At 44.4% G+C, this 144,179-nt stretch overlaps 1 protein-coding gene and 1 pseudogene across 1 annotated transcript; both read right to left on the bottom strand.

Moving 5' to 3' along the window:
• Nucleotides 1–15,023: 15,023 nt before the first annotated feature.
• On the bottom strand, nt 15,024–54,728 carry LOC143987699 (cytochrome P450 2H2-like; annotated as a pseudogene).
• A 29,162-nt stretch (nt 54,729–83,890) lies between these two features.
• On the bottom strand, nt 83,891–140,018 carry LOC143982602 (cytochrome P450 2G1-like). Its single transcript, XM_077481481.1, has 9 exons — nt 139,453–140,018; nt 136,143–136,305; nt 131,573–131,726; nt 110,507–110,663; nt 104,150–104,326; nt 102,846–102,987; nt 96,560–96,747; nt 91,186–91,327; nt 83,891–84,165 (listed from the first exon to the last, which is right to left on the bottom strand). The coding sequence occupies exons 1-9, from the start codon at nt 139,630–139,632 to the stop codon at nt 83,984–83,986; spliced, it is 1,485 nt and encodes a 494-aa protein (XP_077337607.1). The 5' UTR covers nt 139,633–140,018; the 3' UTR covers nt 83,891–83,983.
• Between the last annotated feature and the right edge of the window lie 4,161 nt (nt 140,019–144,179).

Genomic DNA, 144,179 nt, shown 5'->3' with positions numbered 1-144,179 from the left:
CCTTTGCAGTTTTTCACCAACATCCACTTTTTTTCGTGCCCTTTTCATAATAGGTTTAATTCTTGTCCACTTCACTCTTCATCATTGTGCACCTTTTCGCTATTTTGAACTTTACACTATGCACGTCTTTGAATACATATGCTAGTAGACTCACCACTCACGAGTTGACGGTGGATACTATCTTTACTTATTTAATTTTAAAAAATTTCTTTCATTTACTCTCACCTTGTCTTCTCCTTTCTTTCATCCTGATCTTGTTTCCCTTTCTTATTCCCTCTTCACTTTTCCAATATCTTTCACTTGGTGTTTTTATTCTCACTGGGTATTCTTATGTATGGTCCCTGAATATCTTTCACAATCATCCAACTGTGATAATACATCTGTATCTAACACAGAGTCACTACTTGTCAAAGGTTTCGGGATTATAATGTTTAAATTCGTGAGTTTAATACCAATGTCTCCATATATTTAGATATCGGCTTATGTCGGGGTCATTACCCCTCCCAGTCGCCGGGGGAGGCTTCCCCCGGTATGTCTGAGCTACCCTGGGGCTAAGGTGTTTGGGTAAGACTCTGCTAAATTTTGATATGTATTGTACAATCGTTTTTTTCTCAATTTTTTCTGTGTCGTTACTGAAGGTTACTTCATACAGTTTTTATCTAACTGTGATTTATGTATATATCTCTAGATGCATGTATTTCCTGAAGAAGCTGAAAAGCGAAACTAGTCGAAATACTACACCTTCCCCATGAGTTACTGATATGTTGCATTGCAAAATGTTTTTATATTTAAATAAACGATAAAATCTTTTTTTATATATTTCTTCTCCTTTGTTTTTTCAATTTATACAAATGTTCAATGTGCACCGCAGTAGTCCCCCTGCTCGCATTCTCTCTTGATGTTTCTGGCCGGAGACCAGAATTTTCAAATATTTATTCCATAATCAATTAACAACGAAACCTCAGCCCGTATGGACCTGTAGATGTGACAGATCCTGGATGTAAGTACCAGCTAACAGAAATGCAGCGAACGAAGGGCAATAGCATGAAACGTGCGACACATGGGAAAAACATAAGGAACATGGGAAAAACCATAAAAATTACCTGAGACACGTAAATAGCACCAAACACGTAAATACAACCAACGCGTAAATTGCATACGTAAATTACATCAGACACGTAAATTGCATGAGAAATGTAAAACCTGAGAACCATAAATTCTATGAAAACCATGAAAGAACCATAAAACCGTCAGCCGCCTGAGAAACGCAAAACGCATGAGCAATGCAAATTGCATGAGAAACGTAAATTGCAAGAAAACCCGTAATTTGCATGGAAACCCTAAATTGCATGAGAAACTAAATCGCACGAGAGACCCAAATCGCATAAATAAAACCAGATTGCATAAGAACCGTCAATTCCATAAAAACTTCAACTGCATGAAAACCGTGAATTGCATGACCAAAAATAGCCTGCGGAACACCAATTGCATGTGAACCGCAAATTCCGTAAGAAACGTAAAACTACTTGCGAAATGTAGATAGCATGACAACCGTAAATTGCACGAGAACGTGATTGTACAAGAAAAACCACCACATAAGAACGTAACCTTGTGAGAATGGACACCACATGAGAATCTAACCGTATGAGAACGAACATCACATGGGAACGTGAATTGCATAAAAACCATAATTTCCATGAATGCGTACATTGCATGAGAAAGTACAGCCCGTGAGAACATAAATCACACATGAGAACATAACTGCATAAGAACGTAAATGCATAAGAACATAAAAGCATGAGAACGAGATTGTATGACAACGTGAATAGCATGACAGCGTAAATCGCATGACAACGTAAATCGCACCGAAAAAAACATGAGGACCGTATTTGCTTGAAAATCGTAACTGAATGAGACCAATACCTACCTAGGAACTCCCCCCAGGAACATGCCACCATTCCAGCCCAGGAAGGAAACCCACACACTTGGCGAAGCCAGTGGCCGAATCCCCCCCTAGGAAATTTTGGGAGAAGGGTTCCCCCAAGGAGACAGGAGCCGCCGGCGGGTAAACCCCACACCCCCCCCCCCGCAGAAACACCCGAGAGAAACCTGCAGCTGAACCCTCCCTCCCCCCCGGCAGAGGCAGCGGGAGAAGGACTCCCTCATGGAGACAAGAGCTGCGGTTGAACCTCCCTCCCCTGGCAGAACCACACGGGGGAAGCCCGCCGCTGACACCTCCCTCCCCCCTCTGGCAGAGGCAGTGGGAGAAGGACCCCCCTGTGGAGACAAGAGCTGCGGGCGAACCCCCTCCTCCCCGGGGGAAGCCCACAGCTGACACCTCCCTTCCCCCTCCCCTCCGGCAGAGGCAGCTGGAGAAGGAGGTGGGCAGGAGAAGGGTTCCCTCGTGGAGACCAGAGCTGCGGACGAACCCCCCCTCCAGAACCACACGGCTGAAACCTCCCTCTCCCCTCCCCTCTGGCAGAGTCAGCTGGAGAAGGAGGCGGGCGGAAGAAGGGCTCCCCCGTACAGACAGGAGCTGCCGGTGGGCGAACCCCCCCCTCCGGTGGAACATCAGAAGAAGAGGGCGGCCAACATAGTCGCCCACGAGCGGAGTCGGCGGGGGCCAAAACACCCCCGTCCATGAGCCCTAGAGCAGCCGGACGTCCTCCTCTCCATCCGAGACCCAGAAATTACGTCAACACGAGAGCCAGCGTCCACGAGAGGAGGAGGCAGAGAAGGGCAGGCTTTATGCAGCCTGACTCCTCCTAAAAACACAGGCTGAACTGCAGTCAGCCTTACACTTGCCTCCAGCACAGTACAGTATACACCTGTATCTACCCTTTATTGCTGGTGTTCTATAATAAAGGCATCTGCAGGAGTTAGTGTGTGTTGTGTGCCTCCAGCACAGAACAATATACACCTGTATCTACCCTTTATTGCTGGTGTTCTCAATACAGCTATCTACAGGAGTTAGTTGGTGTTGTGTGCCTCCAGCGCAGTATATACCTGTATCTACCCTTTATTGCTGTTCTCTAATAGAGCCATCTGCAGGAGTTAGTGGGTGTTGTGTGCCTCCAGCACAGCACAGTATACACCTGTATCTACCCTTTATTGCTGGTGTTCAATAATAAAGGCATCTGCAGGAGTTAGTGGGTGTTGTGTGCCTCCAGCACAGCACAATATACACCTGTATCTACCCTTTATTGCTGGTGTTCTCTAATACAGCCACCTGCAGGAGTTAGTGGGTGTTGTGTGCCTCCAGCACACTATACAACTCTATCTACCATTTATTGCTGGTGTTCTCACATACAGGCATCTGCAGTAGTTAGTGGGTGTTGTGTGCCTCCAGCACAGTATACACCTGTATCTACCCTTTATTGCTGTTCTCAAATAGAGCAATCTGCAGGAGTTAGTGGGTGTTGTGTGCCTCCAGCACAGCACAGTATACACCTGTATCTACCCTTTATTGCTGGTGTTCTCTCATACAGACATCTGCAGTAGTTAGTGGGTGTTGTGTGCCTCCAGCACACTATACAACTCTATCTACCATTTATTGCCGGTGTTCTCACATACAGGCATCTGCAGTAGTTAGTGGGTGTTGTGTGCCTCCAGCACAGTATACACCTGTATCTACCCTTTATTGCTGGTGTTCTATCATACAGGCATCTGAAGGAGTTAGTGGGTGTTGTGCGCCTCCAGCACAATATACACTACCCAATTGCTGGTTTTCCCATCTCCCTGCAGGCCATTACCATGTCTGGAAGGCCAACAAGGAGAGGCAGACAGGCACGAGCCAATAAAAGGGGGCAAACGGGCTCTGTGTCTAGAGACAACAGTGCTGGTCGTGGACGCGGTGTATTGTCATCAGCACGTGGCCATGGGACACGCTTGTCCTTATTTTCGGCAGCTGGACGTGTTGAGCCGCATCATGCCGAAGACTTGGTAGAGTGGATGACCAAGCCCTCTTCATCCTCCTCATCCTCTCTCACCCAGGCTCAGGGTACTAGCAAAGCAGCTGCCAACACATCCTCTTCCCTCGTCTCAGTGTCATCATCAGTCACTCCTTCCCTAGACCCACCATATCCTCCTGAGGAGTCCCCTGAACTGTTTGAGCACAGTGTTGAGTACATGCTCCAGGAGGATGCCCAGTGTTTTGAAGGCTCTGATGATGATACTCAGTTAGAGGAAGGCAGTAGCGTGAGCGCAGAGAGAGGGGATGCTCAAGAAGGACAGCAATCTGATAGTCATGTTCCACAAGCTGCAGCATACTGCCAGGTTTGCTCCAGTGATGAAGAGGGAGGGGATGATGAGGTCACTGATACCACGTAGGTGCCTAGTAGGAGAGAGGAGGAGGAGGCACATCTCCAACAAGGCAGGATGCCCTCCGGGGGCCAGCTTAGGGGCAGCATACCGACTGATTCACACCGCAGAGCTCCACCTGTGCAGGGCGATACCTCTGCACGTTATTCTAAAAGTTCTTTGGTGTGGGCTTTTTTTGAGACGAGTGCATCAGATCGCACCTCTGCTATTTGCAACATATGTCTCAAGCGTATCTCGCGTGGCCAAAACATCAGCCGCTTGGGCACCACATGCTTGACCAGACATATGTTGACCTGCCATGCAGCTCGTTGGCAAGCGTACCTCAAAGACCCACACCAAAGAACAAAGCGGACCTCTCCTTGCTCCTCATCAGCTGGGATCTCCAACCCCACTAGACCTTCAGTCCTCTCTTAAACCTGCACTGAGAGGAATGAAGGTGTAGAATTAGGTGTGTCACAGCCAAGTGCGTGCGGGCACTCTGCTAGCAGTACACCCACGTCCGATTGTAGCAGGCAAATTTCCCTGCCCCAGCTGCTGGACCGTAGAAAGAAGTTCACTCCCAGCCATCCACATGCCCAGCGGTTGAATGCTAGCTCGACTAAATTGCTAGCACTTCAACTGCTGCCTTTTCAGTTGGTAGACTCGGCCCCCTTCCGTGAGTTTGTGCAATGTGCGGTTTCTCAGTGACAGGTCCCCAAAAGCCACTTTTTCTCACGGAAGGGGATTCCGGCTCTCTACCGGCATGTGGAAGGCAATGTCCTTGCCTCGCTGGACAGGGCGGTCAGTGGTAAGGTGCATATTACCGCTGACTCATGGTCCAGCAGGCATGGACAGGGACGTTACCTGTCTTTCACGGCCCATTGGGTCACTCTTCTGGCAGCTGGGAAAGATGCAGGACAAAGTGCAGTTGTGTTGGAGGTTGTTCCGCCACCACGCCTCCAAAATGCTACTACTGGTTGTGACACACCTCTCTCCTCCACCCCCTCTTCTTCTTTTTCCTCCATGGCCTCTTCCAGTGCTCTGTCCTCGGAACCAGGGGTGCTCTGTAGGCATTCAAGGGGCTACGCAAGTACGCAGACAAAAAGATGCCATGCCGTGCTTGCGCTGGTTTGTTTGGGGGACAGAAGCCACACTGGGGCAGATATTTTGTAAGCTCTGCAGGGCAGGCCAAGAGGTGGTTGACGCCATGCCAGCTTAAGCCAGGAATGATGGTTTGCGACAATGGCACCAACCTCCTCTCTGCCCTCCGACAGAGACAACTGACCCATGTGCCATGTGTGGCTCACGTCCTTAACCTGGTGTGCAGCGGTTCTTGGGCAGGTACCCAGGCTTACAGGATGTCCTGAAGCAGGCCAGGAAAGTCTGTGTGCATTTCTGCCGATCATTTAATGCCAGTGCTCAGCTGGCTGAGCTCCAAAAGGAGTTGAACCTGCCCAAAAACTGCCTTATATGTGAAATGCCCGCCAGGTGGAACTCAACGTTGGCCATGCTGCAGCAGCTGCACACGCAGCAGAGGGCCATCAATGAGTGCCTTTGGGACTACGGCACCAGGATAGAGTCAGGGGAGCTCAGTTTTTTCTCACCACGACAGTGGGGCAGGATCAGGGATGCATGCACTGTCCTTTCACCGTTTGAGGAGGCCACAAGGATGGTGAGCAGTGACAGTGCATGCATCAGTGACACTGTACCTCTTGTCCACCTGTTGGAGCATATGCTGCGTGGAATAATGGACAGGGCACTTGAGGCTGAACAGAGGCAGGAAGAGGAGGACTTCCTTGCCTCTCAAGGCCCCCTTTATCCAGACAGTGTTCCTGCTGTCCCATCCATCACACATGAAGAGGACGAGAAGGAATAGGAGGATGATTGTGTCAGCATGGAGGTGGAGGCTGGCACTCAGCATCAGCAGCAGCAGCAGTCTTGTAGGGATGATTTACAGTCCCAAGAAACCTGTGAACTTCTACGTGGCTGGGAGGAGGTGGCTGCGGATCATGTTGTCCTTAGTGACCCAGAGGACTCCGGACCGAATGCCTCAGCTAACCTACGCTGCATAGCCTCCCTGATTCTGCAAAGCCTGCGGAACGATACTCATATTCTTCGGATCAAGGAGAGGGACCATTACTGGCTGGCCACTCTCCTTCATCCACGGTACAAGGGTAAGGTTGCGGACCTTATCTTGCTGTCGCAGAGGGAGCAGAGGATGAGACATCTCCGGGAGGCCTTGCAGAAAGATCTGTGCAACACGTTCCCAGAGACTGGAAGGTTACAAACTCCTGGTCCTGGAGTCCTGGAGTCCTGTTGCTGAGGCATCAGTCAGAAAGAGCGGTGGAGAAGGTGGCCGTCTGACCGATGCGTTCAGACAACTTTTTAGTCCGCAGCCCCCAAGGTATGATCGGTTCCAGCAACCATCGCCAGCATCTGATTGACATGGTGCAGGAATACCTAGGGGCAAGGTCAGATTTGGACACCTTTCCAAATGAAAATCCTCTGGCTTACTGGGTCTTGAGGATGGATCACTGGCCAGAGCTTGCACAGTATGCAATTGAGCTACTGGCCTGTCCTGCATCCAGTGTTCTTTCAGAACACACCTTTAGTGCTGCTGGTGGCTTTGTAACTGATCACAGGGTGCGCCTGTCCACCGACTCGGTTGATTGGCTGACCTTCATAAAGATGAATCAGTCTTGGATCACCACCATCTACCAAGCACCTGAAGCTGATGTAACCGAATAATTTTTTTTAAAATATCACATCCCTTCAAGACTGCCTATGCTGATGCTGTGTGACTGTCCTGTTATGTTGACTGTCTATCCTCTTCCTCCTCCGCTGATATCTTGGAAGAGCATTTTTGGTTCTGGGTGATGCCACCAGCCCAATTTTTCAGCCCCTGTTTAACAGGGGCATGTAATTACAATTTCTGATGCAATGCTTTGCAGCAGGGCTCATTCCTGCACTCCAACTAGAGTATCTGGGAGAGGTTGCAGTGTTATGGCACCAGAAAGCAGTGCCAGAGGCACCATTTTTCAGCCCCTGTTTAACAGGGGCATGTAATTACAATTCTTGATATAATATTTCACAGCAGGGCCTGTTCCTGTGCCCACCAAGAGTAACTGTGAGGACTTATAGTGTTGTGGCACCAGCACCACAACCACCAAAGGCCCAATTTTTCTACCACTGTTCAACAATGGCATGTAATTACAATTCTTGATATAATTATTCACAGTTGTGGAAACACCTTAGGTGCAAATTTCTGCAGAGCATATAGGGCAGGCCCCTACTTTCAAACATCCAACTTACAAACGTCTCCTACTTGCAAACGGAAGGAGACAACAGAAAGTGAGATGAAAAAAGACGGACGGCAAAAAGAAAATATACAGGGGTGAGAACCCTTCCCTATGTTTTCCAAAAAGCTTAAAAATAGATTTTTTGACTGGAGCTACACTTTAAAAATGTACCAGTTCAAAATTAAAAACAGATTCTGCTTAACACAACAAACCTACACAGTCCTTGTCTTGTTTGCACCGCCTGTATACTCCTGTTCTGAGTATATAGGGCCTATAGGTTACCCTTAATATGCGTACAAGACCCAAAGGGGCTGGTAATGGGCAGGGGGGGCTACCTATGACATTTTCTCAATGATTTTCATCCATATTGCCAGAACCAGATATTACATTAAAACTGCAAGCAGTTTTAAATGACTTTTTTTCTGTTCAATGTCATTTTGTGCAGGGACTGTTCTAAACACGGGAAACACGTGGCACTTCACAGGCATACTATAGACACCCCCCATGCACGAAATTTAAAGGAATATTTCACTTTTTTTTCACTTTAATAGTTATTAAAATCAGTGCTCCCAAAAACGTCAGTTTTTAAAAACATTTTAGGCATTGACCCATGTCCCCTGGGCAGGAGCCAGGTCCCCAAACCCTTTTTAGGACAATATCTTGCATATTAACCATTAAAATTAGCACTTTTTATTTCAAACGTTTGAGTCCCATAGACTTCAATGGGGTTCTAAAGTTCGCACAAATTTTCGGTCCATTCGAAAGTTCTGGTGCGAACCAAACCGGGGGGTGTTCGGCTCATTCCTAATCCTGAAACAAATATGTGTAAACATTTGACAGCACGTTTGTAGGAATATGTCTAAAAGTCTAATGACAATATGGTCCAAACAACCCAGTGACACCTAAAAGAGTAGGCACCTCATCCCCTAAAAAATATATATACTGTATCAAAATCAGGGAAGGGAAGGGTGGGGGGAAAGGGGGATTTTTCTACGGTGCTAAGTATAACAAAAATCTAATAGAATATACTAAAAATTCATAGAAATTTTATTAATATACATTAAAAAAACATAGGGACAGCAAATGCAGGATATAAAATTGTGAGGAACAGTATACGCAGTGTTACTCTGCAAGAGGAATCCCAGAAGTAATCCCTTCTGGGATTCCTCTTGCAGAGTAACACTGCGTATAATGTTCCTCACAATTTTATATACTGCATTTGCTGTCGCTATGTTTTTTTAATGTATATTAATAAAATTTCTATGAATTTTTAGTATATTCTATTAGATTTTTGTTATACTTAGCACCGTAGAAAAATCCCCCTTTCTCCCCCATCCTTCCCTTCCCTTATTTTGATACATGTCTAAAAGTCAATTTTTTTAAGATTCCGAAATACACTGGAAAACTGGGTCAGTTCACAATGACTAATAATAATGTATGAAAAGCACATCATGAAATAAAACAAGATTAAGAAGAACAGGGTGCACCCTTTCTTGAAATTTGGCAGCTGACTGCAGAGCCAATATTGATAATTGCAGGTCAGCACAGTGCATTGAAGGCAACACATTGTAAGTATGAACTTAGACCAAAGGTGAAACTGATACCATAATCTTTGTTTGTCAAAAGCTTCACATGACTATTGTGTAGTAAGGTATTAATATATATATATATATATATATATATATATATATATATATATATATATATATATATATATATATATATATATATAGTTATTTATTTATTTATATATATATATATATATATATATATATATAGTTATTTATTTATATATATATATATATATATATATATATATATATATATATATATACATATATATATATATATATATATATATATATATATATATATATATATATATTGCAACCAAAAATTATTTTGCTTTTGAACCTTTGTCAGGTTTTTCATGTTCCCTAAGCACCTTTGTTTAAGTTGAATGTGTGGTCAAATGTACAATCAATCTTTGCACTGATATCAAGCAGGCTTCTTAAGGCCCAGCACTCCGTGGCTACCTTGCTAAATGGTGGTCCTCGTGTGTTCCTTTGCTGACTTAACTTGTGACCTGTTACTAATGTTGGCCTGATAACCTGACCTGCTCCTGTCTGCTGGTCTGCATGGCAATGCTCACAAGATACTGGCTTTGGCTATCATCTAGAACTTGTCTCTGCATGCTCCTCCTGTGCTTTGCTGACCCTGGATAGATGTCAGTACTTTCTGCTGACTACTGTTTCTGTGCACCCACCTGTGACCTTCTGCTGAAGTCTGTCTGACCAGTGGAGATTTTTACATGTCTGTACCAACTTTGAGGTCCAGACCTCACTAGACCTACCAATGCTCATGTTCCCCCATTGTCCTTGTGTCACTTGTCACCCCCACCAGACTCATTTGGGTTGGAGAAGCAAGAGAGGCTAACCTCGCCACCTTGGACATCCACCAGACACATCTGAACACTGAAATCCTACTTCTCTCATAGTATGCTTTTTTAACTCATTTAGGACCCCCACAGTAAATTTACTGTGGGTGCGTGGCATGGCCAGGCTCAGCAACGTAAATATACCTTGCTTTGCACATGTGCGCTGGTGCACCCCTTCCCATAACTGCTGTATCCACCAGACACAGCAGATTGCGATTCTCATGAGTGACCAGGGTATCATGTGACTGCTATGCGATCACATGAGCGCAATGTATGCACAACTGTTATGAATGAATTTAATTCATATCTGCTGTACTTACTGTAGTTATGCTGTGATTGGCCCACTGAACCTGGCACCCTGTACCATATCTACAGTTAATCACAGCATGTCATCAGCAAGCACAGCTGTTATGAATGAAACCCATTTATGACAGTTCAAATAATTGCTGTTACTGTGATCATCAGTGTAACAACGTTCACAATACAAATACATTTGTGCTATTGTGTGATACAATTGAGCACTGTGCTATTTTACCTGGCAGTTGCTTGGTCATGCAACACTGTACCCAAATTAAATTTATATTATTATTTTTTTTTACACAAATAGAGCTTTCTTTTGATGGTACTTAGTCATGACTATATATACAAAATATTAACAAAAAATACTGAAAATTTTGAAAAAAAAACAAGTTTTTCTTAGGTTCTGTTATACAATTTTGCAAATAATGCCACGTACACACGTAGCCGACTATCCAGCGGACTTAGTCCGCCGGACTGTCCGAACGGGCTACTTGCCCACACTATCCGCCGTACTTTTTAAATGAACGGACTCGCCCACACACGCGGAGGAAAGTCCGCTCATTTTGAGCGCGTCTCCAGGTAGGCGGGGCCCCGCAAAGGAGACGTCGCTGGTCCCGCCACCTGGTATGGACTTAAAGGGGAACCCCAACGCCCCTCTTCGGTTCTTCTTGCCGGGCCACCGCGCCTTCTTCTAGCTGTTTTACAGGCGGTGGCCCAGTCTTCTGTCACCGCTGTCGCCGCCTTCTGTTCTTCTGTTCTTCTGTTCTTCTCTTCAGATGTTTGCCTCGTCGCATCCTCCGCTCACAATGGCACAGACGCGACGCGCGGCGACTTATATAGGGACATCACCGGATGATGTCCCCGCCCATTATGGTGTCACAGTCCCAGAGGATGCTGGGACTGTGACATCATACTGGGCGGGGACATCATCCGGTGATGTTCCTATATAAGTCGCCGCGCGCCTTGTCCCCGTCATTGTGAGCAGAGAGAGCGACGAGGCAACATCTGAAGACAAGAAGAGAAGAACAGAAGGCGGCGACAGCGGCGACAGAAGACCGCCTGTAAAAGAGCTAGAAGAAGGCGCGGTGGCCCGGCAAGAAGAACCGAAGAGGGGGACAAGACCCCCAAAGAGGGGGACAAGACCCCCGAAGTCGGAAGAAGAGGGCGGCGAGGAAGAAAGCTGGGCTCCTCTGCTAGCAAAAGTGCTAGAAGAAGATAGCGGAGGAGTCCGGCGAGAAGACCCCCGAAGACGGAAGACCCCCAGAGCTGTGCAATAAACTATTTTAACCCTTGTGTGTTGTGTTTTTTTTTTACTTTTTTTTACAGGTGAATGGGTAGGGGTACATTGTACCCCATACTCATTCACATAGGGTGGGGAGCCGGTATCCGGGGGCCCCCTTATTAAAGGGGGCTCCCAGATTCTGATAAGCCCCCCGACCGCAGACCCTGACAACCAACGGCCAGGGTTGTCGAGAAGAGGCCCTTGTCCTCATCAACATGGGGACAAGGTGCTTTGGGGTGGGGGGCCTGGTACGGCTCAGGAGGGGGGGGGCGCTCGCTCGTCCCCCCCTTTCCTGGCCGGCCGGGTAGCGTGCTCGTACAAGGGTCTGATGTGGACCTGGGGGGGACCCCCACACAGATTTTTTCGGCGTTGGAGTTCCCCTTTAATTCCATACCAGGTGACGGGGCCTCCGTCTACCTGGAGGCGCGCTCAAAATGAGCGGACTTTTCTCCGTGCCGGAAAAGTCCGCTCATTTCAAAAGTACGGCGGACTGGCATATCAACGGCCGGATTGTCCGCCGAAATGCGAGTCCGGCGGGAAGATTGGAGTGCAAAAATACTTTCTAAGTCCGCCGTACTTTCAGGTAAAAAAAGTCCGCCGGAGGCTACACACGGGGGGATTGTCCGGCGGACTTGAGTTTGCCGGACTTTTCCACCGGATTGTTTGATCGTGTGTACGTGGCATAAGTAACCTTTCCTCCTAAATTTAGGCCAACAATCTATTCTGCTACACATTTCTTTGGTAAAAAATAACCTAATTCAGTGTATATTATTTAGTCTATCCCATAGTTTTAAAGTCTACCAACTATGGTATATTTTTGAAAATTGATCAATTCTGATGTACTCATTTCTTGAGGCCCTAAAATGCCAGAACAGTACACATGCTCCCCCGCCCCAGTGACCCCTTTTGTAAAGTAGACAGTTCAAGGTATTAATTAAGAGAGATGACAAGTTTTTTTGAAGTTGTAATTTTTTGTCACTTTTTTGAGAATATTAAAAATATTATTTTCTTTTCATAAAGCTGTCATTTTAACAAGCTATTTCTCACACACAGCATAGACATACTTAGAATTACGCCCCAAAAAACACTCTCCTACTGCTTCTGAATATGGCAATACCACAAGTGTGAGACTTTTTCACAGCATAGAGAGGCACAAAATCCAAGGGGCACCTTCAGGTTATTTAGGGGAATAAACTACACATGTAATAATGATCAGGTACACCGAGCAGGTGCCAGGGGACATATGCTGCATAGCACCAATGCTGCATCCACCTAGGCAAGTATGATTTTGGCAAACTTGATTCCCATACTTCTCTTTTAAAATCTGCTTAGTGTCTCCCTGTGAAACTGAGGCCTACTAAAAGGACTTAAATACTGAGCATAGAGTAATTAAAATATGTCTGCCGTTTTTCTGTGAAACAGTACACTATGATTTAGATTTCTTGATTAAAAATGACCTGGTGTTTCCTTGTGAAATTGGAAATGTTTGGATACATTGCATTAAAGCAGAACTTCACTCTCTCAATCAACATTGACTATTTGTAATCCTTATGCTGCTAGAATTAGAAAATAGATAGGAGAGTATATTCAATTTGCTTGTTTTAAACTTTTTTTAAAAAATGTCTTCAATTACTTCCTAGTTTCCATGCCTAGGGAAATGATGTCATACATCCCAGGAGTCTTCAGTAGAGGAGGGGGGGCTTTCTTGGCTAAGCCCACGCTAAGGGCAGTTGGATTCCAGGAAGTAAGTGCTACAGAAATCATTTGCCCTTTACTTAAGCCAGAAATACTTATTTCTCTGCAAAATGAAGCATGGGGACATGGATGGATGGGAGAGTTGCTTTGAATAGTAAAACCAAATGAAATAGCATTTTTGGTTTGTAGTTCCACTTGAATTTGGTACAATATTTCTGCCTTTGTTCTGTGAATAAATGCACTCTACTGTTTATCCCTAGATTAAAAGCTGCCTGTTGTCTCTCCTTCAAAATGCAGCCTAGTAAAAGCTGCTTACATAGCTTGCCTAGACTCAGTTCAATGATTTGGCTTTCTTCGTTAAATAATACACACGTTGATTTATTTTCTTGAAGAAAAAATAAACGAATGGTATTGTTCCCTGTCAAACTGCAACCTAGAAAAGGCTCCTCACACAACAGTGTTTTCAACCTTATTTTCAGTCAAGGCAACCCTTTAAATTGCAAACAATCCTGGAGCACGCCAGTCTGTGGGCTTGTTCATACAAGGAGGTGCGTGCGAGTGCAAGTGCTTTTTTGCATGTCCCCATTTGTTTTTAATATGTTGCTCTATTCTCATGAAACACGCAAAAAAGGTGCTGGCATGATTTTTAAATTGCGCCTCACAACAATGCATGATACTACAGTACAAGTACACATACATGCAATTGGTGTAAGCATGGGGGTGCCATTAAAGCTCCCCATGCATTTGCAAAAGGCAATGCATCTTTTTGCGGTGTGGGAAAATGCTTGATTTCACACTCATTGCCGTATTGTGAAAAAGGCCCTTAAATTTAGTTTGTAACTTCAGTGGTCTACATTTTGTAAATCCCCCCTCCCCCACCATCTCCCCTGCTAACACAAATCCCCCCATCCTTGCAGTTTGGGGGGGGGGTTGTGCAGGGTTTAATTACTGCCCCCACCCATTGAACATGAGCAGCCTGGAGAGGAGATAGGGGAAGGTAATCTAGCCCTTTACATTCAAGTCATGAAGAGGGTTATTTTGTTAATGTCTGTGTAAAGAGAGGAGGGAGAGTGCTCACCCCTCACCTCCCCCCTGGCCTCCTTTATGCTGTTATTTGTATCCTTGCTGAAAGCTGTGCAAACGGCCTGATCTGTCCTTAGCAACCGATGGCATCATCGGTTGGCAGGACGTAGGCAATCAGTTTGCACAGCTTTCAGTTTTTGCAGCAAGAGTAAAGATTTTAGAGTAGAGGAGGAGAGAGTCAGGGGGTGGTGAGGGGTGAGCTCTCCCTCCTCTCTGTACACAGACATTAACCCTTTCATGATCTGACTGTAAAAGGCTATATGTCATTGTGCACCCCTGAGGACTCTTTGTGACACTCCAGGGCACCCAAGTTGAAAAACTCTGGCTTATAAAATAATTTTTCTCTTCAACATGCAATCCTCAGCTAGCCATGTGTTCATGTTCCAGTTAGGAAATTCTACATACATTTCACTGCTCCAAGACTTTTCAAATAAGAAAGGTCAGTGTGCTTTAACATGTACTTTATTTCAGATTCTGTATTTTCCATACAACACTGAACTATTCACATGCCATTCCCGGGTCTTTATAGCAAGAACAATGAAAGTCTACAAGATATTGCATTATTATTTACAATTTGTAAAGTGATATGAACAAGATATCAAATAACACCAGAATATACAATGATCCCTCAGCGAGGCACAGCCAACATCTCATATTCGCACGGTCTTGAAGCATTGCTGTTGGGTTGTGGTGTAATTTCTATGTACTTTCTGTCCACGGTGGGTTTCAGAGTAAATCTTTGCAGAATGGTTGTAAAAAAAAAGGAAGAGTTCCATGCGAGCCAGACCTTCGCCCATACACATACGTTTTCCGGGGAAAGATGAAAAAAATATAAACAAAATACTACTAAAAGCTTAGGGTTAGGCCAGGGCCAGATTAAATATTGGACATGTGCATTCATTTTCGTCCGAATTTCGGGTATTTTCATCATCGTTTTAACAAACGTGCAGAATCCGAAAACCGAAAGATCCAAAATAAACCAATGCTTTATTTTCGTTTTCGTTGTGACAACAATTCCATATAGATAGGAGATTCGACATGACACTGAAAATAGCAATCTGTGTCCATCGAACCTGTGGTATGTGCCTAACCTTAGCTCTATTAGTCCAAGAAGATTATTCTACATAAAGAGAAAAGATTTGACATAGAGAAAAAAGATTTGACATTATAGAGACAATAGCAAAAAAGTTTGAATGTGCCTAACCTAACTCTATTAGTCCAAGATTATTCGACAAAGAGAGAAAAGATTTGACATGAAGATTCGACGAAGCAGTCACCGCGAGCGGACATTTATGGTCAAATGCTCCGCCCATAGGCTATAGAAGAATTCTAATGTTGGTTGACCAGTAATAATAATTAATAAATATAATTATTACTAGTGTCATACAACATTAGAAATCTACTATAGCTTGTAGGGGGAACATGTACGATTGCAGCGTCGTACAGTTTAGCTGCTCCATCGAATCTTCTTAGAACATTAGACAGACACCATAAGCCTTCAATGACAGATTCAACCTTAATTATTTCAGATTTTTGGACAAATGCACTTTTTAATTAAACAAAATAAATAAAAACGAATTTCAGGTGTAACTGAATAAATGTATTTTTCGGACGAAAACAAAATTTCAAAACAAAATATTTCCGTGTGCACATGTCTATTAAATACTATGTTGACCTTCAGTTAGAATTTCACTGTTTATAAAAAACAGAAAACTTTCTAATGTTCTTTCTACCCAAGCTATCCCTATGTGCTAATCTGTCATATACATAGTCAAAGGTACCTTTGAATTTGCAACTCCCTGTTAAAATTTTTAAAAAGTGCATTTTAGTGAATCACTTCTTGTATCATCATGTGGTCATCTGGGAAACTTCATAACCCATCATGCCCTGCCTTACTGCATTACAGAACAGGGCATGTTTTACCACTCTAGATTACACCTCCCTCATCACTTTACCACCTCTTTTTTATTCCCAACCACTTTTCTACTTCTTCCTTTAAAGGAGGCCATACACCGTATCATCTGATTGTACAATCTCCTTTAGACCTACCATCAGTTATGTAGTGCAAGGGCCTGCCTAATTTAAAGGATAAGTTCACTTTTGTAAAAAAATAAATAAATGCACATCTTTTTGCAGGTAAAGCAATGTGCATTTATAATTGTGTTTTCACTAGGAGCCTGGAAAGTATTGCACCTGTGATCAGCAGATTGCAGGTGCAATGCAGGACTCCTGCAGACTGTCAGTGTAAGCTGTCTGTTCGTACCTTGTACAGGTAGGCAGTTATACAATGAGAGGCAGAAACAATGAGCTACCTCTAAGGCACCCTGGTAGTTCATCGAGAACTGCAAGCCAGTAGCTGCAAAGAACTCTGGGAATGAATGAAGTGGGCAGAGCCCCGCACGTTCGCTTTTATTTTTATTATTTTTATTGTGACAGCGTTTTTGATAATATAGAGACTATAGAAAAAAGCTTTTTCTTTCCTGCAACATTAATGTTGAGGTACATTAAAGTGGTTGTAACCCTAAAAAAATAAAATTAAAAAAATCCTGTTCCTTTAAAGAATGTTAAACCGTGTAGTGCTTCTGCAGTGTCATTTGTCCCTTTGTATGTTGTAATACCTGGTTAATCCTGCCTATTACTGTGTCCCCCTTTGTGTACTGACCATGGTAGTCATGACTGCTGATCCATGACACAGTGTTCAGGTTATGTGCCCCTGTCATCCCGGTGCTCTCCTCTCTCCCCTTCTCCCCCTACCTCTCTCCCTGTAAGCTCAGGAGTCTGTGTAGTGAGCTGTCTCCTCCCTGCCTCTTCCCTCCCCTCCTGCCGCTAGTTAGTCTGTAATAAGTTAGTGATTTCAATTTTTTTCTGGGGGTCCCCTTATTAAAGGGGCCTCCCGGGTTCCCATAAGCCCCCCGCCCGCAGAAACCGAAAACCAACGGCCAGGGTTGTCGGGAAGAGGCCCTTGTCCTCATCAAAATGGGGACAAGGTACTTTGGGGTGGGGGGCCGCAGGGTGCCCCCCTTCCCCAAAGCACCCACCCCCCCCATGTTGAGGGCATGCGGCCTGGTACGGTTCAGGAGGGGGGCATAGGGGGTTTCCCTTAAAATCCATACCAGACCCAAGGGACATTGCCGCCTATCTTTCCCGCTTGCTGCAATAGGAAAATGTGTTTTTCCTATTGCAGCGAGTGCAAGATGTACAGTATCCTGCAGCTGAGAACCAGCGCGAAATATTCTCGCGGGCAGGTGCTGTAGCTGCCCTTGCATCGTATTTGGTCTGTAGGACTAGCATACAAATGAACGGGCTTCCTGATAGGAACGTGGTCCGGTGAACCAAGATTTAAAACATGTTCTATTTCTAGGTCCACACACGATCGAATTGTCCGCTGGATTCCAGTCCGCCAGAAAGTCCGACCGTTTTTACGTGGCATTAGAGATCCTTCATCTTCTTCTAGGTGAAAAAAATGGTCTTTAATATTGGCATTGGAATTCCATACCTCTAGGAACCCTTGATATTGTTTCCATAGACCTCCATTTTCCAGGTACTTTGGGTGATTTTGGATCTTATTTTTTACTTCTTTGGAAATGCCATTTGAAGCTTATGTATTAATTCCAGTTTAATTTATGTATATTCTATATATTTGATTTTTGCAACTCCCTGTTATATTGCAATTAACTATATGGATAACTTACATTATTGCAGCACTCTTGTAGTGTTTGAGATTAATTGATGTTTGCTCATCGAGGCTCATTGCCACGTTGAGCTACTTGGTGACAGGGAGAAGCCTTCAGGACCTCAAGTTCTCTACAGGCATCTCCCCCCAGGCTCTGGGGATCATTATTCCAGAGACCTGTTCTGCCATCATTCAGCTACTGCAGAAGGACTATATGAAGGTAAGTTTTATCCTTAAACATCACATTCTATGTATTTCATGATTGCTAATGTCTTGCATTTCTTTCCTCATTCCCTAATTACCATCATTGCAATATGCTCTAATTCATATGCTCTGCCCCTTTGTCCTCATGCAGATTTGCCTCACTAACTTCCCCACCATGCTCTTCTTGGCCCATAAAACTATAGTCTAGTCACTTAACAATGTCTTTCGGCAGCTCCATAGTATTGCTTTCCCCTAAACACCCCCTAAAATCTCTACAAATGTGATGTGTGTGCTTCAATTCATGCAAAGTGACCTTTTCTTTTTTTGGGGGGGGGGGGGGGGGTTGTGCCAAACTCATTAGTAACCGCCCTCTCCCCAACTGCTACCTCAGCTGATAGCAATCTTCTATCTGATGACTTGACCAAGCCCAATACACACTATACCTACCTTTTTCATGATCACATTTATGGACGAATTCACCAAAGCATGTAGTGTAAGGGCCTGCCTCAATACTTTCAAATGCTATTTTTATTTTTTTAACACATTCATTTTCTTGCTATGTAATAGCAGAATGTCAAAATGTGCTTCCATTTAGTTATTATGACACTTATTACCTGTCCGGTGGGCTGCCAATAGTGTAAGTAAGGAGGGGCTTCCCAAAGTATCACACATTATTTAGGCATTCAGCTCTCAATCAAGTGGAGAGGGTTACCTGTCCTAAACATCCCCCCTCATTTTTTAGCAAGGGCCCATCATATGGGGGGGGGGCGATGGGGGGGGGGGGGGTTATGACTCTCATAAGGGGACCTTATACTTTAGGCTTTAAATACTCAGTTCACAAAATGTTAGAAGAATTTTTCCCAAAAATGTGGGTGTCTAATCTGCTTGCAATGTTGATTTGTCAGATTACTAGTTTTTGTTCTTGTTTCACTACACAGTGTCCTTCAACGCCACAGGAATGGCAGACTGTGGCCTCCCACTTTGCCAGTTTTTTTTAAGTTGTTCCTTTTTCCCAACAGTGCAAACCCAAGTTCAGAGCGAGATGAGGGGACAGTCTCTTCTTCAGATAATCTTATTATGTTGTGGGTCTGCTACACACACACCTTGTTTTTGTTAACTAATGTATGTAGTGAATTACTGACCAAAATCGTGCTCATTTTCAGCACCATGGCAGGAAAATGGCATGATTGTCCAAATTTAGACCTCACTGTGGGTGTTGTTTTACTAAAGGCACATCCACTATGCACTACAAGTGCACTGCAAAAGTACACCACGAAACTGCACTTGGAGTGCAAAGTGGAGTTGCCTTTAGTAAATCGCACTCCTTCTCAGCACAAACTAAAATTTGACTCCAAATAGATTTTATGCGCAATGAAAAAGTAAGTCACACATTGTTGAGAATTTAACCTTTTTAATACAAGCACATTCACATGTGCGGTTTGAAAAGGTTTTTACAACAAACCAAGAGATTTTGTGTATCCAAAACAGAGTTTAATCAGTTTTTTTTTCCTTGTTTTTGTGTAAACAGGCATGTATCAAACCGTAAAATACAGAACACAGGAACTTACAAAGTTCAACTTTGAAAAGTGAAGACAATATCAGACATGAGTATGTACAAACTGGGCTGATATTGCCTTCATCACATGGGGTGTCACCCCTGAAAAAAAACAAATTTGGAAGATGCACACAGTGTGTCAACATGTGCTATCTCCCATCATGGGGGATCAATGTACATGCTTTGGGGCTGCAACCCCTTCATCTCAGACACTTTCCACAAAACACGTACATTGATCCCCCATGATGGGAGATAGCGCATGTTTACACACTCTGTGCATCTTCCAAATTTTTAATTTTGCAAAATACAACATTTTGTTTTTAAAATAGCAAAAATAAAACCCTATCTAGTTTTTGTTGTTTCACACTCTCCCCAAAACATCAATGATGTTCTTCATTTTATTTTTAACATCATTGATGTTTTGTTGGACAATTTCCAAATCCTGATTGCACCCCATTATCTCCCTGATCAAGATCTGGGCACTTTCACTGGTAAAACGGGAATCTTCTTCCACATCACCTACAAAACAAAGCAAACAAACACACCATGTAATCCAAATATGGTGATATACACTGATGAGCTTACCGGAAGCTGTGTTCTCCGACACTCACCTGTTGTGGTGACAATTTGTCCAACCTCCACGATCTCTCCTTCCTTCTCCTCCTCCTGCTCCTCTGTTTCTGCTTTTGGAAGTTGCCCTTCTTTGGGAGGGGTGTGGTCACTGGTGTCCTCATACTTGCCGAGTCTTCTCTCCCCTATGAGAATGTAAACAAAGATTAATTAGCACACAGAGGGCCGAAATAGGAATCAGAAACATTGCTTGGAAGTGTTGTACAATTGTGTTTTTGGGCCGAGTTACAAGGTGAGAACATTATTGGGGACACTTTGTTAAGCTGGAATACTTCCCTGCAGAACGATGTTTCATACGAACGAACGAAACCATGACCTTGAAAGTGGCCATTTTAACCACTTTCAGACCGGACCATTGTGCTGGTCAATGACCAGAGGTCTTTTTACAATTTGGCACTGCACTGCTTTAACTGGTAATTGCGCGGTCATGCAATGTTGTACCCAAACAAAATTTGCGTCCTTTTTTCCCCACAAATAGAGCTTTCTTTTAAAGGTATTTGACTGACTCTGCGATTTTTATTTTTTGCGATATAAACGTAAAAAAAAATGATATTTTCTACTTTTTGTTAATAGAAAAATCCAATAAACTCAATTTTAGTCATACATTTAGGCCAAAATGTATTCAGCCACATGTCTTTGGTAAAAAAAAAGTCAATAACTGTATATTTATTGGTTTGCGCAAAAGTTGTCACATCTACAAACTAAGGTACGTTTTCTGGAATTTACGCAGCTTTTAGTTTATGACTGCCTATCTTATTTCTTGAGGTGCTAAAATGGCAGGGCAGTACAAAACCCCCCCCCAAATGACCCCATTTTGGAAAGTAGATACCCTAAGGAAATTGATAAGAGGCATGTTGAGCCCATTGAATATTTTTTTTTTTTTTACACAAAGTTGTCACTAAATGATATATTGCTCACACATGCCATAGTTATATGTGGAATTGTACCCAAAAATACATTCTGCTGCTTCTCCTGAGTACGGGGATACCACATGTGGTCGACTTTTTGGAAGCCTAGCCGCGTACGGGGCCCCGAAAGCCAAGCACCGCCTTCAGGATTTCTAAGGGCATACATTTGTAATTTCACTCCTCACTACCTATCACAGTTTTGAAGGCCATAAAATGCCAATATGGCACAAAACCCCCACAAATGATCCCATTTTAGAAAGTAGACACCCAAAACTATTTGCTGAGAGGCATGTTGAGTCCATGGAATATTTTATATTTGGCACAAGTTGCGGGAAAATTACAAACTTTTATTTTTTTTTATTTTTTTTCACAAAGTTGTCACTAAATGATATATTGCTCACACATGCTATGGGCATATGTGAAATGACACCCCAAAATAAGTTCTGCTGCTTCTCCTGAGTACGGGGATACTACATATGTGGGACTTTTTGGGAGCCTAGCCACGTACGGGGCCCCGAAAACCAAGCACCGCCTTCAGGCTTTCTAAGGGCGTAAATTTTTGACTTCACTCCTCACTACCTATTACAGTTTTGAAGGCCATAAAATGCCAAGATGGCACAAAACCCCCACAAATGACCCCATTTTAGAAAGTAGACACCCCAAGCTATTTGCTGAGAGGCATGTTGAGTCCATGGAATATTTTATATTTTGCCACAAATTTTGCGGGAAAATTACAAACTTTTTTATTTTATTTTATTTTTTCACAAAGTTGTCACTAAATGATATATTGCTCACGCATGCCATGGGCATATGTGAAATGACACCCCAAAATAAATTCTGCTGCTTCTCCTGAGTACGGGGTATGGGCATACCACATATGTGGGACTTTTTGGGAGCCTAGCCGCGTACGGGGCCCCGAAAACCAAGCACCGCCTTCAGGCTTTCTAAGGGCGTTACAGTTTTGAAGGCCATAAAATGCCAAGATGGCACAAACCCCCCCCACAAATGACCCCATTTTGGAAAGTAGACACCTCTAAATTTAGGGATACACTAGTGAGACTAGGTAATAAATGGCGGGTGCCCTGAAACTATAAAAAAATAACTAACCAACCAGCGTCACCTGTAACAGTTATATGGTGATCACTGGTGAAAGGGTTAACTAGGGGGCAATCAGGGGGCTTTATGCGGTAGTATATGGGGGTCCCTGGTGCTATAAAAAGCTGCGGCGAACCTAAATACCTACCCACCTAACTAGCGTCACCTGTGACACTAATACAGAAAAACGATCGCTTATTAGGCTGGGTTCACACTGGAGCGATGCGGGAACGCCACAAATCCGCGGTGGGTTCCCGCATCGCATGCCTCCCGGCGGCAGTTCACACTGCCCTATGCGAACTGCTGGGATCCGATTCTGCTGCGGACCAAAAAAAGGGTCCCGTGCGAATTTGCGGCGGGTGCTGCGCAAATTCAGCCATACTATCTGTATGGCTGAACTCGAATCGCACAGAGATCGGATGTGATTTGCACTGCAGTGCGGTGCGAATCACATCCGTTCTCATAAACCGCTGCAATGTGAACCCAGCCTTAGTGACACTGGCGACGGGGGTGGTCACGGGGTTAAACCTTTATTGGGGGGGTTAGGGGGATACATTAGAACTAAAGGGGGACTAAAGGGGGCTAACCCTAACAGTTATTACAGTCACAAATGACACCAATGCAAAAAAAAAAAATGCAATTGGTGTCACTGTGACTGGGGGGGCAGGGGTAATTGGGGGGGGTGATCGGGGGGTGAAGGGGGGGTGTGAGTGTGCCTGGCATGTTCTACTGTGTAGTGTCGTGTTGGTGCAACTCACCGATCCTCTCTCCTCGGTGCCGGAACAAAAAATACCGACACGGAGGAGAGATTACATCACTTCCTCTGCCTGTGTTTACATTACAGGAGAGGAAGTGATGCAATGCTTCACTTCCATTCGTCAGGAGCGATTGCGAGGGGGTGGCCATGAATGAATGGCCGCCCCCTCATCCCAGATCGCTCCTGCACGGATACCGACCGCCGCTGGCACCGGGGGGGCCCGATCGGGCCCCCCACCCGCGGGAAGGCAGGGACGTACAGGTACGCCCATATGCCTGCCCGTGCCATTCTGTCGACGTATATCGTCGTGCGGCGGTCGGCAAGTGGTTAAAATGCACAACATGAAATCAAAGCACAAGGAGCAGTATGCAAGCAAGAATAATCATATGAACACACGACAACTACTTACTTTTTTTAAGAACACGCTTGATCCTTCTGTACTGCTCGTGCTCCCTCAGTTTGAGGTCTGACCAGCGTTTTCTCAGTTGATCCTTGGATCGGTGTACCCCAAAATTCTTATGAAGACTCTTCACAACTTTATTCATGATCTTGGCCTTTCTGATATTTGGGTTTGGGTAAGGTCCATACTTCCCATCATAGTCGGTCCTGTTCAATATTTCCACCATCTCCAACATCTCTCCAAAATACATATTTGAGGCCTTAAATCTTGTCTTCCTGGATCGGGACGTTTCAGGCTCCGGGCTTTCCTCACCCTCCTCCTCGTTAGTGGAACTATTATTAGTGCGCACCTGCATTCTCTCTGCCATGTGCTCTCCCCACTGCGCCAGAAGCGAAGGGACGGGGAATAGTCTGGAAAGAACGTCAGGGGCGGGCGGAGTTTCACGCATGCGCACTGTATATAAAACGCAACACGCGTGTATCGTCCGTACGATCTGGGAAGAGAGTGAGGCGCGGACGTGACGAACGTGGAAACGAAGGTAACATTTTTAACTTGGTGCTTCACTAGACTAGACTGCTTCTATCTAGGCCGATGTTGGGACAAGATTTGGAGGGTTTTTAATGGCATTATTAGTATTTGAGGGTTTGTCTTGTGTTGTGTCTTGCAGACAATATGGATCCTTTCACAAATGAAAACTTTATGGGGCTATTCATAGAACTGTACATGGAGATGCCCTGCCTGTGGCAGTTCCACAGCAAGTTTTATACTGACAGAACAAAGAGGAACGCAGCACTGGAGAAACTGCTTGCTTTGTTGCGGATCATGGTCCCCACAGCAGACATGGCCTATCTGAATCGGAAAATTGGGGCCATGAAGCTTACATATCTCAGGGAGAGAAAGAAGCACCTGGAGTCCTTGAGAGCAGGAGATCCAGATGCCGGTTATTCCCCCAGGATGGTATACTTTGACAGGCTGCATTTTCTGGCAGACCAGGGGGTACCCAGGCCACCACTCAGGCCACCACTCAGGCCACCACTCAGGCCACCACTCTCCAGTCTTCCTTCAAGGCATCCTTCACCCCCAGCTAAGGCTTCTAATGTCCAACCTGGGCCTTCCAGGCAGCAACATGTGGTGGGGCCCAGCTTGAGACAGGTATTGCATTGTTGAACATATTTCTTGTGTTACATTTAATGATGTTAACTAGATGTTCTTATTGATCAGTAAGTTGTGATTTCTTAAAGTGGTTTACATTTTAAGAGACAGTAGTGACCAAAAATGATTGGGACGGGAAAGAAAAATGCTGGGCCCAGAATGATAGTCTGTTCTATTTGGTAACATTCACTTTGCAAAAGCCAGGAGCACAAAATGGTGTGATTGATGATCAAAAAACTAAAACTATGTCCCCTTTTCATACACAGGAAGACCTCAGTCAGGGGGAGGCTGTGGCAAGTGGCAGCCAGGAGGTCGACCAACGCCCTCCTCCTCCTGCCCCAGCTACAGGAGCCCAGCCACAGCCTGGAAGGATGCCTGGTGGGAAGTGCCCAAGGAAGACGAGTGAGTGATGGCCTGGGTTGAGTCCGGTCTGCCAGAAGATGCAGCCTCTTGAAGATCCACATCCTGGGGACAGAAATGGCATCTGAATTTCCTGCTCTCTAGGACTTCGGGACCAGACTTCTCTCCCTGAGATATCTACTCCTCAGGCCACCAATTTTTTCAATTAGAATTTGTTCATGTCTGCCCTGGGGGCCAAAGGCTGCACCAAAGTTAAGAAGTTTCTCCAGTGCTGCGTTCCTATTTTTAGTTTATAGCGACCAAAATAAAGGTTTTTTTTGTTTGATAAAATACTTGTGTAATGTGTTTTACTTCCAAAAGGCCAGTTTATTTGTGAGCAGGCAGGTACATTTCAAAAATACAAAGTGAAATTAATAACAAGAGGTACCAACACCAAACAACCTCCTGTAGATTAAAAAAGAAAAACAAAATATCAAAAATAGAATAATGTTGTTGTAAGTTTACACACAAAAAAAACACAAAAAAGGAGAAATGAGCAAACTGTCTTTAAAGGAGATTTTTAGGGAATCCCCCCAAAAAAGCATCCAAAAAAGAAAAAAACAAAATTGTGTAGATATGACGCAGACTAAAATTGTATTGCTGAAATGGTTAAAAAAGAGTAATGAAATCCTCTTCGGGAGAAATGTGTGTGAGTATGAGCATCAAAAGAAGTTCGTTCTTGCAGCATTGTAAAGAACAAGAGAATGTGCTTGATGAAAGAATTTTTAACATTGCAGCGTGACAAATGTGCTATATCGCTTACGAGCAGTAGTTTTACCTGAATGAGCACTTCGGAATTTGAATGTGAGCATGCGTGGCACCTTATCCGTCAGAGTAGGCTACACATGATCGGAGTATGTCCGACCGGCCCAGTTGGTCGGGAAATATTTCCAACAAGTTGGAAAATTGGGTCCGACGGATATTCCGACGGAATCAGTCTGATGCATACCACACACAGTCGGATTATCCGACAACGCGGTCCGATAGGACACATGCCGACGGATTCTCTGACCGTGTGTACAGGGGCTCAGACAGTGTTGACCAGTTTTGACTGGATTATTGATTCTCTTATTCATTCTCTGCTCTGATGACAACACTAAAATTTGGGATTTTTCATCTTTTTTTCTTACTGATAATACCAGGACTAATAAGGAGAGTAGATCTCACTGGTTTAGTCACAAATTGCAATAAAAATTTGACATTCCACAACTTTATTTAAACCAAAAAAAAATTTTATTTGGCCTGTTATTTACACCTGTGGCGGCAGTTTTATTTTTTATCATACATTTGTGAGTTGATATTTGAAATTAGCTTTACATAAGTAAAAGTATACACATTGCAGATACTATTAGTTTCTACAGACACAATTCTTTATTTAGTGTTAGAAATAAGTGCACATGAAGCTCAATTCATAAAGTTCAAGGACGAGGATCTTTATTTTAGCCAAGTGACTATAATGATTAGATCCCATAGGAGTGAAGCTAAAATAACTGTCATTTACTGAAAATAAAGATTCTTATCCCCATGAGCTTTGTGAACTGGGGCTGTATTCTGCATGGAACACGACCATTGTTTATATTAGGAACCCACTGTATATCTAAAAATGATTAGCTATACTTGCTGGTACCTGCTGAAAATGACATGAAGGCATCACTCTTCTTAAAGGTGCCATTCGCATTAAGAAAATGTCCAGGGTCAAATGTGTAAGGGTTTTGAAGTGTTTGGGGTCCTTTAATATTGAAGTCAGGATTGGAAACACCAAAGTTCCCTAAAAAAATTAAAATTCAATTGGTTAATGGGAAGCAGTTGCAGGCAAAAAAGAAAGTAGTATTAAAGAACTACAAAAAAATACTAAAGTACTTTAACAGTAAATTATTTATTTACTAATAGCAAGTATTAAAAGACCTAAAAAAGAATGCAGGCTGCAGTCTATGAAGAATATTACAGGGGCAGTGACCAGAGACACCAACTATGTCCTGCTAGTTCTTCACACACTCAGGTCCATGCAAGATCAGTACTACGCCTTACCAGGACAGGAGTCACAAATTCACTTCGTTTCACAAGGCCTTGTCAACTCAGTGTTTTCAGGTGTAGCTCATATAGGAATCTTATCCAGCACCTAAGGCCCCTCAGACAAGGGTAATCAAGATGGTGGGCCTATGTGCCCAGGAGAACCTTCTTGGCCACTGCCATTGATGGACCCTTCATTACTAAATCACCACTCACTGCTGACCAAATCGGCAGCTAAATTTCAATTTCCTCAAGGTATTGGCTACACCATTAACTTCTTAGAAAGAATGCGACACCAGTATAGCATACTCATTTGAAGAAAAGGACATTTGCTTTAAGATTTAATGAGTACATTATCAGAGAGTATTTTATAACAGTAAAGCATACAGTATTACATAATGCTCAGTCTCTAGTCTATATTTTTGGTGGAAAAAGCAGTTCCACTGTCTTTGGTCTCCACTCACTGCTTCTCCTAAATTTCCCACAACCTAATTTATATATCCCTTGCTCAGCTAGGGTGATGGAAACAAAGGGCCCTTAGCAATCCATGAGCAGGACTACATATTGTAAAAGGAATACAGGATTCAACAAGAGCAAAACCGAGGAGAACAGGGACATCCAGTGGTTCCTGCAGGAACTACAACAGACATTCTCTCAGATGTATACCAATAATGATCTCACACCCTGTTACATGGCTCCTCCCTATACTCTATGTGTGAATGGAATGCGTGTCTCCACAGTAAATAACTGTAACCCTGATTGGTTGGTACAATCCAGTTAGTATATGAGGTAGTTAATGATAATATTGCACTGTATAAGCTGATGTGTCTGCGGTCGGCCTCCAGCACTTCACGCCTATGCCCAGATCAATAGGCACTTTGTAAGTAGTTTTGGGAAATTGCCCTTTTTCCCTACTCCTCTCCCTCTAGATAGACTTATTATATAATTTCCTTAATCTTTAATATACGTTTCAATGTCTTTAGAAACCAACTTCATGCCTGCTCCTGAAGAGTAGCGGTTGCCGACAACATTATCCAATCACATATTTTCCGTTGGAAAGTCCGACCGTGTATACAGGGCATAACAGTTCCAGGTAAATGTGAAAACAGTTATCTACTAATGTTATCTAGTAAACTGAGCAACCGTGGTAAAGCCATAAAGGTCCCTCAGTTTACCCTAATCTGACTTTTTTATAACTTTTTGCAGCACATGCAAAAACACAGCTCCATAGAGGAGCAATTTTTAGCGTTCTTCTAGGAACCTGTGCTGTGTAACTTCCTCTATCTACTTCTAGTGTCACCGGCCAACAGGGATGTAACTAAATTTCATGAGGTCCCATAGCAGAATTCTGATGGGACCCTTCTATTTGGGACACTTGGAAATGTCTGAAATTTTTGTAATAGAAATATCAGATAACCTCCTTTTCATTGCTGTATAGGCTGCTATGGCTATAGTTACAGATTTGCAAATCACATTTCAACTTCCAAAGCAAGTTTGACTTTTATTGGTTGTTGTAAATATTTGCTTTTCTTTGCACATTGTGTTTTCTGAGTGTGGCTTGCAGCAAAGCAATGTGTTCCAACATCACCAGAGGCTGTGTTCCAGGATCACCAGACTACAGGTTGTGATGTGACTTAATGCAGTCCAGGAATGTCTGGGTGAACAAATTAATTCATATTTGTACTGGACTTGTGTCAATGATATCAGAATTCATTGACAGGTGCAATTGACCTGTAGTTGACCTCCTCCTGATCTGAATTTGACATGCTTCAAGTAGATTTTGCATTCAAATAGGCATGTATAGGAAAGCAAATCTCATCTGAAGCAAGTAAACCAACACAGGCCTTTACTCAGCAGGCAAGTTATGCTCTCTTTATGCATGTCAAAGTTAAGGTTTTCAGTCTAGACATGGCAATTACCCTTATTTTTCTGGTAGGAAAAGTTGGCATTACCTTGTATTTCAGGGTATTTGTGTAGTATCAAGAAGGCATATCTCAATGTTACACTTGTAGTCTCAGTCCCAGCAAAGAACAGGTCAATAACTGTTCCTAGTAAATTATCCCTATGAAATTCTGTTTTTGGGTTGTTCTTTTCCTGAAAAAAATATTTTAAAGTCATGTTAGCAAAGAAATGGCACATAAGGCTACCACAATGCAGGTAAGCCCCCACTAATCCTGAATCAGGCTCCCTTCCTGGCTCATACTGTTTTTTGTTTCCCCCCTCCAACTTCTCATACCTTCTCATACCTTCTCAGTAGTTTGGATAGCTGCCATTAGGCAGAGGCAATGGACTAATCATGAAACTTTTACTAGAAGCTCTCACATATTAACAATCAATCAGTGCATGGGTCAGTACCTTTTAAAGCAGCCAACTACCCTAGAATCTACACCAAAAGCACTGTATGTACACATTACAATATGGCATCAAATGGCATTTTACTACTTCTCACAAAGCATTCAGCAAAAGCTAAAATAACCTGTTAAAACATTTCTTGCATTAGAAAAGAGATCAGATACTGATACTGAAGAATTAAAAATCACACTCACCCCTTCCATTTTTATTAGGAAGCAATCTATGAAGTCACGAGGGCAGTTCTCATCCAATGTCTCCTTGTGAGCTTCCACCATTTCTATCACAAACTCCTTAAGCTTTTCAAAAATTTTAAAAACTTTCTGGTGGGGGCCAGGTACATTGCTCATTAAGGTTGGGAACATATTAAGAAGCTGAAACAAAGTTTTAATTGTGGTGTTAAATAATGAACAATACATCTCCCTTACATTGTAAACATCCTGAACCAAAACAAGCCTCCAATATTCAGAGTTTTTCTGTCTATTGTTAACCTATTGCTATCCTTTGAAATTATGTGCTAACAGTGGGAGGGGCTTAAAGAGGCATCGTTTAATAAGGCCTTTGTCTACTTTGCCTTTGGGCCTCCACCCAACACAATACCCCACCCCCTCCATTACCAAATCCACCTCTAGCACAAATTCTCCCCTCCCTAAATTGTACTCTTCAGACCTTGTCATTGCATTGCTGATGACTCCCTTGTCAGAAACCATGAAATCAGACCGAGACAGAAGTACAGTTAAATCACACTTGTTTAATAATAAAAGTAAAAAGAACAAATGTATTCAAAACATAGCAGAAGTTCAGTAACCGAAACAGATAATCAGCCAAGCAGAAGTCAGGGATCAAAGTAGTGGAACAGCAAGCAGGATCTGGAGCCAGAAGGGATGTCAGCAAAGCCAGTCTTTAAACAGGCAGGAGATAGTTTCTTGTGATGTGATCAAGGCGAAGGCAAAGCTCCTCTGGACTGGGCGCCTTAAGTAGGCAGGACTGACAAGCAGGATCATCAACAGCTGGGTAACTGTGGAGAGAAATGGGAGCTAGCAATTAGCCGACAGCTGAGCGGTCAGCTCAGAGAAGGAAGGGCTGAGGCCAGCCCTGACAGTACTTCCTCCTCAACAACCCCTAGCCCTGGGTGGACCACCATTCTTGAGGGGAAACGTCTATAGAAATCACGGAGGGGTACGGGGGCAGGCATGTCCGAGGATGAAACCCAAGAGAGTTTCCTGGACTGTACCCTTTCCAATGCACCAATTACCGTATGCGCCCACGGAACCTACGGGAGACAACAATGGACCCTACTTCATACTCCAAATGGTTCTCAACCTGTACAGGGTGAGGACGTGGCACCGAGGTGGTAAAGTGGTTGCAGACCAAAGGTTTTAATAAGGAGACATTAAATACATTTGAAATATGCATATTAGAAGGATTGTCTAATGCATAAGCCACTGGGTTAATCCTGTGAATAATACGGAAAGGCCCAATAAACCAAGGTGCAAACATCAGTGAGGGAACACGAAGTCGGAGGTTGCCAGATGACAGCCAGGCCCTGTCCCCAACTTGGTAGGAAGGTGCAGGCAAGTGTCTGTGGTCAGCATGGAGTTTGTACCTATTATGGAACGAAGACCACGGAGATGCTCCTCTAATGCAGGAATACTCTGCAGGAAACAAATGAGTCAGGCAACATGGAAGGTTAGAAACCATAATTCACCATAAATGGGAACAATTGGGAAACAGAATTCAAGGCACTGTTGTGAGAAAACTCTGCCCACGGTAATAGGTCTTACCAGTTGTTATGATGGTCAGAAATATAGCAACGTAGGAATTGCTCCAAGGACTGATTGGCTCGTTCTGCAGTGCCATTAGACTGCGGGTGATATGCAGAGGAGAAAGCAAGCTGAATTACCAACTGTGTACAAAAGGCTCGCCAGAACTGGGACACAAACTGACTATCCCTGTCCGAGACAATCACCTTGGGTACCACATGCAAGTGAAAGATCTCCTGAGCAAAAATTTAAGCCAGTTCCTTAGAAGTGGACACCTTCTAACGTGGAATACAATGACACATCTTTGAGAACCAGTCAACCACTATAAGGATACAGTAAGTGTTGGCTTGGGAGTCGGATAACTCCGCAATGAAATCCATAGACAGGTGAGTCCAAGGTCTTTCTCCATTGGGTATGGGTTTTAGGAAGCCCACTGGAAGGTGTCGTGGAGTCTTACTCTGAGCACACGCGGAACAGGCAGCTATGAAGACAGTTACATCAGCACATAGACTAGGCCACCAGAATTGTTGGTAAATGGCCCAAACGAGTTGATTCTTCCCAGGGTGGGCAGCTGTCTTGGGAGAATGGTAAGTCTGGAGCACGGCAGTATGGAAACTCTCTGGGACAAAGCAGCGGTCACAAGGTTTCTCAAGAGGAGCATGGACCTAAGCAGCAAGAATTTTGTGACCCATAGGATAAGTGAGACTGGTGCGAACCGTAGCCAGAATATGATCAGGAGGAATCACAGGAACCGAAAGCAATTCCAACTTGGAAGTGGAGGAAAATTGTCGTGACAAGGCATCAGCCCTTACATTCTTAGTACCGGGTAAGAATGAGACAATGTAATTTAAACTTGACAAGAAAAGAGACCATTGCGCCCTTCTGGGACGCTGGCACCTTGAGCAGCCTCTGCACGGCCGGGCTGAAAACACAAGACACGTGGGGGGCGGGCTGAGTCACAGGAGCTGGGCAGAGGGACAGGAGGGGGGCATCATCACAGCAGGTGGGCAGAGGGATAGGTCGGGACAGCATCACAGGAGGAGGGCAACGGGACAGGAGGGGGCAGAGGGAGAGGTAGGTGCAGTGTTACAGGAGGTGGGCAGAGGGACAAATGGGGACAAGCATCACAGGAGGTAGGCAAAGAGACAGATGAGGCCAGTGTCACAGGAGGTGGGCAGAGGGAGGAGGGTGGACAGGTGGGGGGCACCATCACAGGAGGAGGGCAGCGGGACAGGAGGGGGCAGAGGGACAGGTGGGGGATAAGCATCACAGGAGGAGGGCAGAGGCGCAGGTGGGGAGCAGTGTCACTGGAGGTGGGCACAGGGAAGAGTGGGGGCAGTGTCACAGGAGGTGGACAGAGGGACAGGTGGGGGCAGCATCACAGGAGGAGGGCAGCGGGACAGGAGGGGTAGAAGGACAGGTGGGGAGCAGCATCACAGGAAGAAAGCAGAGGGACAGGTAAGGGGCAGCATCACAGGAGGGGGGCAGAGGGACAGGTGGAGGGCAGCATTACAGGAGGTGGGCAGAGGGACAGGTGAGGGCAGCATTACAGGAGGTGGGCAGATGGCCAGGTGGGGGCAGTATCACAGGAGGGGGGCATCATCACAGGAGGAGGGCAGAGGGACAGGAGGGGGCAAAGGGACAGGTGGGGGGTAGCATCACTAGAGGTGGGCAGAGGGAAGAGAGGGGGCAGTGTCACAGGAGGTGGGCAGAGGGACAAGTGGGGGGCACCATCACAGGAGGGGCAGAGGGAAAGGTCTGGGGCAGAATCACAGGAGGGGGGCGGGGGGCAGAGGGACAGGTGGGAGGCAGTGTTACAGAAGGTGGGCAGAGGGACAGGAGGGGACAGCATCACAGGAGGTGGGCAGTGTCACATGAGGTGAGGGACAGGTGGGGGGCAGAGAGACAGGTCTGGGGTAGTGTTACAGGAGGTGGGCAGAGGACAAGGTGGGGGCAGCATCACAGGAAGGGGCAGAGAAACTGATGGGTGGTGAGGCCCATGCAGTCCCAGTTAGGGAGGTGAGCATGGGGGGGTTGAAGAGGTGCTCATACACCAAGAGTACAGTGGTCAGGAGGCAGAGGGTTTCAGGCAGGTGTCTATCTCTGACAGCTGCTGAGCTCCTCCTGTCTATCTTCTCTCAGCAAGAAAGCTGAGCCACATTGTGCCGCTTGAAAGGATGAGATCTGTGCCCTCACACCTCACCTCTGATGCCAGCTCCCCCCTCCTCCTCCCCACTGCATCCAGTCTGGTCTGACTCCTGCTCCGTCTAGGCCGGCAGGGTGGGCAATCTGAATGTATACTCCATCCATCCACCTGGGGGCTGGGCTCCCTGCTGCTAAAACTAGGAGTGCTCCGCTCCTATTTGGGACTGGCCTTCCCTTGCACACCCGACCAACAGCACAGCAAGCAGGGGGATAGGAGCAGAGCATTCCTAGTTTGAGCGGCAGGGAGCTCAGCCCCCAGGTGGATGGATTATACATTTAGATTGCCCGCCCTGCCTCTTGGACAGAGTGGGAGTCAGACCGGACTGGAGGCTGTCCCATCTTGGTGCCCTAAGGCAAAGAAGCAGACAGTGTTTCAAAACTCAATGGAAAGCCGCCTCTGCTACCCCTCTGAAGTGGCGCCTGGGTCCCGTGGACCCACCGGGACCCATGGTAGGGCCGGCCCTGCTGCTCATAATACAATTACTGTAAGTGAGTCGGCAGTGAGTATAGCAATATGACAAGTGGTTTCGTTATCCTGACTGAACATCATATGACGTCCAGCAGGATAAGCCGCGGGGGCACGCAGCGTAGCGATCTGTGGTGTGGTGTGTCAGTCTGACACACCGCAACTCCAATCTAGGTAAAGAGCCCCTGACGGAGGCTCTTTACTATGTGATCAGCTGTGTCCAATCACAGCTGATCGCAGTGTAAATAGGAAAAGCTGTGTATTGGCTTTTCCTCTATTGTGTCTGACAGATGCGAGTAGAGGAGAGCTAATCGGCTGACAGTGCCTTCTCATCAGTGATGCCTATAAGTGCCATCTATCAGTGTAAATCAGTGCCACCCATCAGTGTCCATCAGTGCCACCTATCAGTGCCCATCAGTGCTGTATAACAGTGCCACCTATCAGTGCCCATCAGTTCCGCTTATCAGTGCCCATCAGTGCTGCATATTAGTGCCCATCATCAGTGCCCATCAGTGCCACCTCATTGGTGCCACCTCATCTGTGCCACTTTATCAGTGCAGCCTCATCAGTGCTCGTTAGTGAAAGAGAAAACTTACTTATTTACAAATTTTATAACAGAAACAAAGAGAAACCTTCTTTTTTTTGTTTATAGCGCAAAAAATAAAAACCACAGAGGTGATAAAATACCACCAAAAGAAAGCTCTATTTGTGGGGAAAAAGGACGTCAAAATGATAAAACATTTTGTTTTGGATACACTATAGCATGACCGTGCAATTGTCATTTAAAAACTAACAGTTCTGCAAGCTGAAAATTGACTTGGGCAGGAAGGGGGTGCCCTGTATTGAAGTGGTTAATAAGTGAAGTGAAACAAGATGCAAATTCACTTTGCTATTTGGACAGCCTTTACTCCTTTAGCAACCATCATTTTTGTTTTGTCATATTGTTTTTAAAATTCAGATTTGTAACCATTTAGCAATTTTTCCTGATTTCGTTGTGGGTTGGGAATGATCAGATGCTTCAATCCTGATCTGCAATTCTGTGTATTTCTTTCACCATGTAATCTCCCTAATGCCGTGTACACGTGGTCGGACTTTCCGACAGAAAAAGTCAGACGGAATCATTTCATCAGATATTCCGATCATGTGTGGGCTTCAGCTAACTTTTTTTTTCGAAAATTCTGACGGACCTAGAAATAGAACATGTTTTAAATCTTTCTGACAGAATAAATTTCTATCGGAAAAAAATGTTTGTATGCAAGAGGGTACAAAAGTACCCATACCATTTCACCAAAAAAGTGACAAAAGTGTTAAAAATGACAGGAGACGGTCTTTGGCAAGTCCTTTATTAAAGTCTTCTTTCATTTTCTTTCTTCTGGTCTTCTTCCTTCTTCCTGGGGATGAAGCCCTTGTCCTCATCAACATGGGGACAAGGTGCTTTGGGGGGACCCAAAGCATCCTCCCAATGTTGAGGGCATGTGGCCTGGTACGGTTCAGGAGGGGGGTGCTCTCTCGTCCCCCCTCTTTTCCCCTGGGCCTGCCAGGTTGCGTGCTCGGGTAAGGGTCTGGTATGGATTTTAAAGGGGACCCCATGCCATTTTTATTTTTTTGGTGCAGGGTTCCCCTTAATATCCATACCAGACCTGAAGGGCCTGGTATGCTCTTGAAGGGGAACCCATGCCATTTTTTTTTTTCATTAAAGTTGTGTTGTAAGTCGCGGTGTGATTCACACTCAAGTCGTGTCCAAGTTGCCTCCCAAAGTCAAGTTGGAAGTTGGAAGTTGTGTTGCCCCTGTGTCAATGGACTGTTATGATACAAGTTCAATAGACACAGATTGTTATTGTCAGAGTCACTTCGAATTTCCTATCTATATCGAACTGTGTCAAAATGAAAATGAAAATAAAGCATTTATTTATGTCAGATCTTTCATTTTTCGTATTCTGTGCTTTCATTATCATTTGTCAGAACGATAACAAAAATACCTAAAATTCGGACAAAATGCATTCGGACGAAAATGCATGTGGATGAAAACAAATGCACATGTCTACTAAAATGTTTGTATCCATGTCCACCCACCTACCTACATCATTTATGTACAGTATAACATCAGCATCTTCATCTAAAAGTGTTTACCAATCTTTGAAGAAAGATATTTAGCTTTTCTTCAGAAATGTAGATAATAACCCTACTATAATTTGCTATAGTTCTGATTTTCTTAAGATGTAATTTTACCATTCAATTTTTCTTTATAATTTTTGTATTTGCACACATCCTTTTTATTTAAAGCTAACATTTAGCCTGTGTATATTTTATGTTCCCTGGTCCTTCATCAACATGCTAATTAAATTTTTTAAGTAAAATATTACTGTTTTTATTACATACCTCATTTTAGACCCAGCAATGTTATTATAGGACTTTGTGCTTCTCTATGCAATGTAGGTAGACCATGGTGAGTAGGAGTGGCGGGGGGAGGAGAGTGGTGTACAAAGCTTTCTGAAAACGTCAATGCATGCATCAGTATGTATTTCAAGAGCCCTCAGCCCTAATGCAAGTTAGGCTGGTACCTAGGAGGAGTTATGCAAATATCAGAGTGACTAGGTGGGTTGATGTCAGTCTGGAAGAGTGGGCATTTCGTAGGCAGGCTGCCCTGGGTAATACCCCCATGATTTAAAAAAACTAAAATCCAATGAAAGAAAGGGGCCAACAGGGAAAGTAAGGTTGGGGGGGAATGGATGGATGAGGTCATTCTATCGCCAGGAAAGGAGGCGGGTCTATTTGACTTGCTGCAGCTTCACAGTGAAATCAGAGAAAGCTATTTCAGTACATTAGAGGAGCCACCTTTTGTACTGTACATTAGGAGAAGCCTTGTCTCCTCCTCACTTTCTGAAACATCGGGAAATACACTGCATTAATCACATTACCAAGAGCCTAACTAAGGTCCATTCAATAATTAATTACTACTGTGTATTGTTAAAATTTCAGACGCTTCTTTCAATCCCTAGAAAGCTACAAAATAGAAGGATGCCCCTTTCTATTCTCATCAATTTCTAACACATCACATTCCAGGAGCTATAATCCAAGTAGCCATTACAATACCAGATCACACTGTCACATTAGCATCTTTGGCAATGGTGTTAGAAAATTAAAATTTGGATCAATAGGTTGGGTTATTCCATGTAAAAGTAGGTTTAGGCTCACCATCGTGCTAATTCAGCATTATATCCACCTGCCTTTGTTATTCATAAATCTGTCCCTTAGATACCGAGCTTCCTCCTGGATCCTTTCCTCCACACTCCTCTTCCCCATCCCAAAATTTCTCAGTGTTGTCAGGGAAAATCGACGCATTGTCTTCCATCTCTCTCCATTGCTCATGATGACCCCTAAAAGTTTTGAAAGGTTTAATACATATTGCTCTTGAACACCCCATAAAATTCAAACATTTTAAACAATAACATATTGACTCCCTCTGTTCTGCATGACTCCCACCAGGGACACCATGGAGCTTATGGGTTCTCACTGTCTTTGCACAGGTTTCCTCCTATTATATGAAAATATAGTATATTACTAATTTAAGTGAAAAGCTTCTAGTAACCCCTTTTACACTGAGCCGCCCTGGGCTTCAGCGGTAAAGCAGTGCTATTTTTAGGTATGTGTGTATGAGCATAAGAGACATTAGACTGTAAGTCATTTTGGACACAAGGACCAATGAAAATGGCTCTATGTGATGATAATGAGGTCTGTTGAACCCCAGACTGTGTGGACAGAATGGGGAGATTGTACTAAACACAGTGTCAACCTTATTTATCCACAATTCAAAGGTCAGCTATGATTTACATCTCATGTCTGTGCTAGGCATTCATGGGATTTAATACATTTGACAAAAGAAGACAATCTAATTACCAGCACAGTTTATAGAAAGCAAGAAAAGTTAGATGCCCAGCTGGGGGTCATAAAACTTCCAATAATATCGTAAACAGTAGGGGGCGCATGCGCGGCGCGGAGCGAGTAGGAGGCTAAACCTAGGAGCTCCGGGGACGACGGAGAATCTAAGCACTCCCCAGGACGATTCTGAACACCGATCTCAACACAAAGTGCCTCTCCCTTCTGTGGGACCATTTGTGCATGCTGACATCCAAGAAAGGCAAGCGGAAAACCGCCCAACGATCCCTTACTAACTATCTTTTGAGAGTTACTGAGCGGCTGGAGATGTCCCAAGATGGCGCCCAGGCCTACACGGACGCGGAGGCCTCGCGGTCGGCGGGCTCTCCTACAGGTACCGGGGACGCCCCCTTGACAAAAGCAGACTTAGAAGACAGTCTGGCCAGTATGTACGACAGATTGGCCAGGAAATTCCAGGCGGAATTACACTAATCTACTAGCACACTTTCGCAGGAGCTAGCGTCCCTGGGAGGTAGGACAGACCGCCTAGAAGTCAAGCATGACGAACTGCACTTGGCCTACACAGATCTCCGGAGAGACCATGAGGCACTGGGGGACACGGTTGTCCAACTCCAGAATCACTTAGAAGACCTGGACAACCGCAACCGAAGGAATAATGTGAGGGTGCGGGGGGTCCCCGAAACGGTGACAGACCTTTCGGCTGCGATTACTAAGCTGTTTCAGCAGCTTCTACCAGACGGCCCCGGGGATTCCTTTATCTGCGACCGCTTGCATAGGGCACTGAGACCCAAACCTCCCCCGGAGAGACCCCCCCGGGACATTGTTTTGTGCCTCAAGGACTTCCTTGTGAAAGAAGATATTCTCAGGGCTTCCCGCACCACACCTCGCATTCAATTAGATGGGGCCCCGATTCAAATTTTCCCAGATATAGCCCCTGCAACGCTGGACAAAAGAAGAAAGATGCGAGAAGTCACCTCGGCCTTACAAACAGCGCAGATACGCTATCGCTGGGGCTTCCCATTTAAATTGATTATACTGCACAATGGGGCCACTCACATCGCTACTACATCACGGGAGGTAAGGAGATCTTGGTGCGGCTGGGCCTGCAAGAACGACAGCAAACACCGAGACACCCCCCAACCCTTGCCCGTCTCCCATTTGGGCCACCCCATCGCCTCAGAGGGATAGACGTTCCCGTAGACTACAACCGCTGCCTGAAATTTGACCATACATCGAGGTATAAGGGGCTCATTTCAATGTCAGAGCAATGCCAGCAGGTTATTAGAGATTACCATTAGGACTAGAACCGGAGACATTCCCCCTTTTTATGACTGGTGGGAGCCCCCTCTTCTACTACGCTGAATGGATATGGCTATGTTCACTATCTTGATTCTCCCAGTCCCCAGGGAGGATTTTGTTCTTTTTTTTTTCCTGGTACTCTTTTTCTATTCTTTTTTGGACTCGCCTCACTTCCCCCCCTCCAAACTTGCCCACCGCTCTCCACCTTATCCCCTTTTCGGATTCTCAACTCTAGCTTCCCCATTGGACTGGGGCTCTTTTATTTTTGTTTTTCTCACTTTTTGTTTTTGACTGGCACTATTTGGCGGAGGGTCATACCCTCTTGGACCTTTTTCACCAACCACCTCTGTGGTGGGGTGTGAGTGGAGCAAGTGGAAGTAAAGGCCCTATTTGGTTACACCTTTTTTGTCGGGATGGATTTTCCATCTCGACCCCATAGAGTTATAAGTTTTGTTACCTTATGTTTTTTTTGTTATTTTTGTTCTCATGCTGACTTTACTGCTAGACGTTTTATAGGTTTGAATGTACTGCCTATTGTTAACCCTTATTATTATGGGCTCTTTGGCCGGGATCGGGGGCCAGATGGGCCACTCCCGACTGGGGGTGCTGGTGGCTCCTCTGGCATTGGACTCTGGTGTGCGATTCCAAACTCCTTTCAGATAACTCTCAGCTGCGCTTTTATACTAACTAGACATTATGGGTCTGCAGGTTATCTCCCATAATGTGAGAGGTCTAAATTCCCCCCAGAAGCGGAGGAAGGCCTTTCGCTGTTATAAACGAATGGGGGTTGACATTATTCTATTACAGGAGACCCATTTCTCTTCGGTGGCCTGCCCAAATTTTTTTGATAAATCTTATAGACTACACTATTGTACCACGCTTGAGTCCAGGGCCAGGGGAGTTGCGGTGTTTATCCGTAACTCTGTCCAGTTTGAACCTTCCCATATCTACAAGGATCCTGGTAGTAGATTTATTATTGTGCAGGGACTGTTACAGGGCAAAGCGGTAACTATTGCTAATTTGTACGCGCCAAATACAGCGCAAGGGGCTTTCTATAGTGCATTTTTACGCACGCTAGATAGATACATCTCCCCCCATGTGATCGTGGGTGGGGATTTTAATCTAGTGGCAAGCCCATCCCTGGACAGGAGCAAACCGTCACACAGTGCTAAAGCGTTCCTCAAATTTCTTACCAAATCTTTTGATAAGTTGCAACTCATTGACACCTGGAGGGCATTGAACATTGGCGCAAAGGAATATACACATTACTCCCATCCACACGATAGCTACGCAAGACTTGATTACGTTTTTGCCTCACCTATTCTACTAGCCAACTCAGCTCTGGCGACCATCCACCCGTGCCCATGGTCGGATCACCAAATGGTGGCCTTTCACACTTCCCATGTCGGCCTTTCCCCCGCAGTCGCCTCATGGAGGTTGAACGACTCTTTATTAACAGACCCTGAAACATACACCCGCATAGCAAGTCACCTAGATGATTATTTTAATATTAATGATATAGATAACATCTCCCCCCAAGTTCTCTGGACCGCCCATAAGGCGGTACTCCGTGGCCATCTGATTGAGATCGCAGTCACTAAAAGAAAACAGAAACTCCAAAAGATTCAAACACTCACCCGGGACTTACGCACACTATATCAGGCCCATGCTAGTACACACTCAGCAGATACGCTACTATCAATCAACCAAAAAAGGGCTGAATTGAACACTATACTCTCAGAACATACGGAAAAATCATTGCGTTGGTCCAAAGCCAAGTTCCTCTTGCATAGCAATACAGCCTCGGGCATGTTCTCCCGCAAACTTCACCAATCATTGCAACCTACACACGTCTATAAATTGAGAAACAATTCCGGCCACCTGGTTACCCATCCTGGCGAGGTTCTGAACATTTTTAAATCCTTTTATCAAAATTTATTATCCCCCCCTCGCAGCCTACACCTCGTACTGCTGACCAGTGGTTGTCTTCTTTATCCCTCCCTTCCCTCTCGGAATCTCAGCTGGCAACCTTAAACGCCCCCTGTACCGACCTAGAGGTTATGGCCACCATTAAGTCACTTAAATCTTCGACCGCACCCGGCCCTGATGGCTATACCTCTATGTATTATAAAAAGTTCTTCCAGGTACTGGTCCCCAGACTGACAAAACTTATTAACCAGACGTTACAAGGACATAAACTACCAGACGAAATGTTGTGTGCTAATATGACATTGATCCCCAAGCCGAACAAGGACCACACCCTACTCCAAAACTATAGACCTATTTCGGTTTTGAATAACGACATTAAAATTTTAGGGAAAATATTAGCGAACAGATTGGCCCCCATCATTGGTACCCTTGTAGGCCCAGAACAAACGGGTTTTATCCCTGATAGGCAAATTACAGATAATATTAGATTGGCCACGAATATAATCCAAGATGCAAAACTTTTCTCTCGCAAAGTCCTGATTTTGGGGTTAGATATTCACAAAGCATTTGATAGTATTCTCTGGCCATATTTAGATTTGATTCTGACTAAGTTTGGTTTCGCAGGTGAATTTGTGAATGGGTTTAAGGCACTGTATCATAGCCCCCAGACTAGGATAAGGCTACCTGGCTGCTCTTCGGATTATTTTCCGGTGGGCAGGGGTACCCGTCAAGGGTGTCCCCTGTCCCCTCTGATATTTGCCCTGGCCTTGGAGCCCTTGGCAAGGGCGGTCGTGGCTAGTCCGGATGTCGGAGGGTATATAAAAGAGGAGGGGGGGTATAAGATAAGTCTCTATGCGGATGATGTCCTAATGTTTTTGCCCAATCCGGTGATGTCGATACCTAACCTTCTAGGGATCCTTCGCTCCTTCCAGGGGTTTTCTGGGTTGGGGGTCAACCTAACTAAATGTTCTGCCCTACCAATTAATTTCACCCCTCTTGAGATAGATAACCTACAAAACTCATTCGGAATCTCCATGTCTAATCGCACATTACAATACCTCGGAATTAAATTGGCCCCTTCCCTGGAAGACATATATAGGGCTAATTACCTCCCCGCATTTATTGCGGTCAGAAGATGGCTGAAATTATGGTCGACGTTTCGGATACCTTTAATGGGTAGAGTGGTAGCCATCAAGATGTCTATTTTGCCAAAATTATTGTATTTTTTCAGAGCTCTCCCTCTATATGTCCCCCGCCAATCCCTCACTACACTTCAGAGGGACATTAACACTTTTATTTGGCAAAACAAGAGGCCAAGGTTTGGGAAGCCCATGCTGCATCGCCCTATGCCACAGGGGGGCCTAGGATTGCCCGATATTTGGTTATATTATCTGGCGGCTAGATTGGCTCAGAAGGCACAATGGCATGCCCCCACAGGAGGGGTGCCCTGGCTTAAATTTGAAACTCAATCCATACGCCCGTACTTTCTCCCGGGCCTCTTGTGGCAGGAGGGACTGAAGCCGGGAGATCTGGCTCCTCTTAATACCATTGTCAGCCGTTCTTATTACCTATGGTCTCTTTATCGTCTCAAATTTAAATTAAGCCCTGATAGGCCCCGGATGGCATAGTTTCTAGGCGATAGGAGATTCCCTCTGGCTTTTGAATCTCCTGGCTCCTTCAGATGGTGGGTCCAGAACTCATTGGTCACCTTGCGGGATCTGCATGACAACACTGTCAACTTTATCTCTTTCTCGCAGCTTCGTGCACGATATGAGATACCGCATGGGGAGTATTATAAATTTCTTCAAATTCGCCATTTTTTTCACACACACTATAGGACCCCCCAGGTTCCAGTCTGTGCACAGTTTGAATCTATATGTTATCGCTACTCAAGGGATAGAGGTATTATCTCTACTTTGTACAAATACCTTATTGAAACACTACAACCAGGGAAGTCCAGGGCTATGATCTTGTGGGAAACGGATCTGGCCACGGAATTCTCGGATGAGGAATGGCGAGCTATGTTTCAGAATATGCATAGATGCTCCAAATCAATGGCTATAAAAGACACTGTGGTGAAACTGCATACACGTTGGTACCTAACCCCCACTAGAGTTCATAAGTTTTATCCATCAGTCCCTGACCTCTGTTTCAGAGGTTGCCCGACGGCGGGCACATTGATGCATACCTTTTGGAGCTGCCCCCTACTACGGCCCATCTGGGACCAGGTCGCTACCACAGTGACCTCCATTCTGGGACATAGGATTGATCTCACGGCCACACACTGCCTATTATTTGCACCGATCCCAGGGATTCCGCTAACTGACCAGAGGTTACTCCATACCCTATTCTGTGCCATTCATTGGACGGTAGCCCTACACTGGCGTACACACTTGCTTCCCTGGGCACAAGTTCTCCATAGGATGGATTCTATCTGCCTTATGGAGCGCATCCATCATACTATTATGGATACTATGCACAGGCATACTGCTAAATGGGCCAAGTGGCCTACCAACAATGAACCTTTTTGAGTGGGGCCTCTACCCGGTCCCCCTCCGGAGGTTGTTTAAGATCTAGATGGAGTTGGCCTCCAACAGGGTTGAGCTTGGTCTTCTCTCTTCACCGCTTCGGCCTCTGAATATACGCTGCCAGTTGGAGAGGACCACCGGTACACACTGAGCGGTATTCAGACGAGTTATCGAAGTGCAGAAAAACGATCCGAACAGGTTCCTACATGTATAGTCAGCGTTTTAGTTTAACATTTGTTTCAAGTTAAGTTAATCTGATGCGGATAACCCGGCTATTTATGACTGGTATCCCGTAATACGACTAGTCAGAGCTAGTCAGGAAGGATCTATAACGGATTTTCCTTTTGTTCTTTTTTTTTGGTCTTTTTTTTCCTCACAATGCTGGATAATTTCTTTTGTTTCTTCTATTTTGAATATCAATGGAATGTACCAGAATGTTAACCTATACTACAGCATTGTATCTGCTTTTGTTATTCTGTTTACTACTTTACGACCAATACAATAAAAACTTTTGTATTAAAAAAAATATCGTAAACAGTAATTAGTGATGAAAACTATCAAATTTAAATTCAATGTCTGCACTAATCATTCATAGGATTTAATACAGTTGACAGAAGAAAACCTTCCCGTTTCTAGCACAATTGACAGAAAACTTAGATGGAAAATAGAGACAGTTAGATGACAGGCAGCGGATGATATAGCAGGATCATAAACATTATTTTTCAGAATCTGGAAAACCTCTAATGCAGCCTTGTCACAAATCTTCTGTCGTAACTAATGTCTCGTAACAAAATACACATATGCAAGTCCTGGGTTTTGACCTGAGATCCCACTACAAGAGCCAAATAGTATACTGCGCAGTTTCTATAATTCCTGCCATGAGGAAAATAGGAATATAACAATCAGTTAGATGCCAAATAAGTCTGTATTACCAGGTTAAAGAAGACTACAAAAATACAATATACTTTACAAAATATGCATAGGAATGAATGAATGAATGAATGAATGAAATACTTGTATAGCGCACAATGCCAACTGAATCGCCTCTAGGCGCTGTGGCGAGCTTTGATCATCTGCTAAAAGAGGAAGGTCTTGAGTTTTTTCCTAAAAGCCAGGTGATTTTCTTCCAGGCGGATGTTGATCAGTGCCCATCAGTGCCATCTCATTGGTGCCACCTCATCTGTGCCACTTTATCAGTGCCCATCAGTGCAGCCTCATCAGTGCTCGTTAGTGAAAGAGAAAACGTACTTATTTAAAAATTTTATAACAGAAACAAAGAGAAACCTTCTTTTTTGTTGTTTATAGCGCAAAAAATAAAAACCACAGAGGTGATAAAATACCACCAAAAGAAAGCTCTATTTGTGGGGAAAAAGGACGTCAAAATGATAAAATATTTTGTTTTGGATACACTATAGCATGACCGTGCAATTATCATTTAAAAACTAACAGTGCTGCAAGCTGAAAATTTACTTGGGCAGGAAGGGGGTGCCCTGTATTGAAGTGGTTAATAAGTGAAGTGAAACAAGATGCAAATTCACTTTGCTATTTGGACAGCCTTTACTCCTTTAGCAACCATCATTTTTGTTTCGTCATATAGTTTTAAAATTCAGATTTGTAACCATTTAGCAATTTTTCCTGATTTCTTTGTGGGTTGGGAATGATCAGATGCTTCAATGCTGATCTGCAATTCTGTGTAGTTCTATCACCATGTAATCTCCCTAATGCCGTGTACACGTGGTCGGACTTTCCGACAGAAAAAGTCAGACGGAATCATTTCATCAGATATTCCGATCATGTGTGGGCTTCAACTGACTTTTTTTTCGAAAATTCTGACGGACCTAGAAATAGAACATGTTTTAAATCTTTCTGACAGAATACATTTCTATCGGAAAAAAATGTTTGTATGCAAGGGGGTACAAAAGTAACCCTACCATTTCACCAAAAAAGTGACAAAAGTGTTAAAAATGACAGGAGACGGTCTTTGGCAAGTCCTTTATTAAAGTCTTCTTTCATTTTCTTTCTTCTGGTCTTCTTCCTTCTTCCTGGGGACGAAGCCCTTGTCCTCATCAACATGGGGACAAGGTGCTTTGGGGGGACCCAAAGCATCCTCCCAATGTTGAGGGCATGTGGCCTGGTACGGTTCAGGAGGGGGGTGCTCTCTCGTCCCCCCTCTTTTCCCCCCGGCCTGCCAGGTTGCGTGCTCGGGTAAGGGTCTGGTATGGATTTTAAAGGGGACCCCATGCCATTTTTATTTTTTTGGTGCAGGGTTCCCCTTAATATCCATACCAGACCTGAAGGGCCTGGTATGCTCTTGAAGGGGAACCCATGCCATTTTTTATTTTTTTTTATTAAAGTTGTGTTGTAAGTCGCGGTGTGATTCACACTCAAGTCGTGTCCAAGTTGCCTCCCAAAGTCACGCTGGAAGTTGTGTTGCCCCTGTGTCAATGGACTGTTATGATACAAGTTCAATAGACACAGATTGTTATTGTCAGAGTCACGTCGAATTTCCTATCTATATCGAACTGTGTCAAAATGAAAATAAAGCATTTATTTATGTCGGATCTTTCATTTTTCGTATTCTGTGCTTTCATTATCATTTGTCAGAACGATAACAAAAATACCTAAAATTGGGACAAAATGTATTCGGACGAAAATGCATGTGGATGAAAACAAATGCACATGTCTACTAAAATGTTTGTATCCATGTCCACCCACCTACCTACATCATTTATGTACAGTATAACATCAGCATCTTCATCTAAAAGTGTTTACCAATCTTTGAAGAAAGATATTTAGCTTTTCTTCAGAAATGTAGATAATAACCCTACTATAATTTGCTATAGTTCTGATTTTCTTAAGATGTAATTTTACCATTCAATTTTTCTTTATGATTTTTGTATTTGCACACATCCTTTTTATTTAAAGCTAACATTTAGCCTGTGTATATTTTATCTTCCCTGGTCCTTCATCAACATGCTAATTACATGTTTTAAGTAAAATATTACTGTTTTTATTACATACCTCATTTTAGACCCAGCAATGTTATTATAGGACTTTGTGCTTCTCTATGCAATGTAGGTAGACCATGGTGAGTAGGAGCGGCGGGGGGAGGAGAGTGTTGTACGAAGCTTTCTGAAAACGTCAATGCATGCATCAGTATGTATTTCAAGAGCCCTCAGCCCTAATGCAAGTTAGACTGGTACCTAGGAGGAGTTATGCAAATATCAGAGTGACTAGGTGGGTTGATGTCAGTCTGGAAGAGTGGGCATTTCGTAGGCAGGCTGCCCTGGGTAATGCCCCCATGATTTAAAAAAACTAAAATCCAATGAAAGAAAGGGGCCAACAGGGAAAGTAAGGTTGGGGGGGAATGGATGGATGAGGTCATTCTATCGCCAGGAAATGAGGCGGGTCTATTTGACTTGCTGCAGCTTCACAGTGAAATCAGAGAAAGCTATTTCAGTACATTAGAGGAGCCACCTTTTGTACTGTACATTAGGAGAAGCCTTGTCTCCTCCTCACTTTCTGAAACATCGGGAAATACACTGCATTAATCACATTACCAAGAGCCTAACTAAGGTCCATTCAATAATTAATTACTACTGTGTATTGCTAAAATTTCAGACCCTAGAAAGCTACAAAATAGAAGGATGCCCCTTTCTATTCTCATCAATTTCTAACACATCACATTCCAGGAGCTATAATCCAAGTAGCCATTACAATACCAGATCACACTGTCACATTAGCATCTTTGGCAATGGTGTTAGAAAATGAAAATTTGGATCAATAGGTTGGGTTATTCCATGTAAAAGTGGGTTTAGGCTCACCATCGTGCTAATTCAGCATTATATCCACCTGCCTTTGTTCTTCATAAATCTGTCCCTTAGATACCAAGCTTCCTCCTGGATCCTTTCCTCCACACTCCTCTTCCCCATCCCAAAATTTCTCAGTGTTGTCAGGGAAAATCGACGCATTGTCTTCCATCTCTCTCCATTGCTCATGATGACCCCTAAAAGTTTTGAAAGGTTTAATACATATTGCTCTTGAACACCCCATAAAATTCAAACATTTTAAACAATAACATATTGACTCCCTCTGTTCTGCATGACTCCCACCAGGGACACCATGGAGCTTATGGGTTCTCACTGTCTTTGCGCAGGTTTCCTCCTATTATATGAAAATATAGTATATTACTAATTTAAGTGAAAAGCTTCTAGTAACCCATTTTACACTGAGCCGCCCTGGGCTTCAGCGGTAACGCAGTGCTATTTTTAGGTATGTGTGTATGAGCATAAGAGACATTAGACTGTAAGTCATTTTGGACACGAGGACCAATGACAATGGCTCTATGTGATGATAATGAGGTCTGTTGAACCCCAGACTGTGTGGACAGAATGTGGAGATTGTACTAAACACAGCGCCAACCTTATTTATCCACAATTCAAAGGTCAGCTATGATTTACATCTCATGTCTGTGCTAGGCATTCATGGGATTTAATACATTTGACAAAAGAAGACAATCTAATTACCAGCACAGTTTATAGAAAGCAAGAAAAGTTAGATGCCCAGCTGGGGGTCATAAAACTTCCAATAATATCGTAAACAGTAATTAGTGATGAAAACTATCAAATTTAAATCCAATGTCTGCACTAATCATTCATAGGATTTAATACAGTTGACAGAAGAAAACCTTCCCGTTTCTAGCACAATTGACAGAAAACTTAGATGGAAAATAGAGACAGTTAGATGACAGGCAGCGGATGATATAGCAGGATCATAAACATTATTTTTCAGAATCTGGAAAACCTCTAATGCAGCCTTGTCACAAATCTTCTGTCGTAAATAATGTCTCGTAACAAAATACACATATGCAAGTCCTGGGTTTTGACCTGAGATCCCACTACAAGAGCCAAATAGTATACTGCGCAGTTTCTATAATTCCTGCCATGAGGAAAATAGGAATATAACAATCAGTTAGATGCCAAATAAGTCTGTATTACCAGGTTAAAGAAGACTACAAAAATACAATATATTTTACAAAATATGCATAGGAATGAATGAATGAATGAAATACTTGTATAGCGCACAATGCCAACTAAATCGCCTCTAGGTGCTGTGGCGAGCTTTGATCATCTGCTAAAAGAGGAAGGTCTTGAGTTTTTTCCTAAAAGCCAGGTGATTTTCTTCCAGGCGGATGTTGATTGGTAGAGCATTCCATAGCCGAGGCCCTTGGACAGCGAATCTCCGATCCCCCTTAGATTTATACCGGGCTTTGGGCACGAGGAGGAGGTTTTTGTTGGCTGATCGAAGACTGCGGTTTGGTGTGTAATGATTTATTTTCTCCATTAGGTATTGCGGAGCTTCTCTATGCACGCATTTGTGGGTGAGGCAAAGGGTCTTGAACGTGATCCGATTTTTTACGGTTAGCCAATGTAAGCTCCTCAGCGAAGGAGAGATAGATTCCCAGGGTTTTTTTCCTGTTATCAGCCTTGCTGCCGTGTTTTGGATCAGTTGTAATCGCGCAAGTTGATATTGTGGTAATCCTATGTAAAGCGAGTTTGCCTAATCCAGTCGTGAATTAATGATTGTTCCAACTACCACTGCTTTGTCATTCTTTGGGATAAAAGGGATGAGTCTGCGAAGCATGCGTAGCAGATGGTGAGATCCACTGACTACAGATCCTATTTGCGCATCCATTGACATTTGTGCGTCTAAAATAACCCCGAGACTCTTCGCTTTGGTCTTTGGGGAGATAGTCTGCCCAAAGACCAGGAATGTTATCATGTTTGATCTCTCTCATATTGTAATTTCATTCTGTCCAACATTATTTTGGATATAAGATCGCAAAATCTTGTCTGATGGAAATATAGATGCATTTATAAAAAAATAAAAAAATAAGGGGGTGTCTACTAAAAATCATGAAACACTTCACTATACCTTCAGGACACCTCTCAGGTCTTTTGATTGGTTATGTTAATTCTGTAATTGCCCTCTTCAGGGACCATAATAAATGGCTTATTTTGCAGCTCAGAGCTCCAGCTTACCATTAAAACTAAAAGGGAATGAAATAGGGCATTCATGATGAATCTAATACATCATATTGGACTTACTCCGCAGTGGCTAAAAAAATTACTTTAGGCACTTTTCACTTTTAATCCAGTTTATTTTACTATTACTAATTTTCCATTTTGTGATATATTTTCTGTAAATATTTGCTTGCACCATTTTTCTTGCCTTTCATTAAAATATAATTTAAAAATCATTAAGCTGAATTTCTGTAGTTCTAAGACTTTGTTTAGACAGGCGCCATCACACATCCTGCATTCAGCCTCCCTTCGTTTTTTTGCCTGCATCTGCCCCAGGAATCAGGTGGGCACCCTTTTGATGTTGATGTAGATCCAGTGGCTGCATTAAACCAGCTAGATATAGCCGAATGTCTAAATTTGACTTACGGGCAGTAGAGGGTATACAAATCTGAACATACATTGTGATAAAATCCAATCACCTGCTATCATGTCAAATTTTGACATGCAGCTGTGCCTGCAACCACTTCTATGGGTTGCCTGCACGCAGGTGCAATAATAAGAGTAGTCTGCACCCAGGACATTTGTCTGAATGAAGCCTAACTGGAAATTAAGGAACTTATTGCCACTTTGAAGAAAGCTACTTTTTAAAATTCTGTTAAGTTCCTGTCTGGGTGTGGCAGTGAGTGTCACAGACATTTCTTAAGTGTCAGATATGCTACAGCAGATGCTGTGAATTGTCCTTCTATAAAAACGCATGCTGGTAATAACTGGTTTTGCTTAATTGCAGAGTTAACCTACCCCAGTAATGTCCACTCTCATTCTGATGGTGCTTTAGTTGTTGCAGATGGGCTGGGAAATTTCTATGCAGGGTAAGTCTGAGAGTACTCCAAAGTGCTGAATGATATGTATGTGCTTTTGTAGCACCCCACCCTAGTCAGGTTAAATTTTGTTTTTGACTCTGCTGTACTATGTGGAGCAAAAGTCTATTTTTCAGGTCTGGCCATGTTTCCCTAAGCTTGGTGGCTCATTGTTCCTGCTCTGTGTAGGAGGGACAGCCACTGAATTTATGGATGCCCAGAACTGGAAAAGGTCTCTTCTTTCACTGTAGAGTGTCAGTGGAAGCTGAGTGGATGACAGCTGTCCTTCAACATTGAAAGTAGGACCTTGATCTTGTACTCCAGGCATGCATGCACTTTTGGGGTTTATGCCAGAGGCTGCTGTAAGGACTGTGACTTCTTATGCAGAGTCTCAGATTAGCTGGCTACCCCCTGCCTCCAACAAAGGCTGCTGTTAAAAAGAATTGTTACTCAAGAATGTGTCCTTCTGTATCTGCTTTGCATTTTGGAGTATCCTGCCTCCCCATCCTTCTCTCCTGTTTAAGGCACTGCAATAACACTACAAAGGGACATCCCCAAGAGTGAGCCTGTGTTGGTCAGTGTGCTTGGAACTGGTATCTCAGCCTGGCTGCCTTTGAATAGGTAAGGGTAATCTGAATGATTTTCAGTGGCCCCTTCAGGGATGAGCACTACACTAATACATGTAATAGTATAAACATTGATTCTAAAGATTTCCTTAAAAAACACTCTTCAGGAATTCAGGCAGCAGATGTTAATTGTTTATAGGGCTTATGCCTATATGTTTATCCAACATTTGACAAGTTGTATGTTTTCCAGCTTCAACTTCTATCTTCGGAACAGAATAATTCAGATACCCTAAGTTCAACCTAAAAGGACCAACATTGCCCGGCATTGATAACAGCTATGATGCTCTGTTGAGAATCAGCCATTTAATGGTACGACTTTGGAGCAAAAACAATCCTCACCTAAGAAAGCTCTTAAACTTGTAGAAAAATTTCTGAGTACCTTGTACGATGTATACCTTTGTGGGAGGGTGGTATGTGTGAACCATTTTTGAGTACTAGGCTGTTCAGCTCCTTATAGTGATGAGGATGTTGTTGATCCAATGGTTATATAGTGACTGTGTAGTGAAGTGTGCCTAAAGCAAACAGTTACAAGATCAAGTGATTCATTAACAGTCTTTATTAGCTAGGAAAGTAGTATATGGCCAACACGAACAATAATAATCTGACTTAGAATGAACTGGATTCACAATGACTTGTGCTGGCTAGCAGATTCGGCGCTAGTCAATGGGAATTCAGTCCCAAGCCAATTTATTATGGCGTTCGCAGTCTGAATCCAATCTGCTCACTAGCCAGGATTAAAAAAACAGGGCAAAGAAATAAGTGGTTGGGTTCCCCGTTTGTGCTTCAATGTTAAATGTTTACGAAGTGGTTAAAGCGGACGTAAACCCATCCATAAAACAGTTTAATCTCCGGCATGTGCTGGAAATGTAACGTGCCGGAGATGGCAGCTTCCTTGGCTGAAAACGATAGGGGGGTTTACTTACACTTTATTAATGTTGATCCCACCTTTGCATTGCAATTATTACAGTTTTATTGACTTTTGTTAGATTAATTCTAAATTATTGCAACTGGTTTATATGGTACAAGTGTATTGACAAGGCACATATAAACAAGTTAGTCTCTACTTAAAACATATGGCCCCAATTTGGAAATTATTATTTTGTTTTTATGTTCTTACCGAAATCCTTAAAGAATAATCCTATTAGATCCAAATTCCCTCTGTCACTGAACACATCACTGTGATCTTCTAGGGCCTCCTTTACAGCATTGTAGCCAAACAGAGTGACCGCTCGACTGTTGCCCAGGTAGAGTGTATACACAGGTCCATACTTTTCACCAAGCTGTTGATAGAGACTTGTGTTTTTAGTAGAATTGTACAGGTTCAAGAAGAGCTGTAACTGGAAGAATGTCTAATGTTCTTCTGTCTAACAGTTTTCATGTTTAAGGCTAGCCATACTGTAAGAAAGAAGATATTTCACTTTTGGCTGGAGACTCCAGCTAATCAGAGTGATTACTGGAGTTCTTGCTCCACTCCCATAATTTTTGGCCCCGCATTCAGCTTATTAAGAGTACTGCCAATAGAGGCTCTCACTCTTGTAGAACAGACAGCATGGAGCTTATCCCACATCCCTTACTGTAAGGAGACCAATCAGAAGACATATAGGCAGGATGGGGATCTCATTGCCCTGTGCCATGATCAAAGAGACCAGGCTATACAGAAAAAGATACGGTAGGCAATGAAACTAAAAACAATGATGTGGGGGGTACAGAGTGATATTAATGTTCATTCACTGAACTTTATTGAGAAGTCAGTCATGACTGACATTTCTATACAGTTCTATTAACTACAGCATCATTGTGATGTAGTGTTTAACAAAGCAACATAATGCACTCAAAAAAGTATGGAACTATCTAAAAAAAAACAAGGAATTTTGCTATGTCAATGTATTGGGTCTGCACATGGATCTCCTGTCTGCCTAGTCCCAGTGCATCTGGTGTGAACAAGCCCTTGTTTCCTGACTGACTGATTTGCCATTAGTGTGAGCAGCATATATTACAATCGCCGATTAATTATTTTTTGTTTATTTTAAAGAGTCAGAGCAAGACCAGTAATCCAAGAAAACAAAGTCCTATGAGTAAAGACTAAACAAAATGAAAACACATCCAGCCAATGAATCAATTCTCATGTAAAGCACATGCTTTCTCAAGGCATTTGGATCTATTATGGGTTATCTTTAAAGGGGGAACTTCTATTTAAACTATTTAAAGCATGGCACCTTAATGATAGACTGATAATAAAAAGAAAATGTGAAAATACACAAACACAATAAGGGCCGGTTCACACTGCGGGCGATGCGAGGCGACACGACTCGCCTCGCCTCGATCTGACAAGTCGCCCCCGTTCTGTACAATGGAACCGTTCTGAGAGGAGCGACTCGAGTCGCTCCGACTCAGAAAAAAGGTTCCTGTACTACTTTCGGGCGACCTCGGGGCGACTTGCATTGACTTCTATACAGAAGTCATCTGCAAGTTGCCGCTGAGGTCGCGGCAGGTCGCGGCGAGGCAAGTCGGTGTCGCCTCGCATCGCCTGCAGTGTGAACCGGCCCTTATGGCAAATGTGGTAATTGGTTGCTATGGGTAAGCTGTCAAGCCTTCATAACCTCCAAACCCTTCACTGTCCAATAAAAGCAGAGGACTCCTTTTCTAGTGACAAGATTATGACGATCCTCAGTATCTCCTGTGAGACAGGGAAGAGCAGTGCTGCAGCTTGGACAACGTCGAGGCAGTGAGAGGAGTCAGGTAAGTGTTTAAGAAAACGGGCAAAAACTGTGGGATATAAAAAAAAAAAAAAATAACTGCATTAAGGTAAAAAACACTTTGAGTTTAGACCCACTATAAGTTATGGGAGTTCATTCTTCTTATTCATATGCCATGTACACAGGGTCGGACTTTTAGACAGAAAGGTCCGACTGAACGTATCCGTCGGACAATTCAACCGTGTGTGGGCTTCATCGGACCTTTGCTGTCGAAAAATCAGATGGACTTTAGATTTAGAACATGTTTCAAATCTTTCCGACGGACTCCAGTCAAAAAATAAAATTGTCTGTATGCTAGTCCGATGGATGAAAGCCAATGCTAGGGCAGCTATTGGCTACCGGCTATGAACTTCCTTATTCTAGTCTGGTCATACGTCATCACGGTCAAATCCATCGGACTTTGGTGTGATTGTGTGTAGACAAGTCCGATTAGACGGAAGTCCGTTGAAAGTCCATTGAAAGTCTGTCAAAAAGTCAGACAGAACTCGAAAAGTCCGGTCATGTGTACACGGCATAAGAATTATTCCCCATCATTTTGGTATAAATGTGACTCATAGATTGGAAACATCAGTGCGGTTTAGTGTGCACCTTTTGCCAACATTCCTGTGAGATTTCTTCCTAGAATACACTAAGAGTGCATTGTTTTAGAATACTCAGTGTAATTACACTAACCTTCACCAGTGATTGTGGCATTTCAGTGGAACTAATCTGTAGAACATTCCCCAGAAATGGCAGAGGGGTGGGCCCGGGTGGCAAGTTTTTCTTCTTTACATTCATCCACCATTTAATGAGATAAATGAGGAGAGTGACCACAGAAGCGAGGAGAAGTGTTACCCCGACATTCACCAACATCCTGATAATAATTTCTCTGTACTCTCTACAAACCACAAACTGCTGTATTATTTAGTGACATAAAACTTGACAACATTCCAACTATAACTTGACTGAGTGTTGAATGAGGACAGGTAGGGTGTGTTGGAGTTTGGTCCAGCTACAGGCATCTTGCATAACAGATTGTAAAGCTATCCTAATAATAAGGCAAGCCATAAATTACCTTATTTTCTTTTTACTCACACCATGGGTGATAGGAAAGAAAATTGCTTGATTCCTCAACACAGTCAGTGTTGATGGGGAATGCCTCTTGCAGCGCTATTCCCAGCCTTCCCAGCTGGAGAGACACAATTATTACTGCTAGTGACTATAGCCACTGGTAGCAATTGTATGTAAAAAATCCAACATGCTTGTTGTATCCATCGATGGATCTACTTGGGTACAATCAGCCTGGCCTTGAATAGAAAGAATCTCTGCCAGTCTCTGCAGAACAGGCCAAATTTTGAAACATGTATGGCTGGCTTTACTTATCCTGAAATAAACTGTTCATGTTGTTTTATTCAGGAGTAGACCAGCATAAAGAAATGGTGTTTTAATCCACCATTTTGTCTTTATCATAACTATTGTGTATCCAGAGCCTTGATGAGGCCTTTCAAGGCCACTCAAAGCCTTCTTAAGAGTTCACTGACTAAACCTGCATAATATTTCTCAAAAAAGCCCTATGCTGAAATAAAGCCCCGTGTGCCAGTCTAAAAAATACAGAGACTGATATACTGTAGGTACAACATTATGGCATCTTAGAATTTTTCAACATGGAGTTGGCATGTGTTGGTGACTGTAACAAGGGTTTTTCTATAGTTTCCCCAATGCATGCTGTATTTATCAATAAATATTCTGGTATATTTAAAAGGAAAAATTCTACCAATTACTGCAATGGAAGTTCTTGTAATAATGTAAAAATATAATTTGTCGATCTTCAATCATCTGCTCATAACACAGCTTCTATGCCAACCCCCAATGTTTAACCCTTATTGACTTCTCCATTGTCAGGTCCTGCCCCCAATATATCTGTATTTTTGTGTCAATTCCCTGCTCTCCATCAACTTCCACCCCCCCCCCCCCCCAAAGATTAACCCTCATCGTCACCTCCATCATCAGTTCCCACCCCTCATACCTCTTCATCTTTGTCTTTATTTCCTGCTCCCCATCAGCTTTCATCCCCCCTAATGATTATCCTCCATTGTCCTCTTCCTCATCAGTTCTTACCCACCTCACCTCTTCATCTTTGTCTCCATTCCCTACTCCCTATCAGCTTCCATCCCATCAATGATTAGCATCTATTGTCCCTCCACCATCAGTTCCTGTTTGCAACACTTTAACATTGAGACTGAACTGCTGTGGTCCTTTCATGTGTGTGGAGACTTGGAGCAGTGTAGACCCAATGCTGGGTGTCTGTAATTATTTATTTGCAAAATGTTATAACAGAATTTTTTTTCCCCAAATCTGAAATGGGATCCCCCATCCTGCACAGCCAGGCACACTGAATTTTTACAGCCACTTCAGAGTCAGGAAACAGTCCAGTGCTTTGCTCTTTTGTTTTATTGATTTGATATAACTTGGATAGGGTTTAGGGGTATTATGGGATGTCCACTTGACGTTAAACAACTTCAGGGACAACCTCTACTATGTACAGTCTATATACACTCCTCTCTTCCTCCAGCACACTTGCTTGCAGAAAAACTCTGCTGAGACACTTTAGTGACTCTGACTAGGCATGCAGCCAGATCAAAGCAAAAGCTCTTTACAAGCAGGGACTCCAGGCCCTTTGGTTGTGTAGCAAAGTACAGTATCTAGCTTACATTCCACCTGTGGCTACTGATCCCAGCACCACTTCTTCAAGCACTGCCAGCCCGCCAGCTGCCCCTTTCACTAGCCCTCTCAGACTGACACTCTCTCCACAGTCCTTCCAGACTTCTCACTCACCACCCCACCTGGCTGTCTTCTCAGGAGCCCACCTGGATGTGCTGATCTTCCCCTGCTGTCTTCTCCTTGCTCCCGTGCCTCCAGGAAGGATTTCCTCTGTGTGTAGTAGAGGGTCCCTCCAGCACCCCAGGTCACCCCCTAGACTAGAGGGCACCCTCAAAGGCCACTGACAGCCTCCTCAGCATTCCTTCTCCATCTTCCACCCGACTGCCCCTGCTGGCATGACCCCTGAATATTTATGAGGTGCCTGCCCCTTGGCAGCCCACAGCTCCTCCTTCACCCTCTGGAAGCTACTCCAAGGTTCCAGAGAGCAGGGGGAGTTACCAGAGGTGCTGCTTGCTGAGTCATTCATCCTCCCTGAGTTACTTAGCACTGACCCTGTTTCAACCCAGGCCTGCTCTCAACCAGGCCACATTTTCCTACACTGCAACTATATACACTAGTTTATGTTAGAGGGTGCTACATGTAATATTGTGTTGACCTTATTATGTTCTCCTAATATATAAGAGGGCCAGTATGGTGGCCCGTAATTATGGGAGGAGCCCGGAGGGTATATAATCAGACCACCCACAACGGTCTGTGTCGGTTCCAGTGCAAGGTACTGCACATCAAGGGGTTGACTCTTCTCAGCTCCCTCACGGTCGACTATCTGTGCGTCCAATCGCAGGTGCACTTCGGCTTCTTCATTCGTGGTCTTCGTCGGCGGTTCCCGCTCATGGTCGCAGATAAGTAGTATCCGAATCTTTTCATATCATGTGCAAAATTGCGGCTTATCATGCTTACTATCCTGCACCCCTTTCGCAAAACCTACCTCTGAGTTGTTGACACTCATGTCCCGACATCTTTCGGCACAGGCATAGTACATTTGTAAATTCCTTCTACCAAACATATGATTCATTCATAGATCCAAGCCTCCGAGTCGCTGTCGGTCGTTCTCCAATATCACTCGCCATAGGCTTCACTAGTTATAAGATTCACTGTTCTCATCCTTTTTTGAGATAAACAGGTATTGTTTGTATGGGTTTCTGTGGCTGATCGGGGTGTAATTAAACCCACCTGATGTCTTTCCTGCACTTGACTAGCCTGGGGGGATGGGTGGTTGATAGGTGTTTGGTTTCACAGTAAGGAATGGCATACACTCTACAACCAATTCGTATCAGATACTCCTTACTGCCAATTTATATCAGATTCATCTCATACATTTTTTAAGCTGATTCGTGTCAAATGCATTGCACAGGCTGACTCTGCCAACTCACTGCGTGTCCACGCAGTTGTACCTTTGAGATCGGTCGTATATCTTCATCGATTGTCCCACGCTCGGACTGCTACACTATCGCTGTTGCAGGTAGGACTTTGTTGTTACCGCTCCTCTAAACTCTAGTAGTTACATTATCATGTTCGTTATCATGTTCGTTTTGGAAAAAGTCGCACTTACACCACCGTAAGTCTTTCTATGTCATCTTTCATGTATGTCATGCTTTTTACCCAATGCGGGTTTACTCGAGCCGTTCACTTCACGGCGATGCGGTCAAATCCGACATTCAAGCCCCTTACTCACCTCGCGTCTACGGCCAATTTGAATCTAGTCGCAACTTTGCTTCTATGTTTCGGATCCTTGACAATCACAAAGCCCCTTCAACCACCATCACAATTTAGTTGATTCGAACCCAGCCATATCATCGGCAATACGGTCAGATCTGTCATACGAGCCCCGTAGTCACCTCACATCTATGGCCGATTCGAATCTAGTCGCAACTTTGCTTCTATGTTTCGGATCCTCGGCAATCACAAGCCCCTTCAAACCACCATCACCATTTAGTCGATTCAAACCCGGCCATATCATCGGCAATACGGGCAGATCTGTCATACGAGCCCTGTAGTCGCCTCGCATCTACGGCCGATTCGAATCTAGTCGCAACTTCGCTTCTATATTTCGGATCATTGGCAATCACCAGCCCCTTCAACCACCATCACAATTCAATCAATCCGAACCCAGCCATATCCTCAGCGATACGCTCGGATCCCATATATGAGCCTCTCAGTCGCATCTACGGAGGATTCGAGTCTAGTCGCAGCATTGGCGCAACGATTCCAGTCCTTGCCAAACGCAACTCTAACAACCAAGCCGAATCCTGTTGCATCTCCGACTCAAATGAGTCAAATCTTTCGCAGACTATTCCATAGCTATAACCCAGTTCAAACTAGTCACATCGACTGTACGAATTCAGCAGTACTTACGTTTGACTTTCTCAGTCTATCCATACATGATCATACACAATTCTCTCCACCAATTTGCTCAGTGTTGCGCACGGTCATTCCTATATAATCACATTTCCTCTATAACCTTTTCTTTCGCCTTTCAACAAAGCTCCTTGCAATCGCTGCAAGCATCAATGCAATGGCTCAATACGGCCACTCATCTCCAGTAGCAACACGGCTGCTCTCCTCATTCCTACACACTTATAATTTAATTCATAGATTCAAATAAAGCTGCTTTCTTGCAATCGCTGCAAGCATCTCTGCTATAGCTTAATACGGCCACTCATCTCCAGTAGCAACACAGCTGCTCACCTCATTCATCCATTCATTCATTCTCACCTCATAATTCAAATAAGGCCGCTTCCTTGCAATCGCTGCAAGCATTTCAGCAAGTGGCTCAAACTGCCACTCATCGTCTCCAGTAGCAACACGGCTGCTCATCATTTTCTCTGTCGCTTTCCCCTTTTTTAGGCCAGTTAGAACACCAGTTAGTCCACCCTGCACCAGGTTTGGACAGTATCTCCCAAAAAAAAAAAACCCATTGTCGAGGGCTTGCATCTTTACCAGGGGGCCAGCTTTGCCCCAAAGAGCTCTTTGCAATCCCCCTTGTCAAAACGAAATTCTCATGTCACCTTACTACAGGCTCCCGGTCAACTCAGTTCTTGACCCCAACCAGTCGACTTCACAACTAGTGCATAAAGTCAGGTGTTTAGTTCAATGGGATTCCCCCTTTCTCTTAAACACTCTTTCACTACATATTTTTACTTCACATACAGAATTTGACCTGCTCCTGAGGCGTTAGCAACTGTCACATACTTCTGTGCACTTCACTCTGTTTTCGAAGCACAAGCCTTCAATACGCAGACAAGGTCACCTAATCTCCATACTTGCTAGCAGTGCAAGCATTAGTAGACCGAACCCACATCAATTAACTACAGATCGCAACATTCCTACTTAGTATACCAGACTTCAGCTACCCACCCCAGTCCGCCCTGGGGCGCTCTGGTTCATTAGTCTGTGCCGAGCACAGACTGACACCCGAGCTATCGGTTACCTAGCCAGTCACCTCCTGGCTCACCTTGGTTGTCACGCATTCTTTTGAGTTTTCTAAAGTCACACTCAACAGCGCTCGAGCGCAAACCAACTGTCACTATGGCTGTCGTTCCTTGTCCTATTCTTCTTGTTTCCTTCCGCCTTTCATCTTATCTACCCAACGCAACTATCCCCTCCTACTTTTGCAACTTACCTCAAACATACGCACCCCCCCCCCTTGCTTTTAGTTGACGCCATGTCGCAGGCAGACAGTGAGGACTTTGCCTCAGCCCTGCCATCACCCTTTACGGGCTCAGCAAGCGGCGGTTTACAGTCTCACAAGAGCTTGGACCAATAAAAAAAAATAAAAACAAAAAAAATAAAAAAATAAACTCATAGCAGAATGGTGTCGCAGGAGTAAATCCTACCCTGCTGCAGCCAGGAAACCAAGCCTTTAGGCTACTGTTTCCACCGCCAGTGGCAGCCCTTCCAGGCACCACTTCAGTCTATCTTCTTCGCGACTACTCAGCTGCACTCCTGGGTAACCACACTGTCAACAGCAGTCGCCGAAGTCCAAGCAGAGTGACAGCCCTGGAGGTACGCCCAGCCGTGCCCCTACCTTCACTTACAGATACACCCAACTTCTGCACCATCGTCTTCCCTGCACACCTTGTCCTAGCAGGGCATCTAGGAGGACATCTTGGATGACAACGACGTTAACTTAGCATCCCTCCTCATAGCAGTACACAACTTGGCCTAGAACAAATCATATTCGCGGGGAGATGTCTCCGTCATCCTGAAGGTCAGAGACCCTTTACTTAATCGCAAGCTCACTGTCACAGAGTTTGTGCTGGCCTTGGGGACAGTCAGAGACATGCTAGGCAGAGCAACCCCAACAGGAGGGTAGAATTGGACCCGTATCTGCATGCAGCAGGTCACAAGTACGCAGGGTGCCCATCCTTTGACTATCACCGCTCATTTTCAGCCAAGGCAGCAGCCAGGGGATCTTTTACCTCCCATCTTTTAGTGTTTCTCTTCCAGGCAAAGACCCTGACTAAATCCTTAAATTAAGATGTGCCAGCTATAGCAGATCTGCCCATGGGAGTCCAATTTCTCACAAATTGGAATGGCATGCCAATGTGTATTCCCTCAGCATCTCTCTCTTCATCTCAGGTAGTCATGGTCACCACAGCCTCCACAGGTCCTCGCCTCAATTTTGGCCAAATTGGGTTTATAGGGCCATGGCCGTCAGAAATCCTCTTGATTCCTGGGTTCAGTTAGTCCTCCTCTTTGTTCGACCTCTACCCCATTGTCGCAGCAGCTCAAGTCTGGTGCAACAACTGGGCAGGACAAACAGTGACGTTCACCACAGACAACCAAGCCACAGCCAGTATTATGAATAAAGGAGGTCCTAGTAGCCTGCCATCGTGGCCTTCCTGCGCAGGCTGGTGCCACTATCCCCACAGCACCAATCTAACGTCCTATGCGTCCACATCCCAGACAAACGCAATAATCTGGCCAACGCACTACCCGTTAACTTTGCTTCGTTATTTTGCAGGAACCTGGAACCGACCCGACCATGTCTCTTATCCCACACTGGTCGTAGCTAACCTCGGATTCAAACAACACTTTCACGACGCTACCTGCCTTATTAATCTTTCACTATCTCACAACACCCTGAAGGCCTACCGTGCAGCCTAGAGGTTCTATGTCAGGTTACTAGCCTCAAACCCCAGAGCAATACCAAGAGTTCTCCATCACATCCTGGTCTTCATATTATGCCACCACACACAGTTGGCATTGTCACACAATACCTTAGACCCCACATCCAGTATTTCATCCCCTTATAAGATCCTAACAAACTGTCTTGTTTGCCGCCCATACGGTCAAGACCATGTTGTGTGGTATTCACAGCCAATGACCCCAAATCAGTATCAAACGGCTACCCGTCACCAGCGCCATATTCCTTATCTTTCATCCTGTCACATTCCCCTTTGGCTAAATTCAGCCTGGTCATTCAAGCAGCCATCTACCTGGCTTTATACAGCTTCTTACGCCCCAGTGAATACTGTCACCATCCCAGTTGTAAAGTGTTACGTAGATGCCACCTCACACGCCATCAGACTTACTTCATCTTGCTCCTTAGGGTGTCCAAAACACAATAGTCCGGTCCAGGGGTTGACATCAAACCTTTCCAAACTCTCAAAGCCTGGTGCCCCGTGTCCATCCTAGATCAATTTTTGGCCCATATGTTTGATCCCTCGCAGGACAGCCCATTACTACCGTTCCCGATTAGTACCCCAGGCAGCAACCAGTTCATTAGTCATGTCAGGTTCCTTTTGAGCAAATTAGGCCAGGACCTTGGTCATTTTCTTGGACATTCTTTCGCATTGGAGCAGCATCAGCAGCCTCACGAAACGGGGTCCCAGTCCACGCGATCAAAGATGGGAAGGCGGGAATCAACCTGCTTTACTCGATACATCTCCAATCCACAAGTGGAAATGTCCTGAGCCTTCAGCAACTTTTCCCCGTAGTGTCTTGTTGTACATAAATTAATAATTACCTCCCTAAACCAAGTCTTTTGCGGCCTTCTCTTGGCATATCGCCCAGCAGACCAGGGCTCACCGCCCAGCTCACCAGGGCTTACCTTACAGCAGACCAAGGGCACAATTCAGGTCTATTTTATGTTGTTAGTCTTGTGACGTGTTTATGTGTTCTTTCATATCTCTTACAGCGGAGGGCTCTGACCATAAATAAGAGGGCCAGTATGGTGGCCCGTAATTATGGGAGGAGCCCGGAGGGTATATAATAAGACCACCCACAACGGTCTGTGTCGGTTCCAGTGCAAGGTACCCACCCACCCATTTCCCTTCTCAGAGTACTTCACTTAAAACCCGTTTCTCTACAGAAACATCCATTTACTTTCTTAAGGTATGCGGCCTTCTCTTGGCATATCGCCCAGCAGACCAGGGCTTACCTTACAGCAGACCAAGGGCACAATTCAGGTCTATTTTATGTTGTTAGTCTTGTGACGTGTTTATGTGTTCTTTCATATCTCTTACAGCGGAGGGCTCCGACTATATATATATATATATATATATATATATATATATATATATATATATATATATATATATATATTAGAAAAACTATTATGTTGTAACAGGAAATATTGTAATGTCAGCCAATAGTGAGTATTATGAGTTCAGAAATAGCATTGTGACATTATATTCACTATTATGAAACCATGGAAGGGTAGTAGGATTTTTCAGTTGATATATGATTGCATAGTAGGTACAGTGATGGAATGATTAGTATGTGATGTTTTGGCAAAGATTAATGCAAAATGTATATTATTGGCGAGGAGTTGGAGATAAAATGTTTTATCCAAAAGTTTAACACCTAAGACTTTATAACACTAATGAGTCACATGAATGATACAATATACAGTGATCAGGAAAGATCAAAAAGAGTCCACTTGTGCAGTGTGTCTTTAATCAATATATCCAGTGACGATGTGATCCCTTCACCAATGAACTAGTTGGACTCTCACCTCATCGAATGGACCCCTGATAAATCAGATAGGTCAAAAACACATGTTCCCATCAAGGGTGAAGTATAAGGCTACAGCAAACCAAACGGAAGTATTTCCAGATAGAATCTCCTCAATGTCATCAGGTCAGGAAAATGTCATATATGAAAAAGAACAAGCAGATCTAGTGCTCTCCGTTTGATAACGATTTATTAAAATAAATAAATAAAAACAAATTTCCACTCACATTTCTAGGCACTGATCTCCAGTGCCGAGTGCAAAGCAGGAAATAACATGCATGGATCAGTGTGTCAGCCGGCGGATGACGTCACGACGCGAGTCACGTGGTCCGTACGCGTTGCGTCCCAGGGAGTGGGCGGGACTTCATCAGCGGTGACGGAATGACGTCGGACGGCCGCTTTATACCAACACACTAAATTTAAACCAATAAACGGCGGAGTTATGCGCAAGACAAGTGCCGCTACTAGCGTGACACCGGAACATACATCTGTGATCGCTCCATACACAGGGGGAGAGGAAAGGGCATATAGAAAACTTTATGAGCGCCAAAAAAACATATTTAAAACAAAATTAAAATCAACACCAGAGAGAAGCGCACGTCAAGTCCGCTGATTGGCAACAGAAAATCACCCACTAGGAGTTCTCGCATAAAACATGCAGAGAAACGAATGAGACGTTGCCCAAACGGACAGCAGAAAGCCTTAAGCGAATCTCCCGGTAGGTCGCATGACCAATGATAAGAACTAACGAATATACCCGCAAATGTCGCTGACGTCATCAGAAAGCTACACTGATCCATACATGAAGAATAAACAAACAAACATAACTATAATTAAACTTAAACATATACCATACATGTAAGGAAAAAATCAAAAAATATATACAAAAAATAAATATAAATAAAAAATATCACAATGAATAATTAAAAAATCAGATACTATAAAGTAAAACAATTATCTGTCCGAAATGAAACAATTTAAATCAAATTCCACATTTAAACCGCCCGGGGCAAGAACCCGTGTTTCATGGATCCAATAGGATTCGCGTTTGCTTAATTGGCGTATGAAGTTACCTCCACGCCAATGCTTGGTGACCTTCTCAATCCCCCAAAAGCTCAAACTCCTGGGATTCTGGGAATGCACCAATTTAAAATGGCGAGACACATTATGAGTCTTCAGGCCCTTTTTAATATTATTTACGTGTTCACCCAATCTCACATGTAGGGGTCTGGAGGTTCTACCAATATATTGGAGACCACATCCACATTGTAACATATATACCACCCCTATAGTGGAACAAGTGATAAGTTTATCGAACTTGTATTCCTTATTATTACTAGTGGCTATGAAGGATTTTCTCCTTTTCATATTGCATCTAGAGTGCCTACATGCCGTACATCTACCACACGCATAAAAGCCGGATAGAAAAGAGAAAAGCCTGCTTTCAGTTTGTACAGGGGGATCAATAACACTCGGTGCTATTTGGTCACGCAATGATGGAGCCTTTTTATATATGAAAGAAGGACGTGCGGGTAACAATGGACCCAGCACTCGATCTTGTTTCAGTATAAACCAGTTTTTGGCCACAACTTTTTCAAATTTTTTATACTGTACGTTATAATCAAGGACCATTCGAAATTTAACCCCTTCCACACCTGATTCTTTTGCCTTATCTTTAATCAGAAGGGACCTATCCATCTGCTGAACCCTAGATATTTCATGTTCAAGAGTAGATGGATCATAACCCTTTTCCCGGAACCTAGAGGACAATGTGTGGGCCTGATCCACAAAATCATCCATATAGGAACAATTACGCCTTAGTCTAACGTACTGTCCCCTGGGGATATTGCACAACCAAGACTTATGGTGGCAACTCCCCAGGGGAATGTACGAATTCCGATCAGTTGGCTTAAAGTGATTTTTCAATACTAGCCCATCATTTACTTTGGTGATCTCTAGGTCAAGAAACACCAACCGTTCTTGGCTGATATTCCACGATAACTGGATGTTTTTGTCGTTAACATTCATAGTACTGACAAATTCATCCAATCCTCGCCGATCACCATCCCATATTAAAATGAGATCATCAATGAATCTATTGTAGCAGATTAATTCCTTGGGGCGATTCCGAAAAACAACTTCCTCCTCCCAGTGGGCCATAAATAAATTGGCCACACTGGGAGCAAACTTAGCCCCCATGGCAACCCCCCTTACTTGTAAATAAAACTGATGATTGAACCAAAAATAATTCCTAGATAAACAGAAATTCAAGCATTTGAGAATATATTTTTTATGACACTCCGATAGATCGGAGTAAGTGGACATAGCCCACTGAACTGAGGCTCGCGCATCACTGTGTCCTATAATAGTATACAGTGAGCCAACATCGGCAGTCGCAAGAAAACAGGAGGCAGTGATATCCAATGACTCAAGAGTTTGAATAATGTGTTTAGTGTCTTTAAGGAATGCTTTGGTTTTAAATACCAGGGGTTGTAGAAAAGTGTCAATGTACTGACCCACTCTAGAGGAGATAGAGTCAATACCGTTAACAATAGGCCTGCCAGGCGGATTAACACAATCCTTATGGATTTTTGGCAGGCTGTATATAATGGGGGTACGGCAAAATAATGGGTCAAGATAAGATCCCTCTTTTTTATTGAGAATATTTTTATGTTTCCCTTCTTCTATTAGCCAATGTAATTCATCCTTATACTGTAACATAGGATCTTTGTTCAAGATATGATATGTGTCAGTATCACTGACAAGTTTATTCATTTCGGACATATAATTAGTTCTATTCAAGATCACCAATCCCCCCCCTTTATCCGCGGGGCGTATGACTATGTCATCCCTGCTCCTAAGGGATTCAATTCCCAATTTAATAAACTGGGGGTCCTTTACTTTGCGTACTTTAAGATTGTCTAGATCATTTATAACAACATTCTTAAAAACCTCCAAAAACTTGTTATCGGTGTTTAGGGGGTTAAACGTGGATTTATTACGGAGATTTGAGTGATGATCCTCAAATATTTTCACCTGTCTAGCAGGGTTAGATAGAAAATATTTTTTCATGTTCAAATTCCTAACAAACTTTTGGATGTTAACATATGTATGGAATTTACTAAAATTCCTAACCGGAGCGAATTTAAGACCCCTATCTAAAACTTTTAACTCATTATCGCTTAATGGACATCCACTTAAGTTGTATATGCCTGCCCCTATTGGGGTTTTTGTTTTTTGAATTCTCCTGCCCCCTCTCCTTCCTCTCTCTCTTTTCTTTTTCGGACCTGATTGCCCGACTGGGGGGTTCCGTACGGTTGCTGTCTCCACCACTCCTGATGGATAGGTGGAGGTGCAAATGGTGGATGGATGGGCTGGTGGATAGGGGGCTGCACATAAGGGCCCCTTCCGGGTCCACTCTGTGCGCCCAAAAAATCCCCTCCCTCACCGGCTCCTCCATATTGTAATGGTGCATACCTATTAGACACAGGTAGAGTGTATCTCGGTTGACCACCATAAGGAACCCTCTGATGGGAACCATAATCAGACTGATACCCACCCTGTCTGCTAGGAGAATGGTAACCATAATAGTATTGAGACTCATTAACAGGGCCTGCCCTGGAGTCATTATTGATCCCCCTGTACAAACTGAAAGCAGGCTTTTCTCTTTTCTATCCGGCTTTTATGCGTGTGGTAGATGTACGGCATGTAGGCACTCTAGATGCAATATGAAAAGGAGAAAATCCTTCATAGCCACTAGTAATAATAAGGAATACAAGATCGATAAACTTATCACTTGTTCCACTATAGGGGTGGTATATATGTTACAATGTGGATGTGGTCTCCAATATATTGGTAGAACCTCCAGACCCCTACATGTGAGATTGGGTGAACACGTAAATAATATTAAAAAGGGCCTGAAGACTCATAATGTGTCTCGCCATTTTAAATTGGTGCATTCCCAGAATCCCAGGAGTTTGAGCTTTTGGGGGATTGAGAAGGTCACCAAGCATTGGCGTGGAGGTAACTTCATACGCCAATTAAGCAAACGCGAATCCTATTGGATCCATGAAACACGGGTTCTTGCCCCGGGCGGTTTAAATGTGGAATTTGATTTAAATTGTTTCATTTCGGACAGATAATTGTTTTACTTTATAGTATCTGATTTTTTAATTATTCATTGTGATATTTTTTATTTATATTTATTTTTTGTATATATTTTTTGATTTTTTCCTTACATGTATGGTATATGTTTAAGTTTAATTATAGTTATGTTTGTTTGTTTATTCTTCATGTATGGATCAGTGTAGCTTTCTGATGACGTCAGCGACATTTGCGGGTATATTCGTTAGTTCTTATCATTGGTCATGCGACCTACCGGGAGATTCGCTTAAGGCTTTCTGCTGTCCGTTTGGGCAACGTCTCATTCGTTTCTCTGCATGTTTTATGCGAGAACTCCTAGTGGGTGATTTTCTGTTGCCAATCAGCGGACTTGACGTGCGCTTCTCTCTGGTGTTGATTTTAATTTTGTTTTAAATATGTTTTTTTGGCGCTCATAAAGTTTTCTATATGCCCTTTCCTCTCCCCCTGTGTATGGAGCGATCACAGATGTATGTTCCGGTGTCACGCTAGTAGCGGCACTTGTCTTGCGCATAACTCCGCCGTTTATTGGTTTAAATTTAGTGTGTTGGTATAAAGCGGCCGTCCGACGTCATTCCGTCACCGCTGATGAAGTCCCGCCCACTCCCTGGGACGCAACGCGTACGGACCACGTGACTCGCGTCGTGACGTCATCCGCCGGCTGACACACTGATCCATGCATGTTATTTCCTGCTTTGCACTCGGCACTGGAGATCAGTGCCTAGAAATGTGAGTGGAAATTTGTTTTTATTTATTTATTTTAATAAATCGTTATCAAACGGAGAGCACTAGATCTGCTTGTTCTTTTTCATATATGACATTTTCCTGACCTGATGACATTGAGGAGATTCTATCTGGAAATACTTCCGTTTGGTTTGCTGTAGCCTTATACTTCACCCTTGATGGGAACATGTGTTTTTGACCTATCTGATTTATCAGGGGTCCATTCGATGAGGTGAGAGTCCAACTAGTTCATTGGTGAAGGGATCACATCGTCACTGGATATATTGATTAAAGACACACTGCACAAGTGGACTCTTTTTGATCTTTCCTGATCACTGTATATTGTATCATTCACTAATATGGACTTTTATTTATGCATTTAGCATTTCACTGTAAAGAGTTTTATGTTTTTGCGCTGTACTGAGATATTTTATTTTGATATGTGGGATTTGGTAATTTGACCTACAGTATTCTAGCTGCATTTTTTCTATCTGTATTTACTTTTACGGTTTCAAATTTTTTTAGCGCTGGTTGATTTTTTCACTATAATGAGTCACATGACACCGGAGAGGGAAAATGCATAAATTGGACCCAATTTTGACATTTTCACTTAGGGGTGTACTCAATTTTGTTGCCAGCATTTTAGACAATAATGGTTGGGTTGAGTTATTTTGAGGGGACAGCAAATTGATGCTGTTATACAAGTTTTACACTCACTACTTTACATTGTAGCAAAATGTAATTTCTTCTGTGTTGTCACATGAAAAGTTATAATAAAATATTTACAAAAATGTAAGGGGTGTACTCACTTTTGTGAGATACTGTATACCTGCAAAAGCGGCCAAAATGAAACGATCTAGCAGGACTTAATTTTCTGATGAAATTTCCACTTTAAAGTGTACGTAAAGTGAATGTGAAACCCAACAATGAACTTCATCCCACTTCAAGATCAATTTTGGTCTGTTAAATATAATTTCTAAAGCATTTGGTTATATTTTAATCAATAAGTGCAAAAAGATACCCTCAAATCTCATCAAAAGCTTTTCACTGTATTTCTAGCTATCTCTGTAGACCAGTGGTCTCCAACCTGCTGTCCCTGGAATGAATGAGGCCCTTTGCTGGCCTTTATCCATCCCTTGGGACCCTTTTTTTCTTCCCATTGATCCCTTGATACAGATTGATTATTGATTCTTTTCATGCCACATACACATGATTGGAGTCCGCCGGACAATCCTCCCGTGTGTGGGCTCCGGTGGACTTAGAAAGAAGTCTTGCCAAAATTGTCTGCCCGCCTGTGTGCTAGTCCGCCGGACTTTTGAAATGAACGGACTTGCCCATACACGGAGAAAAGTCAGTTAATTTTGAACGTGACTTCAGGTAGACGGAATTAGCGAAGGAAGTCAATGTCGCCACCTCCATCCGTAAGATTGACACCTCGCTAGACCCGTCGCCTGCTATTGATTTAAAGGGGAAACCCTACGCTGAAAAAATGGTGTGGGGTCCCCCCAAAGTCCGTATCAGACCGTTATTTGAGCACGCAGCCCGGCTGGTCAGGAAAGGGGGTGGGGATGAGGACAAGAAGAGAAGAAGAAGAAGAAGGAGAAGAAGAAGAAATCGGCAGCGCCAAGACCGGTCCAACGCTAGTAAAAGAGTTATAAGAAGATAGCGGAGGCCCGGAAAGAAGAACCGAAGAACGGGACAAGACCCTCGAAGTCGGAAGAAGACCCCCGGACGGCGGCGGCGACGAAGGAGAAAGCCGGGCTCCTCCGCTAGTAAAAAAGATAGTGGTAAAAGAGCAGAAGATAGCGGAGGAGTCCGGCGAGAAGACCCCCGAAGATGGAAGAAGACCCCCGGAGCTGTCTAATAAAGTATTTTAAAAACCTGTGTTGTGTTTTTATTAACAACTTTTTTTCCAAGGTGAATGGGTAGGCATTCACATAAGGTGGGGGGCCTTCTGTGAGCCCCCTTATTATAGGTGGCTCCTGGATTCTGATAAGCCCCCCGCCCGCAGACCAATGGCCATGGTTGTTGGGAAGAGGCCCTTGTCCTCATCAACATGGGGACAATGTGCTTTGGGGTGGGGGGCCGCAGGGCCCCCCTTTCCCAAAGCACCCCCCCATGTTGAGGCCTGGTATGGCTCTGGAGGGGAGGGCGCTCGCTCATCCCCACCCCCTTTCCTGACCAGCCGGGCTGCGTGCTTGGATAAGGGTCTAGTATGGACTTTGGGGGGACCCCCACGCTGGCATAGGATTTGTCCTTTAAATCCATAAAAGGCGACAGGTCTAGCGAGGTGTCAATCTCGCCGATGGAGGCGGTGACATTAACTTCCTTCGCTTCCTTCGCCATAATCTGGCAGATTATGCGCCAGAAAAGTCCGGTCGTGTGTGGGCAAGTCCGCTCGTTCGGAAAGTCTGGCGGACCAAGTCCGCCGGATAGTCTGATTGTGTGTACGCAGCATCACTGATACCAACAGTGAGTCATAATTCTCGCCACTGACAATGGGTACTATTCCTCCCACTAATACTTATGATAGGGTACATTTTTTTCTTCCACTGAACACCAAGCCTGAGGCATTATTTACTCTCAATGATGCAGGGACATTTTCTACTTCCATTGGCCACAGACTTGCCCCCAAAAGTCTGAAGTATAGTGCACTAGTCTTTTGTTTAAAAGGTTTGGAGACCCCTATGGTAAACTACGGTTTGCCTTAATCCTACGTTATCGAGAAATGAAAGGAATGTTTTGCAGTCCTAGCTCATTTTATGTCCTAGGGTGACAATACTGCTCTTCCATGGATACAGTACAGTGAATGAATATGCCATCCTTGGACAGGAAGTGTACCAATGGCAGGATCACCAGGTTGAAATTAAGGGGAAATAGCCTGAAAAAGAAAAGTAATAAAGTAGTTACATCTAAGGACTTGTAAACTGCAGTATATTTTTTTTGTGCTTGAGTTTAATTGCTGTTGCAGTGGTCCCCATACACCACTGTGAGTGGCAACGTGCCTACCAAAGTTATTTCCGGGTTTGCGGGTCCTGTTATTGTCTGGAGCCACAATGACGTCACTCCCGTGCTTACGCGCTGGAGCCATATATTTTAGTACCTACAGGTAAGCCCTATTATAGACTTACCTGTAGGTACAAGTGGTGTAACCCGGGTGTACAACCACTTTAACTTTACTTATTTACCTGCCTGTGTAAAATCGTATCCTCTACACTAAACTAACCTAAACTCAGATTACCTAAACTGGGATGATCTTTCCTATGGTGTAAAGTACTCTGTGTACAAATATGTCCTGGGCACAAAGAATGGTCAGCTGTTTTCATTGCCTTCCAAGAGATAAAAATGTGATCACTTATAAAGAGTGTTCAGTATTTTTTAGAGTGGGCAAATGTTTCTCTGAAAACAATTCTTTTTAAGTTAACGTATATGTGAACCCTCACCTTCTAAAATAAACTCCTTCAATTTAAAATAGAAATACAAGGCAAAACATTTTTGTATATACAGTATAAAAAAAAACAGTATCATTGCCTTTTTTTTCTTATAAGTGATAACATGACCTCTGCATGTGAGGATTGAACCTGTCAGCAGAAGGCAGAGAAACAGCAGTACATTGATCTTCACAGTGATCGACTGTGCAGAGGGTGTGCCAGCACAAGTCAGGGTCATTGGAAGACAGGCAGGCTGTGCTCCTGGCACAGCCAGAAAACTGACCAAACTGGAATGGACCTGCTTCCCTGCCTGGCATGGTCAATTTGAAATAGGAAAGCAGGGGGACTGGCAGGATGAACAGGACGCCCCTCATCACAGTCTAGTTCATTCATTCATTCACTGTCTAGTGCAGCTGAGGCTGCAGTGAAAGGCATGAGTGTTTGAGCTTTGGGGTGCACACCCTAATGCAATAGGCTGCGCACACCTTTGCATGGCAGCTTGATGTAACCCATCAAAGGGTCTTTAGGGATCTGTGAAGAGGTGAAATGTTTACAAAGCAGGGGTGCCCATCTAGTGACAGGGTCTCCGCATGTATTTTCAGTCGTTTACTGGGATCAGTCCCCTTGGACATGTTGTCCTCAAGTTGGTAGGGTGTGGCTGAGGACAAGGGTGGAGGTTGGTAAAGCCTTTTGTCTAGCAGACACCAAAGACCCCTTCTCATAACCAACCAGTCGTTATGTTAATTATTTGATTTTTTTGGTTATTGTAAATTGAAACTGTTAACTGTTTTGTGATTAAATAAATGCCTGTTGTAGCTGTTTAAAGCCATGTCAAGCAATCCATGTGTTTTTTTTAATATAGAATTTCACTAAGCGGATGGAATTAACATGTAAGGGGTAGGGTGGTAGTAGCAGGCGTGTGACACTCCTCCATGTTCCTTTCCATGTTGGGTGCCAAGTGTGAGTCACATAGGAGGTCTACCCTGGGGTGGGTTCTTCTTGGATACGCTAGGCACTTTGCATAGGGTCACTGCTTACACATAGGGTACCTCTATTTGCACAGATGACTGAGCTCTAGTAACTCTCTCAATTATAATTATACACCACAATGGTCACTTGCGCAGCATATAACCACCACCTCACTCTCAGTAACGGTATGCTTTTCCACTTAATTCTTCCTTCTCTATACCTGTGCACAGGCTGGGGACCTCTGCAGCGATGGTCTGATTCAGTTTCTATGGGAGAAACCTTTGTTGCCTATGGTAACCATTTATATCTTCAAACATTATTAACCTTTACACTGATGTCTTCATACCCCAATGTGTTTAGTTGACCTGATCTGTGGACCATGTGTGCTGGTTACATGCATTACATCCCTTGAGTAACTTCAGACCAGGCATATGCAAAGTTTCAAAAGCTTTACTTGGATAACATGGCATGACTGTCAAACAAAGGCACAGACTTTCCCTAAGCAAATTCCTAAATGAATCATGTGGCTGCCCCAGCATACCTGCACAGGATATGGTCCATATCTGCTGAGTCCATGATGGTAGTATCCAGCCAAAGAATTGGCATCTTCCGGACGGACTGCAGATCCCAGTAATCCCCTTAAGCTTTGAAAGGCTTCTGAAGCCAGATGTTTCCTAACAGGAACTGCGGACTAGGCATAATGCAGCAGTCTGACAGGACGGCATCAGTAGTGCATACAACAATGCTGCAAAGAGCCACAAGCAAAGACCTCTGGGATCCGGTCCCCTGTCTCTTTTATAATAACACAGAACCAGTGGGTCGGACTCAAGAAGCCCGCCAAAAAAAGAGCTGGGAACATAATTAATAATAACCCTCCTTACTGGGGCAGCATAAAACTCTACCTGCCTAGTGCCTATAAACAAATCAATCTGTCAAGGACTGTTCACCTACATCTTCTATCCTGAAACAAATATGTGCACATAATATGATGGCACATTTTTAGGATAATTCTACAATTCTTTTTTTTAAGATTCTTAAATACACTGGACAACCCTGCATCCATTCACAATGCCTGGATTAGTAAAGTATGAAAAACACATCAAGAAATAAAACAAGACCAAGAAGAACAGAGTGCACACTATCTTGAAATTTGGCAGCTTACTGCAGCACCAATACTGATGATTTCAGGTCAGCTCAGTACAAGGAAGGCAACACATTGTAAGTATGAACTTAGAGCAAAGGTGAAACTGATAGCATAATTTTTTTTTTGACCAAAGCTTCACATCGCTGTTGTGCAGCGAGGGATTTAAATATATTTACAACCAAAGCATTTTATTACTTTTGAATACAGTAAGAAGAATTAGAAACTCTGTCAGGTTTTTCTTGTTCCATGAACACCTCTGTGTAAGCGAATGTGTGGTGACATGCACAATTAATCTTCGCACTGGTACCAAGTAGGCTTTTTGAGGCCCAGCACTCCTTAGCTACCTTGCTGAGTGGTCTTCAGGTGTTTTTTGCTGACCTAACATGTGACCTGTTACTAACCTCGGCCTGTTAATCAGACCCTGTGCTTTGCTGACCCTGGCTTGTCCCTGGATGTTGCATCTGTCTGCTGGCTATAGTTTCTGTGCACCCACCTGTGACCTCCTGCTAAAAAATGCCTGTCCAGTGTAGATTTCTGCATGCCTCTACCAACCTTGAGGTTCATACCTCACTACACCTGCCAATGTTCATGCTCCTCTATTGCCCCTTTGTCACCTGTCACCGCCACCAGGCTCACTCGAGTTAGAGAAGAAAGAGGGGCTAACTTCACAACTTTGGACATCCATCAGAATCAGATACATCATAGTCTAGGCTAAAATTATATGTCTGCTGCAGGCAGGAAGAAACATTTTCTTTAGTCTTTCCTCCCTACACTTTATAGAAATTCACAAGGTAAAAGTTTGCAGGAAGTCTGATATACATGATCCATTTCTCTCATAGTAAACTTTATATATATATATATATATATATATTGTAGACATGTCACTGGAGAAGTGATCGAGGGGGTGTACATCTCACCTAGGTTGCTACACAGTGTGAGATGGTAAATCCAGGATGGATCAGTTTCTCAGCAGCGATATGCTGCTGAGTTGTTATTTAATTTTGCCGGGCCTGGGTTTATATGGAATGGCAGGTAGGTTTGGTAGAGGGACCTGTCATTCCACATCCCCCGATCCAGTTCTGGGTTTGGGATCAGGTGAGCTTGGATCCTAATTAGCCTGGGAAGCTAAAGGCTCTGTAGGGTCTGCAGGTGATTGCTTCTCAGCCAGGGAATGAACAATCTGTGTGTTGAAGGAAGCTGCAAGCACAGACACTGCTGGAGCTAAAACCCACCCTGCGATATCCAGGCGAAAGACGCTGTGTTTGTAAGTGTCAGATAGGTGAGCAGAACCTGTTAGTAAGCGCCCAGCCGGGCTAGGACTTTTATTTTTGTTGTACTTAGAAAGCACGGTGTTGCTGTATATTTTGTTTGCTGGACTGTTTGTACCACGAATAAACGCCAAGATCTGCTTTATCAAATTCCAAGTCTGCTGTGAACTGTGTCCAAACACACCCTACCCCGGGAAGATCCCTTACAGTTGGTGGAGGTAGCGGGCAACGCGGTTGCTAGGGGCAACGGTGTGGACAGACTTGGCTACAGCTGCTGATGTCCTGGGTGAAAGCTGCAACTACACTCCAAAAACAGTCCAGCAACATGGAGGAGATGCTGAAGCAGTTTATGCAAGTGAGTTTGCAACAACAGCAGGCTCAGACAGAGGCCAATAGACGACATGAACAGTCCATGGCTGAACAACAGCAGATGATGGCTGCACAACAGCAGGCGCAGACAGAGGCCAATAGACGACATGAACAGTCCATGGCTGCACAACAGCAGATGATGGCTGCACAACAACAACTTATCGAGCACCTGATAGTAAATCGAGAGGCGCCTGTGGTTGCTAATCCACCCACAATGGAGGGAGCCGCTCCAGAGATTTTTTCTGGGAGAAGGACTGTGCAGAAAGCGCTGCAAAAGATGACTGCTGAGGACGATGTTGAGGCCTATCTAACAGTATTTGAGCGCGTGGCTGAGCGAGAGAAGTTACCAGCCGCTGAGTGGGCAGAGGTAATTGCGCCCTATTTAACAGGTGAACCTCAAAAGGCCTACTATGACCTCAGTGAGCAAGAGGTTAAGGACTATACTCGGCTAAAAGAGGAGATGCTTGCCCGACTAGGAGTTACTACTGCAGTCCGTGCCCGGAGGGTACGCAACTGGAGCTACAGTCTGGACAAATCAGCGAGGTCCCAGATGTATGACCTAATCCATTTGGCAAGAAAGTGGTTGGAGCCAGACACTTCTACTCCTGCACAAATCCTAGAGAAGGTCGTGATGGATCGCTACCTCCGAGCCCTTCCTACTGACTTGCAACGCTGGGTGGGACAAGGTGATCCTAAGAATGCAAACGAACTTGTCAACCTTGTGGAGAGGTTCCAGGCGACTGAGGACTACCTCCGTGATGTTCCTGCAGCATCTTCACCTCCCCGGAGCGCCAGATCTGTGCCGTCAGCTGGTAAGAGACTTCCATCTATTGGGGGAGTTTGGAGGGGTGCTGATGGGGGGAAAAGGGCTCAAGTGGTGTCTCAGGGACAAAAGACTGGTGATGGTCCCGGGTGGCTAAGGGGCTCTGAAAAGGACTCCTTGCCAAAGAGACCAGGCCCTATCCAGTGTTGGAGATGCCATGAGGCGGGACACGTGTCGGCCCATTGCCCTCTTACCTCTGAACCCATGGAATGTGACGCTAGCAGGCGTCAGTCGCTATTTGCGGAACCATCTTGTGCTGCAGTTCCTGGACTAGAGACTGAACCGCAAATCTGCAACATCACAATCAATGACTTTCCTGTTAAAGCGTTAATGGACTCAGGAAGCCTTGTAACCTTGGTGCATGCTAGCCTGGTGACTGGGGACTTAGAGTCTAAAAAGCATATGAGTGTTGTGTGCATACATGGTGATACAAAAGTGTACCCTATAGTGCTGGCTAAAGTCGGGACTGAACAAGGCACCGTACAATATGAAGTGGGTGTGGTTAAAAACCTCATGCATAATGTAATATTGGGGCGCGATTTTCCATTATTCTGGGCTCTTTGGGAAAAAAGAAAAATCCCCAAAAGGAGTGAGGATACCTCTAAGGGGGTTGCCTTGTCCACTGTGAATGATAAAAATGTGCAGGATGAAAATGATTGTTTTCCTTTGCAGGTCCTGGCTGGGGAGGAGGAGGCTCCTCCCACTGAGCAAAATATACTAGACTTAGAGGTGTCTAGCGATAATTTTGGGACTGCACAATTACAGGACCCCACTCTCAAAAATGCGAGAGAGCAGGTTGCTGTTATGAACGGGGTACCTCAGGAACCAGATGCTGAAAAAAGATTTCCACATTTTTCGGTGACTAATGATCTTTTCTATAGAGTCAATAAGGTTAAAGATGAGATTGTGGAACAGCTTCTGGTACCTAAGCCGTACCGGCGTCAGGTGCTTGACATGGCACATAACCATGTTCTTAGGGAATCCTTGGGGGCGACAAATACTGTTAATAATTTGTCACAACCAATCCCTCCAGTCAAGGTAGGTGATACTCTATCAGTGTCACAGAAACAGGAGGCTCAGGAATTTTTACAGAAAAACAAAAACAAGTTCTCTGACCTCCCAGGGCGTACCCACCTCATCCATCATCACATTGAAACTGAGCCTAGAAGCAGAGTAAACCTTAAGCCCTATAGGATACCCGAGGCACGTAGGGAAGCCGTATCTGCCGAGGTAAAACGTATGCTTGCTCTGGGGGTAATTGAGGTGTCACAGAGTGAATGGTCCAGCCCAATTGTGCTAATCCCAAAGCCCAATGGAACTTGGAGGTTCTGTAACGATTTCAGAAAGTTGAATGAGATCTCCAAGTTCGATGCGTATCCTATGCCCAGGGTAGATGAGTTGATTGAGAAGTTGGGTAACGCCAGGTACATAACCACCCTCGATCTCACAAAGGGCTATTGGCAGATTCCACTTTCTGACGAGGCTAAAGAGAAAACTGCTTTCTCCACCCCTGATGGGCTATTCCAGTATGTAGTGATGCCGTTCGGGTTACATGGAGCGCCTGCAACTTTCCAGAGGTTGATGGACTTGATTCTGCGACCACATCGTGACTACTCAGCCGCCTACCTCGATGATGTGGTCATTTTTAGCCCTGATTGGGAAAGTCACCTCTGTAAGGTACAGGCCGTGTTGGATGCCATAAGTGATGCAGGGTTGACCATAAATGCCGAGAAGTGTGCTCTAGCCCTAGAAGAGGCCAAATATCTGGGCTACATTGTTGGAAGAGGATTGGTTAGGCCACAGCTAAATAAAATTGAGGCAATACAGAATTGGCCTAGACCCCTGACAAGGAAACAGGTTAGAGCTTTCCTGGGTATTACGGGTTATTACCGTAGATTTGTGCCGAACTTTGCCTCAGTTGCTGCTCCGCTAACTGACTTGACAAAGGGCGGAAAGACAGCAATGGTCACGTGGACCCCAGAGGCCGAGGAGGCTTTCCAAAGCCTTAAGTCTGCCTTGTGCCAACCACCTGTGTTAGTCACCCCCGATTTCAGGCGAGAATTTCTGGTCCAGACAGATGCCTCTAGCACAGGCTTAGGTGCAGTACTCTCACAAGTAGTGAATGGTGAGGAGCATCCGGTGACGTACTTGAGTAGAAAACTAACCCCGGCCGAGAAAAATTATGCCATTGTGGAGCGAGAATGTTTGGCAGTGAAGTGGGCCCTAGAATCTTTAAAGTATTACTTGCTAGGCAGGAAATTCAAGTTGGTGACAGACCATGCCCCCCTAACATGGATGAAGTTAAACAAGGAGAGAAATGCAAGAGTGACTAGATGGTTTCTCTCCCTACAAAACTTTAATTTCACTGTGGAACACAGGCCAGGGAAATTACAGGCAAATGCTGACGCATTGTCAAGGGTAAGTTGTCTGTGGGGACAAAAGGCTCAGCCCTCCGGTCTGAAAAAGAGGGGGGGGATATGTAGACATGTCACTGGAGAAGTGATCGAGGGGGTGTACATCTCACCTAGGTTGCTACACAGTGTGAGATGGTAAATCCAGGATGGATCAGTTTCTCAGCAGCGATATGCTGCTGAGTTGTTATTTAATTTTGCCGGGCCTGGGTTTATATGGAATGGCAGGTAGGTTTGGTAGAGGGACCTGTCATTCCACATCCCCCGATCCAGTTCTGGGTTTGGGATCAGGTGAGCTTGGATCCTAATTAGCCTGGGAAGCTAAAGGCTCTGTAGGGTCTGCAGGTGATTGCTTCTCAGCCAGGGAATGAACAATCTGTGTGTTGAAGGAAGCTGCAAGCACAGCCACTGCTGGAGCTAAAACTCACCCTGCGATATCCAGGCGAAAGACGCTGTGTTTGTAAGTGTCAGATAGGTGAGCAGAACCTGTTAGTAAGCGCCCAGCCGGGCTAGGACTTTTATTTTTGTTGTACTTAGAAAGCACGGTGTTGCTGTATATTTTGTTTGCTGGACTGTTTGTACCACGAATAAACACCAAGATCTGCTTTATCAAATTCCAAGTCTGCTGTGAACTGTGTCCAAACACACCCTACCCCGGGAAGATCCCTTACAATATATATATATATATATATATATATATATATATACAAGGCTGTTTCTGTCACAGTGATAAGTGAAGTGTCTTAGATTGCCTCATTCATGTTTGTGACAAGAGGCTGATTTACTAAAGCAGTTGAGAACGTTCACTCAAAAAAGAGTGAACACTCATTTTCATTTTCCAGTTATGAATTGCAGATCCCAATTTTTTTTACCAAATTGGATAATTGTAGTGAATCTTCTTTATTTTTTGGAGTGAACATTTTCAACTCCTTTGGGTAGCCTAACTTCTATATCTCCTTTACAGACTGTAGACACCACTGCAGTTGCAGAGACAGGCTCCCGAGCATGTATTAAATGTCACCTGATCGCAACGTGTATTTTATAACTTTAATATAAGGGGGGCTTATGATTGTCTGTTGGGTGGCACCAAATTGCACAGGTTCCTGCACCACTTCTTCTTGGATAGGACAACTACCCACCTGCTGTGGATTGTACTCCCCCCCTCCATATTTTGAAAACTCCTGGCCATAGGCCCACTCGTGATGTTACCAACTGTAGGCCTTAATATTTAGAAATAAAGTAATATACACACACAAAATGCATTTTCTGAACTTCATTGTAGTGTCAGAAGGATTTCTGATTTCTAACAACACATTTGATATACTGACATAATTATTTGGGGAAGAAAGCCATGCACAGGAGAAGATATTCTGTAGTTTTAATTTCTGTGCAGAACACAAGCACATAGCCATATTCCCTTGTATACGGTACATATTATACCTTAGTATACATGGGGGAAATGGTCCCAACTCTGTGGTGCGCTCAAGGAATAGGAGGTGAATGTTCTCCTTGAGAGCCCCGCAGAGTTGGGACCACTTCCCCCATGTATACTAAGTCCACAGCACTCAGCTTCAATAACCAAGCAGCATCAAGGTGCCCTTATTTAGGATACCAGTCCCTTCCCAATGTCCGTTCCATAGGTCTGCCCAAGGAGGCACACTCCCAGAAGGCACACTCATTCCCAGATGTACCAGTACTTACATCAAAATGCAAACTAAACCCCTTGTTTTTTATGTGAGCTGTTGGACAGGGTAATTTGGTTTGTTGTTTTTTGACATGTGTTGCCCTTCCGTGTGCTCCTTACTGCATAAACCAGTTACAGATTGGGGTGGTTGTCATTTGTTTGTTTGGTTGGCAAATTGCTGAGGGGATTCACTGCATACCTTCACTGCCATTGTGCTCCTCCTGTGTTCAGTGGGTTCCAATACCTTTAAGAAGGTGTGGGCTTCCTCCAGGCATACCTGCCCTCAATCTGTCCATTATTATATATGTGCACCAACTTTGGAGGCTCTCAATGTATAGTTAGGACTGTAAATATACTGAGGTGCCGTAAATTGGCCTCTGCAGCTTAGGTATGTATTTGAAAAAGTTTGTAAATTAAACCCAATCTTGAACTGTTGAACAGGTGTAAGTTAAGTTCTTTGATAGATGCGCATTGGCACAGGCACACCAGTGTGTTCGCTAGGAATAGCATGTACTGGAGCATGCGCAGATGTGAGAAGGAACACGCATGCTCATATGTGCACGTTCTGGCTCCAGTCGGTCTATTTAAACAGCGCAATGACTCACACTCATTGCTGAGTGGTCTTTCAGCTTGTTCCAGTTTCCCTGTGTTTGACCCGGCTTTACCTGAACCTTCCCTTGGACTTCTGCCTGTCTTCCTGTAACCCTGGCTTGTGTTTGACCCTGCTCCTGCTTAATGCTACCTCGCTGCCCAACTGTGTACCAAGCCCGGCCTGTATCATGTCTCAGCTTCTGCCTCATGTTTCAGTACCTGCTCTGCTTGGCTGTTGATGACCCCCTGGCTTGTGTTCTGACCACGCTTCCGCCTGCTGATCCAGCAACACAGAGTTCCTGTTCTCAATGCCTAACCAGTGATTCAGTTTGTTGCAGGCTGGCTGGCAAGTGAGCTGGGAACTTTAGTTTGTTGTTCCTTGACCATAAAATAGTAAAGGCGACTACAGCTGTTCCTGCGGAGGTCTGTCCCCCCTCGTCCAGGGTTTCAGCCGTATAGAATTCAGTAGCTGATTACATCCTAGCAGCTCTGGGGTGTTTGGATACCATGCCCTGTCTCTCTAGACCCCTTCCAGCTAATTTTTTTATTTGACCTTGTCATCTCAACAGGCAGAACTGCCAGGACCTTCCGAAAACATTTTACATAATTCTGAATCATTTACTGCATTGAAATACACTTTTTTAGAGCCTGATTTGGGTTACAATTTACTTAAATTCAAATTCCAAATTTCTGAGGTTTTAACATTTATAAAATGTTTGGCCAAACCATTACTGAATAAACTTTTCAAAAGTTCATTCATATTCAGCAACTAGCTGGCCCTCTAGCCTTTAAAACATTGTCAGCTGCTCTACTTCATGTGTAATGAAGAACACAATTCTTTGTGATGTTTTAATAATCATGCAATCCAGGAATCCAAGAACAGTTTGATATACTGTACATGGAGTCATTGCAATATTTCTGTAATTTCTTCTGTGAAATTATACACTTCAATTTTGATTTATTTCTGGAAACTTTCTGTTTTCCTGTAAAACAGTCTAGTAAAAGTGCTAAAATACTGTGCATGAAGTTGGTACAAAATTCCCCTTTTCTGAAAATAAATAAATCTGCTAGGTGTCTCACTCTAATACTGCAGCCTAGTAAAATAATGGAAAACTGTGCATGGATTTAGTACAATATTCTGGCCTTTTCTGTGAAATTAAACACCAATGTTTTCATTAAAAGTTGCTTAGTTGCTGAAATACTGAGCATATAATCAATACAATATTTCTGGTCTTTGTCTGTGAAACAGTACACTATAATTTAGATTTCTTAAATAATAGTGACCTGGTATTTTCTTGGGAAACAGCGGCTTAGAAAAAATGCTTGCATACAATGCATTGAGTTGGTACAATATTTCTGCATTTGTTCTGTGAATAAATACACTCTTTTGTTTATTCCTGGATTAAAAGCTTCCTGGTTTCTCACTTTTAAACTGCAGCCTAGTAAAAACTGCTTAGATAACTTGCCTAGAGTCAGTACAGTGTTTGTAGCTGTTTTCTTTGTAAAATAATATACTCTAAGTTTAATTTCTTGAATAAAAAACTGAATGTTGTTGCTCCCTGTGAAACCGAAGCTTAGAAAAAGCTCCTCACAAAGAATATCCTATAAAAGTACTGCCCCATCTTAACGCATAAACCTCAGTTTGCCTTGTGTTTTACGTACGGTATTTTACGTACGGTATTACCACTTGGAATCCAGGCCATTTTTTTGTGATATGCCACTGTGTTATTTTAACTGACAATTGCATAGTCATGCAACTCTGTATCCAAGTGAAATTTATGTAATTTTTACCCCCCAAATAGAGCTTTCTTTTGGTGTTATTTGATCACCTCAGTTTTTTTTATGTTTTGAGCAATTTTGAAAAAAAAAACAATATTTTTTTTTGCTTTCTGCCATAAAACATATCCAATAAAAAAAATAAAAAAATACAATTTCTTCATAAATTTAGGTAATAATAATAATAATTTCGGTTAAAAAAAATCCCAATAAGCATATATTGATTGGCTTGCACAAAAGTTATAGTTCCTACAAACTATGGGATATATACTTGAATTTTTATTTATTTACTGTATTTATTTTATATACTAGTAATGGTGGCCATCAGCAACTTATAGTGGAACTGTGCAATTGAGGCAGACAGTCTGATACTAACTGACACTTTTGACACTTTGTGGAACCAGTGGCACTAATACAGTGATCATTGCTAAAAATTTGCACTGTCACTGTATTAATGACACTGGCTGGGGAGGGGTTAAACATTTAGGGCAATCAAAGGGTTAAGTATGCACCTAACCAGTCTTTTTGTGTACTATGTGTGCTGTTTTGACTAAAGAATGTGATGGATTTTATTCCCCACTGTCAGAACAGAGCTCTGCCTTGTTTACATGGGCAGAGCTCTGTTCTGTGCCTCTCAATCAGTGGGTGCCAGCTTACATCCTTTGGCTGGCACCCACTGAGCGGCTTCTGCTGTGACTAATCAAAGCAGAAGCAGGCTGCTGGCAGTGTGCCCCTTGCCAGGAAGTGCAGAATCACATATAGTGTATATATGTGAATCTGCACAGAACGGCCATCCTGTAGCAGTAAATCTGAAATTGGATAATGCTGAACTATTAACATACTATTCCCAGGCCTAGCTGAGTCTACAACAATGTTTCCTGAGAGCTATTTCACACAATCATGTGGTGAATAGACACATTCCAGTCAAATGATGTCCCTGGTTTAAAATAAGTTCAGGAACCCAGCAGGTGCCAGCACTCAGGTATTTTTTGTTTATAGAAATTTATAGAGAGAACAATAGAAGTCCACAAGATGTAATCTTTTTATTTACATTGGGAAATGATAGGTGCACTTAAAACAGCAATAAGATATCCAATAACACCATAATATACAAAGGTTCCTCAGCGAGGCACAGCTAACATCTCGTAATCGTGAGGTCTGGAAGAATTGCTGTTGGGCACTGGATTAATGTCTATGTTCTTTCTGTCAACGGTGGGTTTCAGAGTAAATCTTTGCAGAATGGTTGTAAAAAAGAGGAAGAGTTCCATGCGAGCCAGACCCTCGCCCACACACATCCGTTTTCCTGGGAAATAAGAAAAAAATATATAAAAAACTACTACTAAAAGCTTAGACTTCGGACCAGTTTAAGGGCAACTGATGCCCTCTGCACAATCCAGCAATGATGCCTGTCCTGGAACCCACTAATTCTTAACTTATAAGTTATTCAGGATTGTTGATTGCTCTATAAATCTTATAAACCTTCAGTCTGAAGACAAAGGTAGACAAGCTGCATAAAAGTTTATAGGGCTGTAATGCTTTGTTTTAAAGTGCACTTGTCCTGTATGGGTATGGTAGCTAGGGGAAAAACTTTAAGCCCCCGTACACACGGTCGGACATTCCGACAACAAAATCCATCAGATTTTTTCCGACAGACTTTGTCCGAAACTGGTGTTGCATACAGTCGGACAAAGTTGTCGGAAAATCCGATCGTTCGGAATGTGATGACGTTCGTTGCGTACAAAGGGACTACATTGTGGCTAGTAGCCAATAGCTTTGGTCTTGTAATTTGAACAGAGCATGTGTGGCACTTTGTCCAATCAGAATTCTCTACAAATGATTGGAAAAAGTCGGATCGGATTTTGTTGTTGGAAAATTTGAGGTCCTGCTCTCAAATATTTTCTGTCGGAAAAATTCCGATACAGCCCACACACGATCGGATTTTCCGACAATATAATCTGATCGGACATTTTCTGTCGGAATTTCCAACCGTGTGTGCGGGGGCTAAGGTGCCCCCTTCCCTTTGTTCTCTAACCATAAGCAGATTTTGATCAATTATTATTCCAATGCTGGATTAGGCATTATTCAAAGAGTAACTTTTTTTTATGGCAAAGTCAGTATATTTTATATATGTAGAGTGTGTAAACAACAATTACCTTCATAGCCAATTTTACTGTTTGCCCAATTTAAAGGTACTTCCAGGACCCATTTTCTAAAGCTTGCCTCTGTCTAATGCTGCGTACACACGAGTGGATTGTATGGCGTACTTAGTCCGTCATACAATCCGACGGACAATCCGTCGTAGTTTCCACTGAACGGACTTGACCACACACGGATACACAAACAGTCCGTCGAAAGCTTGCGCGATGACGTGTACAGCACGTATGAGGGGACTAGAAATAGGAAGTCCAAGACACAGCAAAGCACCCTTCCGCCGTGTAAATCCTTTCTGGGCATGCGCCATTCTTAGTCCGTCGAACTAGCATACTGACGACCGTATTGTCCGCTGAAACCAAAGTACGACGGACAGATTTTTGGAAAAACCCAAATTCTTAGTACTCCGGACTGCACGCTGAAAAAGTCAGCTGAAGCCCACACACGAGTGGATTGTCCGCTGAAATGTGTTTCAACGGACTAAGTACGTCAAACAGTTCGACCGTGTGTACGCGGCATAAGTATTACCTATTCAAAAAAGATTAAGAGAATAGAGTTCTCTTAAGAGGGCAAAATAAGAACACTATGATGCAGTAAATGCCAACTAGCTTTATTAATACAAAATAACTAAAACCAAATGAAATAAAAAAAAACCCACAGGCACAGGAAAGTGGCTGACACAGACAGATAAAAAATGTGACAATGTTGTTAAAAACAAAGGGAGCCGCGGCTATACATCTCACATGGCAAGTACTGATAGTAAATAATCAAGGACAGCTTCAATTGAATATATGGATTGAGTCAATCAATCAGAGGCCATGAACGTGGTATACTGGGTCGGTGGATGAGTGATAGAGAGTGTTAATCATATATATCATTACGACAGGGTCATGTTGTTAAATAACTTGGACCTCATAAATATATGGTAGTTCATCCAGAAAATATATAATAGTAATAGTGAGCAGGCTGTATTCACAGTTTCCGGGTAGAATGCATAGAAGTGCTGAAAGATAAGTGTTCATATAATTTACAGCAGGGGGAGTGCTATAGAGTTAAACACATATAAATACATATATACGGTGAAGATAAAGACACTCTCACCAACAATGCGATGTCCTTCCTTATTATAGCTTTACTCATACCCTTGAGGATTTCTTACAATGGGTGACACTCCATGTTAGCCGCTGGCTGTGTTCAGATAAGGAGGAAGATTTCCACGTTGTGGAGCCATTGCCTCATATGCTTCAGCAAGTGTATCCAGTTAATGGAACATGCCGTCAGCTGTTTGCTCTTTGCTGACACTCAGAATGAAAGGGTGCGTGGTTCCCGAGTGACGTGCTGACATCACGCAGCTGACGCGTTTCACCAGCCAATGGACGCTGGTTTCCTCATGGCTCTCATGGCTTCCTCAGAGCCATGAGGAAACCAGCGTCCACGCGTCAGCAGTGTGACGTCAGCAAGGTATATTTATTTTAAAAAAGCTTTCAACTATAGGGTATTGGTAGTGGTTAATATTGGTATGAGAGCACTAGTGGTGACCATAAGTGCATAGATTTAGGAAGTGTTAGGAGAATAACATGGAACTTTAATCTATGTATTTAAACTGTGTATTCACGTTTCGATGCTGAGAGTAGGAATGCCAACAATGTAAGCTAATCATTCTAATATATTTCATAGGAGGCTGCTGGGGAACAGATTTATAGAAACTTGAAAGCACACTCAGAACCTCAACAGAGTAGTGTCAATTTTTGAAAGTCAAATGAGCGGGAGTAGCATAAGTGACATAAGAGATGTAGAGTTTTAGGTCCAGAATAGTGACACCTAAATAGCATGGCAAGGGTGCACGAATCCGAAGAGGGACTGTAGACAATAGTAAATATTTTGGTAAGTAAAACAATTATTTTATAGTTATCAAATAGGTAGTTAACTTTTGAGTTGAAGTTTCACTTTAATATAAGGCTAAAAAGTTTCACTTTAACCCCTTCCCAATCAGCTGCCGCAGTTATATTGTGAAAGGTTGGCTCCCCTGGGCGAACCGTTGTAACTGTCTGTCGGCTTGCCTTTTGACCACTAGGGGCCCACGACGCCGGAGTAAATGCGCATGCCCAGAGACAGAACAAAGATCTGTCAATGTAAACAGACAAATCTCTGTGCTGTCAGGGATGAGGAGAGCGATCTGTTGTTCATACAAAGTATGAACACCCATCGATCTCCTCACCTAATATTCCAGCCTTTTTAGGGGCTGCAATATGGATTTTTCTAGATTGGGGACCCAGCCCAGGTAATCTAAATACTTCACTGTGCTAAGCACATTGCGGTCTAAGCGTGCTATGGACTGTTCTACGCAGGGCCGGACTGGCCTACCAGGATACCGGGAGATTTCCTGGTAGGCCGCCTGCCCTGGGGCCGCTTTGAGTTGCGGCTGCAGTGCTCCCCTCTCTCCTGCTCCTGTGCGTCATGGAGCTGGGTCTGTGTTCAGTGGTGGCGCTGTAACACGGTCCTGTAACACAGTCCTGCCCCCCTAGACTGGCTCATGTGATAGTAGATAGAATCAATGTTCTGCCTATCACACAAGCCGGTCTAGGGGAGTGGGACCGTGTTACAGCACCACTGCCAAACACAGACCCAGCCACAGGACTAGATGCAGCCCACTCTGTGTACCTGGATACGAGGATCAGCAAGGGGGCCGCATATAGAGGAAATGAGCTTTCTGTATACCTCCATGCAGCCGTCAATTGCTTGCAGGAGGGAGAGGAGGAGAATCAAGCATTCAGCGGCTGCATGGAGGCAAACTGAATGAACTCTGCATGTGCACTTGAGAGGAGGTCAGTGACAGCACCGCCAGGCCGGTCTGAACGGGAAGGTCACTGATGTAAGGGGGAGTGAATATGATAATGTAAGGGGGCACTGATATAAAGGGTTTCCCCCTTATATTAGTAATCGCATAGGGCTTTAAATATATATACTCTTTAAATGTGCTTTAAAATGTATGGTTTTCCCTTTCATGAACAAGAAAATAATGATGTTATGCCGTTACGCTGGTTTAATAATGCTGTTGCACTGGTATAATAATGCTGTGGGGCTGGTATGAAATTTTTTCCAGGGCTGGATTTTATTCCCAGTCTGGCCCTGGTTCTACGAGTAGCAAATCATCCAGATAAACTATTACTGCTATGCCTCGGGCCCTTAGCTTTGCCAGGGACAGGGCTAGAACCTTTGTAAACACCCGAGGAAAAGTAGGGCCACAAACTGGAAGTGGTGCTGCTCCACCGCAAACCTTAGAAACCTTTGGTGAGCAGGGAAAATTGGCACATGTAGATATGCATCTTTGATGTCTATCGATCCCAGAAATTCTCCTTTCTGAAGGGTGGAAACCACTGAGTGGATTGACTTTGTGCAGAAAGAATGAATGTTTAGGAACTGATTCAGGTCTTTTAGATCTAGAATAGGTCTGACATCTCCGTTTGGTTTTGGAACTGTAAAGAGGTTTGAGTAGAACCCAGAGACTTGCTCTTCTAGGAATACTTCTATAATCACCTCTTGGGATAACAGGCATTCTAAGGCCAAGCAAGGGCCTCCTTTTTTCTGGATCTTTGGAGACTCTTGACCTTAGAAAGTGGGATGGCGGAAGCGCCCAAAACTTCGGCTTGTAGCCCAGAGACACCGTGGAGGTTACCCATTTGTCCTGAACCTCTTCCCACCGAGCGTCTGCAAACCTCAGCAGCCTTCCCCCCACTCGGCCGAGCGGGGGGCGCCTCTTCATAAGGAAGCTTTGTAATTCTGCTTAACAGATCTTGGACCCCAAGACTTTTTCTGCCCTTGGGCCTGGCCTTGGACCTTTCTGCTAGTATTGGACTGAGGAGGCCATCACCACTGCTTGGAGGTCGAGACTCCAGGGGCTGGGGAAAGAGAACGTCTAAATGAGGGATGTTTACTCTTCTTCTTAACCGGCAACAAAGTGGTCTTGCCCCCGGTAATCCTCATGATTTGCCCAAATCATCCCCAAATAAGCATTCCCCATGAAACAGGAACCCAGTCAAAAATCTTTTGCATGAAGCCTCAGCTGCCCAATGTTTAAGCCAAAGGGACCTGCGCATGTGTACCAGCAGGAGAGTAAGGCAGGATGCTTGCTAATCAGAATCCATAATGGTATCAACTGCAAAACATAAGGCCTTAGGAAGGTCTGCATAAACCTTGACCTGTTCAGTGGGGAGGAGGTTAACCACCTGCTTCAGCTGTTTCTTTAGGAATTGGCACATGCCAACTGCTGCGACTGCAGGTTGGACCACAGCGCCAGCCATAGGAAAGGAGGCTTTAAATAAAGATTCCAGCTTTTTGTCAATTGGATCTTTGAACCCTTGAGCATTGTCCACAGGGCAGGTCAGGCTTTTATTCACACAGGAAACAGCCGCATCAATTGCTGGCACCCCCCATTTCTTGGTGATTTTTTTCTCTACCAGATAAAGAAGGAAAAACTTCTTAGGAGGAGAAAATAGCTTATCTGTGTGAGCCAAGTCCTCATACAACAATTTCTCCAGCAAGGGATGAATTGGGAAGGTATACACAGACTGTGGAGATTTCCGGGATCCCAAGGAGCAGAGGTACTAGTATAGATGCAATCACTGTTGTGCCTTAGTCTTACAATATAATCATTAGCTTAGTCTGCCCAACCTGATGCCGAGAAGGTGTCTTAGGTATGCCTGGATCCAAATCCACTGAGATGCTTACTGCCCACAGCTCTGTGTCCCTACTACTTACATGGGCTCTGGCATCCTGGGCTTTAAACATTGCCGTCTCGCGCCTGCGCACTAATGCACCGTGCATGGTGCACTGCGCCTGCAACCACGCCCCTCCCTTCGGCGCCATAAAAGCATGCCCCCTGCCTGTGCGTAGGACCATCATGGCGGTGGCCAGAGACGAGGAGGGAGAAAGAAGACCTCTGGAGCACTACATGGGACCCCTAGGCTACGTGGGATCCCCCTTTCAGTTTATGTGGCAGAGCCTGCAGAGGAGGAGGTGAGCGGCTTCACAAAGCAGCTTCAATGAGTGTGTATCCTGGAAGGCATGTAAGTAAACACCAGGTATGTCTCTTACTCCCTCTAATGGCAGAAACCAGGTAAGACATGAAAACTACCATATGCCCGCCATAGGAAACTGCTGAGAACAGACAGGTCCAACCTTCATCCATCACGGAGGGTAATGTTGCGCCAACCTTCAGGGTTCCTACTTACAGGATCCTCTTCCCTGGACCTGTAGAAGAAAACTTTTCATGCAACTTTTAATTTGTGCCCCAAAGTGCTGAATCCTAGAGCCCAGTCCTCAAAGAGAGACTTGTTTCTATTTTCATCAGGCCCGGGTACCATCCATCTTAGGCATATTTATTGGCTTGATTGTATAGCTCCTAGGCCCTCGCAGAGACCATCAAACAGAGCTCTCTTCTTAGCACATCTTCAACATGACCACCCAACTTAGACACATGCGAAAAAAATGGAGGTACTCTCCATATGGGAGGGCTTATATAGAGGAGGAACTCACCTTGTAATTAGGGATGCCAGTGTCCAATCACCTGATGGTGACTATCTAACCCACTTAGTAATTATCAAAGGCTCTGTGTCCCATGATGTATGCAAGAAATTTTGTTTTTTTTCAAAATTGTCTCTATTTTTTTGTTTATAGCGCAAAAAATAAAAACTGCAGAGATGATCAAATCCACCAAAAGAAAGCTCTATTTGTGGAAAAAAAAAGTACATCAATTTTGTTTGGATGCAACGTCACACGACCCTGCAATTGTCAGTTAAAGCGACGCAGTGCCCTATCGCAAAAAATGGCCTGGTCATTGAGCAGCCAAATCTTCTGGGGCTGAAGTGGTTAAAGAAAAATACATATGTATTTTCTACAGACACAATTCTCTCATTTATGTAAAGTTAGAAATAAATATACATTCAATTCAAATCACAAAGTTTCAAAGATGAGAATCTTTACTTTAACCAAGTAATAATTAGATCCCATTGGGTCAAAGCTAAAAATAACTGTCACTTTTGGAAAATAAAGATTCTTATCTTGGTGTGTTAGTTTTGTGAATTGACCCTGCCTATTCCAGATGGAACACAATCATGGTTTAAATTAAGAACTCACTGTATACCTAAAAATGATTAGCTATACTTGTTAGTACCTGCTGAAAATGGCATGAAGGCATCACTCTTCTTAAAGGTGCCATCCTCATTTAGGAAATGTCCAGGGTCAAATTTGTGAGGGTTTTTGAACTGTTTGGGGTCTTTTAGGACTGAAGTTAGGATTGGAAACACCAAAGTCCCCTAGAGAAAAAAAAAACACTTTGTTAACGAGAAACAGATTAAAAAAAGAAGCTATTGTTAACAAACTACAAAAAAATACTAACATACTTTGATGGTAAAGTATTGAAATGAGGGAAGCATTATAGGGCCTAGCAGGAATGAAGACTACAGTCTATGGAGCAGCTTTTCAGGGGCAGTGAGCCAAGGATCCAACTATGCCCTGTCAGCTCTTCACATACTCAGATTTCATGCTGCATCAGTACTAGGCCTGATCTGAAGTAGCAAATAAAATAGGATTATTGACTTACTGTAAAATCCTTTCTCTGAGACAGACAGACACAGCCTTCTGTATTCAGAACCATTGGGTTATATCGCCCCCTACAGGAGTAGGACACTAGGCAGAGAAAAGACTTGGCAATGCCCATGGGAAGTCCTAGGTGATATACATCCCCCTCTCTGCTATAGGACCTCAGTTATGTAACAAGCAGTATCAGAAGTAATAAAACACCATAGAGGGGCGGGAGCTGATTTTATGGAAAGTCAAAAATCTGATTTTCTCATTCGTTCATTGACAGACACAGCCTTCTTTATTCGGAAACATAGGGATGTCCCAAAGCAGTGACAAACATGAGGGGTGGGGCAGCCAACAAAAAAAACAGCCTAACCAGACAACCTGGAGCTCAGCGAGAACAACTGAAGCCCAACCTGAACAGCAAGAAAACCCCTTCATGAGGAAAAAAACACTCTAGGCTGCAGCCTGTAGAACCTTCCGGCCAAAAGAAGCATCTACAGATGCCAGCACGTCCACCTTGTAAAATTTTGTGAAAGTGTGCACTGACAACCAGGTGGCCGCCTTGCAAACTTGCATTACTGACCCCCGATGACGGAAGGCCCAGGAGGCACTTAGCGCACGAGTCACGTATAGTCTTGAGTCACAGTCTGCCTGATCCATCTAGAAATGGTCGCCCAAGAAGCAGATAGCCCCTTCTTTGGTCTGTCACGAACAGGAGTCTAACTTTCGAAAAGATTCAGTGGCCGCCAAATACACCCTGACAGCCTGTACCACATCTAAGGTGTGCAAGGTAAATTCCCTTGGATGTTGCGGCCTGGGACACAGAGAAAGCAACACAATATATTCATTTAAATGGAAATCAGAGACAACCTTTGGAAGGAAAGAAGGACAAGGACGAAGCACCACATTGTCTCTATGAATCACCAAGTAGGGCGTGCGACAGGATAGCAGCACCAACTCTGACACCCTGCGAGCAGAAGTAATAGCCACCAAGAAGGCCATCTTCTGTGATAGCATGAGCAGGGGAATTTCTCAAATATTTTCAAATGGAGGCTTCTGTAGAACCGAAAGTACCAGATTCAAGTCCCACGGTGGCAAAGGAGATTGCACCAGTGGAACCACATGTCGCACTCCCTGAATGAAGGTATGCACCAGAGAATACGAAACCAGGGAGAGCTGAAAGAAAATCCCCAAGGCCGACACCTGGCCCTTGACAATACTCAAGGCCAAATTCTGTTCAACACCCCTCTGAAAAAAAGTCAAAATCGAAGTCACCGAAAAGGAACTTGGGTGAAACCCCACTGACTGCACGCTTTCCACATCCAATAATATACTTTCCTGGAAGTAGACTTTCTAGCTTTGAACAGCGTCGGAATTAAAGATTCAGATAAGCTCCTATCCTTCAACATCTGGCTTTCAATAGACACGCTGGTAAAGCCAGCGACGGTAAAGCAGGGAGGAAGATCGGCCCTTGGGATAGCAGATCCTCCCTGAGAGGCAGTGCGGGGCCACTAGAATGACTGGAATTCCTGTGGCGTCGATCCTGCGCAACAGCTGCAGCAGAAGCTTGAGAGGAGGAAAGGTGTAGCTCAGACGATACTGGCTCCACAGAGTGACCAGAGCGTCTGAGGCGTCCACCGGAGGGTCCCTAGACCTGGCCACAACCCTCTGCACCTTCCTGTTTATTCAGGATGCCATAAGATCTACCTCTGGAAATCCCCAGTGTAGACAGATCTTTTGAAATACCTTCTGATGGAGGGACCACTCTTCTTGGTCCAATACTTGACTACTGAGGTAATCTGCCTGCCAGTTGTCCACCTCCGTAATATGAACGGCGGAGATGGCCGGGACAAAACTCTCTGCACACCTTAGAATGCTGGCTACTTCCAGGCCAGCTAACACACTCCTTGTTCTTCCCTGGTGGTTGACCGCCGTGACATTGTCTGACTGGATCCGTATCGAGAGCCCCTGAAGTCGATCCGTCCAATGATTCAGACAGAGTCTGATCGCCCGGAGTTCAAAGATGTTCATAGGTAGCCTGGATTCCTCCAGCGTCCAGTGACCCTGAGCCGATCTCAGGCTCAGGACTCCTCCCCACCCGGACAGACTTACACCCGTGCTGACCACCATCCAATATAGCGGGAGAAAGGATTTTCCCTGCCGAAGAGCTGGGGAATGAAGCCAGCAGATCAGGGACCCTTTGTTTCCTTTACTGAGCCAGATCTGACTGTCTAGAGACTCAGAACATTTGTCACATTTTAACAAGATCTCCCTTTGCAGGGGTCTCGTATGGAACTGAGCGAATGGGACTGCCTCAAATGTAGACACCAGCAGGCCCAATACCCACATGCAAGTCCGCAGGGAGACCCACCTGCCTACAATGGGACACCCCCCACTCCGGTAGTGGTAATGGACACCAGAACAACCCACAACCTGCAGCCGAGAGAGGAGGGATCCCTCAGACTCACCACCCCTTGGGCTGCACAGTAATGGCCACCATTGCCTGAGACAAAATCCACCATATCATGGGCGCCAAGCTACATAAACATGGCCACCAGCCATAGGAAGTCACCAGGCACTAGGGAAAAGGACGCTGACTACGGCAAAATGGCTGCTGGCCGCACTACACAAAACTACCACAGATGCAGGAGAACCCTGTAGCCTCCCAGGATGAGAACAAGAAGGAGAGAGAGGACCGGGCACTGGACCCAGTGCCTCCCTACTGGTAAGCACAGCACCTAGGCGGCACGCACCCCCACCCATCAGTACTCAACCCTATCCCCCAGGACCCTCTGCAAGCACACTACCCCATAGGGGGGGTGGTTACCAAGGGACTTCTAGGGCCAGGACAAGAGGGTGCAGGGACAGAGGAGGAGAAGAGAAGAACAGAAGACGGCGGCGGCAGCGGTGACAGAAGACCGCTTGTAAAAGAGCTAGAAGAAGGCACGGTGGCCCAGCAAGAAGAACCGAAGAGGGGGGACAAGACCCCCGAAGTCGGAAGAAGAGGGCGGCGGCGAAGACCAGGTGACGGGGCCAGCAACGCCTCCTTCGCTGGTCCCAGCTACCTGGAGACGCGCTCAAAATGAATGGACTTTCCTACGCGTGTGTGGGTGATTCCGTTCATTTCAAAAGTACGGCGGATAGATCGGCAGACTTAGTACGCCGTATTAGTCCACTGCAAAAGTATTGTGTGTGGGCAAGTAGCTCGTTCAGAAAGTCTGCCAGACTAAGTCCGCCGGATAGTCTGCTATGTGTGTACGTGGCATTAGACACGTGTTTCAAGAACAAGTGTTCCTTTAGGAAGATTTTCTCTGTTTTCCTAACTCAGTGACAGCTGACAACTTTAGACTTTTTCCCTCAATTTAGTCCTAGTCCCAGTTACAGTGCTCACCAGTATAAAATCTTCCAAGCGGAGACACAGACAGCAATAAAAATTTTTGATAGAAGTTCTAATCCTTGTATACTCTTGCTGAGGCTAGCTTCATACCAAATCATACCATTTCCCTATTATAGTAGTAATGCCACACAATGAGTGAGGAGTCTGCCTGTGCCAGAAGTCAGCCTTTGTAGCTTACTAAGTTAATGAATTTGAGGTGCAGTCTACTTTTCCACTGCAGGTGGTGCTCATCCACAGCGACCCTGTAGCTGGAGAGGAAGTCAAGAGGAACGCAGTTCCGCTGTGATTTCCTGGGTTTCTGGGGAAGCAATCTGGTATGATGCTGCTACCCCATATGACTCTGGCAGCCATCTTGGGTCAGGTAGAGCCTATTTTGTGAGTTGGTAGAATTGGGACAGGTGCCCTACCTGTTTGGGACAGCGCTAGCAGTAAGCAAAGATTCCTGATGAGAAAAGCGTAAAGTCACATCTCCTTTGGACATCATCCCACTTGGGCACAAGGTGGCCAGACTGCATTCTGCTCTCTTAACAGATGCTGCCAATCTGGCTGAACCCTGCACTCTTGACATTACTGGAAATCCTGAGTGCACCCAGTTGGGCAGACATTCGACTGAGTTTTTTATAAAGTGTTAATGTACTATTTCAATACAAGTTTTCCATTGCACGTGACTGTGTGAATTATTGCCTCCACACCACACTGCACGCCACATATAGGGATAAGAGCAAATCTGAGTTGCTTATTTTTTTTCCTGAGTAGACTGGCTAATTCCCTCATGACTCTGACTTGCGCATATAAAATTTCAATGAAAAAAAGTATGTCAACATGAAAGTTATGCAACGTAAACACAGTCTGGCAGCTTTACAAGTCTTTAGTGCCTGTGTATCACTCGTTATGATTTTTTTGCCCCTGAGGGCAGATGAATCCTGCTTGTACATACAACGTCCTTTTATGACTATGGGCAGCCTTAGGGTGTCTATATGTTGTTCAATGTTTAGTGGAGTGAAGATGCATAATTCAAAATATAACTCGCAATTATTGGTTAATTTCATAACAGTAAGTACATGATAACAGGTGCTTCTGGTGCATAGAATCACCTACTATTGCATAGGGTGGTTTTCCAACTCTGGTATGGAACACAGAATAGGATCACAGGACTATTGTTAGTGCTGGCCGAGTGTCACGGTGGGTCCTGACACTGGAATAATAGAAGATATTCTACATCCTGACCTGTCATTCTAAAGAAGATACCTTCCCATCTACTATAAGGCCCCTTTCACACTGTGGCGCTTTGTGGGCAGTTTTAACCCTTTTTCGGCCGCTAGCAGGGGTTAAAAACTGCCCCGCTAGCGGCCGAAAAGTGCCGCTAAAACAATGGTAAAGCGCCTCTAAATATAGCGCCACTTTACCGCCAACGCGCCCAGCGCCTCAGTGTGAAAGTAGCCTAAAATGTAGACCTGATCAAATCACATAGATAGATAGATAGATAGATAGATAGATAGATAGATAGATAGATAGATAGAACACAGAGACATGTCAGATAATCTTGAATCTCTGAGAAGAGCACCTTAGGAATGTGATATCCTCTAAACACGGTGTCCTTGCTGGCTGCATGGAGTACTCCGGATGGTACAATATCAGCAAATCTCTGGATCTCGTGAATGACAGCTTCTGTATATGGCATCTTACTTCTGTCCTCCATTGATGGACAGCGATCACTGCCTATTACATTGTCAATCTCTTTATGGATCCTCTCTGAAGCACACAGAAAAAAAAGAGCATGAAAAAATATTAGATGCTGCCAACTCTGTAATTATTTATTTTTTTGAGATTAGTAATAATTTGTGTGTGTTTTCTCATATGCTGAAAATGTAGCAAAGCTTACTAACATGATTAAGACCCCAAGAGTGATATCATACAATAAAGTTGTAGAGTGTTTCTAAACTGTAGATTGTTTTTCCCATGCTGAGCAAATTGTGCCAGATTTCACATTTGGATTAAACAGGATCAATGGAGGTCATGCTTTTTCCACTACATAAGGCTAAGCAACAACATTTATATGAATAAAGAGTGCTTAGCTGCTGTGATATACCAGTGTGTGCAATGAAAAATACTATATACACATCCAAAAAGTGAGAAGAAATTAACTATTTAAATAAAGTACTGATAAAAAAAAAAAAATCCAATAAAATCCAGTGATCCTAAAAAATACAGTAAATGTCCAGTGCTATAAAGTCCAAACAACACTATTAGGTAATAGTGTATTGAAAAAGTTCAATCAGTGAACTATTCCACTTGCTGTGTCTTTTATAGGTGTGAATTCCACCATTAGGTATAGCCTTCACCTGTGAAATTCTACATATCCCAGTGCTGTAAGTGCTTGCTGTATCTTCTCCAGTGCTCCACCAGCTAGGGAAAATATAAGAGTGGCCCCCATACCCGTTTCCTAGACCTTTTATACCATAAAGTTCCCTCAGTTTATGCTAATCTGGCATCTAAAGTACTGTAATTCTTTGCTGCACACACAGTTCCATAGAGGAGCTATTTGAAACATCCTTCTAGAAGCCTGTGCTGTAAAAGCTTCCTCTTTCTGCTACTTGAACCACCAGCCATTGGGGACATAACTACTGTAGATTTCATGGGGGTCCATAGCAAAACTTTAATGGGACCCTCCCTCAGTGATTTCTATAAGTCACACTTAGCATTTTTTTTTTATGAACACCTTTCTTTCTCATCTTTTTAGAATGTATTTGGGATATTTATTTATTCTTATAATCATTTTTTAGTGATTTTTTTTTTGTTTTTGATTCACTTATTGCGCTGATTTATTGAGTGCACATATATGCTTATGGTATACCAATTTTTCATGTTGTGAATATATTATTTGCGCATCTCTTTTCTGTGACCTCCCTCAAAGCACCATGCCCCCATGTTGATGGGGACAAGGGCCTCATCCCTACAACCCTGGACGGTGGTTGTGGGGGTCTTCGGACGGGGGCTTATCAGAATCTGGAAGCCCCCTTTAACAAGGGGACCCTCAGATCCCGGCCCCCTCCTGTTTGAAATTGTAAGGGGGTACAAAAGTACCCCTACCATTTCACAAAGAAAGTGTAAAAAATGCTTAAAGTGAAACAATAAAAATTTAATTTTCCTTTCGTGCCTGGGGTGTGTGTATAGTATGACTGTAAAGTGGCACATTTTTCTCGTGTTTAGAACAGTACCACAGCAAAATGACATTTCTAAAGGAAAAATTGTAATTTAAAACTGATCACGGCTGTAATGAATTGTCAGGTCTCTGCAATATGGATAAAATTCATTGAAAAAAAGAACATGGGATGTCCATTACCAGGCCCTTTGGGTCTGTTATGAATATTAAGGGGAACCTGGACCAAAATGTAAAAAAAAAAAAAAATAATTGTGTGAGGGCCCCCCTAAAATCCATACGAGACCACATGCCCTCAACATGGGGTAGCCCCCCAAAGCACCTTGTCCCCATGGTAATGGGGACAAAGTCCTCATCCCCACAACCCTGAGCCTAGTGGTTGTGGGGGTCTGCAGGTGGGGGGCTTATCAGGGGGGTTTATCGGAACCCGGGAGCCCCCTTAAAAAAGGGGACCCCCAGATCCCGGCCTCCCCCCTGTGTAAAATGGTAAGGGGGTACAAATGTACCCTTACCATTTCACAAAAAAGAGTGTCAAAATGTTAAAAACGACAAGACAGTGTCATAAACCAGATGTGCCCAGAACTGTGTGACTGCAACGGAGTGAACCAGACATAAACAGATGAAAGTAAATATGTTTATTAAAGTAAATGCATGTAAATGTGAACACACCACCAATACAAACAGAGTGAATAAACTGAATAACCAAACAGTGATAATTAACCAACCAGTATATATATAGCAAAAGCGAGTACCAGAATTGTAGTCCAGCCAGGCCAGGGTTATAAACAGGAGATCAGCAGATGGGGGCCAGGAGTAAACAGACAAGGAACAAGATGGAAGGAATCAGGCTGCAGGGCAAGGATCCAGGGATACAGGAACAGAAACAAACAGGTTCAGGGTTTTAGGATACAGGATACAGGGTCCAGGATCAGGATCACAGATAAATAGGCTGCAGGTCAGAGCACAAGTACAATACCAGGGCAAGGTGTGTGTGCACTTGCCGGTTATTTATACTATTGCTGTTATCAAAGTCAGATGATGCCTAACTGCAAAAGGTAATGCCTGCTCCACACTGCCAGGAGACACCTGCTGGTGGACCTCAGTACTGCACGCCAAATGATAGATGTTACCAGCGGAGGGAACCTTTGCTGACAGTATCCCCCTTTCAAGGAGTGACCTCCAGATGCTCCAGCTAGCCATTGCTGGGGAAAGTGCATGGCATCAACCCAGACAGTGGGCAGAGTCACATTAGGTTGGGCAATAAGTACGTCAAGCTGGGAAGCAGGCACAAGAACCTCAAGCTGAGTAGCAGGCACATTGAGCTGGGTGGCAGGCACATCAAACTGGGCTGGGTGGCAGGCACATCAAGCTGGGCAGCAGACAGGAACACATCAGGCTGGGCAGCAGGCTCCACAGGCCGGGAAATGGGCAACGCACCCTCAGACCGGGAAACGAACTCTGGCACTTTGGGCTGGAACTCTGGCACTTTGGGCTGGAACTCTGGCACTTTGGGCTGGAACTCTGGCACTTTGGGCTGGAACTCTGGCACTTTGGGCTGGAACCCTGGCACTTTGGGCTGGAACCCTGGCACTTTGGGCTGGAACTCTGGCACTTTGGGCTGGAACCCTGGCACTTTGGGCTGGAACCCTGGCACTTTGGGCTGGAACCTTGGCATCGGAACTTCAAGCTGGGACAGATTGGCGGGTGTGGAGGCAGGTTAGGTTAATGGCAGGATCATTTTGGTTGGGAAAAACTTTCATTTTTTTCTTTGGTATGGTCACTGAAGCTCTATAGGTGATAGCAGAACTGTAGGTAATGGGTGCAGCAGACTTGAAAGGAGGATTGGGATATGGCAGAGAAGAGGTATCAGTAGCTGGGGGAAGATCTTGTGGGTTTGTAGGCAGCGGGGAAGAGGCAGGTGGGTTGAATGCAGGATAGGTACAGGGAGCAGAGACTGGATATAAGTATTTGGTTGGGAGCAGCATGTACTGGGCTGCAACTGAGGTTGACATGGCTGATGGGGAAACATACATTTGGGTAGGCTGTTGTCTGATGGCAGAGTGGGTTTGTTTGGCTGGGGCTGATTGCACCATGTTAGACCATGCTGAAAGTATAGGCTGTACAAACTGTAGTTTTAATTCACCCTGTCTAACAAAACACTGAGCAGACACAATACACTTAGCAATCACCTGTGGGGAACAGGTTGAGTAGTGCTCACAAAAATCAACGGGATCATCTTCACAATGCCACACTAGGAATACAACCTGATTCACATTAAAAGGAGGAGTGAAATCATCATGGCCCTCTGGAATTCAGGGCAGGGCCAGCTCAGTACAGATCTTGATCAAAGTCTGCACCTCCCCAAACAATATATAACCCCGATCGACCAGGGAGTGAGCCAGATGGATAGCTACAAAAAACTGGTCACTAGACTCTCAAAGCCTGAGGGCAATAATCACTACTTTTAGATGCCAGCAGAGAAAAATAAATAACCTCATCCGCATTCATGTTTGCAACCAAACTGAATCAAAATAGTTCTCCTGTGCAGCCACTTCTGGTCAGGGATGGCCCTGGTATTCTGTCATAAACCAGATGTGACCAGAACTGTGTGACTGCGACGGAGTGAACCAGACAGAAACAGGTGAAAGTAAATATGTTTATTAAAGTAAATGCAAGTAAATGTGAACACACCACCAATACAGAGTGAACAAACTGAACAACCAAACAGTGATAATAAACCAACCAGTATATATATAGCAAAAGGGAGTACCAGAATTGTAGTCAAGCCAGGCCAGGGCCATAAACAGGAGATCAGCAGACGGGGGGCCAGGGGTAAACAGACAGGCAACAATATGGAAGGAATCAGGCTGCAGGGCAAGGATCCAGGGATATAGGAACAGACACAAACAGGTTCAGGGTTTCAGGATACAGGAATCAGGGTTCAGGTCCAGGACCAGGATCAGGACCACAGATAAACAGACTGCAGGTCAGGGCACAAGGACAATACCAGAGCAAGGTGTGTGTGCACTTGCCAGGTATTTATACTATAGCTGCTATCAAAATCAGGTGATGCCTACTTGCAGAAGGTAATGCCTGCTCCACACTGCCAGGACCCATCCTCTGGTGGACGCCAGTACTGTGGCCCAAGGATGACATAATACCAGCAGAAAAAAGCTCTGACAGTTCTAAACTGCCAAGAGACACCTGCTGGTGAACCTCAGTACTGCACGCCAAATGATAGATGTTACCAGCGGAGGGAACATTTCCTGACACACAGCTTGGGGAATCAGAGGGGGGCAGGGCCACCTGCTCACGTAATCGGGTGACTCTGCCCCCTCTGACGCCACGAGGAAGCCATAGGGAAGTCCACGTGGCACCAGAGGGGGCAGGGTCAACCGGGTATGTCACTGGGTGGCCCCGCTCTCAGTTATATAACAACTATCACAAGCAAAGACGCATCACATGGTGGGAGCCTCCCATTGAGGTAGATCAGTTGCGGTGGAGAAGAAGATGAATGGAAATCGTGGGACTTTTTTTTTTTTTAATAAAGGACTTTAAGACACCCAAGCTGTGTCTTGTGGTTTTTAAAATTTTGACCCTTTTTTTGTGAAATGGTAGGGGTACATTTGTACCCAGTTACCATTTCACATGGGGGAGAGGCTGGGATCTGGGGGTCCCCTTGTTAAAGGGGGCTTCCAGATTCCAATAAGCCACCCAACCGCAGACCCCCACAACCACCGGGCCAGGGTTGTGGGGATGAGGCCCTTGTCCCTATCAACATGGGGACACGGTTCTTTGGGGGGCTACTCCAAAGCACCCTTCCCATGTTGAGGGCATGTGGCCTGGTACAGTTCAGGAGGGGGGTGGTCTCTCATCCTCCCCTCTTTTACTGTGGCCTGCCAGGTTGCATGCTCGGATAAGGGTCTGGTATGGATTTTGGGGGGGACTCCTACGCCATTTTTTTAAATTTGGCGCAGGGTTCCTCTTAATTTCCATATCAGACCCGAAGGGCCTGGTATGGATTTTAGGGGGACCCCCATGCAATTTTTATTTTGGTTTGGGGGTTCCCTTAATATTCATACCAAACCGAAAGGGCCTGGTAATGGACTGGGGGGATCCCATGCTATTTTTTTCAATGAGGTTTAACTATATTGCCAAGACCCGACAATTCATTACAGCCACAATCAGTTTTAAATGACAATTTTCCTTTAGAAATGTCATTTTGCTGTGGTACTGTTCTGAACACGGGAGAAATGTGTCACTTTACAGTCATACTGTAGACAACCCCCACCAGGCATGATATTTAAAGGAATATTTCATTTTTATTGTTTCACTTTAAGCATTAAAAAAATCACTGTATCAAAATGTCATTGATACATGTCCTCGAGGGGAGGACTCGGGTCCCCAAACACTTTTTATGACAGTAACTTGCATATAAGCCTTTAAAATTAACACTTGATTTTTCATGTTAGTGTCCTATGGACTTTAACGTTGTACTGGTGGGTTTTAAATTTGCCCGGAACACCGCATATTGTTTGGTGTTCGCAGAACATCCGAACAATCAAAGTTGGGCCTGAACTTATGCTCGGCCCGAACCGTTCACCCATCCCTATTAGCCAGGAGTGTACCTTTAAAATGGTCAACAAGTGGCAATCATCCTTATTATTCTGGTAGGGAAAGACAGCATTACCTTGTATTTCAGGGTATTTGAGTAGAATCAAGAAGGCATATCTCATTGTTACAGTTGTAGTTTCCGTCCCGGCAAAGAACAGGTCAGTTACCGTTCCTATTAAATTATCCTGATGAAATTCTGTTTTTGGGTTGTTCTTTTCCTGAAAAATATTTTCAGAGTCATTGTAGCATCTAAATGGGACATATGCCTACCCAGGGCTTTTTTCTCAGAAAATAGGTGCAGAAACAGTAGACGACTCCCCAAACCCTACACCCCCCCCCCCCCCCCCTGGACACAATTTCACCAACAGTGGAAGGGGTTTGTACCAGGAGTGCAATACGTACAGAGTGCCTGGGGGGGGGGGGTGTTACAGAATGCAGAGTTCAGAGCTGCGCTACTTAAAGAGTTCAGGAGGTGCTATGTACAGGTGCAGAATTCAGAGGTGCGCTGCATACAGAGTGCAAATTCAGGGGTGTACTACACACAGGGTGCAGAGTTCAGCCTTTTTCCACAGCTGCTTACCTCTGCATCCCCCATCCATATCACACTTTCACCCCTCTTTAGCTCTGACCACCATCTTCCACATATCTTATTTGTATTGCTGTATAGTGCTGAAGCACCCAGCTGGCTATAGTACCTCCCTGCACACTGTAGGTGGCTCTGCCTCCTCATTTGCAGGGAAATCATTCAGTGGGGGGTGTCAGGATCTGCACTGCACACCAGACACCTGCATCTTCCTTCCCATCCTGCACTTAGTGGGAGTGGCTCAAGAGATCATATCTTTGGGAGTCATTGGGAGACAAGCTGCCACTTGTGAACACAGAAGCTGGACTTCGGTGTTTAGAAGTGATAGCGGTGGGCAGGGAGCAGCAGGCCTGACCCGAAGGTGGTGGAACTAATTTTCACCAAGTTCCAGATGAAAAAATGCCACAATCCAATGAAGTCACCACTAATCTTAGGTCTCCCACCTTAGCTCATACTGTTTTTTTTCCTTCTGCATATTGATGGAGCATCAGAGTTAAAAGAAACTCCTCCCTCCAGCTTCTTGCCCCTTCCTAGGAGTTTGGACAGGTGCCATTTGACAAAGGAACTGGAATAAGCAAGACTTTTTCACTAGAGCTCTCATGTATTATTAATCGATCAGCGTCCTTGCCAGGAGTATTTTTTAACTACATAGAATGTAACACAAAGCCACTGTATGTAGATGTTACAATATGGTTGCCACTTTTGCACTTCTTACAAGCTAAACAGTAAATACTAAAATAACTCTTTAAAACGTTTCTTGCATTAGATTGTAGATCAAGAATTGAAATCAAACCTACCTCTTCCATTTTTATGAGGAAGCAATCTATAAAGTCACGAATGCAATTCTCATCCAATGTCTCCTTGTGAGCTTCCACCATTTCTACCACAAACGCTTTAAGGTTTTCAGAATTTTGAAAAAGTTTCCGATGGGGGCCAGGGACATGGCTTATTAAGGTTGGGAACAGACTAAGAAGCTGAAACAAAATTTTAATTGCATATATAATAACATCCAATGATCTCCAATATCTCAAGTGTATAAAATGAAATCACATAAATTTATAACAGATATACTCTCAATCAGTTGCTATTTGAACACTCCTCAGTGATTTCACAACACCATAAACTTTAAATAAATAGTAAATATATAGTGAAGCGTAACTAAATAAGCATATGGTAAATACCATCCCAAAGGTGTTCTATCCGGTTGAGGTCGGGACTCTGTGCAGGCCAGTCAAGTTCCTCCAACCCAAACTCGCTCATCCCTGTCTTTATGGATCTTGCTTTGTGCACTGGTACATAGTCATGTTGGAACAGGAAGGGGCTATCCCCAAACTGTTCCCACAAAGTTGAGAGCATGAAATTGCCCAAAATGCCTTGGTATGCTGATGCCTAAAGAGTTCCCTTCACTGGAACTAAGGGGCCTAGCCCAACCCCTGAAAAACAACCCCACACCATAATCCCCCCTCCCCCAAGTGATTTGGAGCAGTGCACAAAGCAAAGTCCATAAAGACATGGATGAGCGAGTTTAGGGTGGAGAAACTGGCCTGCAGAGATTCTTGACCTCAACCCGATAGAACACCTTTGGGATGGATTAAGGCGGAGACTTGAGACAGTCCTTCTTGTCCACATCAGTGCCTGACCTCACAAATGTGCTTCTGGAAGAATGGTCAAAGGACAAATGACACACTCTGTAACCTAGGGGACAGCCTTCCCAGAGGAATTGAAGTGGTTTTAGCTGCAAAGGGTAGGCCAACTCAATATTAAACCCTACGGACTATACGGATTTTATTCCATATGCACTTAGTATCAACAAATGCTTGACAGCTCATCCAATCGCTGTATTCCTCTCTGATAATATCCAATCGACTCGCAATCCAAGATATAGCTTTCTCCCACTCCAAGTCAAATCAACTGACAAGTTCGAGGAGTACCAACATTGGATCGTTATATAGCCGTATTCACATTTCCTCAGACCTCAACCTGCTGGGTCGGCTCTCTGGCCAGCGCGGGTTTCTCTGTCTTCCCCTCTCTTTTCCCCCATTCTTTACAGTGGAGAGGGCACACCATACACCAGGTCTTCCGCCACAACCAGGAGCCCTCCCAGACCCATCTTGGCCCAGCTTCTGCATTACAGAGACAGAGAAACAGTACAGAGAAGGCCAATGTTCAGGTGAATGGGGTCAGAGTGTCATTCTACCCCGATTTGTCAGCAGAGGTGCAGAAACGCAGGGCCAAATTCTCTGATATGAAGAGGTGCCTGAGAGCTCTGCAGCTTCCATATGCCATGCTGTAACCCGAAGCTAAGAGTTACAGCCAACAGACAGGCCCACTTTGAATCGACTCAGGAAGCAACCATGTGGCTAGACTGTAATGAACAGGCCCTACGCCACCGTGATAGAGATGAAGGAGACAGACCTGCCTGACCCACCTACCACAGAGAGCAGTTTGTTTAAAGCTCACCTACTGCCCCTTGAATGGAGCTGTTATTCCCCCCTTGATCCTGCATTTACCAGCCATATCCCTCTTTTTTACGTTCAGATGTTTTTCAGCCCCCTGAGTCTCATTCCTATGTCAGGAAGTTTATACGCATGGGGAATTTCCTTGCCTTATGCTGTTGGGAGTCATGATATTGCTATGCAAATCATGACCTATCATGTAAAGTAGGCAAGAAAAACGCTTTCTCGCTACATGAGGGATAAATCAAGAACACCATATTGGCTTGGGTTTCAAGTTCATTTACACTGGCTCGTCCCGTTGACGGACTGTTTTTTTTTTCATATTTTCTTCATCTATATTGAAAGCTGCGCACCCATGATACTGCATACTGGTACTGTTGAGCTATATCATTTATTTCAACCGACACGAAGGACATCTTGCTCCAGCTTAAACCCTCTGACCGGAGACGGCGTCAGCTGTCATGGACCCTACCTTACTCCCAGAGTGTGGGCCCCCCAGCCCACCCAGCCCTATTGGCTCAGATGTGCCACAGAACTTCCTGAAGACGGCACTTGAATCATACCTCCCCCTAAGGCAGCCCTCAAAATTTCAACTCGCCTGCTTGCATTTGGCGAGTGAAATTATGAGGGGTGCGAGTATAGACAGGGCTGTGCTGTCCCGGGAATGCACAGGCTCACAGCGCGGGTCATTTCAATAGGAGCAATCCGTCGCTTGGGACCACCCCTCTCCACCTCCCTCATTCCGCTTGTCCCCACCCTCTCACACACACTCACAGCGAGGGCCATTTCCATAGGAGCAGTCCACCGCATGGGGCCGCCGCTCTCCATCTCCCTCATGCCGCTCATCCCCGCCCTCTCGCACAGGCCCCCGCCCTTTCACACAGACTCACAGCAAGGGGCATTTCCATAGGAGCAGTCCGCCTCCTGGGACCGCCCCTCTCCCCCTCCCTGTACTCGCTCATCCCGCCCCCTCGCACAGGCTCGTGGTGAGGGGCATTTCCATAGGAGAAGTCTGCCGCCTGGGACCGCCCCTCTCTACCACCCTCAGTGTTTGCACAATGCCTGACCCCACGGCTGCAGGAGAAAGGTAACTGTCAGTGTGCTGTGACTGAAAGCAACACATGTGCTTGAGGAGGTTGGCGGCATTGAATGGGGAATTTAACAAGATGTGTGCTGGGAAAAAAGGGGGGTTAATTGGAGGCATAGGTCTGAATCATATTTATGCCTCCAAATCCACCCCAATACCCATGCCTCCAATTCCACTGCATTGCATTGATGGGCACTGACTGGGCTGCACTGATGGGCACTGATAAGGCTGCATTGATTGGCACTGATGGGGCTGCGCTGATGGGAACTGACCGGGCTGCACTGATGGGCACTGATCGGCCTGCATTGATGGGCACTGGTGAGGCTACATTGATGGCCACTAATCAGGATGCATTAATGGACACTGATAAGGCTGCATTGATGGGAACTGATGGGGCTGCACTGATCGGCACTGATTGGGGGGGATGCCTGTGTCTCTTCAGAACTCAAAATGCTGCACACAGTAGAGAGAGAGACTCGGTACCAACAGCCCTGGAGGCGTTAGACTTTGGCAAACCAAATAAACTATACCCGACTTATAACCTAGTCCAAAAAATTTGGAACAAGATCAAATACCTACAGGGAGTGACAGTGTTCACGGACTATAGCCCTATCTGGTCCAACGGCACATACCCAGAAGTAGCCAAACTACAGCATGGTACACTATGGAAGAGGTATGGGGTGGTATATCTCAGACAGATTTTTCATAATGAGAAACTGCACACATTTGAAACTCTACAGGGACTATTTGGGTTATAACAGTCCATGCGGTTTTACTACATGCAATTAAAGCGTGCTGTAACAGCCCAGAGTAGATCCTCGGAATGGTCCCCTTCACCAACACCATTATTTGATCTGATTGCAAGGGCAGCCAATACTAAGGGATTCATATCACAGTGCTATAGTATGCTATTGCAGAAATTTTTGGGCAAGCACCGCCTGAAAATGCTGGCTAAGTGGGAGGGAGATGTGGGCCTGATTGATGGAGATCAGTAGGAGGAGGTCCTGCAGACTGTGCCCACATGCTCTTTGAATGTTTTGCAAAGACTGATGCAATTATACATATTGTTAAGAGTATATTATACCCCCCACAGACTGTATGTTATGGGTCTCCAGCCCACTCCACTGTTTACCAGATGCAAGAGAGAGACCATGGAGCCCTGATCCACCTACTGTGGCGGTGCCCGAAACTCCACCCTATAAACAGGGTGTTTCGGGTCTCGATGCCCACAAATCCAAAACACTGTTTATTAAATGGACTAGATCAGTTAGAATGGGACAAGAGTACTAGAGTGGCAGTTACTAGAGCTTTATTCCTGGCACGTAAGCTAATAATGACACACTGGATATCGGAAGACCCTCCTGCTCTCAAAGAGTGGATCAATGCTGTGGGAGAAATGCTCCGGAAAGAAGAAATCACTTACCAACATAGAGGTTGCTCCCAGAAGTATGAGAAACTTTGGGGACTGTGGCTGAATCTATCGGGGCTTGCCCAGGTGGATCTAGTCATGGGCAGATTGCTGGGCATGGGCATCTGAGGTGGCTAAATGTCAGACCAACAGAGCAAAATATTTGTTTTTTCTTAAACACTTATCCCTTAAACCAGATCAGGACATGAGCTATGACCAGATAGTCAAGAAGTGTAAAGACAAATACCGTATTTATCAGCGTATAACACGCGCCGGTGTATAACATGCACACCAAGTTTAGGAGAGAATTTTAAGGAAAAAACTTATATATAATATATATATATATATAAACATAATTGTGAAGTGGAAAGAAAAATGGTTTTCAAATTTTTTACAAATAAATATCTGAAAAATGTGGCGTACATTTGTATTCAAGCTCTGTCAGATTGGATGGAGAGAATCTGTGAACAGAAATTTTCAAGTCTTGCCACAGATTCACTCAATTGAATTTAGGTCTGGACTTTGACTTGGCCATTTTAATCCATGAATATGCTTTTATCAAAACTATTCATTGTAGCTTTGGCTGTATGTTTAGGGTCCTGCTGAAATGTGAACCTCCGCCCCAGTCTCAAGTCTTTTGCAGACTCTAACAGGTTTTCTTCTAAGATCGCCCTGTATTTGGCTCCATCCACCTTCCAACTCTGACCAGCTTCCCTGTCCCTGCTGAAGAAAAGCATTCCCACAACATGATGCTGCCACCACCATGTTTCACAGTGGGGATGGTGAGTTCAGGGACATGTGCAGTGTTAGGCCGCGTACACACGGGCGGATTGTCTGTCCAACTTAGTCCACTGAACCGTGTTTCAGCGGACAATCCGCTCGTGTGTGGGCTTCAGCTGACTTTTTCAGCGGACTGTCTGACGAACAAAGTCTTACGGAATTTCCGTAATTTTGTCCGTTCAAACTTGGTTTTATCCGTCCAAACTTGGTTTCAGCGGACAGTCCGCTTGTGTGTAGGCAAGTTGGACGGACTAAGTATGGCGCATGCTCAGAAAGGATTTACACGGCCGAAGGTTGCATTGCAGTGTATAGGACGTCGTTTTTCTAGTCCCATCGTACGTGCTGTACACGTCATCGCGCACGCTTTCAGCGGACTGTCTGCTCATCGTGTGTGGTCAAGTCCGTTCATTCAAAATTTGGACGGACTGTCTGTCGGATTGTCTGACGAACTTAGTTGGCCAGACAATCCGCCCGTGTGTACGCGGCCTTAGTTTTCTGCCATATAGCGTTTTGCTTTTGGGACAAAAATTAAAATTTTGGTCTTATCTGACCAGAGCTCCTTCTTCCACATGTTTACTGTGTTCCCCACATGGCTTTTCGCAAACTTAAAACATAACTTCTAATGGCTTTCTTTCAACAATGGCTTTTTTCTTGCCACTCTTCCATAAAGGCCAGATTTGTGTGGTGTATGACTAATAGTTGTCCTGTGGACAGATTCTCCCACTGAACTGCAGCTTCTCCAGAGTTATCATGGGCCTCTTGGCTGCATCTTTGATTAATGCTCTCCTTGTCCAGCCTGTCAGTTTAGGTGGACGACCATGACTTGGTAGGTTTACAGTTGTGCCATACTCTATTTTCAGATGATGGCTTGAACAGTGCTCCGTGAGATGTTCAAAGCTTGGAATATTTTTTTATAACCTAACCTTTAAACTTCTCCACAACTTTATCCGTGACCTGTCTGGTGTGTTTCTTGGCCTTTGTGATGCTGTTTGTTCACTAAAGTTCCCTAACAACCTCTGAGGGCTTCATATAACAGCTGTATTTATAGTCTGATTAAGTTACACACAGGTGGACTCTATTTACTAATTAGGTGATTTCTGAAGGCAATTCTCTCCACTAAATTTTAGTTAGGGGTAGCAGAGTAAAGGGGGCTGAATAAAATTGCATGCCACACTTTTTAGATATTTGTAAAAAAAAATTAAAAACATTTATCATTTTCCTTCCACTTCACAATTGTGTGCCACTTTGTGATGGTCTATTATATAAATTCCCAATAAAATACATTTACTTTTTTGGTTGTAACATGACAAAATGTGGAAGATTTCAAGGGGTATGAATACTTTTTCAAGGCACTGTATATATATCAATATAAAACATGTATAGTGTGTATATACCTACAATCATACACAATATAAATATTTACCTGGCCCAATCGTGAGTTCAGCAGAGTTACAACTTCTTGAATAAGTTTCAGAAGGGTCATGAACTTCTTGTCTTCATAGTCAAATCTCTCTCCAAAAACAATGGAGCAGATGACATTGGAGATAGACAATCTTAGCAGATGACTTGGGTTTATTGGTCTATCTGTTATTATGCAAGCAGAATCAATCAGTTCTTTTATCCACAACATCAGTATCTATAATTTAGAAAAATCTATTAAAAAAAAACAATAATTTCAAATCTATGAGGGCCTTGGTTAAAAATACTAAAAGATTACAGATTAGTCTGGCATAAGAGATGAGTTGAAGACTCCAGGCAACGCCTATAATCTACCTCTCATCATCAAACCGATAGCCTGCTTGATATTTCAGGATATTTGATAGGTTAACAATACCATGCAAACGCCATCTTGTCAATTCACAAATACAATGGATAGATATACTGTTTAAAAGTTTCAAAGTTGACAATGCATTTTTCTATCAACTAGGTGGCATTAACGTCTTAACAACTGCTTAAGAATAACTACCGAAAAAGTTGCCAATGCAATTTATCTCTCATACAACTAGAGGGAACCAACATACTGGGAACAGTTATATGAGAACTATCTTCACTAACTTTTTCTGCTTTGTTTCACATATAAACCTTTACTTTTTTCCTTGAAATTAATAAGCAGGAAACCAGGTTTCGCCAACTACTCCTAAAGAAGATGGAACACTCCAGAACTTCTACCATAAAGGTTCCTCATACTTCTCTGAATGCTTCTGTAAGCACATAAAGATAACTGTGAGTAAGCACAATGGCATACACTCTGTCACAAACACAGAAAACAAATTACAATACGTTGAAAAGGACATAGATACTCAATGCTTAAAAGGAAAAGTTTTTCCTCTTTCCTCTACTCCATTCTGATGATACCCTCCTCTGTTACATTAATCATTCCAACAATGATGAGGGAAGGAGAGGAAAAGGAGAAAAGATTATGATCCAAAGAATTCATGCAAAACCCAGCAGTCTAATCTATTAAAATCTGATATACAATAACTGCACTGAAATATTTGCATAACAATATAATTTATTACAATTATATAGACTCTCATTAGACAAGTTTTACTATAAGGAACATTGTCTTGGGACACGTTTCCAGTGGGACCTTTGAGTGATGAGGTTCCCAACTATATATATATATAAAGAAGAAGAAGAAGGAGAAAAATGTACCTATAAACAGTAAAGTATTAAGAATTGTTATATTTTAATGTTTAATGCTTACGTTAAAGTTTATAGTTCTACAATGGTTCTACTACAAATTGTGCTCTTGAATGAAGCTAATATATGACTATTCACAAACTGTATAATTGTCTGTTCTAATTGATTATCAAACCCTCTAAATCAACACTTTATAGTCCTGATAGCAATACTAATTATAACTCGTACAAAAGTCAAAAATGTAATAATTTATGGACCCAGATTTTTAAACCTGGTCCTCAAGGAGCTCCAAACCCTAACACTAAACTTCTAATAAAACGTATAGACACTACCTGTCCATAAACGTGTCTCCCACCTACCTCCCAGAGTTGTAACTGGTGATATCTCACATAATACTAACATCTCTGCATCCTTCGGACGTATACCTGAGCCTAGACTCATTAATTGTACTGCCGGTACAACCACACCCCTTCTAACCCCCCTCAACCTTGCCCTTTCTCATTTTACGTAACTGTCCTCCCTCACTCCTCCCTTCCACCTCCCTCAACCCCCATCCCTTCATATACTGTTCAAGATGACTTATTCTCACTTAGGGAAAACCCCTACACTTATATCGCACAATATCAGCGGCCTCAACATCCCAGAAAAGAGATCCAAACTACTAAGAGAACTCAAAAAAGCCAGCCCATCGATTGTTTTCCTTCAAGAAATGCACTTCAAAGGTCAAAACATACCTAAACTCTCTAACAACTCCTATACAAGAGCATATCACGCTACAAACCCATTAGCCAAAACTAAAGGAGTTACTATTCTCCTACACAAAGATTCCCCGTTTGAACTTGGGCATCAAATCACAGATCCTGAAGGCCTCAAAGGAAAATGGGAAGGTTCTCCCATCACCCTAGCAAATGTCTACTTTCCCAACAAAGCCCACATCACATTCTGTAACAAAATAGTGAATGAACTTAAGTGGTTTGCTGAAGGCTGCACAATCTTAGAGGGAGATTTTAATATCCCCCTCTCACCACTTCAGGACACATCCCATGTTTCGTACAAAATCCTTAAGCGCATAAGATTTCTACTACAATCTTTGACCCTGGTTGATTCATGGAGAGCAATCCATACTACAGTCCGAGGCAACACATTCTTCTCATCACCCCATAAAAGATAGTTGCGAATAGATCCAATTTTCATTTCCCAAAGAGACCACACTAATTTATCTGAGGCTGAAATTGGAATCATAGCTCTATCAGACCAGGCTCCAATGGCCATCACTCTAAAATTCAACCCTTCCAAACAGACAACCTTTAACTGGAGACTTAATGCAGCCCTGCTTACCGACCAAACAATAGTTTGATGACATACACAAATCCATTAAAAACTACTTTACCATCAATGTAGACTCTGACACAAACCCTCTCAACAACTGTGAAGCACAAAAAAGTGTAATTAAAGGAGATTAAATTAAATGGGGAGCAAGGAGGAAAAAAGACAGAGACAAAGAAATCACTGCCCTTATGGACACAATTGCTAGATTGGAGACATTACCTAACAATCTCTGGCTTCCAAAGTAGAAAATGAACTCATGCAACATAGGAATGCCCTGAATCAAATCCTACACCTCAATAACCAAAAATCTCCTTTCTTTCAGAAAAGTATATTCTACGAACACGGGGATAAAAGTGGGAAACAGCTTGCGAGAGCTCTAAAAGAAGCAACAACAGCAAACCACATACACGCCATACGCAAAAAAAGAAGAACACTTGAATACAACTCAGGAAAGATTGCAGAAATTTTCCACGAATTCTACACTAAATTATACAACCTACCTCCCCAACACAAAGCACCCCATGTAACACTCACGAAAGAAAACATGATTTAAAAGTTCTTAGAAGAAAGTAAAATTCCCTCTTTGACCCTTGAGGATATGAACAGCCTATAAGACCCCATTACCATCTTAGAACTACAAGCAGCTATCAAAGGTTTAAAAACGGGTAAAAGCCCCACTCCAGATGTATTCACATCACAATACTACAAAGTATACACACAACTTCTTTCTAAACCCCTCTTAAAGGCATTTAATCATTTAGCAAACAACAATGACTCAAACACACTTCTAATGGCACACATCGCTGTCTCCCCCAAACCAGAAAAAGACCACACAGGCTGTGCGAATTTCAGACCAATCTCCCTTTTAAATATAGACATTAAGCTACTAGCCAAAATCATAGCCAACAGAATGAAACCCCTTTTTATAAAAAATAATAGGCCCGGAACAAGTTGGCTTCATGGCAGGAAGGGAAGCCAGAGACAATATAACAAAAACTTTAAACCTCATCCACTACTCCCGGAAGGCAAAAATCGAGGGCCTTCTACTGTCAACAGATGCAGAGAAGGCCTTTGATAGAGTATCTTGGGATTATATGATGACCACATGCTCACATTTAGGAATAGGCGCAAATATGTTAAATTGGATAAAAGCACTCTACCAAAAACCACAAGCAAAAATCAAAGTCAATAACACTTTTTCAGAACCACTACAAATACAAAATGGCACATTTCAAGGCTGTCCACTCTCACCTTTCTTTTTATTTTAACATTAGAACCTCTTATTAGAACCATAAAACTATCCTCAGAAATCCACAGGCTAAACCTCCATAATAGAGAATACAAAACTGCAGTGTATGCAGATGACCTATTATTCTTTATTACACAACCTCATATCTCTATCCCCAACCTTAAAAATATTTTCAAAACATTTGGTTTTATATCCAATTTCAAAACAAATCAATCAAAATCCGAAGCACTAAACCTTAGCTTGCCACCCGATAAGCTACACCTTCTTAAAGGGAACTACAATTTTAAATGGGAACAAACCACTCTCAAATACCTGGGCATCAAATTAACATCCAATATTGAATCTCTTTTCGCAGAAAATTTCACCCCTTACTAAATTCCATACTAAAGATCTACAAAAATGGACCCCCAAATTATTCTCATGGTTCGGAAGAGCCGCAATTTTAAAAATGACAATACTCCCCAAACTACTACACCTCTTTAATGCATTACCTATACCAATTCCTAACTCTTTCTTTTCCAGACTATTGCAGATGCAGAGAAGGTTTTTATGAGCTGACAAAAAACCTAGAATAAACTTCAGACTTCTCACATTACCCCAAAAAAGGTGAAATAGGCCTCCCAGACTTTAAAAAATACTGCTATGTTAACCACATCACTAGATTAATTGACTGGCATTGCCATAGTCAAAATAAAGACTGGGTACATCATATACATAACAAACAACAATTATTATACTACCCATGGTCTATCCATTCCAAAAACACCAGAAACATAGACCACCCCTTAGTGGCCACCACATTAAATATTTGGCACATAATCACTTGCCAGCACAAACTAGCCTCAATCCAGTGGCGTAACTAGAACCTTCAGGGCCCCGATGCAAGAAACCATGAAGGGCCCCCCTGAACCCCAGCCAGGGCCCTTCCCTCCGAGTCCGGCGGTGGAACTCCAGGGCGTGGTCACAGGTATGAAAAGTTTGTTTACCCGGGAGAAGTATGCAGTGCAGTGTGGGCTGGACTCGGGGGGGGGCGGGACTCTGGCTGGGGAGAACAGACATCGGACTGAGCGGCAATGCATGGAGCAGGAGAGGGGTACTCTGAGGAGCCGGCTGAGGACACAGGTCATGCGGGGAATGCACAACTGAAGAGCAGCCAGTGCGATAGTCGAGCATGGAGCTCTGCTAGTCACCCTCCAGCCACCCGTGTGCATGGTGCACTGGTACCCCTAGCTGCCTATGCTGCTGCCGGCCATATATAGAGGGGGCTGCATGGGCCCCCTGCATCACAGGGCCCGGTTGCGGTCGCGACTGCTGCACCCCCTATAGTTACGCCCCTGCCTCAATCCCTGGCCCTTTAACACCAACTGCTAAAAACTAAGATTTTCTTCCAGGCTTTAACCAAAGATCACTTCTGATCCCAGACTGTGACTTTAAACTACTTGCCATTCACTGTCTTAATGGCAACAGGATGAAATCTCTAGATACTTTAAAGGCAGAATATGGGGACCCATTCCATAACCTCTGGTTTAAATGCAACTTAAGGATTTTTTGTTCAACAGTAAACATAAAGCCTCATACTACATGCAGCTGACGCCCTTAGAACAAATCTGTTCTAAAAGATCTCAGATCTTAAAAACAACTTCCATTGCTTATTAATGGCTGAACCAATAATCTCAAGATGGAAACAAGAAATACAAAGCTAAATGGGAAGTTGATCTGGGCATGAAATTCAGTAATTTCCACTAGGAAAAAGCATGTATTCTGGTGCATAAATGTTCACTGAGTACAAAATACCAATAAATATCATATAAGATCTTAACACAGTGGTACATTACTCCACTAAAAAGTAAAAAATGGTCCCACACACTTGCTGGTGATATGAGAAGGAAACAGGATCCTTTCTGCACATATGGTGAAGTTGTCCCCTAATCCTTGACTATTGAAAAAACATCTCCCACTGGATTAAACACATCACAAACACCAAAATCAACCTAATTGTCTGATCCATATTAATTCTTGCACTGTAATTAAATACAAAAAATCCCTTACCAGACACCTACTAACCATAGCAAAAACCCTCATTCCTCTGCATTGGAAAACCACTAATTCCCCTCTGGTTAATGATTGATTGGACAGAGTCGAGTACTTATATAAGATGGAAGAAATTCTGGCGATGAAAAAAAAGAACAGTGAGAGTTTTATCAAAATATGGCAACCATGGTTACTATTTACCTATTTGACCGAATACCAAACACTCCTTGTGTTTGTGTAAAGAAACAGATATAAAACTCTTACAATATATCACTGATAAGTTTATATATATGATACAAGTTCATCATTATGCTCCCAATACCTCCCTTCACCCTGTATTCTCCCCCCTATACCCCCTCTCCCCTCTCACTTCTTCCTACCCCTCCCCCCAACACCTCTACCCATTTCATATTTCTTGTTACTACACAAAAACAGAGGCACATTTCAATATGTACAGTGGTGTGAAAAAGTGTTTGCCCCCTTCCTCATTTCCTGTTCCTTTGCATGTTTGTCACACTTAAGTGTTTCGGAACATCAAACCAATTTAAACAATAGTCAAGGACAACACAAGTAAACACAAAATGCAATTTGTAAATGAAGGTGTTTATTATTAAAGGTGAAAAAAAATCCAAACCATCATGGCCCTGTGTGAAAAAGTGATTGCCCCCCTTGTTAAAACATACTATAACTGTGGTTGTCCACACCTGAGTTCAATTTCTCTAGCCACACCCAGGCCTGATTATTGCCACACCTGTTCACAATCAAGGCATCACTTAAATAGGAGCTGCTTGACACAGTAAGGTCCACCAGAAGATCCTTAAAAGCTACACATCATGCCGAGACCCAAAGAAATTCAGGAACAATTGAGAAAGAAAGTAATTGAGATCTATCAGTCTGGAAAGGGTTATAAAGCCATTTCCAAAGCTTTGGGAATCCAGCGAACCACAGTGAGAGCCATTATCCACAAATGGAGAAGACATGGAACAGTGGTGAACCTTCCCAGGAGTGGCCGGCCGCCCAAAATTACCCCAAGAGCGCAGCAACGACTCATCCAAGAGGTCACAAAAGACCCCACAACAACGTCCAAGGAACTGCAGACCTCACTTGCCTCAGTTAAGGTCAGCGTTCATGCCTCCACCATCAGGAAAAGACTGGGCAAAAATGGCCTGCATGGCAGAGTTCCAAGGAGAAAACCACTGCTGAGCAAAAAGAACATCAAAGCTCGTCTCAATTTCTCCACAACACATCTTGATGATCCCCAAGACTTTTGGGACAACATTCTGTGGACCGATGAGACAAAAGTGGAACTCTTTGGAAGGTGTGTGTCCAAGTATATCTGGCGTAGAAGGAACACTGCATTTCATAAAAAGAACATTATACCAACAGTAAAATATGGTGGTGGTAGTGTGATGGTCTGGGGCTGTTTTGCTGCTTCAGGACCTGGAAGACTTGCCGTGATAAAAGGAACTATGAATTCTGCTGTCTACCAAGAGATCCTGAAGGAGAATGTCCGATCATCTGTTCGTGTACTCAAGCTGAAACGAACTTGGGTTCTGCAGCAGGACAATGATCCTAAACACACCAGCAAGTCCACCACCGAATGGCTGAAGAAAAACAAAATGAAGACTTTGGAGTGGCCTAGCCAAAGTCCTGACCTGAATCCTATTAAGATGTTGTGGTATGACCTTAAAAAGGCCGTTCAAGAGAAGCACGGATTAAGAATGAAATGATATAAGGAGTGCTGGACATGACAGTGTGGATGAGGGACACAGAGGGTTAAGCTTTATGGGTGGAGTTGTGGAAAGGTTTGCAGGAAACAAGTTCAGTGTAGGGGAGGGGTCATATAAAAGGGAGGGGTGTGGCTTTAAGGGATCATTCGGAGCCCAGTGTGACACAGAGGAGGCAGTTTTTCGCTGCTCCTCTGCTATGGCTGATCTTGAGGGACTCTTCGCGCGGCTACGACGGGCGGCGGAGGTGCACGGTGCGGACTGGCTGCGGGACCGCGTGGGTGACCTGGCGGACGGCGATGAGGACGGCGGCGGGACAGGTGAGGTGCAGCTGCGCGCGCGGAGGTCTCGGCCTCCGGCGCGTTTTTCCCCTGGGCCTACACCTCGGCCGCCTCGTGACTCCCGGAGCCCGGGGGAGGACCGTTCGGTCCCCCCGGCGAAACGGCCGGTTCCCGGCTCTCCCCGGTCCGGGCGGTCGTTGCGCCGCCGACCGGAGGGGGCGGGGCTTCGCGGCAGCATGGCAATGGCGCCGGGCCTGCACGGGGCCCGGCAGAGGTGGGGGGGAGTGCGGGTGGCTCGGGGTCTGTGCGTCAGGGGGGGTGCACATGGCGGTGGATCTGCGGCCTGCTGGCTCAGGAGCGGTGACCCGCGCGGCGGGGGGGGGCGGGGGGCGCTCCGGGGGGGACACATGCGGGTGGGGGGGAGGGCGGGTCGCAGAAGGCCGCCAAGGTGCCTGGCAGGGCCGGTTTCAGACGCCGGCATGCCGGGGGCGGCGGGGGGAGGAGGACATTGCCTGCAGTCCCGGATCGCATGGACCGGATGGACCGCTCAGAGCACAGGGGGATGGCGGCGTCCCCGGTGCGCGCTGGTGAGGTCGGGTCCGAGAGCGAGCTGTCCCAGGAGGAGGAGGTGTCCTTTTCTGCGCCCGGACCAGTTCAGGTCGCCGGGGCCCCGGGGGGGCCGGGTAAGTTGCGCGAGTCTACTTTGCTGGCGGATGCTTTGCGTGGTCTGATGGGGGTGTCACAGGAGGGTGCGGGGCCCACGGGGTCCCGGGAGGTCATGGGGGGGTTGCGGCTGGTTCATTGGGGGGGCGGGGCCAGTAGCCCCGGGGGGGCCCTCGGGTCCGCTGCAGGAGCTGCTGGAGGGGCTGCAGGCCCTTGTTGGTAAGTTTGCGGGGGGCTCGGGTCGTCTCAGGTGGCCCCCTGGCTGAGTACTGGGGGGGGGGCGGAGGCTGTGCCTGCGCGGGACGCACCGCCTGCGGTGGCAGCGGGGAGCGTGGATGCGGGAGCTGGGGGCTCGGGGGTCCCCCCGGTGCCCGCGGATCCGGGGGCGCGGTCTGATCTGGTTAGGCTCGCGGATGCTGCCCGGTGCGAAGTCTATGCTTGCTTCGAGGGCCCGTTGGGGGCTCATTTGAAGCAGGAGGTGAGGGACAAGATCGGAAAGGGTGAGTATGTGGAGATTTTCTCTTTGCTCCCCCTTGAGAAGTTTAACTTGGATAGGGTCAAGCCGGACAGTTCCAAGAAGGACGACGAGGAAAAACTTAGGTATCGGCTGATGAATTGGCTTCAGGCGTTCGCTATCTTGGCTAGCGTGATAGGGGAAAAGAACCCCGAGCATTGCTCGTGTTGTTTGGTTACCTGGACGCGATTGGTGAGGCTCATCGGGTGTATGGGGGGTTGGCGTGGCTGCGCTATGACGAGCAGTTTCGCCAGCGGAAGGCGGTGCGGGCTGACCTGCGCTGGGATCACAAGGACATAAGCCTCTGGATGCGGCTTATGTCTGCCCCGCGGACGCCCACTCCGTTTCTTCAGGGGGGGGCTGGGAGTGCGTCGTCCTCAGGACTGCTGGCCGGTAAAAAGTGGGGGGTGTGCTGGCCCTTTAATGAAGGGGCTTGTAAATTCGGGGGCGCGTGCCGTTTCAAGCATGAGTGCTCCGGGTGCGGCGGCGCCCACCCCCTGTCCCGCTGTTTCAAAAAGGGTAAGCGCGCCGGTGACGCCGGTCACAAAAGGGATGACGCCGGTGAACCTGGGAAGGATGCTTCCTTTCCTAAATAGGTATCCGGATGGTGAGGCGGCGCGGGGGTTGATTGCGGGTTTTCGGGATGGTTTTAGGATTCCCTGTTCTTTGGAAGGGGTGCCGCCGTTAGCCAGGAATTTGCGCTCGGCTTTAGATCACCCGGGGGTGGTGGATGACAAATTGGGTAAGGAGGTGGCGCTGGGCCGGATGGGCGGGCCTTTCGAAGTGCAGCCGTGGGGGGACCTGGTGGTTTCCCCGTTGGGTGTGGTTCCTAAGAAGGAGTCGGGGAAGTTTCGCTTGATTCATCATCTGTCTTTTCCGAGAGGGGGGTCGGTCAATGATTTCATTGACCCGGAGGCGTGTACGGTTTCCTACACGTCTTTTGACGCGGCGGTACGGTGGGTCAGGCGGTATGGTCGTGGGGCTCTCATGGCCAAGGCGGATGTGGAATCGGCGTTTCGACTTCTGCCGGTCCACCCGGAAAGCATCCGGCTGTTGGGATGCCATTGGCGGGGCAAGTTTTATGTAGATTTGTGCCTGCCCATGGGTTGTTCCATTTCATGCGCCTATTTTGAAGCTTTTAGCTCGTTTTTGGAATGGGTGGTGAGAGATGTTTCGGGCCTGGAGTCGGTCATCCACTATTTGGATGATTTTCTGTGCGTGGGCCCGCCTGCCTCCAATGTGTGTGCGATTCTTCTGTCTACGTTGCAGCACATTGCGGGCAGGTTCGGGGTGCCGTTGGCGGGGGATAAGACGGAAGGCCCGGTTACGGAATTGAGTTTTTTGGGGATCGTGATTGATTCGCTGGCAATGGAGTGTCGATTGCCGGAGAATAAATTGTGGGATCTGCAGGCGGAGTTGGCAGGGATGCAGGGCCGGCCGAAGGTTCAGCTTCGGGCCCTGCAGTCCCTGTTGGGCAAGCTGAATTTCGCTTGCCGGATCATCCCTATGGGCCGTGTGTTCTGCCGACGGCTGTCGGGGGCCACCGCCGGGGTGACCGCCCCTAACCATTTTGTGCGCTTGCGGAAGGAACACAGGGAGGACCTGCGGGCATGGCATGAATTTTTGGGGTCGTATAACGGGCGGGCCATGTGGATGGCGGGGCCGGTGAGCAACTTCGATGTGGAGTTGGTCACTGACACGGCTGGGTCTACGGGTTATGGGGCATTTTTTCGGGGCCGGTGGAGTGCTGAACCTTGGCTGCGCTCCTGGGAGGTTGCGGGGTTGTTGGGCAATTTGGTCTTGCTAGAATTATTCCCGATAGTGTTGGCGTTGGAGCTTTGGGGGGAGGAGTTTCGTAATTTGAAGTTGCGCATCAATTGCGACAACATGGGGGTGGTTCAGGTCCTCAATTGGATGACTGCTTCCTCGCCCCCTGTAATCCGGCTGCTGCGACAGCTGGTTTTTCGCTGTTTGCGGCTCAATGTTTACGTTTATGCAGTGCATATACCTAGGGTGGAGAATTCTTTGGCTGACTCACTCTCTCGTTTTCAGTGGGACAAGTTCCGGCAGCTGGCGCCGGGAGCGGAGGAGTCGGGGGCGCCCTGCCCCGGGTGGATGTGGGAGCTGCCCTTGGAATCGCCGCAGGTTGGTTGAGAAGATCGCTGAGTGAGGCTACTTGGTCCGCTTATTCTAGGGTGTGGGCGGAATGGTGGGCGTTCCTGCGGGAGGTTGGCGTGGCTGGTCGGGGCTCCGACCGGCGCTGGGTGGTACTGTATTGGGTGGCACGGAATATTGAGACGGGTCTGTCGCCTGCGTCTATTGAGCGGAAGCTGGCTGGGTTGGCCTTTTTGTTTAAACTGTGGGGGGAACCGGACGGGACGAAGGATTTTTGGGTGAGGCAAACATTGAAGGGGTACCGGAGGGATCGGAAGGGTCGGGACGCGCGCCGGCCGGTGTCGTTTGACAATTTGGTGGCAATTTGTTCTCGGCTGGTGGACGTTTGCTCGTCTGCTTACGAGACCGTTCTGTTTACGGCTGCTTTTTCATTGGCGTTTTATGGGGTGTTTAGGATAGGGGAGTTGGTGTGTCGCTCGAAACGGGTGGCTGGGGGTCTGTTGGATCAGGATGTGCAGGTGGTGGTGGATCGGGTGAGTATACGGTTGCGTAGGTCTAAGACTGATCAACGGGGCAAGGGAGTGGCGATTACGCTGCTCGCCCTTCCGGGCTCGGCAGTGTGCCCGGTGGCGGCAGTACGGGCTTTCCGGGCGGTACGGCCTGCGGGGGTGGGCCCCTTTTTGGTGCATGCGGAGGGCTCTTTTCTATCCCGGTTTCAGTTTGTGTCGGTTTTTCGGCACTGCCTGAGAGCGGTGGGTTTGGATGAGCGGGAATATGCGTCCCACTCTTTCCGGATTGGGGCGGCAACGGAAGCGGCACGATGTGGGCTGGAGGAGGCGGTGGTTCGCCGGATTGGTAGGTGGGAGTCCCGGAGGTTCCGGTCCTATGTCCGGCCGCAGTTGATACTGGAGTAAGGTGGGTGCGGCCGGGGGTGTTGTTTGTTGTTGGGATTTCTGGGGAGGATGTACTGTGCTTGTAACATTCCGTTGGTTGTTGTGTTATTTCTCTTGTTTCATTCCAGATGGAGGTTCTCCACGCCTCGTTTGGATCCTGGGGCATTCGTACGTGTGCTGGGGGGCCAGGAGAGGTGATTCTCTACCAGCAGGCAGGCAATTGGGTATCCCCAGGCGGGTGGCTAGGGTGATGTGGTTGGGGTTCCCGGGCATGAGGTGGGAGCGTGTCATGAGGGAGGTGGAGCGCTTCGCTTTGAGAGACAGGCCCCGGAGGTGCTGGTTGTTCATGCGGGGGGCAATGACCTGGGCGTTCGGAAGGTGAAGGACATTCTGGCGGATATTAAGGCGGATGTGTTGCGCCTACGAGTCCTTTTCCCGGGCACCATTTTGGTGTGGTCGGACATTGTGGCCAGAACTGTGTGGCGGTGGGCTAGGTCTTTAGCCAGCATTGAAAAAACTAGGATAAGGGTGAATAAGGTGGTTGGGCGTTTTGTGGTGCAGAACGGGGGCATTGTGGTTCGACATCGGGAGTTGGAGGTGAATGTGGGGCTTTATCTCCGGCAGGATGGCGTTCACCTATCGGATGTGGGGATTGACCTCTGGTCCTTGGGCTTACAGGAGGGGATACAGAAAGCTCTTCGTGTGTGGGGTGGCCCTCAAGGTTGAGGGGGTCACCCTTTCGGGCTGTGGCGGTGTGTTTTCTGGTGGTTTCTGATGGTAGACAGGTACTCAGAAGGGATCTGAGGGTGTGGGGGGCTCATCTAACGATCGGCCCCTCTGGGTATTCCTGAACGTTGGAGGGAATACGGTTATGTTCACTGGCGGAAGTTGTCTCCGACCGGTCACAGGTGGAGGCCTTTGGGAAGTTGGTCAGGTGTACCGCAGTTATTTGGTATTGGCTTAAGTGGGGTCACCGTCAGAGATCACCAGAATGGGCAGTTAATGTTATTTAATGTGGTTTAATGTTAATAAAGTTATTTATATTTATATATTTATATATATTTATATATTTTCATATTTACAAGTTATTGGAGTGAATTTTGAGTTATGTTTAATAAAAGCTGTTGTGGCCAGTTTACTCCAACCTATGGTGTGGTCTCGTTTCTAATAGGTAAGGAATAGTATAAGGCAGGGGTGTCCAAACTACGGCCCTCCAGTTGTTCAGGAACTACAATCCCCATCATGCCTAGTCATGTCTTTGAATGTCAGAGTTTTACAATGCCTCATGGGATGTGTAGTTCTGCAACAGCTGGAGGGCCGTAGTTTGGACACCCCTGGTATAAGGGGAACATTCAGACTACATTAGTCAAGAGAAGCACGGATTAAGAATGAAATGATATAAGGAGTGCTGGACATGACAGTGTGGATGAGGGACACAGAGGGTTAAGCTTTATGGGTGGAGTTGTGGAAAGGTTTGCAGGAAACAAGTTCAGTGTAGGGGAGGGGTCATATAAAAGGGAGGGGTGTGGCTTTAGGGGATCATTCGGAGCCCAGTGTGACACAGAGGAAGCAGTTTTTCCCACCCTCCCGCCCTAATGTTATGTGTTTGTTTTGTTGTGTCTTTTGTTGCTGGTCTTTTCTTCTTTTGCAGGTTTCATCGGTTGTCACGGCAGCTGAAAGTTTTTCGTGTTGGCGGTGTGTTTTCTGGTGGTTTCTGACGGTAGACAGGTACTCAGAAGGGATCTGAGGGTGTGGGGGGCTCATCTAACGATTGGCCCCTCTGGGTATTCCTGAACGTTGGAGGGAATACGGTTATGTTCACTGGCGGAAGTTGTCTCCGACCGGTCACAGGTGGAGGCCTTTGGGAAGTTGGTCAGGTGTACCGCAGTGATTTGGTATTGGCTTAAGTGGGGTCACCGTCAGAGATCACCAGAATGGGCAGTTAATGTTATTTAATGTGGTTTAATGTTAATAAAGTTATTTATATTTATATATTTATATATTTTCATATTTACAAGTTATTGGAGTGAATTTTGAGTTATGTTTAATAAAGGCTGTTGTGGCCAGTTTACTCCAACCTATGGTGTGGTCTCGTTTCTAATAGGTAAGGAATAGTATAAGGGGAACATTCAGACTACACTAGTCATGCTCGAAAACCCTCTAATGTAACTGAATTAGGACAATTCTGCAAAGATGAGTGGGCCAAAATTCCTCCAGGACGCTGTAAAGGCCTCATTGCACGTTATCGCAAACGCTTGGTTGCAGTTGTTGCTGCTAAGGGTGGCCCAACCAGTTATTAGGTTTAGGGGGCAATCACTTTTTCACACAGGGCCATGATGGTTTGGATTTTTTTTCACCTTTAATAATAAACACCTTAATTTACAAATTGCATTTTGTGTTTACTTGTGTTGTCCTTAACTATTGTTTAAATTGGTTTGATGTTCCGAAACACTTAAGTGTGACAAACATGCAAAGGAACAGGAAATGAGGAAGGGGGCAAACACTTTTTCACACCACTGTATACTGTACCTATTTGTTACCAGACATACTGTTCAAATACCATTTTGTAATCATTTATTTTCAATAAACCAATTACTTTTCTTCAATAAAATTCTGGATTGTGAAAAAAAATAAAAAAAAGGATGAGTTGAAGGTTTATTCCGAACACAAGCTTGGACTGAACTTTGGCTCTTTCGGCATTCAGGCGAACACACAAACATATATCAGTTAGGCACATATAAGTTTTAGGTGTAGACCAGTGACATCATTGACCAAATATAGCCATCTCTATATTTTTTCAATTAATTCACCTGGGAGACCACCCTGCCCCTTTGTATTTAGAAGCTGTCAGCCACCAGACCTGTCATTCAGTGACAGTGAATCAACAGGACAAGACTTGCTTCAGCGAGCGGTGCTTTATTCTGTGGCAGGTCAGCCAGGGTCAGGTATGGTGATTGGCATGGCTCTACTGTACATTACTGGACAATGTGATTGATGGTGAATGGGTCTTTTTGTGATTTTTTTTTAATTGAAGAATTTGTCAAAAAAGACGTACCGTAGGTGTTTTTCTTTTACTGTTTATATTTATTTTATGAATGTAAGCCGTATTCATTAATCAGGGGATGGGCTGCCCCCTTGTTGCTAAATGGGGCTTCCAGATTCAGATAAGCTCCCCATGCACAGACTCCCAAAACCACCAGGCCAGGGTTGTCATTCAACATGTGGACTAGGTGTTTGCCAGGTTGGTCCCCCCATGTTGAGGTCATGTGGCCTGGTATGGTTTGGCAGGGGTGTGCACACTTGCCCCCTGCTTTTCTGTCCTGTCAGGCTTCATGATTAGACAAGGGTCCGATATGAGCTTTTTGGGGGAACCCACATGTTTTTTTTTTATTTTAATTTGCATGCTTTTTCACCTTAAAGCGGGAGTCCACCGGGACTCCGCGTTTTTTTTTTTTTTTTAAAAGCCAGCAGCTACAAATACTGCAGCTGCTGACTTTTAAAATAGTGACACTTACCTGTCCAGCGCGCCTGCGATGTCGGCACCCGAAGCCGATCGCTAGGTCGTCTGTCGGGTCCTGCCGCCGCCATCTTGGGTATGGGAATCAGGAAATGGAGCCTTTCGGCTTCATTTCCCGGTTCCCTACTGCGCATGCGCGAATTGCGCTGCGCAATAAGGACGCTCCCCGCTGCCTCTGGGAGCTGTGTGTTTCCCAGCAGGCAGCGGGGCACTTGCGGGAAGGGGCGGGCACTTGCGGAAAGGGGCATAAGTTACGCCCCTTTCCGCAGAGAGCTGTCCCGGAAGTGGGTGCAGTTACCTGGATTATCCAGGTAACTGCACCCCCCTCCCCCCTGAAAGGTGCCGATTGTGGCACCGGAGGGGGGGAGGGTTCCGATGAGCGGAAGGTCCACTTTAGGGTGGACCTCCGCTTTAATATTCATACCAGACCTGTATAATGTTGTATGAATAAGGGAGAACCTCATACTGTATTTTTCTGTGTGCATGGGTCCTCCATCAACATCTATACCAGACCCTCAGCTAAGATAAGGGTCTGGTATAGATAAATGAAATCCCTATCCACTTTGTTTACATACTTCACAGGCAGGGTCAGGGTTTCCCCCAGACATGTTATTTAATGGAGTTTTACATTTGTAATGTTTACATTTAGACCCCATTCACACCTGAGCGTTTTGTAGCTTGAAGCCTGAAGCTACAAAACGCTAGAGGGGAAAAATTATATTATTCTCAATGGAGATGGTTCACATCTCCACTACATGTCGCCTGAAGCAGAACGCCTGAAGCTCAAACAAGTTCCGGACCCTTTTTTGTCGCTCGAATTGAGTAGATTTTTCTTCTTTTAACATTGGTGACCTTTTACCCTGCACAAAATCGTGGCAAATCGCGGTTAAAAAACGCGGTAAAAAACACCGCAAAAAACGCTACACTCCGGTGTGAATGCAGCCTTAAGCATTACTAAAATCACTGATCCTAGCCATGTTATTCTGGAATCATGATGAAAGAACTGAAATCCAATTAAATAAAGAGGCAGGCAGGGACATTAAGGCTGGGGAGGAAAAGGATAAGTTGTCCTCCAGCCAGTAAATTAAGTGTGCTCTATTTAACTTGATACAGCTTGACAGTGTGCAGTAAAAACAGAATAGGCAATTTCAGTACAGGAGAGGAGCTTGTACAACCATGTAAGACTGAATTCAAGGGTGACATTTAGTTTTAAAGATAAACTATAGCACGGAAGAAATTGTTGCTTGAAATTGTTTAGTAATATACAGTACTTTTTTAACCACTTGTCGACCGCCTCACGATCATATACGTTGGCAGAATGGCACGGGCAGGCAAAGTAACATATGGGTACATTACTTGCCTCCCACGGGAGAGGCGGTCAGCATCGTTCCGGGAGCAATCCGTGCTGAGGGGGAGGCCACTGATTCATGGCCACCACCTCGCGATCGCTCCCGGTGAACGGGAAATGTCCCCTGCTTCTGTAATGTAAACAGAAGCAGCGGAAGTTATGTAATTTCTCCTTGTGGAGCCTTTTCGTTCTGGCTCTCGAAGAGAGAAGACATCAATGTGAGTTGCACCAACACTACACTAACAGTAGAACACACAGGCACACTTTTTACCACCCCCGATCACCCCCCTGCACCCCCGTAACAGTGACACCAATAGCAATTTTTTTTTTCTGATTACTGCATTGGTGTCATTTGTGACTGTTATAAGTGGTAGGGCAGTTAGTGGTAGGCCCCTTTAGGTCTAGGATACCCCCTTAACAAAGGTTTAACCCCGTGATCACCCCCGTCACCATTATCACTAAGCAATCGTTTTTCTGATTGCTGTATTAGTGTCACAGGTGATGCTAGTTAGGCAGGTAAGTATTTAAGTTAGCCGTCAGCTTTTTATAGCAACAGGTACCCCCATATACTACCTTATAAAGGTTTTAACCCCCTGATTTCCCCCTAGTTAACCCTTTCACCAGTGATCACTGTATAACTGTAACAGGTGACACTGGTTAATTAGTTTGTTTTTATAGTGTCAGGCACCCACCATTTATTACCTAATAAAAGTTTAACCCCCTGATCACCTGGTGGGTGATATGAGTTAGGTTTTAGGGTCTGCGTTGCCCCAGGCAACGTCAAGTTAGTGCCAGTACTGCAAACACCCATGCATGCAACATACAACTCCCTTAGTGGTATAGTATCTGAACGGGTCGATATCTGATCTGATCAGATCTATACTAGCGTCTCCAGCAGTTTAGGGTTCCCAAAAATGCAGTGTTAGCGGGATCAGCTTCTCCGCACAGCCCACCCAAGTGCAGTATCGATCAATCACTGTCACTTACAAAACACTAAACACACATAACTGCAGCATTTGCAGAGTCAGACCTGATCCCTGTGATTGCTAACAGTTTTTTTGGTAGCATTTTGATACAGCCGCTAACAGTCAGGAGCTTATTTTACCTGTGGGTCTCACTAGTGTACCACTAAATTTAGAGGCCAAAATGGCAAATCAAAGGTACACTAGTGAAGAGGCCTAGACGTTTCTGAGCATGACATATTCTGAGCCTGTCAAACCAGCACTGCAGTATCACGTGGTGATGTGGCGAGTCCCATAAGTGTAGTTCAAGCTGGTGAGGTGGCAAGCACAAGTAGTGTCCCACTGCCACCAAGAAGATGAACACAGGCCCGTTGTGCCCATAGTGCCCTTCCTGCTGAATTCGCCAATCCTAATTGGGAACCCACCACTTCTGCAGCACCTGTACTTCCCCCATTCACTGGCCAACCCAGCATTCAGGTGGAAACAGTTGATTTTACGTCACTTGATTTTTATTCGCTGTTTTTCACCAAAGATCTCTATAAATCTATTGTGGACCAAAGCAATTTGTACGCTGGTCAACACATCGCCACTATTCCCAAGTCCTCCCTCGTCAGAGATTGGAAACCAATTTCGGTTTCTGAATTTAAGCTCTTTCTGGACCTTTCCCTCAACATGGGCATAACTAAAAAGACTGAGTTGCGGTCATGTTGGTCCACTGACCCAATTCACCATATGCCCTCGTTCTCTGCTTCCATGAAGAGGGCACGATACAAGCAGATCTTGCAGTTCATGCATTTCAAAGACAATAAACTCTGATGTCCTTGTGGAGATCCTGCATACGATCGGCTCTACAAAATTCGGCCCCTCATAAACCACTTCAACCAACGTTTTGCAGACTTGTTTACTCCCCATCAAGTTGTCTGCATTGATGAATCCCTGATTGCGTTTTCTGGCCGCTTGTCATTCAAACAGGACCTTCACAGTAAGCGGGCAGACACGGGGTCAAGATGTTTAAGCTCTGTGACAGGGCCCAGGCTATACATGTAGTTTTATGGTTTACGAGGGCAAAGATAGCCGACAAACTGCCCTGACTACATAGGAAGTGCTGGCAAGATTGTGTGGGACTTGGTATCACCCTTATTCGGAAAGGGGTACCATTTGTACGTGGACAATTATTACATGATCGTGCCACTTTTTAGTCACTTGTTTGATCATCAGATTGGAGTATGAGAGGGAGGGAGAGAGCCTGCTTGAAGTGGAGGGATAATAAGAATGTTTTCTTTCTTACCTCCTTTCATGCAGACACGACGGTCCATATTACTGCGGCGACCAGTGTTGTGGAGAAACCCCTCTGTGTCCACGAATATAACCTAACATGGGAGGGGTGGACCGCAACGACCAGTTGTTGGCGTCGTACCTAGTTGCCCGTAAGGCTAGACGCTGGTACAAAAAAGTGTCTGCTTATTTATTTCAATTGGCTTTGCTGAATGCTCATGTGCTATACAGAGTTTCAGGATGGACTGGATCCTTCCTTAAATTCCAGGAAGAGATCGTCAGAGCCCTTCTGTTTCCAGATGGTGCTCCACCTCACCTTCCCCAACCAAATGCAATAAGCCGGCTGCATGAGAGGCATTTTTCCTTATGTCCTCCCGAGTACCCCTACCCAATGAACCCCCCAAAGGAGATGTTGTGTCTGCAGCAAGTACAGATATAGGCGTGACACCCACTATTTTTGTCCTTCCTGTCCTGGCAATCCCAGTCTTTGCATTGGTGAATGTTTTGAATGCTTCCATACACTAGTTGAGTATTAGTGTAGGATGCAGCACTGCACAGACTAGGCACATTTTCACAGGGTCTGCCAAGGTGTCATCGCATTTTGAGAGACCCAAACCTGGAACCAGTTACAGTTACAGTTACAGTTACAAAAAAAAGAAAAAGAAAAACACAAATATATAAAATAAATAAAACAAAAATAGTTGTTTTATTTTTCCCCAAAATGTATTTTGGGGTGCAATTCCAAATATAACCATGGCATGTGTGAGCAATATATAATTTAGTGATAACTTTTTCAAATTTTTTCAATCACTCTGGACAAAAAAAAAAATATTTAATGGACTCAACATGCCTGTCAGCAATTTCCTTGTGGTGTCTATTTTCCAAAATGGGGTCATGGGGGGGGGGGGGGGGGGGTTGTTATGCCCTGCCATTTTAGCACCTCAAGAAATGAGATAGGCAGTCATAAACTAAAAGCTGTGTAAATTCCAGAAAAGCGTATATTTATTGGTTTTCGCAAAAGTTATAGCATCTACAAACTAGGGTACAGTTTGTAGATGCTATAACTTTTGTGAAAACCAATAAATATACGCTTATTGATTTTTTTTACCAAAGACATGTGGCTGAATACATTTTGGCCTAAATGTATGACTAAAATTGAGTTTATTCGATTTTTTTTTTATAACAAAAAGTAGAAAATATAATTTTATTTCAAAATTTTTGGTCTTTTTCCGTTTATATCGCAAAAAGTAAAAATCACAGAGGCAATCAAATACCATTAAAAGAAAGCTCTATTTGTGGGAAAAAAAGGCCACAAATGTTGTTTAGGTACAACATAGCATGACCGCGCAATTACCAGTTAAAGCGACACAGTGCCAAATTGTAAAAAGTGCTCTGGTCAGGAAGGGGGTAAAACCTCCCGGGGCTGAAGTGGTTAACTAATATGTTTTCCAGGAATAGCTGACATACTATATGCCTCTGTGGAATTCTATTTCAAATAAGTAAATGTGAGTTTGGAAATGAGAATGCTTTTTCTAAAAGGTCCTTTAAGATTATACAGCCTGACCACTTCACCACCGTCTTGTACATTAGGAGCAGTTTGGTTATTTTCCTGCCTTTTGTGTACATCAGGAGATGCACTGTACTCATCACATCACAAAGGAGCACAGCAGAGGTCCATTCTAAAATGTCAGTGGCATCATAGAAGGCCATATTAGAGCCTCCTCAATGCTCAGACTTTTTTTTTTTTTTATAAAACATCAAGTGCCAGGAGAAATAATCCAGGTAGTAATTGGCATATCTGATTATACTGTCACACCAGTCTAGCAGTATGGATCTATGGAATTGATGTTAGAAAATGAATAGTTTTCTAATAATATGCTGGATAATTCCATGTAAAAGTGGGTTTGGAGTCACCATAGAGCTAAGTCAGCATTATCTACACCTGCCTTTATTCTTCATAAATCCGTCCCTGAGACACCGAGCTTCCTCCTGGATCCTTTCCTCCACACTCCTCTTCCCCATCCCAAAATTTCTCAGTGTTGTCAGGGAAAATCGACGCAATGTCTTCCACCTTTCTCCATTGCTCATTAAGATCCCTAAAAAAAGCAAAAAGTTTTAAGCATATTGCTCTTACAGACCCCCTAAAACTCAAACATTTTAGAGAAAGACCTATTGAGTCTTTCTGTATTGCATGAATCCCACCAGGAATATTATCAGCATGGAACTTGTGTCATGTCTTTCCATGGGGTTCTTCCTACACTATGAAAATATACTGATAATGTTAGTTCACATAATTTTTTTTAAAAAAAATACATATACGTATATATATATATATATATATATATACACACACACACACATTATATATATATATGTATATATATATATATATATATATATATATATATATATATATATATATATATATGAAAAGATGAACTAGCACCTTACACCCTCCCAGGCCCTCCATATGTGATAAGCTGTCAGTTCCCACACAGTCAGTGTAACAGTCTGGGATTTGAAGTTCCTGCTCTGCTCCCTCTTTTATCTGCAGGGCTTCTGGGATTTGGATCAGAATGATTCTCTCTGCCAGTGTTAACCAACCAGAATCTCTCTGATCTGTCCTAGAAGCCCTGCAGAAGGAAGAGTGGGGAAGAGTGGGGAAGAGTGTAACATTAGCATGTTTGGTCTCTATCAAATCACAATTTAATTTTGTGGTCATTCTGCAAAAATATGTTGGTTAATCAAGATTGATCAATTGAGGTCTCTTTGGTCCTGAGGAAGCAGGGAATCCTGTGAAATGCGTCAACCTCAACATCAACTTGCTTCTATGCTTGTCACAAGAAAAAAGTCTGATGTAATGACCTCTACAATGATAAGTGCTGTATATTGGTTTTAAATGATCACCACATTTGTGATGCTTTTAATACAATGGAATAAAGATTTGTTAACTTTTTAATTCTGTGGTTCCCCTTTTCAAGGCACAAATTAGAGGCCCATTATTATATGATTGGTTGCAATATATCCCTAAGGGATGGTGCCCCAAATGGTTAAGTATTAATTGTTGCACTGTTTCCCAGGTATACATTTTTCTCTAGGGCTTTATCATATCTCACCCATTGGTATACCCCAGATACTTGGCCTTCTCTAGCCCAATGGTAAACTTTTTGGATTGGCTGTAAACCCGGCTTTTCAGAATATAACACGGCCTGAACCTTTGATAAATGTAAGTCCCAATCCTCACTATGGATGATCATGTCATCTAGGTATACAGCAGCATAGGCTCGATGTGGCCGAAAGGTCTTATCCATCACCCATTGAAACGTGGTATTCTGCAACCCAAAAGGCATCCTCCAATACTGGAAAGATACCTCTTGAGTTGCAAATATATTTTTTTCAAAGAGAGGAATCTGCCAATACCCTTTGGTCAGGTCCAATGTCGTCATATACCAGGCTGTCCTTAGGACAATCAATCAATTTGGTTTAATAGCCACAGGACACCCCCAGATGTTTGCCACATACCCCTCTGGTACTACCCATGGCACCCCTTTTATAATTTTTGGAATACAGTGCAGATCCCTGAAGGATTTTTCAGACCAAACTCAACACTGGCTGTATTTATACCACTCTAATGCTATGTAAGCAACTCGTACTCATGCTAAATCCCCTCCCTCAGATTTAGTGGGGATTGGAGCTGATCCCAATTTCTCAGACATTCTGATGGTAGCCCCGAACTCTGCAAGGCTCCCTGTGCTGTACAGGATCACCAGGAACCGACTTTAACTTCACGGACATTCTGATGGTAGCCTTGAACTCTGCAATTCTTACCAAGCTAAAGAGGATCACTAGGAGCTGATTTCAAATTTCGTGGACATTTCGACGGTGGCCTCGAAATCTGCGAGGCTACCCATGCTGATCACAGGGAACCTGTGACTAAGCTGCGAATCACAGACATTCCGGAGATAGCCCTTATTCTGAAAAGATAGCCTCGGAATTGATACCCTTTAATCTTATTCAGCAATAGAGCTGACTCCTCTCGGATCAACTTACCAGGAGTAATCCACATGTATTTACATTTGAAAAATTGTTGCTTTGAAGTCATAGGTTGGAGTATCATTTCATTGAGTTTGGACTATTAGCTACTCTGTGATACTTGTTACAAGTTGGGCAACATACATCTCCAATATATACCGCTATTCCAGCGGTTTAGGACTTACCTTTTTTTGATCCACTGACATTAGGGGGCCTTTTACAAGTGGACTTTTCACAACTCAAACCTCACTAGACAGCTCGGTAGATCTTGAAAAATGAGGCATAGGAGATCGGTAACATGTGTGTTATAGGCATTACTTGGCAAACATCACTACAAAATACCAGCCCCTGCTCTCCTTGATCACTTGCATGCACATCTGGGTTCAATTTTTGAATAGTTGCTGTGATTTATGTCTTTATTTGATTAATGTACCAGGTATCACCATTTGGAGGCCCTTGGGTTTTGAGAAAACGATGTCTGTATGGTGTCTGTATTATATTATTTCTAGTTGATACCTCTAAAGAAATTTTGTGAAATCTTTTTCCCTGCCAATGGAACCCCCTTCTTGTGTCTAGACTGCCATGACACTTGAGGCAATTTAAATTAATTAATTGTGTGAATTGCTGTCTTGTGGGTGTGCACACCTGTGTTTTATTTTGTTCTTAAAGTGGTTGTAAACCCTATTTTACAACCTTATGCTATAGGTAAGCCTATATTAAGGCTTACCTGTAACTACCCAGGATACCTCAAAAAACCAGCACGGTTTAGGAGATATCCCCTGTCCCCTGCATGTGCCAATGTCATCGGCACATGCGCACTGGGCAAAACTGAAGCAATGACACCTATGTGTTGTTGCTGCAGTCTCCATGCCATTACCGTCGGCCCCCCAAGCACATTCACGGGAGTGACGTCATCGTGGCTCTGGCCAATCACAGCGCCGGAGCCACAATACCCAGAAATAACTCCGGACGACATAATGGCGGCCAGAGGGGGAGACGAGGACCCCTACGGGGCTTCGATATGAGGTAAGTAATACATAATGAGATAGTATGCTATGCTATGCTATGCATATTAGCTCATTATGCCTTTTTCTTGCAGGGTTGTTTTTTTTCTCATTTTTTTTAAGAGGCTTTACTTCCTCTTTAAAGTTTTATAATTGTATATCTTCTGCCCATTTTCTCTATGTAATTCTAAATATTAAGTTTAAGCATTAAAGGAATTTTTCACACATAGGTGATGTCCACTGTCTGCCTATCTCTTGTCTATATCTTAACTTTATGGGCCTGTACTCTTCCTCTGTTTTTTCCATTTGTTTATTAAGTTCAAGACAAAAGGAAAAGGCACCAACCACACAGGGTGAGTCGGTATCCCTATATTGCTAATGTACTGAATACTGATGTTATTTAATACACTGGCCTTTTGACTTGATCTGACCAACCCCGTTTTTTTGATCAATTTGTCCATGTGTGACATGGGATAGGTGTCAAACTTAGTGATCTTTTTCAAGTGGCGAAGGTCATTAGAAAATCGCCAACTTCCATCTGGTTTTGTCAATAACACAATAGGGCTAGACCAATCACTATTTGACTCCTCTATAACCCCCAGTTCAAGCATTTTTTTTACTTCTTGCCTCTCCCCTGGCTTCTGTAATTCCAAAGAGTTTCCCCTGGTGGGATAATGATGTCATGTTTAATCCCAGACACCCCAGATGGCAATTCTGAAACATTTTCTTTACTGCAGATCACAAATTCTCTAGCTTCCTATTGCTTAGCTTTTGACAATCTCCACTATCCCGACTTAAGGAATTAGCAAGTTAGGTGAAACAAGAAGTAGGGCAGTCTCTGTGACCAAGTATCTCCAATCCTTCTATGGTTTTAGCAAATTTATATGTTCAGGTTTCCATTTTCCTAGTTAGCTAATTTTGCAATTCACATCATCTATTTTTTCCAACATTTCATAGGGGCCCTTCCATTTGGCAAGGAGTTTACTTGGGACCAACACCCCATGAAAAAGAGCAGACCGGAGCCCCACAATTGTAAATCCTCTGCTGAGCCAACTGGGCTTCAGTCAAATGTTCCTTTACTTTAGGCATCACTTGCGTTTGCATTTTGTCTTGCATTTTTGCTACATGTTCAATCACACTTCTATGTGGGGTACTCTTACTCTACCATGTTTCTATGTCCAATAACCCCCGTGGGTGCCTCCCCTACAGTAGCGCAAAAGAAGAGAACCCTGTGGAAGATTGGGACACCTCTCTGATTGTAAGCATTAAATAAGGTAGTAGACAATCCCAATTCTTTCCATCTTTATCGATTACCTTCCTTAATAAATGTTTAAATAAAATCTTTCAACTAACCCGTCTGTTTGAGGGTGAAACACTGAAGTATGTAAATTTATCACCTTCAGAAGTTTGTACAAAATTTGACGAGAAAAGAAATTAAACCAATTCAGAATCATTATTTTGTTTTTAGGATCTTACCATACTCCTTAAAGAAAAACACTGTTTGATCCAAAATCCCTCTGTCACTGAACACATCACTGCGATCAACCAGAGCCTCCTTCACAGCATCGTAGCCAATCAGCATGACCGCTCGATTGGTGGCCAGGTAGACTGTATAAACAGGTCCGTACTTTTCACCGAGCTGTTAATAGAGAATTGTGTTTTCAAAGAGTTGTACAGGTTCAAGCATAGGCACAGCTGGGACTGTGTGGATAATTGCCTGATCTATTGAACAATTGCTTTATGTCTTAAGCTGGCCATACACCAATAGAGTATCTGCAGATTTTCTATGGTTAGATGGAAAAAGTGGGAGTTTCTTCCATCCACACAGTTTAGGGAACATGGATAAATCTGTTTTCTGCACTTTTTCCATCTAACCATAGAAAATTTGCAGTTAATCTATAGGTGTATGGCCAGCTTTAGGCTGACCATAGGCAAGAAAATATTTCACAATGAGCAAGGCATGGTGACATAACTGCCTGCCATTGTTCACATTACTGAAGTACCAGGACCCATCTCAATCCTTTTCTCCTATGCAGCCTACTCTGTGATTTGGTATTATCTCTGTGTGCTCCATTTTCTTTACTGTATAATGAGTGTATACAGTGCTTCCCAGTGAAGATCTTTTAGCCTGAGGCTTATCAGACTGTTCCTGCACATGATTGCCCCCTAAAGGCTATAACCAGCCTGCAAAGGTATAGTGACAAGGGAAGAAAAATAAGAAAAAAACATTTAATCAAAAGCCTTCCCATGGGAAAATACGCTATATTGTCAAAAGTATTGGGACACTCGCCTTTAACCACTTAAGCCCGGACCAATTTGCAGCCAAAGGACCAGGCCCCTTTGTGCGATTCGGCACTGCAGTGCTTTAACTGTCAATTGTGCGGTTGTGCGACATGGCTCCCAAACAAAATTGGCGTCCTTTTTTTTCCCACAAATAGAGTTTTCTTTTGGTGGTATTTGATCACCTCTGTGGTTTTTATTTTTTGCGCTATAAACAAAAAATAGTGAGACAATTTTGAAAAAAAAATGCAATATTTTTTACTTTTTGCTATAATATCCCCAAAAAGATATATAAACAAACATTTTTTTTCCTCAGTTTAGGCTAATACGTATTCTTCTACATATTTTTGGTAAAAAAAACAAAAAAAAAACACGCAATTAGCGATTATTGATTGGTTTGCGCAAAAGTTGTAGCATTTACAAAATAGGAAATAGTTTTACATTTTTATAAAAAAATTTTTTATTATTAATGGCGGCGATCAGTGATTTTTATTGTGACTGCTACATTATGGCGGGCACATCGGACATTTTTGACACATTTTTGGGACCATTGTCATTTATACAGCAATCAGTGCTATTTAAATGCACTGATTCCTGGGTAAATGAAACTGGCAGTGAAGGGGTTAACCACTAGGGGGTGGGGAGGGGTTAAGTGTGACGTGTGTGTTTTTTTACTATTGGGGCGTGGCCTGGCATGTGACGTCACTGATCGTCTTTCCCTATAACAGGGAACCGGCGATCAGTGACTGCCCCACTAGGAAGCACGGGGAGAGGTTTATTTACACATTCCTCTCCCCGTTCTTCAGCTCTGTGACTCGATCGTGGGACAACAGTGGTGATCGGGTCCCACGGCCACGGTCACGGAGCTCAGGACCGGGTCGCGTACGTGCCGCCAGCGGCACGCACGCAACCCACGGCTGGACACTTAAAGAGCAACGTACCTGTACGTTGATGTGCCCAGCCGTGCCATTCTGCCAACGTAAATGGGCAGGAGGCGGTCCAAAAACAAATGAACTTTAATGGCATCTCAGTCTTAGTCCTTATGGTTTAATATTTAGATGGTCCACTCTTTGCAGCTATAACAGCTTCAACTCTTCTGGGAATACGGTACACAAGGTTTAGGAGTGTGTATATGGGAATGTTTGACCATTCTTCCAGAAGCACATTTGTGAAGTCAGGGTCTGATGTTGGACTAGAAGGCCTGGCTCACAGTGTCTGCTTCAATTCATCCCAAAAGGGTTCTATCGGGTTGATGTCAGGACTTTTTGCAGGCCGGTCAAGTTCCTCCACCTCAGACTCGCACATCCATGTCTTTATGGACCTTGCTTTTGTGCACTGGTGCACAGTCATGTTGGAACAGGAAGGGGCCATCCCCAAACTGTTCCCACAAAGTTGGGAGCATGAAATTGTAAAAAATGTATTGCTATGCTGATGCCTTAAAAGTTTCCTTCACTGGAACTAAGGGGCCAATACCTACCCCTGAAAAAACAACCCCATACCAAAATCCCCCCTCCACCAAATGATTTGGACCAGTGCACAAAGCAAGGTCCATAAAGACTTGGATGAGTGAGTTTGGGGTGGAAGAACTTGACTTGGCCCCTCAGTTCCAGTGAAGGGAACTCTTAAGGCATCAGCATACCAAGGTATTTTGGACAATTTCATGCTCCCAGCTTTGTGGAAACAGTTTGGGGATGGTCCCTTTCTGTTCCAACATGACTGCACACTAGTAAGCAAGGTCCATAAGGACATGGATGAGCAAGTCCTGACCTCAACCCAAAAGAACACCTTTGAAATAGATTTGAGTGAAGACTGTGAACCAGGCCTTCTCGTGCAACATCAGTCAATCACAAATGCGCTTCTGGAAGAATGGTCAAACACTCCCATAAACACACTCCTAAATTTTGTGGACAGCCTTCCCAGAAGAGTTGAAGCTGTTATGATTGCAAAGGGTGGGCCAACTCAATATTGAACTCTAGGGACTAAGACTGGGATGCCATTTAAGCTCACGTGCATGTAAAGGCAAGCGTCCCAATACATGCAATATGTGCATTTAGCATATCCTGTATAGCAGTCTGCTTCCTGGACTGTAGAGCATGAACTTTATATATCATGCATTTATTTCCAGATGACCCATTTTTCACCAAGACCCAGGAAAATGTATTATATATAGTAAATTGAGACCAAAATTGTATGGCTCACGCCCTGCCCCCTCTTCTTTCCATGTCTCCACTTATTGGTATAGGTATGGCGTCCTCATTGACCATTTAGGGGTGATGTAGGGGGGTTATTGAACAGGAACCTATAAAAGAAGATTAACTTCCAGTTAATTTTTCCAAGATTCTGTGGGTTCTTCTTAAGCTATAGAAGTGATTTTTGCTTATTGTTAGTTTTCACCACCATTTTAGGATAAATGTGACTCAGATTAGAAAAAGTAGCAGTTTAGGTTGTAGCTTTTCCTGAAATTTCCTAGAATACATTGTAGAATTGTCAACATAATTATTCTTACCTTCACCAGAGTCTGCGGCATTTCAGTGGTACTAATCTGCAGAATATTCCCCAGAAATGGCAGAGGGGTGGGTCCTGGTGGCAAGTCTTTCTTCTTAACATTCATCCACCATTTAATGAGGTAAATCAGAAGAGTGACCGCAGAAGCGAGGAGAAGTGTTGCTACGATGTTCACTGCCATCCTGACAATAACTTCTCTGTACTGTCTACAAATCACAAATTGCTATATTTATATGGGAGAAACTTGGCAACATTGCAACTTTCATTTGATTATTGAGCACAGGTTGGGTGTGTTAGAGTTTGGCTAATTACAGGCCTATTGCATAACAGATTGTAGCTATGCTAATTATTACTTGTCCTGCAGGTTTTTAAATACCAAGCAAATGCAATATCTGTATAATAAACTTTTCATGTTGAGACTAAGAGTCATATTATCATTCGGGAAGAGACCAGCATTAAGAGATGGTGTATTAAACAAATGATTTGTTTCTGTCATCTGTCAACTATTGTGTATCTGGAGCATTTTTGTGTTGTACTTCTTAAAGTGGGGTACCCCCTAAAAAAAAAAAATTAAAAGTCAGCAGCTACAAATACTGCAGCTTCTGACTTTTAATAATCGGACACTTGCCTGTCCCAGGGTACAGCGATGCGGGGGAATGAAGCCCCCCCTCGGTTCCCTCTCCGCTCGCGTACTGTGGGCACCCGGCGGTGGCTTCACAGCCGGGCACCCACTGCACGTGCGCGGGCGGCGCAGGGCGCCGTGATACGCCGCGCAGTCACCTGGGACACGTGACAGGTCCCAGGTGACTGTGCGGTGTGAGGGGAAGTGATGTCACCAGCCCGGGCAAGGAAGAAGGCAGACTACGAGGGACCACCTAGCAACAGGTATTTAGAGGTGAGTAAAAAAAAAATTCCAATTATTTATTTATTTTTTTTTTAAAGAATTTTAAACATTTTTTAATTTTTTGGTGGCAACATCACTTTAAGAAGTAACTGACTAAACCTAGATAAGATTAATTAGAAAAGCCCTAAGCTGAAACAATGTTCTGTGTGACAGTGCACAAAATACAGAGATTGATATAGGTATGACATTTTTGGCATCTCAGAATTCTTGCACTTGGATTCAGTTATGGCATGTCTTGGTGAGTATAAAGTTACAGCATTTTTACTTTTACCCTAGTTTTTTTTTTAACAGTTTCCATTTCATTAAAAAAAAAATGTAGGTCACACGTCATAAATGCTTGTTGCAAGGGTAGGTGAGTAGTTGATTGTCATATCCTCCATATGTTCCTCCTTGTTGATGAGCACCAAGCAAGGGTCACATGTTAGTTCTACCCTAGGGTGGGTTCTTCTAGACCAGTGATTCTCAACCAGGGTCCCGTGAAACCCTAGGGTTCCTCCAGAGGTTGCTAGGGGTTTCTTCAGCATTGGGCAATTTCTGTCTCTCAGATAAGTTCCCACTCACACCATTGATCTTTTTAGCTACCTGTAAGGGGGTAATTCTTCCCAATAACCACAAATGTAAGGACCATTCTTCCCACTGACCATCACACTATGTATCATGAGTTGTAGATTTCAAATTTTTAGCAGGGGTCCCCAAGACCAGAGAACTATTTCAAGGGTTCCTCTGTGTTGAGAAAGGCTGTTCTAGGCTATGCTAGGCACTTTAAATAGGACCACTGTTTTATACATGGGGTACCTTTACTTGAACAGATGACTGAGTTCTAAATTTGATGGTAATGTTGGCAGGCCTCCAGTGGTGCCAGTAAATGTTAACAGTACCAGGTCAGCATTGGTAGAAGGAGGTGTTAATGGTGGATGGATGTGCTTATGGGAGCAGGAGATAGTGGCAGAGCATGGGATTTATTTCAGGTCTGCAGCTATGAAAGGAGAGGCTTAAGCTGTACTAAACATAATTACTATGCGTGGCAGGATGCCAGAAAAATGTAATCTGCAGAATATGCTGCAGGGCCTTGGTAGTCGTTGTTGATCAAAGGGGAAGCCCTAAGAGTTTGGTAGAAATGTTTAGAATGCCTTCCTTGGGCAGCCACCCCTACTGCTCCTCCTTCTTTCAATGACAGTTTTTCTCTTGGGCAAGATAAACTATATGATTTCACAATTGTAACATGAATGAAGGAGGTTTGCCAACCAGTAATGATTTTCTCTCCTTGATGCCACAAATTCTAGGGTCCTTTTGCAAGCTCTGGAGCATGAACATGCCCATCCACTACAAATTACCAGACACAGAGGTACCCAAGTTCTCAGGGTCTCTGAGGATGATATTGTCCTCAGATACCTTTCCCCTACCACATACAATTCCACTGGTTTGTGCAGAATGAATCTCACCCCTGGAATCCTGTCTGTCCTCCTCTTTCTGAATGTTACCATGGCAGCTATTGTCCCTTCCACATTTTCCTCCCTTACCTGCTGAGGCTTCACAGAGTAGTGTCTGGATGTGGTGGGCCCTGAGAAACCAAAAAGTCTTTCTCTCCCTCCTGCTGCTGTGCCTCCAGTGCTTTGTACAGAACTAGGACTTGCATTAGAGGAACCTATCTATAATGTCACACAGTGCCATGCAGGACATGCCATTGAGGAACCAGTCTGTAATGCTACATAATGTCTACTTCAGCAGGAACATCACAGGAATAGGGACACTAATGCCAGCATTGTCCCAACTTACTATTCGGCTTTCCACCTCAAACGTTGACGATACAGTGTATGTATCCTGTATGAAGAGTGACTGATGTGCAGTCTCATGCTTGTGATATTGTGTTCATAACACGTGCTCTAAGCTCTCTATTTGTCTGCCCTGCTGATTGGATCTCCCTGTTTCTGACCTCAAATCATATATCGACTATTCTCTGAATCTGCCTATCTTTTGACTATGGATTGGATGCTGATTACTCTGAACCTTGCCTTCCTTGTCATTGAACCACTGTGCCTGTCTGACAACCACAAGTACCTCTTTTGCTTTGTAGAGTTTGTGCTTTCCCTGGCATAGTAGCCAAGCACTATAGTATAATATGGTGGAGGGCAGGCATGGCCTACAGGTGAAGAAACAGTGGTCAGGAATTTGGCACCACAGTACAGAACAGGCAGAAAATTCATGAAAGAGGGCTAAATTCAGCAACTGACATTGTACTGCTGGGCATGCGGATGTTTGGGTGTACTTCTTTTTCCATTCCAGCTGCTGGGACAGAGAAACATGCTTGCTGAATGCTACAGTATGAGATGGCAGGGCGAGGTTGGCATAATCAGGGGAATGTTTCAGGTTTATTCTTGCACCTGCACTACAAGGCACCATGCTGATCCTCTTCCCAGCTGAGAAAGGCAAAAGGTAAATATCCGACACCTCTCGAAAGACTTTCATCCCTATTTCTGCAGGCTGCTAATGGAGCAGTCTGTATAGTTAGAGTTGAGGTAAAAATGGAGGTGCTGGAAGGTGGAGGAGGAGTGTCACCTTTTTCCTGCTGAAGGCTAGCATTCATTTTCTGCTCCTAATGAGTTGTGTGATGAGCTATCCTGTGTATCACAATACACATGTTACCCAAATGACTGATGATATTGCCACACTTAATATGCTTTAGGCAGAGTCTGCAAATTTCTATGGTGCAGGCTGCAGCACATGTTGAAAAAGGCCCACACAGCTGAGCTCTGGGGTGCAGACTATGGAATAACAGTGCCCTACGCTCAGGGAGCTGTACCAATCAGTGAAATGGGATGGCTGCTCCCTCAACTCCTATGAGACTGTCAGGTCACCTGAGGCCAGTTGACAGATGCACACCACTGGGGTTAGGAGTGCACCGCTAAGGTTGTAGACCCTTTGGCTGACTACTGCAGATGAAGCTCTGTGTTGTTCAGAAAAGCAGCTCCACCTGAACATCGACATAGAGCATAAGATTTTCCATGGCGCAGAGCCTCTGATGGTGAGGATAGATTTGGCTGCAGCTGACTCCAGGTCATGGCCCTTGGGGTCTCTCAGCTTATGCTCACAGACTGGCTCTGGTGGACAGAGCAGAAGCATCAGTTCATGGTTACACATAGGATAGTCAGGAGAACAAGCCAAGGTCGGGACAACTAGCAGAAAGGGATGGTCAGGAAGGCTTGCCGAGGTTGGGGTCACTAGCAGACAGAAATGGTCAGAAGGACATGCCAAGGTCGGTACACTGAAGTCAGAGATAAACTTACAGCAGGATACCAGAAGCCTAATCACAACTTTGCTTGGCAAGGCTGGCTTTCAGTGCGCATAGTATTTCCTGTTGAGAGGCTGGTGTGGAGCCATGCGGATAGCTCATACTTAGACACCCAGGTGTGGGAGCCTGCTCTCTAAAGCTGAGACACAGACCTGAGAGGTAAGCAGATAGTCAGAGCATAAAACATTAGTGCAGATTCAGGACCTGCCTTTTTGTAACATCCTGCTTTGCTCATGTTGTTTCTCTCCCTTACTTTCCTCCACTGTTATATTTGGCAAACAAGTATGGTTGCAGACCTCATTATTAACCCTCCTCTTCACTGGGTGCAATTTAGCAGTAGGCTGCAGCAACATTTGGACCATTTGGTTCTCCCTGCCTGTTGTCACCTCCCTTTATGCTGCTATTGCTCTCCCCCTCAACCCCAGATGAAATTAATTTCTGCACATTCTCTCTCTGCAGCAAGTGGTTTATATATATATTGTTCAAATATCTCAGCCAACTTGCCAGCCGTGCTGGTTGGTGGGTAGGGATGAGC

This window comes from Lithobates pipiens, unplaced genomic scaffold, assembly GCF_037356315.1.
Source record: "Lithobates pipiens isolate NorthernLeopardFrog02 unplaced genomic scaffold, aLitPip1_a1.2 Scaffold_1, whole genome shotgun sequence".
In the NCBI taxonomy this organism is placed as follows: Eukaryota; Metazoa; Chordata; class Amphibia; order Anura; family Ranidae; genus Lithobates; species Lithobates pipiens.
Note: the sequence above shows the minus strand (reverse complement) of the source record. Positions and strands in the feature narration are given on the sequence as shown.

What these genes read in the sequence shown, in the direction of transcription:
- LOC143982602 (XM_077481481.1), bottom strand. Translation starts at nt 139,632, where the DNA reads ATGGCAGTGAACATCGTAGCAACACTTCTCCTCGCTTCTGCGGTCACT. An exon ending in TGCCGCAGACTCTGGTGAAG is followed by an intron (nt 136,306 to 139,452) that starts GTAAGAATAATT and finishes CTCTATTAACAG; the next exon opens with CTCGGTGAAAAGTACGGACC. An exon ending in CTTCATGCCATTTTCAGCAG is followed by an intron (nt 84,166 to 91,185) that starts GTACTAACAAGT and finishes CTTATTTCCCAG; the next exon opens with GAAAACGGATGTGTGTGGGC.